At 45.6% G+C, this 144,179-nt stretch overlaps 1 protein-coding gene across 2 annotated transcripts; it reads left to right on the top strand.

The window, feature by feature from the left end:
- The first annotated feature begins 6,086 nt into the window (after window positions 1-6,086).
- LOC141258196 (G-protein coupled receptor family C group 6 member A-like) lies at window positions 6,087-109,115 on the top strand. 2 transcript variants are annotated; one of them, XM_073673193.1, is made up of 6 exons: window positions 6,087-6,315; window positions 21,481-21,778; window positions 24,803-25,666; window positions 64,349-64,561; window positions 73,175-73,292; window positions 106,570-109,115. In XM_073673193.1, exons 2-6 carry the CDS (start codon window positions 21,653-21,655, stop codon window positions 107,616-107,618), a joined length of 2,370 nt encoding a protein of 789 aa, XP_073529294.1. In that variant the 5' UTR covers window positions 6,087-6,315; window positions 21,481-21,652; the 3' UTR covers window positions 107,619-109,115. The 2 variants fall into 2 exon arrangements, with proteins under 2 accessions (XP_073529294.1, XP_073529293.1); XM_073673192.1 differs by lacking the exon at window positions 6,087-6,315 and adding an exon at window positions 21,094-21,316.
- Window positions 109,116-144,179: the final 35,064 nt, after the last annotated feature.

The following is a 144,179-nucleotide window of genomic DNA, read 5'->3' on the forward strand; positions in this document are numbered from 1 at the left end:
TATAATGGACTCCATATAATGCTCCATATATAATTGGCCCCAAATATTGCTCCATATATAATCGGCCCCATATAATGCTCCATATATAATGGGCCCCATGTAATGCTCCATATATAATGGGCCCCATGTAATGCTCCATATATAATTGGCCCCATATAACGCTCCATATATATTGGGCCCCATATAATTGTCCATATATAATAGGCCCCATATATTGCTCCATACAGAAAAAAAATCAAATACTCACCTCTTCTCGTTGGCCCTGCTCTGGACTCCTTAGTGTCGCCACCTTCCAGCTCTCTGCACTGTGACTGCTTAGGGCAGAGGGCGTGCTGTAGTGAAGTCATCGCGCCCTCAGCCCTGAGACGTCACAGTCAGGAGATGCAGAAGAGACAGCACCTGAAGAGGAACATGAAGAGGTAAGTATTGCATGTGCCATGACCCTGAGCAAGAGGGGGGCGCTGGCACCGAGCATCTTTGAGTCACAGGCCTCATAGCGCGCCGGTGTTCCCTACGGGGAGCCCTGCTTGCTCAAGGCACCGGCACTTGCCTGGGTGCTGACGTTGGGCTTGACGAGTAGTAGAGGGGCCGAAGAGGAGAGGAGTGAGGTAAGTATAACATTTTTTTTGTTTTAACATATTGTTTATTATGCTCAGGGGTCTGGATAGATCCCTGAGAATAATAAGGGACATTAAATCATGGAGAATAACTTCCCCGTGAATCAGATTTCCCAGGAAAAACCTCACAAATTGGCAAATTAGAAATTTGCCTGATCTGATTATTTTTACTGTACATTTAACATGTTCTTTTTTATTTACCAGCAGATCATTCTATGTCTATCTCTGGCTGTATTACTGGGTCATGTCGGCCTAATGAAATATAGACAGCTGATCATATCGAGACAAAGATGGCCCTTTTTGGCATTTATTTTATATTTCATTAAGTCACTGTTTTAGGTCACATTCTTGTGCTACATTACATATTTTATACACTTTTTAATTTTTCATTATATTTTTACACACACAACACATTAATCCACATTTCCATGGCAACTGGACGCATGTCCACCTGTCACACTGGACACATGTGCACTCTGCCCTTGGCTGGGTGGCCCTGCTGATGTCACTCAGACCAGCGTTTCTGTTGTGAGGTGGTCTTGGTGTCATCCCACTGTGCCATGCAGCTGTGAGCACTCCGATTGCAAATGCCATGTAATTAAAATGTGTGGGATTGATCTATTAGTCCTAATAATTACTTCATGTGCCTTGCCTTTGTATACACATCTTTTTGCCCATCCTACCATTCCCTGTAGAAGTATTTGCGAAACAGGCTTTGTGGAGTGAGGTGGTGGATACACAGCACTTTTGGGTACTACGGGTCTGTAATGATTATTATGATTACTTAGAATGTTATCCTTTATTGTTAGTGTCCACATGAAGTTACCTACTTTTGAGCTTTATAAGGCTTATTCACTTTTTCAATATATTATGCAATTCATTTCTGCTATTATTTTTGTGTGCACTGGGCACTTTATGATGAATGGTCTATACCCTCTTATTATTTACAGTATATACAGTATACACTAGGAACTTTATGAATATTCACTCATATTTTCATATTATCTTTTTTTTATTATTTATGTGTGTACCTGGCAATTTATAAATATTTATTAGTACTTCTATTCAATCAATTAATTCAGGCATATTAATTTTCAAGTGCATGTTGCAGTTTATTGTTTATTTATATTTCAATATTTAGTTTACCCGATCTCACTACCAATTGTTCAATCTATGATATTCATTCATTATCATCAATGATACTTTTTGCACTCCTCCACCTCATGTTTTTTTTATTGACGTGTCCTTACATGTTTTTTAATCTATGTTCAGTTCATTGTTTCAACTAATAAACAATATATGTTTTATCTATTTTTGATGATTGTTTGGTCCTTATTGATTTTTTGTAGGTATTTTATGTTTTAGTTTAGTCAATGAGACTATTGTGAATATTTTATTACATTCTCCAATAAAACTCTCTTGTTATTGGTGGTAATAAATCCATATATAGACCTATTACAAGTGCAGTAAGTGTCTTGTTCTGAGTTTGGATCTTTGTGGGATATTCAAAACCTTTGTAATTTTACATTTTTTAGAATTTTTTTAAATTGTTCCACAGTTATTAGATGCAGTTGTTCACAGATTTATGAACCTCTGACCATCTTTGCTTCTGAGAGACTCTGCCTCTCTAACTTGCTATTTTTATATACAGATAAATGACTTAGTTGAAAATTGACCCTCCAGTAGTGATGAACGAGTGTGCTTGCCACTGCTCGGTACTAAATCGAGCATCCAGGTGTTCAGGTACACTCGTTACTCGATCGAGTATCGCGGGTACTCGAGCGCCATGCTCTAATCTCTACTCCGCATGTTTTGCGGCTGTTAGACAGCCAATAAACATGTGGGGATTGCCTGCCATACACGGTAATGACGTAGCCATGTTGGCTAATGGCATTACTGTGATTGGCCGGCCGCATCTCATCATCGGGTCTTATATAAGACCCAGTGATGCGATGCTCGGCACACTGTTCTCAGGAAGCAGTTCAGGGAAAGTTAGAGCAGTCATATAAGCAGTGCGTGTATACCGCTGCTGCACCATTAAAACAAAACTCCTTTTTAGGGCTACATACAGCCCTTTCTCTAGTAAAACCGCTGTTGCCTGCATTCAACTGGTGGAGGAGGAATAGTTTTGGATTAGAGGCATATAGACCGGAGTTTAGTGCCCACGATCAGTGTTTGTTCAGGCTTTTTACGCAGATGAATTTCCACATGAATTCCGCACCTCAGCTCACTTGCATTTTTACTTTTGTTTTTATATGCGTTTTTGCCTCGTTTTTTTGCTTGCAATTTTTTTTTCTCTTTGGTATGTTATTAGATGTTCAAGTATGTACAGTTAGGTCCATATATATTTGGACAGAGACAACATTTTTCTAATTTTGATTCTAGACATTACCACAATGAATTTTAAACAAAACAATTCAGATGCAGTTGAAGTTCAGACTTTCAGCTTTCATTTGAGGGTATCCACATTAAAATTGGATGAAGGGTTTAGGAGTTTCAGCTCCTTAACATGTGCCACCCTGTTTTTAAAGGGACCAAAAGTAATTGGACAAATTAAATAATTGTAAATAAAATGTTCATTTCTAGTACTTGGTTGCAAACCCTTTGTTGGCAATGACTGCCTGAAGTCTTGAACTCATGGACATCACCAGATGCTGTGTTTCCTCCTATTTGATGCTCTGCCAGGCCTTCACTGCGGTGGTTTTCAGTTGCTGTTTGTTTGTGGGCCTTTCTGTCTGAAGTTTAGTCTTTAACAAGTGAAATGCATGCTCAATTGGGTTGAGATCAGGTGACTGACTTGGCCATTCAAGAATATTCCACTTCTTTGCTTTAATAAACTCCTGGGTTGCTTTGGCTTTATGTTTTGGGTCATTGTCCATCTGTAGTATGAAACGATGACCAATCAGTTTGGCTGCATTTGGCTGTATCTGAGCACACAGTATGGCTCTGAATTCATCAGAATTCATTCGGCTGCTTCTGTCCTGTGTCACATCATCAATAAACATTAGTGACCCAGTGCCACTGGCAGCCATGCATGCCCAAGCCATCACACTACCTCCGCCGTGTTTTACAGATGATGTGGTATGCTTTGGATCATGAGCCTTCGCCATACTTTTCTCTTTCCATCATTCTGGTAGAGGTTGATCTTGGTTTCATCTGTCCAAAGAATGTTCTTCCAGAACTGTGCTGGCTTTTTTAGATGTTTTTCAGCAAAGTCCAGTCTAGCCTTTTTATTCTTGATGTTTATGAGTGGCTTGCACCATTCAGTGAACCCTCTGTATTTACTTTCATGCAGTCTTCTCTTTATAGTAGATTTGGATATTGATACGCCTATCTCCTGGAGAGTGTTGTTCACTTGGTTGGCTGTTGTGAAGGGGTTTCTCTTAACCATGGAGATTATTCTGCGATCATCCACCACTGTTGTCTACTGTGGGCGCCCAGGTCTTTTTGCATTGATGAGTTCACCAGTGCTTTCTTTCTTTCTCAGGATGTACCAAACTGTAGATTTTGCCACTCTCAATATTGTAGCAATTTCTCGGAATGGTTTTTTCTGTTTTTGCAGCTTAAGGATTGCTTGTTTCACCTGCATGGAGAGCTCCTTTGACTGCATGTTTACTTCACAGCAAAACCTTCCAAATGCAAGCACCACCCCTCAAATCAACTCCAGGCCTTTTATCTGCTGAATTGAGAATGACATAACGAAGGGATTGCCCACACCTGTCCATGAAATAGCCTTGGAGTCAATTGTCCAATTACTTTTGGTCCCTTTAAAAACAGGGTGGCACATGTTAAGGAGCTGAAACTCCTAAACCCTTCATCCAATTTTAATGTGGATACCCTCAAATGAAAGCTGAAAGCCTGAACTTCAACTGCATCTGAATTGTTTTGTTTAAAATTCATTGTGGTAATGTCTAGAACCAAAATTAGAAAAATGTTGTCTCTGTCTAAATATATATGGACCTAACTGTATATAGACAGATATGGGGTAGATAGATAGCTACCTAATAAATTGATGAAAAAAACTACGTGCCCCCCCCCTTCCTATTAATTTTGATAACTAGCCAAGGTAAAGCAGACAGCTGTGGGCTTATATTATCAGGTCGGGAAGGTCCCTGGTTATTGGGCCCATCCCATCCTAAAAATACAAGCCCACAGCCACCTCAGAATTGGCACATCTTATTAGATGCATCAATTCTGGTGCTTTGCCCGGCTCTTCCTGATTGCCCTGGTGCGGTGACAATTGGGGTAATGGTAGTTGGCGTTGATGACAGCTGTGAATTATCGAAAATCACAACTGCCATCAACCCCTGAGGTTAGTAATGGGAGGTGTCTATCACACCCCCCCCCATTACTAACCCGGTAATAGAAAATAAAAACACACACACAGAAAAAAACACTTTATTTGAATAAAGCCACCCCCACGCTATCCCTTGTTCACCAATTTATTGAAAAAAAAAAAAATCCCATGCAGGTCCGAAGTAATCCAACAAATCTGAAGTAGTCAAAAAAAGGATATCTGAAAGACATAAAAAGACAGAAATAAAGACAATAGACAGTCCTCGTTCACCAATTTATTACCCAAAATGTTGCCACGCAAGGCCGATATAGTCCACGTTCCTCGATTCCGTCTCTGGCATCTGTGAATAGCAGTAAAGTGACCGCTCTTCACAGGCACCAGGTAGTGACAACAACGATGATCATCATCGCTGGGTCTCCCCCCCAAAATATCTCATCAATCTGCCATTAGTGGCTGCTAAATCATGGCTTAGCTGTGATGATTTTATCCTAGTACTGCCCACTATAAATAGACACCCTCATGTTAAGACTTATCAATATTTAGTCTGTGAAGTGGTGCTATTTATGTTTACCTTATAGCCGTAATATTTATGTGTATAGTATAATTATGCTATTCACGTGCATGGTATAGTGGTACTTTATATATGTATAGTTTAGTGGAACTTTTTATGCAGTATGAACAGTCCTATGCATGTGGCAAAGTGGCACTATTTATGTGGATGGTTTAGCATTATGTGCACAGAACAGTAATATTAAATGTTTACAGCATTGCAGTACTACTTATATCTCAGATATAGCGGCATTATTCTTGTGTTATTGTCAATCCAAAATGTACTCCTGCTATGTATAAAACAAATTGAAATGGGAACCCATTTTCTTAGTTTATTATAACTTTGCCATTTCTAATAAAATGTATTAAAAAAAAAATTGGAATGCGGGCACCATACTGGATCATTGTTCCAAGTAAAGGGAAACCTTCAAAAGTTACTACAAAACAAACTGCGCCAGACTGGTTCTCACAGCTTAGTGCTTATGTTTAAGAAGTTATATAGCACATCTATTGTCTCTCCGGGAATTCACCTGGAATCAAGACGGTGAACATTCCTAGAAACGTAGTAATTAATTGAACACATATAAAATAAGTCTTGATACACTTCCTGAAAGTTAATAAATAAGCATGAATGTATAAGATGAGACTTGGGATAACCATGTTTGCTTTCAACATGCTGTTTTTTGCAATTTTTTCTGGAAACTTATGGATACTACTTTTTGGGTGTGATAACTATGAACATGCTGTAGCACGACTCCCTGGTGACTATATCATAGGAGGCACCTTTACAATTCATAAAACAGTTCCCAACCCATTAACACGTAAATATGCAGAAGACTTTAGATGCTCCGAGTAAGTTTTTACTTCATTATAATTTTGTGGTTGACTATTTCTGACTGTTCCATCAATGTCACTCCTGCTTGTTTTCTAGTGTATAGCTCTGTAATTTTCTGATAAACTTTGTGTTTCAACTTTCCTTTCAAAATTTTGAAAGATTTATCCTTGTTTTAAAATGAAAATATTTTTTACGTTCATAGGCTGAAAAATTGTTTCATGTTAATGCTGCTTATGTTTAATGCTTTTACAACTGAAGGCTTCTTATAAGGAAACTGTGGTTGTCAGCTTGAAGCCTAGAAAACGACAGTACTGTAGTTAGTGCTGATCCTGAGTTTATCTTTTTTACCTTAACTGATTACACTATGTAACATGATTTCTGTTCCCAGGGAATAAATGTCATTTCTTAATTGGCTATATCCTAAAAAATGGAAAAAATGTATTAGCCTGCAAAAACTTTGATTTTGCTATCTGGACAGCGAAAAGTTGAATTTGGAATACTTTCTTTAAGGAAAATTAATAATGTTTGGGTTTAAGTTCATAATAAAAAAAATACAATATGTTTCAAACCAATAGTGTATTTTAATCAAAATGCTACAAATTAATGAAAAGGAACCTAGAACTGTTTACTTTTGCAAGATTTACGAAAGTATATGAGATCACTTTCATGCATTAAACCCCAAATGTTGTTCGCCATCATGTTTTCATTGTAGTTTCCCTGGTAACAATGTTCAAAATGTAGGATATCTTGATGAAAGCGTTCTCCTTGCTCCTCTGAATAGGCACCCATGTTCTGTTGGAATCAATCAAGATGGGCATCAAGAATAAGTACTTTAGTACTTTTAGCGACATCTAGGTGCCCATTTTGCTATAGCTTTCCACCAGAGTCTCAACCAATACAACATAGTTTTCAGCGTTATGATTTCTAAGGAAGCCCGTGTTTACTTTAAAAAAACTGATCTATGCTTCTTTCTCCTTTTTTGAGGGGTTTGGGAAGCTCTCGACACTATAACTTTCTTGATTTGAGGGCCAACGAAAACGCCAGCTTTAACTTTTGCTTCTGAAAGCTTTAGGAAAAGATCTTGTAGATACTTGAATGATTCCTTGTACAAAGTTGAGACAATTTGTTTCATGAGGCCTAAGTTTGATGCAAAGGTGGTATTCGTACCTTTTGAGAATCTACAGGTGGCTCCTATTTAATGTTATGTTATTCCCCACAAAAAAATCTGTATATTCAGGCCACTATTGTCAATGATAGTGTGCTTTAATGTCCTTGCTATCCCAAAGACAAAGAAAGCATAGAAACTTAGTATACCCTCCTTGAAGACCCATCAAGAGTGCAACCATTTTGAAATCTCCAATTACTTCCCAACCATATTCCTCATATTCCAATGCATTTAGAAATCTCTTCACATTTTAATAGTCTTCTCTAAGCTTTACTGAATGGGCAAAGGGAATAGAAGGATACTTGTTACCAATATGGAGTAATACTGCTTTAAGACTCTTTGATGAACTGTCAATGTAGAAGCACTAGAGTTCATCTTCACGGATAAAAAAGATGGAAAAAGTGTGATGTTGCTTCCTCTGTTCCGACACTTGCACAGTTTCATCTAACAAGTTCTAGTACTTGAGTCTGGATGTTAAGAGCTCAGGATTAGACTTTGTAAGACCAAGGTCACTGATCAAATCATTAAGGCAATTTTGGTTGAGATGGTACTGTTATCTTTCATTGGTTTTGTCTGCATCACTGTAAGTCTGATCTTCAAAATCTGCCACAATCTCTGAGCTACTACTTTCATCTCTCTGTGGAGGAGTAGGAACAGGAAGTGCAAGGCCATGTTGCACAGGAGCCATGGATGATATGTTTGGATAAATGACTGCAGGTGCATTCTTGCCAGCATGTCGTGTAGAAGGGTCCACCATGCAGAAGTAGCAGTTCATGGAATGATCAGTGGATTCTCGCTATATTCTTGGAACACCAAACTTCATAGCCCTCTTTTCCCCTCTGTAACATCCTTCCAGAGTTTTCTTACACATCTCGCAAGTGAAATGTGGAACCCAGGATTTGTCCTGGTCTCCAACAGGTATCCCAAAGTATTCCTTGTACATCTTAACTGATGATGAAATTGAGAACTTTTTTCCTCTCATTTTAATAAATCCTCCACAGATATAACAAACGGCATCTGCTGGATGCTTCCAACCTCTTTGAGCCATATGTGAGTTGAATCAATAGTGAGACAGTTGTGGGAAAACTAAACTAAACGATGATGAACTTATGTGTTTCTATAGCTTTGAACAATGGAAAGCTCGGAGTCCTGAAGTACTGCACACCTTGCACACTTTGGTTACTATTAAAAGAGAAAACAAATCTTATCAGACTAAAGAAACAGTCAGTAATGTGCAGTTCACATGAACAATGAAACGTGAATAAATTGGGTTTTCTATTGGACTATGCAAGTATCATAATATCATTGTTACAGCCACAAAAGTGAAGTTTCTGGGGTAGATCAACTTTTCCAAAATACCTAATGCACAATTTAACAGAAAATAACACTTGAACACGTGAATGTTGCTGCCACCAATGATAATAATCAGAATGTAATAGGAGGAATCCAACTCAACAGTATAAAATCTTCAGCTTTATTTGTATTTGATTAAAATATCTTCACATGCATCATTGTTCCATAGATAAGAAAATCAGCACACTTCTGGTGACATCATGAGTAAGGGAGCTGTGTGCACCAGAAACACGTTGATGTTCTTATCTATGGATTAATGATGCATCTGAAGATGTTTTAATCAAATACAAATAAAGCTGAAGATTTTATACTGTCGAACTGGATTGCTTTTACAAAATCGTGTTCGCCTGTTTGCATTTATTTTCCTGGGAAATTTGATTTGCAAAGAAGTTATTCTCTGCAAATTTAATGTCTCTTATTTATGCTTTGGGGTCTTTCCAGACCTTAGAGCATAATAAACATAAGATGTAAGAGAAAAAGAAAAATCCTTATACTCACCCCCTTGCTCACCTCTCCGACCCTTCTGCAGCTCACCGCCACCTGCTGATCGCCGGTACTTGCGCTGAATTCCCCAGGCCTCTAACGCTAGTCCTGGACTTTCGTCTGATGAGGCCCAGGAGGGTGCTGTGCAAGTGAGCAAAAAGTCCCGATGTAACAGTATAGCAAATTATAAAAAAAATCTGCATTTTGGTGAATGTGGATCTTTGTAAAATTCAACTAGGATTCAGTCCCTCTCAAATATAATTGCTCAGCTATAGTAACCTCATATTTGCAACTCTCTCTATTCATTTGTATCAGAGTTCATAAAATTGGCCAAGACACTCCACGTTTCTATTCCTGGACGCTCCCAATAGGGCTCCTTTATGTACATGGATGCCAGTACACGTGCTATGCCAGCCGTTTTAATCCCTTAACGACCGCCAATACGCCTTTTAGTGGTGGCAGATAAGGGTGCTTGTTCCTCAGCGCCACTTTTTAACAGTGATGAGAAATAACGGTATAGGGACCCCCATCAATGGAAAATCTCAGAGGTTCAATGAATAATGGCGATCAAGTAAAAAAAAAAAGTGTGCCACTTTTGCAATCATTTCTCTCTCTTCTTGTGTTAGGGGTGTGTTAGGGTTGTGTTAGAGAAGGGTTGTGTTAGGGTTGGGGTTAGGGTTGGCGTTGGGGTTAGGATTGCTTTAAGAGTTAGGATTGTGTTAGGGTTAGGTTTGTGTTAGGGTTAGGGTTGTGTTAGGGTTATTCTTGGTGTTGGAATTAGGGTTGGGCTTTGAGTTGGGGTTAGGATTGTTTTTTTTCAAAAGTTAAAAAAAATGATGACGATATGGTAACTAGTGTTGAGTGGAAGTGCGTGCTACTCAAGTTGGATCAAGTACTCGGGTATGCATAGAGTATCACAGGTGCTCGAGTGAGATACTTGAGTCTCTTCCCCACATTTTTCGCATTTTGCTGTTAGACACCTGAAAAAAATCATGCAAGGATTGCTTATCATACTCGGGCAATCCCTACATGTTTTTTTGGCTATCTAAGAGCCATGAAACATGGAGGGCAGAAATGCAAGCATGTCACTCAAGCACCCGTGAAAATCAGTGCATACCTGTTCACCTGATGCAACCTTGAGCAGCGAGCACTTGTCCTCAACACTAATAACGACGTATTCAATATGATGACCTAACATATTGAATATTATTGTAGTACCATTGGATTCAAAATCCTCATTATACATCTGGATAAATTCCTTGAGGGGTGTGGTTTCTAAAATGGGTTCAGTTGTGGGGAGTTTCTGCTGTTTAGGCAACTTAGGGGCCCCGCAAATGGGACATGGTGCCCGTTGTCTCTTTCAGCCAAATTTGTGTTGTAAAATTCAAATATTGCTCCATTCGCTCCAAGCCCTGCCGTTTGTCCAAACAGAACTTTTTGACTACATGGGCGGTATTGCTGCACTCATAAGAAAATGGATATCAAACTGTGGGTTCCACAGTGGTGTAGTTTCCAAAATGGTGTCACTTGTGGGGGGTTTCCACTGTTTAGGCACATCAGGGGCTCTCCAAACGCAACATGGCTCTTGATTCCAACCAATTTTGCGTTCAAACAGTCAAACTGTGCTCCTTCACTTTCGAGTCCTGCCATGCACTCAAACAGTGGTTTTCCCCCACATATAGGGTATCAACATACTCAGGAGAAGTTGAACAACACATCTTGGGGTCCATTTTCTCCTGTTACTCAAGACTCATTTTGCAGGAGAGGTGTACTAGGATATGCATGCATAGTGTGACAAAGTCACTGGCAAAGTACTGGAGGAGAGACATGTAGCACTGAGATTAATAGATGCAGTAATTATACATAGGAAAAAGGTTACAGCACACGAGTGGGTTAATCAGCCATGTTTAGTGCTAGGATGATTGAACACCTGTAGTGAGGGAGGAAGTCAGAGGATAAAATTCACAGACTTTCAGAGCATTTGGTGTGAGGAGGGCCTGGAGGTGAAAGCACTGAGCTGTTTTGGCATATGAAGGAAAGGCAAACCTGGGATTGTTTGTTCCTGCAGCAGGCCTTACCCGTAGCAACAAGGACTGTGCCATACGTTATGGTTATGTTTTGTTTTTCCTGTTAGGCCAAGAAGGCCTTGTTTGTTTTTGCTAAACATTGCTGTAGTTTGTGCAGTGCTCTTAATAAACTCAGCAGAAGGTTTAAAGAGACAGTGTTCCTTTGCACCTCTATGTACAACCAAGTTAGCAGATCTACCACAATAGATATACACTCATAATGCTCTGGCCCCTTGCTGTAAAGGCCATTTTTTAATTTTTCTTCCTTCTCAATCAAAAAGGAAAAATTAAGATTTCTTTTTTTACTTCTCTCACTTCTCATGGTTGTAATTTTTGGACATATACTGTTACATAGTATATCTGATAGTCCAGTCTATTCAGTAGGACTATCAGCTGTGTATCCACCTGACTTCTGCACAACACAACTGATGGTCCCAACCCAATTTATAAGGCAAGAAATCCCACTTATTAAACCTGACAGGGCACACCTGTGAAGTGAAAACCATTTCCGGTGACTACATCTTGAAGCTCATCAAGAGAATGCCAAGAGTGTGCAAAGCAGTCATCAAAGCAAAAGGTGGCTACTTTGAAGAACCTAGAATTTAAGACATATTTTCAGTTGTTTCACACTTTTTTGTTAAGTATATAATTCCACATGTGTTAATTCATAGTTTTGATGCCTTCAGTGTGAATGTACAATTTTCATAGTCATGAAAATACAGAAAAATCTTTAAATGAGAAGGTGTGTCCAAACTTTTGGTCTGTACTGTATGTGCCCCAGCCCCTCCAGTGATGTAAATGTCCCTAACATCTCATGTGATGTATTTGCCTGAACCCCTCCTGTGATATATATGTTCCCTGCCCCTACTGTGATGTATGTGCCCCCAGCCCCTTCTGTGATGTATATGCCACCAGCCCCTCTTCTGATCTATATGCCTCCAGAGTCTCCGGTGATATATATATGCCCGCCCCTCCTGTGATGTATATACCTCCACCTCTCCTGTGATGTAGGTGTCCCAGCCCCTCCTGTGGTGTAGGTGCCCCAACCCCTCCTGTGATGTATATACCCTACCCCCTCCTGTGATGCATATGCCCCAGCCCCTCATGTTTTGTATATGCCCCAAGCCCCTCCTATGATGTATATGACCCCAGTCCCTTCTGTGATGTATGTGCACCCAGCCCCTCCTGTGATGTATATGCCCCCAGCCCCTCCTGTGATTAGTATGCCTCCAGAGTCTCCTGTTATGTATTTACCTCCACCCCTCCTGTGATGTATATACTCAGCCACTAGAGTGATATTTATAGCCCAGCACCTCCTGTGATGTATAAGCCCCAGCCCTACTGTGACGTATATGCTCCAGAGTCTCCTGTGATGTATATGTCCCCGCAATCTCATGATGTATGTGTGGCGCCCCTGAGAGTTCAGTCGCCACAGAGGTACTGCACCTCACCCAGAGGTGTGGTGTCTCCTTCTCTCAGGTAAGGAGGGAGTGCTGCCCGGAACCCCAACACCCATATTCAACACTACACTGCTCCAGGCCGGCAGGAAGGGCAAGATGCAATGTGTTTTCCTACTGAGCCCTGTTCCTGGCTGGAGTGGGGGTAACCCAAAGGTAGGGGGAACCAGTAGTGGGTGTGGGTGGAGGAAGCAGTTTAGGGGAGCACCATAGAAAGAGGTATATAAAGGGAAGCCATCTTAGGGTGGCAAGTCAGTCAGTGAGAGGAGAGAGTGAAAACAGTCTGGGAGCAGAGTCTCCTTAGGAGCTCTGCCCCACGAGTGGGGCCTAGTGCTAGAGGCCCAGGAGGGGAGCAGAGGAGTAAGGCTCCGTTCTATTGAAGGGATCCCAGGGGGTACGGCGAGTGCAGGTGTGGTGCCCCTGAGGGTTCGGTCGCCACAAGGGAAGATACTGCAGCCTGTCAGCAGGTGTAGTGTCTCCTCACCCAGGTAAGGAAGGTGCACTGGTCAGGACCCTGAATCTACATTCAACATTACACACTCCTGACCTATGGGAGGCAAGTATGCACCATAGTGCTGCCTCAGCAGGATCACAAGTGAGGGGACCCAAAAGTAGGGGGAACCATGTAGTGGGTGACGGATAGAGCTCAGTTTTAGTTACACACATAATTTGCTATATAATAGCCAGCCATCTTGAGCACAAGATTCTTGGTTCCATTCTTGATTCTTAGTTCCTATTCATGGAGTGTGATCTTCACAGCTGGCAGCGGCCTTGTGTAGGAGCCTGCAGTGTGCTGAAGATGCACGGTCCTCGTAATCTGACCTTGACACGAGGAGCGGGTTTGAGTTAACAGTGTCTCTACCCCGGTCAAGTTCCCTTGCTTAAGAAGGTCGGGAGCTATAGTCACAGCTCCACAAGCAAAAGGATCCCAGGGAGCACGGACGGAGCGGCGTACGCCACCTGTACTCTCCATTCTGGCCTGGCCAGAGGGACTCGTGCTGCAAGAGGGGTACCGGCCCTCGATATCTGACTTTGCCACTTCACGTCTCTGTCAGAGAAGCCCAGGTAGGCTACAGTGGATCCCGTCGGGTGACGGGCGGAACGGAATTGCCGCCTTACCCTATATCTGTGCATAGTCCAAAGGGAGACTCAGCCTTTGCACGTACACGGACAGGAGAGGTCGAAAGGGACAGTTTAGGAACACTCAGAGGGTCCTGATCGTAGTGTCTGAATATCCTGGGTGCGCTGAGCCCTCGTCTCTGGTGGCCGCAGAACGCCGTGAGGAGCAGGGAGAAGCCTTGCCGCTGCTTACCAAAACCGTGAGTAAAGATGTGGAAGACTATCCCTAAGGCCTCCGGACTCTTATTATCACACCGCACAGCACCAGAACTTCCTCACTACTACTACCTCCTCCATCCGTACCTCTGCCTTGAGGCCCAGCTCCGCCTGTGGGGAGTTATAACATCTCAAGTTGTCATAACATCCAGCCTCAGAGGACTGCTAGCAGCGCTGGTGGCGCATCACCAGACACCACAGGTGGCGTAGTCGATAAATACCACTCAACCCGGATAAGCCCATTACTTTTAATGTGACGGCCCTGGGCACGGAACGGGTCCAGGACACGACTGCCTCCCCAACATCTGACCCGGCTCCGAGTACCCCATTTCCCAGGGAGGGCTGTGAGCATCACACACGATGGCACCCGTACGTCCCGAATCTGTCAGAAGACAGAGGGATCAGGCCGCAAGAAGGGGACCGGCCCCTGGACCAGCCGTGTTACTTCAGGTCTCGGCTGGAAAAACCAGAGGCTTCTGGCTTTTATAGTTCAGCTGTCAAAGCTTCATTCTAGTCACCGTGAGGGTCAAGCAGGTCCGGGAACTCCAGTTTGACAGGAGGGACTTCAGAGCACCCGAGCGGGACTGTGAGTGGGGAAGTGCAGGGCAGGAGGAGAAGACCCAGCGTGAAGTCGGTCTAGAGAGGAACATAAGAAAACGGGGTTCAGTCAGGTGCTCCTAAACTACCTGAGGAAGAGCTGAACCTCCGGTCTGGTGAACGCAGAGCGACGTGGGAGTCTGGAACCCGCGCAGTGTATCAGTGGACTGTACATGAGAACTGTGAGTAAAGACTCGGATGACTGCACCGCACTGCCTCCGTCCATCTTTCCCCCTGCACTACAATGCCCAGCACAGCCAACAATATCTACACTGCCCTGGAGCTAGCTCTTCCTGTGGAGAGCCACACCATCCCTGCTGCAGAAACATCAGCTTCAGAGGACCGCTCCGCAGCGGCGGCTCCCTTTAGCCGCATTCCACAGGTGGCATCACGAACTTTATAAATCCCCTATAAATAGAAAAAAACCTTTTTATTGACCGCCCTGGGTCACGGACCGGGCCAGCCACCGTGATAACCCCCACCAGCATCCATAGGCCTGGCTGCCGAGTAATCCCACGGCCCAGAAGGCGCGTCATATGTGCCCCAGCCCCTCCTGTGATGTATATGTTCCCAATGTCTCATGTGATGTATTTGACCGAGCTACTCCTGTGATGTACAGTATATGTTCCCAGTCCCTACTGTGATGCATATGCCCCCAGCCCCTCCTGTGATGTATATGCCACCAGCCCCTCCAGTGATCTATATGCCTCCAAAGTCTCCTGTGATATATATATGCTTGCCCCTCCTGTAATGTATATACATCCACCTCTTCTGTGATATAGGTGCCCCAGCCTCTCCTGTGATGTAGGTGCCCGAATTCCTGTGTCCAACTTCTCATGTGATGTATTTTCCCCAGCACCTCCTGTGATGTATATGTTCCCAGCCCACCCTGTGATCTATATGCCTCCAGAGTCTCCTGTGATGTATATATGCCCGCCTCTCCTGTGATGTATATACATCCACCTCTCCTATGATGTAGGTGCTGCAGCCCTACCTGTGATATATATATGCCCTAGCCCCTCTTGTGATGTACATGCTCCCAGCCCCTGCTGTGATGTATGTGCCCCCAGCCCCTGCTGTGATGTATGTGCCCCCAGCCCCTCCTGTGATGTATATTCCCCCAGCCCCTCCTGTGATCTATATGTGTCACCCCAGGCCTGGATGCCACAAATATTAAAGGCTGTGTCTGAGAGCAGGAGGGAGGTTCCCTGGTCAGGGACCATTAGCATGCAGCACCTCCTGTCCCAGGCCAGAAGGGGGAGCAGGCTGCCCCTATAAAAGCTGGAACTGGGGCAGGGTTAGAGAGACCAGAACCCACTTCTGAAGTGTCCAGAAGGGTTCTCAGAGAAGAGGGACAGGTCAGCAGCAGCTGAGGAGTCCATGAGGCAGAGGAGAGACTGCGAGCCAGGGACAGAGGCGACGAGAGCCGGTCCTGGCTGAGAGAATCACCACCGGACATTGGGGTCCGAGGCTGTCAGGGTTGCAAGCCCAGCAGCAGAGAACCAACCCGCGAGGGATTTCAGGTCCCTTGGCCTAAGAAGCCTGGAGGCTCCGCCACACAGAGGGACCAGTACAGCAAGGAGAAGCAAAAGGTACTCAAGGCCCGAGCCGCAAGCCATACAGGCAAAGTACACGGCCAGCTCAGGGATGTGGGCTATTACACCACGAAAATGGGGATAGTCAGCAAGAGCATAGAGAGAACGGTAGGCCTACACACTCACCCTGACCAGTGGGGCTCGCCCGAATGCTCTCAGATACCCAGGCCCATTCCTAACCGGTACTCCTGTTGGGTCAGTAATAACATCTGCAATAAAGACACTGGACTGTTTGAAGCAGACTCTGAACTCTTACTATTGCGGCCTGCACTATCACCCCCAGCATTCACCTACACTGCCCTGAGGCTACACTCTTCCCGTGTGGAGTTGTCCTACCCCTGTGCTGCACACCAACACCAGCCTCAGCGGTCTGCCTCGCAGCGGCCGTTACCTCTGACCGCAATCCACAGGTGGCGTAGTCGGACATTCAAAACACTGATAAATAGACTGCCACAATTTGGTCTGACCACCCTGAGCCACGGGATCGGGTTGCCACTACTATCCCCAGCATCGCACAACAGCCCGGTTCCGGGTGCACCACGGCCCAGGGGGCGAGTCATATATGCCTGCAGAGTCTCCTGTGATGTACTGTATATATGCCCGCCCCTCTTGTGATGTATTTACCTCCACCTCTCCTGTGATGTAGGTGCTCCAGCCCCTCCTGTGATGTAGGTGTCCCAGCCCCTTCTGTGATGTATATGTTCCCAACCCCTCCTGTAAATGTATATGCTTCAGTTTCCTGCTATGTATATGACCCCAGCATCTCATGATGATGTATATGTCCCCAGCCCCATTGTATCCAGTTTGTGACCTGCCAGATCACTCCAGTGTTTGCTGAAGCGAGCTGGAGGTCACTTTTTAATGGAAGTCTATAAAAGTCTCAGTCAGGCTCTCATAGACTTGCATTAAGAGCTTGTGACTGTTCCTTTTGACTTCCAGTCAGTGAGAAGCTGTGGTCAGAAGATGGCAGCACGGGACTGGAACGGCACCGATAATAGATGAAGATGGCAGCTGGTAAGTATAAGACTAAGGTCAGAAGAGTTGAAGTGCCACTCCAGTGCTGCTAAAAAAAAGTTTCAAGTCTCAGCCTCATTGGGTCTTAGAGATATATTTAATAACATATGTATTTTATTATGACAGATCCACTCTAATGTATAACTGATAAAAGGGTTAATTAAAAAAAATATATAATAACCCTGGTAGACACATTTTAAATTATATCTCTGTTGAATTTTTAATACTAATATTATTTAGACATAAATTATATTAGTCCTATAATAAGTATACGATCATTAAAAAGCCTTTTTTCTCTCCCATATCTCTGTTCAATGGGGAAAGAAAGAAAAATATTGAACAACCTTTTCTAGCTAAGAAATGACAACCCCATGTTATTAGAGCACCATCTAGTGGATTTAAAGAAAAAGCTATACAATAAAATCATAAAAGTAGGTCCTTACAAGTGGTTAACAAATTTAGTACATAAGTTTGGCTCATAACAGCATTACACAGGCATCAGAAATTAACTATTTATGATATAGATCTCATTTCATGCTCAGCAACTTTCATAGCCCATGTATAAATTAATACATACAATGTACAATAGTGCTCTATTCTTCACTAGTAGGACAATATCTAGTAGACATTTATGTTACACAACGTTGGTAGGCCATGAATATTCCAAATAAGAACACTCCTTTTAAGGGACTGTAAAGGTCGCACCCGTCCACAGATTATGTGTACTATTGCAGCTTAAATCCATTACAGAAAGCTACGTTGATAAAAAATCACAACCTCTGGTCACTAAATGAACACAGTCATGTTTTCTGATTCGGGACTTAGCCTTTAAAGGGTTATGCCAATCAATTAAAATTATCACCTCTCCACAGGAGAGGTGATAGGTTGCAGATTGGTGGCAGTCCCATTCCTGGATCCTCATGATCTTGAGAATAGACTCTTAAATGCCCTAGCAGTTAGACCCCCATTGATTGAAAATTATCACCTACCAGACCTGGGCAGAGTGCAGCCTACTGGCCACATCCGGCCCTCTGGCTGTTTCAGTCCAGCCTGCGGACCGATATAGCCAAGGGGCTGAAAATAGTGGCACATGCACTGTGCCCTCACCCGCCTGCCTGCTGTCACCGCTGTCTGCATCCTCGGGATGCAGATAGTGGTGAATGCATTGGTGGAGGAGCCGACCACTTCTTCCACCAATCAGAATGTGAAACAGCTGACATTGCATCAGCTGTGCACTGCGGAGAGGCAGTGCACTGGAGACAGGAGCAGAGTGCTGAGGAAACTGTAACAAGGTGAGTACGTGGTTTTTTTTATGTGTATTTGATGTTTGGCTGCACATGAGAAGGCTTTGGGACTCTCATGCTGGACATGGGGAGGCTATGGGGGTCTCATGCTGGACATGGGGAGCCTATGTGGGGCTCATGCTGTATATGGGAGGCTATGTGGGGCTCATACAGTATATATAGAGCCTATGTGAGGCTCATGCAGTATATAGAGAGGCTATGTGGGGTTCATGCTGTATATAGGGAGGCTTTGTGGGGCTCATTCTGTATATAGGGAGGCTATGTGGGGCTCATGCTGTATATAGGGAGGCTATGTGGGGATCATGCAGTATATAGAGAGGCTTTGTGAGGCTTATGCAGTATATAGAGAGGCTATGTGGGGTTCATGCTGTATATAGGGAGGCTTTGTGGGGCTCATGCTGTATATAGGGAGGCTATGTGGGGCTCATGCTGTATATAGGGAGGCTTTGTTGGGCACATGCTGTATATAGGGAGGCTATGTGGGGCTCATGCTGTGTGTAGAGAGGCTATGTGTGGCTCATTTTGTATATAGGGAGGCTATGTGGGGCTCATGCTGTATATAAGGGGGCTATGAGGGGCTCATGCTGTATATAAGGGGCTGTGTGGGAGCTCATACGATATACAGAAGGGGTTGTGTGCAGGCTCAAATGGTATATATGGCGATATCAGCATACTTAATTCTGCTCAATATGAAGTGATACAATTAATCTAAAATAATTATAATTAACATGTTAATATTAATATTGAGCAGAATTAATTTCAGCCTATTGGTTCGGCTCTACACAACAGTCACGGTCTCTCATGTGGCCCCTCGGGAAAATTAATTGCCCACCTCTGACCTATACTTTGTACAGGTGATAAGATAAGATGTTTGGAAGAACCCTTAAAGAGGACCTGTCATTTTCTGTGTTGTGCTACGTAGATCCATTGCAGAGATATTCACATTTATTGCTTTTGGAGAGATTTCACATAGTGCCCTTCAGAAAAAAAAACAAATATGAATATCTCTGCAAAGGAGCAGCACAGTGGTGCAAAAATGGAAAATACTGGCAGAATTGAGGCAGATTAGGGATTTTTACAAGGTATTTAAAGTGAACCTGTCATGTCCCCAAATGGTATTAACTTGCAGATATGAGATTAATCTGCAAATTAATAGCGTTTTAAAGCTGTGCAGCCCTGCACAAAAAGCCTGGCTGCCAGTAGGAACTTTATTCTACCTGGTAGCCTCCATCTTTCAGTCAAAGTGGCGCGATTTTAGTCACTGCCCAGTACAAAGTGAGAGACGGCTGTAAGCATATCCTGACACTGACTGACAGCTGACTCAGCAGAGCATTAGTGCCCTGAGCAGTGATTGAAGCTGCACCTCAATGATTGAAAGCCAGTGGCTGCGGGGAGCAATAAAGTTAATTTCCTTTCTGTAGCCGGGCTTATACTGTTTTAGCCACACAGCTTTAGAATGCTATTAACCTGCATATTAAACCCATATCTGCAAATTAATAGTGTTTTTTGACATGACAGGTTTCCTTTAACTCAATTATTTGGAGCAAGTGACAGGCCAACTTTAATGATGCTGTAGTTTTGAATTGCACCATTTATTTTACCACACATTGTTTTTGAAAATAGGGGAAAAATCCCAAATGCAGTGAAACTGCAAAAAAATGTGGTCAGTGATTTTTTGGGTTTTATTTTTTACAGTATTCATTGTATAATAAAACTGCCTAAAAAAGACCAGGCTATCTTGCCCAAAATAAAGGTGTTACCTCACAAATTCTTGTATGGATGAATGGGCAAAAATCCCACAGACACACTCCAAAATATGTATTTGTCACATTTTTGTAAAAGTATTCAGCTGGATAATGAACTTACTGTCACTCTGCTGCACCAAAAAAAATATTGAAGGCTTTATTGAAAGTAGCTTAACTTTGCAATTAGGATGCAAATGAACAATTAGAAAAAACATTTGTGCAAAGTGTACGCAACCTTCAAGCTTTGTAATAATAGTCATTAAAGATTATCCCTATAACTACCAGATCTCCCTGAGCTTAACTTTATCAAACCACAAGATTTTAAGGTGCATAAATGCACAAATACAGATGTTAAAATGTTGGTACTGGTTTCCATTAGTATTAGTGGAAACATAAGATGCATTCGCCCACCCTGCTACAACATGTTTAAAGCGCACCTGTCAGCAGGATTGTGCTCAGTTAACTACATACACTGTCAGGTAGGTGACATTACACTGATTAATATGATACCTTGGTTGATGAAATCCATCCTGTGGTTCTTGTGTAATCTTTACTTTCACTTTGGAGATAATGATATGCTCGTGCTTCGGGGTGGCCTGTGGGGGGGCTCTCTATCTGATGCTCTGCTTACATATTCATCTGTATGCTCTTATGACAGCTCACTGTGCCTTCACTGACCTGCCTCATATTTTACATAATGCATCTAGTAGTGCAGGGCTAGTTAATATAGGAGGCAGGTCAGTGAAGGCACAGTGAGCTGTTATAAGACCATACAGATGAATATGTAAGCAGAGCACCAGATAGAGCACCCTCCACAGGCCGCCCCGAAGCACGAGCATATCATTATATCCAAACTGAAAGTAAAGATTACACAAGAACCACAGGACGGATTTCATCAACCAAGGTATCATTTTAATACGTGTAATGTCGCCCACCTGACACTGCCTGTAGTTTACTGAGCACAATCCTGCTGACAGGTGCGCTTTAATGATAGATTAATAAATTAGGCTATATATATTGGGAAAAATAATGTTTCTATTTTGTTTTTATTTGTATTTTATTATGTAGGTTACAGCTACCAAGTGTTATACATGCCCTTTCTATGATCTATGCAATTTAAACTATTAATAACTCCACCCTTCTGCCAGGAATTACATTGGGATATGAAATTTACGATACGTGTTCAGATGGACTAAAAGCCACTCAAGCAGCACTAAAAATTATTTCTAACGCTATTGCTATGAATACCTCTGCAGACTGTAACCGCACGGAATTAATACCCTATATCAAGGCTGTGGTTGGAGACAATTATTCTGAACTTTCCATAATAATTTCTAGAATCCTGAGCCTGCACCTTATACCCCAGGTAAATGTTTAATTTTTGTTTTATCTGATTAGTGATTTTATGATTCAATGAACAGTGGTCTTGTAGTATTATGATGGTGTAAAAATGAACTATCTGGTCTAGGGGCAGAGTTTGATGAATAAATTAGTAACAATTATTTATATACTTTAATTATCATAGTGATGATTTAGCTCTTTGTAAGTTATCATTCTAACTTGGCTGATTTGCTTAAGGGCTGGCCTCACTTTATCTCTATAAATTAATTGATGTCATACAGTTTTCTTTCTAGAGTCTGCAGTTTCCGGTGACTTTTATAATTCAAATAGACTTTGCTTTCATTTTTCCGAGTTGTAAATTGTGATACTTAAGGCTATAGAAATGCTTTAATGTCATTTTCACAAACCTACGATCCGCTCTAAAAAAACTGCTAAAATCCTATTTAAAGCAATCTGGACTGCCAGTTTACTGAGGGATCAAATACAGTTGCCTAGTTGCCTATTTGTAAGATGTGGGTGGATAGGCGACAATGAAACTGAGGCTGAATTATATTTCAACAATGCTTTACTCAGCTGAGATCAGGAAAATTGCAGTTAACAGGCAATAAGGAAAATAACAAATGTAAGGTTGAAGTCTCTTAAGCTGGATGGGATCTGAATAGGGGCAACAGGCTACAATAGCAATAAGCAAAAATATCTCCAACAGTTGCTGTAATTCCTCTTGATCCTCTCTTTCTCCCTCTCTGTTCTCCAGGACACACGCTTTTGACCTGTGCACATTACAAAAGCTTTCCATTTACTTCCAGTTATTTGGGTATTTTGCTTGTCTTTGGTTTTTCTCTGTCTAGTGGCCTTATGTGAACATGCATTTACATTTTGCATGCACATCAATTTACGTTTCAGTTCAGACTCCCAGTTTTTTTCTTTGTAGTTTAGTGTGCTTCATTGCATATAAGGGTGTGGCCACCCTTTGTCTGAGCTGAAAGGTTCATTCTGCCTCTCAGGTCCATGCTTCTACTAGGGGTTCAGTCTCTCTGCCCTTATCCATATGTATGTCACTTGACAAATGGTAAGGTTTTAATATTAGAGTTAGGACTGTCCCATAAGGGTTGCCGTGACGTGGCGGGATGATTTTTACATTATTTTGATCAAAATTATGTTAGGTAAATACCCTTTACTATTTATCATTATTTTTATGCACTTGCGATTTATCCATTTACTTCCAGTTATTTGGGTATTTTGATTGTCTTTTGTTTTTCTCTGTCTAGTGGCCTTTTGTGAACATGCATTTACATTTTGCATGCACATCAATTTACGTTTCAGTTCAGACTCCCAGGTTTTTACCTTACAAAAGCTTCCCTGACTCAAACCAAAAGGAAAGTTCCTGCCTTCTTTACTGGTTACTACAGGAAGGTTTTAGCTCTATCTACTGGTCACTGCAGATACATCTTTCTTGCATGTTCCCCATTTATCTCTAGATCAGGGGTCCTCAACCTGTAGCTCTATAGCCACATGTGGCTCACGGGCACATGATGTGTGGCTCCCGGCTGTCTGCCAGCTTGGTGCAGTAGCACCATGTGTAGCAATCAGCTATTAAAAGTAGAGATGAGCGAACATGTTTGGAAACCGTTTGCCAAACTCAAATTCAGCACAAACATTGCACATTCGGATTCGTGCTCGGATTCCTGAGCATTTTTACTCAAAATCGGTAAAAGTCGTCTGAGCACGAACCCGAACATCAGTAGTTTCCCACGCTGTCATCTCTATAAGATGCCCCCATTACTAACCCCATAGTAAAATTTGTGAAATAAAGACACAAATAGTCAATCTATCTATATATCTTTGAGCTGCAGTAAGAGAGGTCACTGGAGTTCAATCAGCTCCACACTGTCTGCTCTTGTGAACTATGACCGTCACACCGCCCCTTATAAACTAAAACACCACAATATCCTTCTTTATAACTTATATCCACCACACGTTCCTCATTTATGAACTATGATCCCCACTTCATGCTGCTCCTCTTCACACTATCCTCCTCACACTACCCCACTCCATACTGAGCCCTCTCATCACACTGTCACCTCCACCTCCTTGCTGCCCTTCTCTATACTGAGCCCTCCAAGTTTTCCATCTCCATACTGAAACTTTTACGCTGTCCCTCTCCAACTATGGTCCCCACCTCATGCTGCTCTTCTTCATACTGTCCTCCACACAATGCCCCACTTCATACTGAGCCCTCTCTTCACGTTGTCACCTTCACCTCCTTGCTGCCATTCTCTATACTGAGCCCTCCATGTTTCCCATCTCCATACTGAAGCTTCCATGTTGTCCCTCTCCATACTGACACCCCTACACACTGAATCTCCCATGCTGGTTCTTCTCCATACTGAGCCCCCATGCTGCCCCTTCTTTCAAACAAAATATCCCTTTTTGGACAATATCAATTTCTTATATATATTGTGGAGGGTATGGTTCCTACATCAATACAGTAACTATATAGAGCACAATGGATAGGCAGGATATGTTTGGATGTTTATTGGCCCCGGTAGTGGCAACATCAGCAATTGGAAATAATAGAATATGATGGACTGGAAATGTCTGGCAGTGTAGAATTGACACTGGGATCCACTGCAGATGGATCAATGACATCTACCGTAGATGAATGAAAATCCTTACTGATTAATGCCTGAATCATTTTCTCCAATGTGAGGTTTTCCACACAATCTAGTTTGCTTGGGTGCAACAAAGCCACCTGCGATGCTGAATACCATCTTTTATAGTACAGTAAAGGCTGGAAAATACAGTATGTTCATGGCAAAATGGCCCAGTTTTTGACACTGTTCAAATACAGTTGAGAACAATGAATTTAATATGATTTTTCCACAGTGCTTGTTTTGTTTTATTACTTTGTGATTTTTAGGCATTAAATGTGGGCTATTAAGTGCTTATTGTAAAATATAAAATGGTTAAAATATTTTGTCAATGTTTAATAAAACACAATTTAGTGAATTGACGGGATCTAATATGTATTTTTTATTCTTATTTATAGATAAGCCCTGCATCATCAGCTGTTACTCTTCTAGATCAACTGAGGTTTCCATCATTTTTGCGCACTGTTCCAAATGATAAGTATCAGACTGAAGCTATGGTTACTCTCATCAAAAAATATGGATGGAACTGGGTAGGAGTTATTGCTACAGATGATGAGTATGGGAATTCTGCATCATTGAGTTTATCCTTTCTTTTTAAACAAAAAGGAATATGCACCGCCTTTTCAAAAAGAATTCCAGACAATATAGATCATACTCATTTTAATCATACATTGAATGAAACAGTGAATGAACTAATCAAGAACACTACAAATGTTGTGATTGTCTTTTTAAGAACTTCTGTTCTGAGCCAATTATTCAAAAAAGTAATTGCACTGAACATATCCAAAACCTGGATAGCAAGTGACATTTGGGTAAATTCAAAAGGCATTTCCAGTATTCCAAATATCCACAAAATTGGAACTATTATCGGTCTGGCCTTTAAAGCTGGCACAGTTCCAGGTTTCTCACAATATCTGAAGAACCTTAAAGCTCCAGAAAACGGTGCAACAAATGAGTTTCTTCAAGAGTATAAAGAATTAAGATTTGGTTGTACAAAAGAAGACAGAGAATACTTGAAGTGTATGAATTCATCTTCTGCAAGCTGTGTTCGCGGTCACTCAATGACGCTGAAGTCTCCGCTGGCTTGCCATGCTAATGTGACGAATGTATACATGGAAAGTGATGACTTATTGGCACAAACTGTAGAGCGGAGTACATCGTACAGTACATCTTTGGCAGTTACTGCCATAGCCCAAGCTATTCGAAATATTGTGTGCAACCATGATACATGCGACAAGCACAACACATTTACTCCTAAAATGGTAAGTCAAGCTCTCCAGTTGTGGGAAGTCAAAATCATGTTATTTGCTTGAATGGTAATACTTATAATGGTACTGTAGCTTATAATAGTTAATACTCGTCTCATCTTTATATAAAGTTGATCCGAAGTCGAAAGTTTGATAGCTATTACCCTCAAAATCTTACATCATTGGGCTAACAACAATTTGTGCATCTGCTGGCTGGGTGACTATGTGCATACTTAGCAATTCACATTATGCAAAGCTCATTGGAATAACTAATTATCAGGATTATATTTACTAGATGTGTCATTAATTTATTTGTAGAACAAACATATGTTAAGCAAAATTTACTCTATATTAAAGGGAATCTTTTAACAAGGTTTTTGCAACCTAACCTGAGAGCAGCTTGATGTAGGAGCAGAGACCCTGATTCCAATAATGTGTCATTTACTGGGCTGCTTGCTGTACTTTTAATAAAATCACTGTTTGATCAACAGGAGCTTATCACTATAGTACTAGTAAACCTGCTGCCATGTAACCCAACCGCATCCTCACCACTGATTGTCAGCTTTATGTGTATACTGTGCATAGGCAGAAAGCTGCCAATCAGTGATGTGGGCAGGGTTATACAGAGCTCAGCATTCAGAGAACTGGTAGATTTGCAGCAGATAAAACAGAGATTTTATCAAAAAATACAACATGCAGTCCAGTAAGGGATTCATTGCTGGGACCAGGGTCTCTGCCCCTATATCATGCTGTTCTCAGAGAGGGTAGAAAAAATCTGGTGACTAATTCTCTTTAAAATGTGCATTTCAGCATGGAATTGATGACATCCTCTGTATATGGCCTAACAAAGGCATTAGTTTGATGATAATCACTTTCCCACCAAATCAAGAGTGAATATTACTTTGCATATCTAGATTCTTCAGTCTCCTTCAGCATTGATGACATTGCCCCATGTTTTCTATCTTTGTTCCACTTTGCATACTTTGCACAATCAGGGGTACCAGCAGCTGAACCAGGGCCCGCACCATACAGCTCCTCTCACAGAGTTATACCTGTAATTACAGTATCTCTCTAATAGTGCTTTCACATTGCGTTCTGTGTCCCCGTCGAAGCATACGTCCAAAATCCCCCACAAAAAGGGGGCTGGACGTATGTGCTGATGGCGCCATAGACAGTAATGATGCTGAAAGAGTGAACGTGGGCTCTGATGTACGCCGATGGGGACACAGAACGTAATGTGAAAGCACCAATCCGTCATGTGTCCTAACAACGTGTTCTGTAAACCAACATTTACCCCAGTGATCTCTGCACTGCAGACCTTTGTTTCTTTTACTTTCTTCACAGCATTCAACTATTTATGAATGCAGTTGTATGTGTTCTGTGTAGATTACTTTGTTTTAATGCTGAGAAGTCACAATAATACAGTACAGACCAAAAGTTTGGACACACCTTCTCATTTAAAGATTTTTCTGTATTCTCATGACTTTGAAAATTGTACATTCACACTGAAGGCATCAAAACTATGAATTAACACATGTGGAATTATATACTTAACAAAAAAGTGTGAAACAACTGAAAAATATGTCATATATTCTAGGTTCTTCAAAGTAGCCACCTTTTGCTTTCATGACTGCTTTGCACACTCTTGGCATTCTCTTGATGAGCTTCAAGAGGTAGTCACCGGAAATGGTTTTCACTTCACAGGTGTGCCCTGTCAGGTTTAATAAGTGGGATTTCTTGCCTTATAAATGGGGTTGGGACCATCAGTTGTGTTGTGCAGAAGTCAGGTGGATACACAGCTGATAGTCCTACTGAATAGACTGTTAGAATTTGTATTATGGCAAGAAAATAGCAGTTAAGTAAAGAAAAACGAGTGGCCATCATTACTTTAAGAAATGAAGGTCAGTCAAATTGGGAAAACTTTGAAAGTGTCCCCAAGTGCAGTTGCAAAAACCATCAAGCGCTACAAAGAAACTGGCTCACATGAGGACCGCCCCAGGAAAGGAAGACCAAGAGTCACCTCTGCTTCTGAGGATAAGTTTATCCGAGTCACCAGCCTCAGAAATCGCTGGTTAACAGCAGCTCAGATTAGAGACCAGGTCAATGCCACACAGAGTTCTAGCAGCAGACACATCTCTACAACAACTTTTAAGAGGAGACTTTGTGCACCAGGCCTTCATGGTAAAATAGCTGCTAGGAAACCACTGCTAAGGACAGGCAACAAGCAGAAGAGACTTGTTTGGGATAAAGAACACAAGGAATGGACATTAGACCAGTGGAAATCTGTGCTTTGGTCTGATGAGTCCAAATTTGAGATCTTGGGTTCCAACCTCCGTGTCTTTGTGCGACGCAGAAAAGGTGAACGGATGGACTCTACATGCCTGGTTCCCACCGTGAAGCATGGAGGAGGTGTGATGGTGTGGGGGTGCTTTGCTGCTGACACTGTTGGGGATTTATTCAAAATTAAAGGTATACTGAACCAGCATGGCTACCACAGCATCTTGCAGTGGCATGCTATACCATCCGGTTTGCATTTAGTTGGACCATCATTTATCTTTCAACAGGACAATGACCCCAATCACACCTCCAGGCTGTGTAAGGGCTATTTGACCAAGAAGGAGAGTGATGGAGTGCTACGTCAGAAGACCTGGCCTCCACAGTCACCAGACCTGAACCCAATCGAGATGGTTTGGGGTGAGCTGGACCGCAAAGTGAAGGCAAAAGGGCCAACAAGTGCTAAGCATCTCTGGGAACTCCTTCAAGATTGTTGGAAGACCATTTCCAGCGATTACCTCTTGAAGCTCATCAAGAGAATGCCAAGAGTGTGCAAAGCAGTCATCAAAGCAAAAGGTGGCTACTTTGAAGAACCTAGAATATAAGACATATTTTCAGTTGTTTCACACTTTTTTGTTAAGTATATAATTCCACATGTGTTAATTCATAGTTTTGATGCCTTCAGTGTGAATGTACAATTTTCAAAGTCAAGAAAATACAGAAAAATCTTTAAATGAGAAGGTGTGTCCAAATGTGTGGCTGCATTATATTATGATGAGGTTTCTGATTGTATTTATATGATTTCCTTTATTGTGAGGATGCTACAATAACCTCTCCATGTATTGTAATGTTTTGCACTATTGTGGTTTTTACAATACCTCATGTGTGTATTAACATAATAGGCTCCACTTTCTTGTATTCATGTCACAGTACTGATAGTGTATCTATATTTATTGGTTGCACTGCAAATTTCACAATTTCTTGGAAGATTTGGATAGGAAGTATGAATCAAGACTTAGACCTAGCGGCCAGTTTGAAAACTTCTGAATAATCCTAAATCGTTTTTTTAATACATTAGATTATAATAATAATAATAATACATTTAACATAAACACCTGATTCAGGTGATATTCTGAGGACACGTTGCCTTTATTAGTATACCATATTCTATTGACTGATTTTTAGCCTTTTGCTCTATTGTGATTATATTTATAAAGTGCATTTTTCTGTCTGTACTCATAGCTCATATAGTTGGCCAAATATTTTGAAATTTAAATTTTTCGTGTCAATGAATTTTGCCATGAAATTCTTTTCTTGGATCAAAGTCTCCAATTGCCCTAAAATACATTATGATGCTATTCTCTTTTCATTGAACACTAATCTTGTTTACTGTTGTGCTATCAAACACACTATCTGTACAATTTCTTGTCTCATGGCTTTATCTCCCTTTCTTTATGGCTAAGCTGTGACGTCATCTCACTATCCAGATTCATCACAAAATTGCAGCTGCATTGCCTGATTTTGCTTTTGTTCAGTCTGTGATAATCTCTCCTGATTGGCTGTGACATAACAAGTGATCCTTATCTGGCTGTTGCATTCTTCTGTAATGTGTTAAATGGCGGCAGAAATTTCAGGTTATTTGTGCAAAGTGAATAGCATATTGGTCAAATTTGTAAATTTGTCGAATTCAGCAAATTTGGTTGGCATCAAATAAATTCTCTCATCTCTAATAATTTAGCTTATATACTATATGTTATGCTATATTGGGATTGTTCTCACAATATTTTTATACCATATCTATAGATTCCTTTTCCTTACAATTACCGTATGTGTTTCTGTGTATGAGTAAAAAGAGATAATAAAGGCAGCACTCACCAGATCTTTATGATGCTAGTCCTTTATTGTGGAAAGTGGTACATCACTGCGGCTGGCGTGCGGTGTGAGCCCCGAAGGGATGTCCCTTTCTCCCCCGCACGTCCCTTTGGGGCTCTCGCTGCACGCCAACTGCAGTCCACAATAAAGGACTAGCATCATAAAGATCTGGTGAGTGCTGCCTTTATTATCTCTTTTTACTCATGTATTTGGACTTGACTTTTCTGCACCACCGTTCAGATCTTTCTGTATATATGGACTGAGACCAATATTTGTGGAGGTAAACAGTGACGGACAGTGTGGTGCCGTGAAGACTTCTCTCACCTTATACTAATTGTTACCGTGTATGTTGGCAGTATTTTTGCAATGACTTTTTCACTTTTATAATGGCACAGTAAAGGGCACGCTAAGCATACAATTAGAGACTTTACAAAGATGATAAGTGAATGGAAGGTTGGCAATGCAAAACATTGGTAGGACAACCTAGCAGAAACAACATATGAGAGCCTGGGTATAGGACACACCTTATAATTTTGTTTGAAGAATGATGAGTCATGTTCTAAATGAGAACAAATTACTGATAGCTATGGAGGGTGGGTAGTAATACAGTGGGTAACCTCCTACATTCCAAGCTTTACAAAAAGATATGTGAAACAGACAAAGGGGTGAAGGGTTACACAATGTACTCACTGATTTCGAAGAAATGTGCTATAAACAGAATATGACACATTAGAGGGATAGAAATGCTGGAGGTCATAAAGACTATATAAGGGGGCACAGCTGGTTCATGAGGAAAACTGTAAAGCTGCCTTCCCATGATGAGCTTTTGGTGAGTTTTTGATGCTGCAGAATTTCTGCAACATTTAATCACCTATAATATAAGTTAGGTTACTTGCGTTTTTTTTTCATTCATTTTTGAGTGCTTTTTTACATATGCTTTTATCATGTTTTTGATGCTGCAATTTTTTTTGGTATGTCATGCTTTAAATGAAGTTGCTTTGTTGTCGATGCTCCCTGGTATTTGGCTTTGGCAAAGCTTTATTAACACCATCATGTGCATTTTACATGCAATTCCACAGTGGAATTATCTGTACTGAAGAATCATTGGCCAGCAATCTCTAAACTAATATACCATTGTTAGCAAGTAACAACTGATAGAATCTGACTTAATACATTAATTCACAAAGTCAATACAAGCCTACAGCTAGAAAAATGTGCTTTTCTGAAGAAGAGGACTCTGTTGAAATTGAAAAGCTTTGGGCACACTGGCTTAATAACCCTGGATCAGCTTTGGAAATTTTCTTGCAGTATAGATTACAATCCCTATCTGGTGGAAAGGCTATATACTAGGAATTTACAGGCCAGTTGATGAGATGTTATGCACAATTATAACCCCCTATGCTGTAAAGCGATTATATATTTTGCCACACCGTTGTTTAGGAATGGTTATGATTAGTGTTGAGCCACCCCCGTAGTGTTCGAGTTCGGTTCGGTTCGTCGAACACCCGTGTGTTCGCCGAACTGTTCGTCGAACTGTTCGTCGAACACCTTCGAACACCGTTAAAACCAATGGCAGGCAAACAAAAACACATAGAAACACATAGAAAACACCTTCAAAGGTGTCCAAAAGCTGACAAACTGCTCAGAAGACATAACTAACACATGGAAAAGTGACAAGTACTTATAGTCATGCGAAAATAAAAGAGGTGGAGGAGTAAAAGGAGGGGGAGACACAGATATAGGCATGTCATGCCCTTCTAAAATCCAAAAAGTGAGAAGCCGACACGGCCAGTCCGCTCCTGCCCGTGCCACCTCCGTGTCGCCGGGTTTGTGCCAGAGCCGCGGTGAACCCTGATGGCCAGCCCCCCTCTCCCAATACTGGTGCCTGTCCGCTGGTGGGTCGAGCGAGCCCCCCTGTGGTGGAGGCAGCTCTAAGCTTTTTAATTTAAATTGTCTCTCTAATTTGAATGAATACACTTTAAATCCATTTACAAGGATCTATTGGAGGGCAAGTCTCATGCCAGCAGCCGCGTAATTCCAGCTCCAGTAGCGTCCACTAAAGCTGCTGCAGTTAAAAAGCTTTTATAAGGATCGAGCTCGGCTGTCCACTGCAAGGCATCCTACTGCCAGTCCCAGCCCCTATGCCTTGGGGTGCCTCCTGATGCTCTTCACTAAGTATCCCATGGTCCCGAAGCATTTCCTTTGAAAAAATTAAGTGTCTAAACTACAGGTGGTGTAGCTTGCTTAACAGCCGGGATAATCCACTGACTAGCAGACACTGCTACTAGGCACAAAGTATTTCCTGGGCTAGATGCAGTTAAAAATTTGTAATTAGATACTCTCGTTGGATGCTGAGAAAGCATTCCATAGAGTCTCCTGGCACGCCATATATGATTCTCTTAAAAAGCTTGGGGTAGGGGTCTAGGGGACCCTTTTATAGCCAAAATCACGGCCCTGTATCACAATACGTCACCTAGGCTGAAGATAAATGGAACTGTAGCAACCTGAGGGCTCGGTTGCTACAGATGTATTGCACCTCACCCAGAGGTGTGATATCTCACTCTCAGGTAAGGATGGAGTGTGGATCAGGACCCGACACCTGCATGCATTACACCACATTGCCGTGGGGCAGGGCGACCAATATGCCCCTGAGATGGGCACGACAGTCCCTGTCCCTGGCTGGAGTGGGGGGAGGGAACACTGAGGAAGGGGAACCCTGTAGTGCAGGAGCAGGGAGGAAGCAGTTCCTGGGTGCATTGAGAAGGGAGTATAAAAGGTGGGCACCATCTTAGTTCAGTGCAGAGAAGTCTGAGCAGAAGTGGCAGGGAGCAGGGGCTCTGCATGAGCTCTGCTCCGGAGGCGGGCCTAGTAACAGAGGCCCAGGCCTGGAAGAGGGAGAAGGAAGGAAGAGGAGCGGAGAAGGCTCCAGGAACGAGGAATGAAGGGATCCCAGGGGTGCGGACGGGCGGGTCGCCACCGCACGCCCGAATCCACCTGCGTGGAGGGGTCAGGCCAAAGGGGGAGACCGGTCCCCGAACTAGTGGAGGCAGGAAACGACCCTCAGCTAGAAACCGGAGGCTCTAACATTTTATGTGGCGCAGCCCCTCGCTACACCCGCTAGGAAGGCACCACATAGGGTCAGGGAAACTGGCGCCAAGTTTACCAAGAGGAGGCCCGAGGCAGCCGGACAGAAGTGTTGGTAAGAAAGGCCAGACAAAGGACACACAAAGGGGGTCCTGTGAAGTGCTCCAAAGTTATCTGGGAGTTGTCTGAGCCCCTCACCTGGTGAGCACAGTACGACGTGGGCAGCCGTTACCTGCAGACGTGGTCTGGATAATAAGAACTGTGAGTAAAGGCCCTGAACTGCATCACTGACTCCGTGTCGTTACTGCTGCTGCCCTGCACCATCACCCCCATCCTCCGCATACACTGCCCTGAGGCTATACTCCTCCCGTGGGGAGTTATGCTACGCTCTGCTGCACCCACAACACCAGCCTCAGCGGTCTGCCCTGTAGCGGCGGTTCACTCTGACCGCAATCCACGGGTGGCGTAGTCGTACATTTAAACATCAAAACCACATAAATAGTTCCGCCACTGGTTTGACCGCCCTGAGCCACGGAACCGGGTCGCCGCCACGAAGACTACAACCACCAGCATCCACCAAAAAGGGTCCGGCTCCGGGTGTCCCAAGGCCCAGGGGGTGCGTCAGAACATTTTCATCACCTTTCACAATCACCAATGGGACAAGGCAGGGATGTCCTCTGTCCCCTCTCTTATACACCCTAGTGACGGAGCACCTGCTCTCATCAATTCGCCATAACCCCAATATTAGGTGGATTGAGGTGGGAGGCACCGAGTACAAGTGCTCTCTATTTGCTGATGATGTCCTAGTATATATCACTCAATCACATATATCCATCCATGCTGTTATGGCTGAAATAGATCACTTTGTTACATGGTCAAATTTTAAAATCAATGCAGCGAAGTCTGAGGCCCTCGATGTCTCCCTCCCCAAATCCATATAGGATTCCATCCAGTCCAACTTTCCCTTTGCCTGGCCCTCACAGGGTATCAAATACTTAGGAATTCCTATTCATAGAGACCTCTCCCATCTATGTTATCTTAATTTTGGGCCCTTTATTGAACAACTCCATACAGACCACGGTTGGCAAGTTAGAACTGTAAGATTCACTACGTGAACCGCTGGTGTTTTGTGGAAAAGCACATGTACACTGCGTTCCAAATTATTATGCAAAAAGTGTTTAGGAGTGATAAGGGAAGAATTTGTTTGTTTGTCAGTTAAACTCATTGATGGTGATGTGTGTCAGGGCTCTTTATATCACTGTAAGCAATTGCAGACACCTGTGCTAATTAGTTTGGCAGGTGTGTCCAATGAAAGGCAAGACTACTTAAGAAGGCTCTCTCACATTATTAAGCAGCCTACATTTTCTGCCAAAATGGGAAAGAAAAAGGATGTGTCGGCTGCTGAGAAGCAACAAATTGTGGAGTGTTTAGGTCAAGGCATGACTACAATCAACATTGTGCGATGATCAGGATGAAGTGTCTTGGCAATCAAGAAGTATGTAGCTGATTCACAGTACACACGTGTGCGTGCTGATAAGGGCAAATTGAGGACTCTTTCCTACAGGCAATTACGTCAGGTTGAAAGAGCAGCGGCAAAAAAGCCTTGTCATAGCAGCAGACAAGTTTTTGAAGCTGCTTGTGCCTCCAACGTCCCCCGAACAACAAGATGCAGGGTCCTTCAGAGGTTTGCAGCTGTGCATACGCCATCCTGTCGACCTCCTCTATCCACTTCACACAAGCAGAAACGGCTCCAGTGGGCCAAACATTACATGAAGACTGGTTTCAAAACTGTTTTGTTCACGGATGAGTGCCGTGCAGCGCTCGATGGTCCAGATGGATGGAGTGGAGGATGGCTGGTTGATGGACACCCCACGCAAACACGGCTACAGCGCCAACAAGGAGGAGGTGGAGTAATGTTTTGGGCTGGAATCATGGGGAGAGAGATTGTCGGCCCCTTTAGGATCCCTGAAGGCGCTAAAGATGAACTCCATAATGTATGTGGATTTTCTCAAACAGCACTTCCTGCCATGGTTCAAGAAGAAGAACCGTGTATTTCACAGCAAGATCATTTTTCTGCATGATAATGCACCATCTCATGCTGCACATAAAACATCTGCATCTCTGGCTGATATGGGCATAAAAGGGGACAAACTTATGGTGTGACCCCCATGCTCCCCTGACCTCTACCCCATTCAGAACCTTTGGAGCATCATTAAAAGGAGTGTCTATGATGGCAGGAGGCAGTTCACATCTAAGCAACAGCTCTGGGAGGGTATTCTGTCCTCATGCAAAACAATTGAAGCAGAAACCATCCAAAACCTGACAAATTCAATGGACGAGAGAGTTCAGAAGCTCCTTTCGAACAAGGGGTCCTATGTGAAAATGTAACATCACCTAGAATAAAGTTTTGAGTTGAAAACTGTTTGATTTCAGTTTCTAACAACCTGCTAATGCTTATAATTTCAAAAATGACCATTTTTTTGGTCTTTATTAAAATGAAAAGGTTGATCGAAAAGTTTGGGGGATCTAAGAGTGTGGCAACCCAGTAGTCATGATTACTTCGAATTCTGACAATATGAGGGTCATGCTGCAGGTAGTGCAGCAAGAAGGCACTTATGTGTCTTGCGCATCTCGGAGCCCCAAAATTATTTTCCGGGCTAGATGCAGCTAAAAATTATTATTAATTTTAAATCTGGTGAAGCTTTAGTATAGATGGCCTAATAGGATCAGTGCTGCACACTGCTACAAAGCCCAAATTATTTTCCAGTCAAGATACAGATAAACATGATTAGTAATTTGAAAGCTTAAAACGGTTGGTAGGGTGATTTTAATCATCAAGCTTTTACTCTCCCCAGGATGACACAGGGGTAGAAAAGTCGTTTCGGATCCATGATTTGTTCATCTTTATGAACGTGAGTCTGTCTACATTATCAGTGGAGAGCCGTGTGCGCTTATCTGTCAGCACACCACCAGCAGCGCTGAACACACGTTCAGACAGAACGCTGGCTGCGGGGCATGACAAGATCTCCAAGGCGTAAGTGGCTAGCTCCGGCCATTTATCCAGATTGGAAGCCCAAAAAGAGCAAGGGTCCAGTGACACAGTCGTGGCTTCAATGTTTACTTGGAGATACTCCTGTACCATCGTCTCTAGGCGTTGACTATGTGTCAGACTTCTTGTCTCCTGTGGCCTTGCAAAGGATGGGCTAAAAAAGTGGTGAAATGATTCCGCAAAATTGATGTTACCAGCAGATACTGTGGTTCTGTTACGGTTTGAGTGCTGAACACTTGACGGTCCCACGGTTGGCAAGTTGGAACTGTGAGATTCACTACGTGCACCACTCGTATTTTGTGGAAAAGCACATGTAAGATTCTGCAACAGTCTCTGCTGATACTCCTGCATGCGTGCATCCCTTTCTATGGCAGGAATAATTTCTGCAAATTTACTTTTGTACCGGGGATCTAACAGTGTGGCAACCCTGTAGTCAGGATTATTTCTAATTCTCACAATTCGAGGGTCATGTTGCAGGTAGTGCAGCAAGAAGGCACTCATGTGTGTTGCGCATCCAGGAGCACCAAGTCCCTGTTGTGTTGGTGGCGAGGTAACAATCATGCTTCCTTCCTCTGTCCTCTCCCCCCAACCTCGCACAACAGAAATGTGATCAAGGTCTCCCTCATCTGATGAGTCTTCCATCAGTTCGTCCTCCACTTCTTCCTGGGCTCCTGCACCTTCCTCACTAGTTTGGCTGCTACCATGCGCCCTGGTAAAACCATCTCCCCCACCCTCACATGCCTGCCGCCTTGGTGCTGCCGACCGTCTGGACCTTGCAGATGTTAGCCCTTCCGCATACAACTCCTCCTCCTCTACTTCCTCCACCTCCTCTTGTGCCACCACCTGACTCCGAATTCTGTTTAACATGTGCTCCAGCATGTAAATCACCGGAATAGTCATGCTGATAATGGCATCGTCAGCACTAAACATCTTCGTCGCCATTTCAAAACTGTGCAGAAGGGTGCATAGGTCCCTGATCTGAGACCACTCCTCCAGCGTGATTTGCCCCACCTCTGAATCTCGTTGGCCCAGGCTATACGTCAGAACGTATTGCACCAGGGCTTGTCGGTGCTGCCACAGTCGCTGCAACATGTGCAGAGTTGAATTCCACCGGGTAGGCACATCGCATTTTAGCCGGTGAAGTGGCAGGCCCAACGACTTCTGTAGAGATGTAAGTCGCTGAGCTGCGGGATGCGAACGGCGGAAGTGAGCACACAGCGACCGTGCCCTCTGCAGAAGGCCATCTAGTCTGGGATAGTGGGCTAAAAATTGCTGGACAACCAGGTTCAACACGTGAGCCATACAAGGCACGTGTGTGACATTGCCCCGGCGAAGGGCCGCACCCAGGTTTGCAGCATTGTCGCACACGGCCTTCCCTGGTTTCAGGTCCAGTGGAGACAACCATTCATGAAATTGGTTCTCCAGAGCTGACCACAACTCCTCAGCTGTGTGACTCACATTTCCCAGACATTTCAATGTAAAAACCGCCTGATGACGTTGAGCCCTACTGCCAGCATAGTAAAGAGGTGTGCAGGATCCCTTCTGCGCAGTTAGAAAGCTTGTGGCATGACCAGACAGGCTTTGGGTGCAGGTGGAAGACCGAGAGGAGGTTGAGGAGGCAGAAGCAGTGGAGGAACTTTGACATAAAGAGGATTGACGCACAACTCGTGGGGACGGCAAGACTTGGACAGCAGCCCCTTGTCCTGCTGTCACCATAGTTACCCAGTGCCCAGTCAGCGACATGTAACGCCCCTGTCCATGCCTACTCGTCCAAGTGTCTGTGGTGAAATGCACCCTGTCACACACAGAGTTTCTCAAAGAAGCGGTGATGTTGTGTGCGACATGCTGGTGGAGCGCAGGCACACCTTTCTTTGAGAAGTAGTGCCGACTGGGCATCTGGTACTGGGGCACTGCGACGGACATAAGGTCTCGAAAATCCTCTGTGTCCACCAGGCGGAAAGGCAGCATTTCTGTAGCCAAGAGCTTGCAGATGGTGAAATTCAACCTCTTAGCTTTCTCATGGCTAGGAGGAAATGGTCTTTTACTTGTCCACATCTGAGGGACCGAGGGCTGGCTATTGTGCTTAGACGGGGTTGATAAGGGTGTCCCCGGCAAACTGCCGGTGTGTGAGGAAGATGCAGGCGGACATGTTAGGTTGCCTTGATCCAAAGGTGGTGCTATCAATGTCGGACAGCGCTCAACACCAGCTGGTGTTCCCACCTCCAAAGAAAATGATGACCTGCCAATCACGCTGGCTGTTACGGGTAAAGAGGTGGCAGGTCTGCGCCCCAAAACAGGTGTGACTGCTGTCCCCCCAGTCACAGAGGATGAAGAGGCCGCGGATGCACAAGATATGGCAGACGGTGGTTGGCCCGGCCGGCTAGGCCGCATTGTAGCACACTGAGCTTCCCACTGCAACTTATGCTTCATGTCCATGTGCCGGTTCATGCATGAAGTACTCAAACTATGTATTTTTTGGCCTCTACTTAGCTTTTGCTGACAAATGTTACAGATAACACGAGTTGGGTCATCTTTATCGATCTGAAAAAATGCCCAGGCTATGCAAGGCTTAGCACCCATGCGACCTGAAGAGCCACCACGACTTGTGGTGAGAGGCAGAGTTGTGTTTGAGGATGCAGTTGTTGACGTGCTTCCAGTACTACGTCTCTGTCCAGGAAGGCGCAACCTGACCTCATCGTCACTAGCATTTTCCTCCACCTCCTCTGCTGACCTCATCTCTTGGCTGACTGTGGGTTGACAGTAAGTGGGATCTCCAACCTCATCATCATCACCCTGTGCGTTATCACACCCGTCGTCCTCAGAGCCAACCTGTTCCTGCCCTGACAAAAAACTAAAGTTGTCGCTCCAATCAGGTATTTGAGTCTTATCATCGTCTTCCTCATTGTCTCCACCAACAGGAGTTACAGTTTGGGAATGAGGGTCTACATTATGGTCAGAACCTTCTGCGTCTGGTCCTGGATCCGACTCATAAAGATTCTGGGCATCAGTGCAGATCATTTCCTCGTCTGGATTCACAGAAGCGCTGGAGTCGACCTCTGATTCCCAGGCTATAGTATGAGTAAACAGCTCTGCAGACTCAACCATCTGTTCTACCTCATACTCAGACGGGCAGCTGGAGATTTGGGAGCTGTGAGGAAGCAAGTGCGATTGGGGTGACACCTTTGAGGACTGGAGTATTTGTGATGTTGAAGTTGATGTGGAGGAGAGCCCACTTAAAGGAGCACTTGATATCCGTTAAAGCACCTGCTGTTTTTGTGCCTCATCTGGAATTTGTAGCGATTGGCGTGGCCGTAAGAAAGGGATCTTATCACATTGTCCGCTAAAAGAAGTAGACATTTTAGTTTGGCTGGAAGATGGTCTTTCTTCTGCAGATGTTACTGTTGCTTTAACACCTACCCCACGGACACAACCTTTTCTCCCAATCCCAACACGCCTATTCCCCTTTCCACCAGCAGCAGGCCTTTTTCCACTCATTTTGGTGGTTAACTAATTCACAACTCTGGAGTTGTTTGCACAAAAAAACAATGGATGGTAACCGAGCAGAGCTGAGTGGCCAAACTGTGGTATTAGGCCAAAACTATTGGCTGGGTTAGATGCAGAAAAAAATTATATTCAATTTGCAACCTGATGGAGGTCAGTATAGATGGACTAATACAACAAGTCCCACACACAGCTAGAAGCCCAATATTTTTTCAGAGGTAGATGCAGAAAAAAATATATTCAGTTTGCAACCTGATGGAGGTCAGTATAGATGGACTAATACAACAAGTCCCACACACAGCTAGAAGCCCAATATTTTTTCAGAGGTAGATGCAGAAAAAAATATATTCAGTTTGCAACCTGATGGAGGTCAGTATAGATGGACTAATACAACAAGTCCCACACACAGTTAGAAGCCCAATATTTTTTCAGAGGTAGATGCAGAAAAAAATATATTCAGTTTGCAACCTGATGGAGGTCAGTATAGATGGACTAATACAACAAGTCCCACACACAGCTAGAAGCCCAATATTTTTTCAGAGGTAGATGCAAAAAAAAATATATTCAGTTTGCAACCTGATGGAGGTCAGTATAGATGGACTAATACAACAAGTCCCACACACAGCTAGAAGCCCAATATTTTTTCAGAGGTAGATGCAGAAAAAAATATATTCAGTTTGCAACCTGATGGAGGTCAGTATAGATGGACTAATACAACAAGTCCCACACACAGCTAGAAGCCCAAATATTTTTTCAGAGGTACTGTAGATGCAGATAAAAATTATTTTTAATTTGCAACCTGATGGAGGTCAGTATAGATGGACTAATAGAGAAAGTCCGACACACTGCTAGAAGGCCAAATATTTTTTCAGAGCTAGATGCAGAAAAAAATTATATTCAGTTTGCAACCTGATGGAGGTCTGTATAGATGGATTAATAGAACAAGACCCACACACAGCTAGAAGCCCAATATTTTTTCAGAGGTAGATGCAGAAAAAAATATATTCAGTTTGCAACCTGATGGAGGTCAGTATAGATGGACTAATACAACAAGTCCCACACACAGCTAGAAGCCCAATATTTTTTCAGAGGTAGATGCAGAAAAAAATATATTCAGTTTGCAACCTGATGGAGGTCAGTATAGATGGACTAATACAACAAGTCCCACACACAGCTAGAAGCCCAAATATTTTTTCAGAGGTACTGTAGATGCAGATAAAAATTATTTTTAATTTGCAACCTGATGGAGGTCAGTATAGATGGTCTAATAGAGAAAGTCCGACACACTGCTAGAAGGCCAAATATTTTTTCAGAGCTAGATGCAGAAAAAAATTATATTCAGTTTGCAACCTGATGGAGGTCAGTATAGATGGACTAACAGAGAAAGTCCCACACACTGCTAGAAGGCCAAATATTTTTTCAGAGCTAGATGCATACAAAAAATTATTTTGAATTTGCAACCTGATCGAGGTCAGTATAGGTGGAATAATAGAACAAGTCCCACACACTGCTAGAAGGCCAAATATTTTTTCAGAGCTAGATGCAGAAAAAAATTATATTCAGTTTGCAACCTGATGGAGGTCTGTATAGATGGATTAATAGAACAAGACCCACACACAGCTAGAAGCCCAATATTTTTTCAGAGGTAGATGCAGAAAAAAATATATTCAGTTTGCAACGTGATGGAGGTCAGTATAGATGGACTAACAGAGAAAGTCCCACACACTGCTAGAAGGCCAAATATTTTTTCAGAGCTAGATGCATACAAAAAATTATTTTGAATTTGCAACCTGATCGAGGTCAGTATAGGTGGACTAATAGAACAAGTCCCACACACTGCTAGAAGGCCAAATATTTTTTCAGAGCTAGATGCAGAAAAAAATTATATTCAGTTTGCAACCTGATGGAGGTCTGTATAGATGGATTAATAGAACAAGACCCACACACAGCTAGAAGCCCAATATTTTTTCAGAGGTAGATGCAGAAAAAAATATATTCAGTTTGCAACCTGATGGAGGTCAGTATAGATGGACTAATACAACAAGTCCCACACACAGCTAGAAGCCCAAATATTTTTTCAGAGGTACTGTAGATGCAGATAAAAATTATTTTTAATTTGCAACCTGATGGAGGTCAGTATAGATGGACTAATAGAGAAAGTCCGACACACTGCTAGAAGGCCAAATATTTTTTCAGAGCTAGATGCAGAAAAAAATTATATTCAGTTTGCAACCTGATGGAGGTCAGTATAGATGGACTAACAGAGAAAGTCCCACACACTGCTAGAAGGCCAAATATTTTTTCAGAGCTAGATGCATACAAAAAATTATTTTGAATTTGCAACCTGATCGAGGTCAGTATAGGTGGACTAATAGAACAAGTCCCACACACTGCTAGAAGGCCAAATATTTTTTCAGAGCTAGATGCAGAAAAAAATTATATTCAGTTTGCAACCTGATGGAGGTCTGTATAGATGGATTAATAGAACAAGACCCACACACAGCTAGAAGCCCAATATTTTTTCAGAGGTAGATGCAGAAAAAAATATATTCAGTTTGCAACCTGATGGAGGTCAGTATAGATGGACTAATACAACAAGTCCCACACACAGCTAGAAGCCCAATATTTTTTCAGAGGTAGATGCAGAAAAAAATATATTCAGTTTGCAACCTGATGGAGGTCAGTATAGATGGACTAATACAACAAGTCCCACACACAGCTAGAAGCCCAATATTTTTTCAGAGGTAGATGCAGAAAAAAATATATTCAGTTTGCAACCTGATGGAGGTCAGTATAGATGGACTAATACAACAAGTCCCACACACAGCTAGAAGCCCAAATATTTTTTCAGAGGTACTGTAGATGCAGATAAAAATTATTTTTAATTTGCAACCTGATGGAGGTCAGTATAGATGGACTAATAGAGAAAGTCCGACACACTGCTAGAAGGCCAAATATTTTTTCAGAGCTAGATGCAGAAAAAAATTATATTCAGTTTGCAACCTGATGGAGGTCAGTATAGATGGACTAATAGAATGATGCTATGCCCAAAAGATTTTACTTCACTAGGTGCAGTAAAAAAATTGGTATTCTATACACAGGTGGTATATCTTGCAACACAGATAGGCTACTCCACTGACTAACACACTCTGCAATAGGCCAAAAAGGATTAGCTTTGCTAGATTCAGCCAAATGCTGTGAAAAAAACTTGCACAGCACTGGCACGGACCTGCCTGGCAAAAACTGATAGGAACTGATGTAACCTAGTCCTGAAAAGGACTCCAATTACAATTAGTCTTTACTCCCACAATCTATCTATTTAAGAGCACAGACCTCCCTGATAAAAGTCGTAGGAAATGCTGTAACCTAGTCCTTAAAAGGACTGCAATCACAACTATTCCCTACTCCCAAGCTATCTGTATATTTGTGCGAAAATTGGCTTGAAATTAACAAGGTATAGCGCACACAGCAACAGCGGTGCTGTCTAACACGCAGCTGCAGCAGTGAGAAAATGGTGGCGACGGGGAAAATGGCTTGGTCTTATAGGGCAAGGACATGTGACATACACTGCCAATGACACATGCCCTTGCTTGTGTGAAAAAAAGCACTTCGCTCCATGTGTGCGCTGCTGATAAGCTGACAGATTGCACCTCCCCACTGCAAATGCGGGAAAGAGAAAAAAAAATGGAGATCTTCATTGTTCCTGCAGAGATCCATCCCCTTCCCCTCCCCCCACCCCGCTGTACACTCAAACTGCGTATTAACATTAATTTTCATCATTACTGAGAAAAAATCCAGTTATGATTTTGGTGCACGAACAGTTATCGAACATAACCTCGAACAGCCGAATTTTTCTCAAATTGTTCGTGTTCGCCGAACGGCTCGAACACCGCCCAAAACAGCTCGAATTTGAGATTGGCGAACAGTTCGAGTAGAACAACGCTCATCTCTAGTTATGATGCTATTTGGTGTCAATTCAGATTTGTCCTATCCTGGAATAGTGGACTACAAAAGTTTCTTGGGAATGGGAATATTTTTCTCCTTAACCCCTTCCCGACCCGTGTCACACCGTTTGTGACATGGAAAACAGTTCGTTCCCGACCCATGTCACAGTGTCTGTGACATGGAGGGAAAGAGCCCCTGCAGCGCCTGCGAGCGGGGTCGCTCAGGTTTCACAGTTGCTACTGCAACTGGACATCCTGAAGTCGACCCCCCGGGGGGTGGATTAACCCCCCCGTGCCTGGGACCCTCCGATTGGCTGTTTCATTTTCACTTTTAATGAAACTGCCAATCGGTATGAATTAAATATTTCACCAATGAAAATTGGTGTAATATTTAAATCTGGGCATGGCCTGATGCTTACAGCATCAGCCATTGGCTGGGGGGAGTGTCACCTCTGCCCCCCCCCTCCCCCCAGATCTGATTTGGGGGCTAGCGTCACATGGATACTAGCCCCAATCAGATGTGGAGGGAGTTTTTAATGATGGCCGCAACTGCCCGTCCATGGATCATGTGCCGGCCGTTGTGGACCCTCTGCTGCTGCCCCCTGTGGACCCTCTGCTGCTGCCCCCCCCGTGGATCCTCTGCAGCTGCCCCCCCGTGGACCCTCTGCTGCTGAGCTCGTGGATCGCTTCTGCCGCCGCTGATCGCCTGCTGCCGCCGCTGATCTGCATCAGGTAGTATTGCCCCCGCTCCCCCCCGACCCCCCCTCCACTCCACCCTGCCCCCCCCTCCACCCCCGACCCCCCCTCCACCCCCCCTCCACTTTCATACCTGCACCCCGACCTCCGCTCCCTCTGCTCCCTCTCCCACGTCTTCATCCACCGGCTGCTGCTCTCCTTCTGACAGCCGGTGGACTGTGATCACAGCAGCAGCAGGCTCAGTGTAAATGCCCTGCTCCTGTGATCAAGCCCACCATCCCCCAGTCCCAGTGATATCACCCCCCACCTCCCAATAATCACCCCTCCCCCCAGTGTTCACCCCCCCAGTGTTCACCCCCCCCTGTCCCCAGTGTTCACCCCCCCTGTCCCCAGTGTTCACCCCCCCTGTCCCCAGTGTCCACCCCCCCTGTCCCCAGTGTTCACCCCCCCTGTCCCCAGTGTTCACCCCCACCTGTCTCCAGTGTTCACTCCCCATCCCCAGTGTGCACCCCCCCATCCCAGTGATCACCCCCCTGCTGCTGGCTCCTGCTCCGCTTTCTTCCCCAGTAATCACCCCCCTGATGCTGCCGGCCTCCTACCCCCCTTGCTGCTGCCGGCTCCTGCCCCAGTGATCACCCCCCTTGCTGCTGCCGGCTCCTGCCCCAGTGATCACCCCCCTTGCTGCTGCCAGCTCCTTCCCCAGTGATCACCCCCCTTGCTGCAGCTGCTGGCTCCTCCATCTCTTCAGCCCCCCCCCTACGCCTGACAGCCCCCTACGCCTGACAGCCCCCTACGCCTGACAGCCCCCTATGCCTGACAGCCCCCACACGTGACTGCAGAAGGTTACACCAAGCACACACACACACACACACGTACACTCACACTATAATAAAGTTTTGATTTTTTTTTTTTTTTTTTACACACGCACACAGCACACAAAATGTCCCGCCCGTCCCACTCATCCCAGTCTAGGGCGTACTCAGCTTAGGAGGCTATGTCAGGTTGGTGTGTGTGTTGTAGTGTGTGTGTGTGTGTGTGGTGTATACACTACAATATACCACACCGCACACCAACCTGACATACACTACACAATGGTGTTCACTAACAAATTGGAACCATGTTGCGTTTGGAGAGTCCCTGTGTGCCCAAACATTGGAGCTCCCCAACAAGTGACCCCATTTTGGAAACTAGACCCCCCAAGGCACCTATCTAGATGCATAGTGAGCACTTGAAACCCCCAGGTGCTTCACAAATTGATTCATAAAAATGAAAAAGTGGAAAAAAAAACACTTTTTTATATTTACGGATTAATTTGTGAAGGACCTGGGGGTTCCAAGTGCTCACTATGCATCTAGATAGGTGCCTTGGAGGGTCTAGTTTCCAAAATGGGGTCACTTGTGGGGGAGCTCCAATATTTGGGCACACAGCGGCTCTCCAAACGCAACATGGTGTCTTCTAACAATTTGAGCCGACAATTTGTTAGCGGACACCATGTTGCTTTTGGAGAGCCGCTGTGTGCCCAAACATTGGAGCTCCCCCACAAGTGACCCCATTTTGAAAACTAGACCCCCCAAGGCACCTATCTAGATGCATAGTGAGCACTTGGAACCCCCAGGTGCTTCACAAATTGATTCATAAAAATGAAAAAGTGGAAAAAAAAACACTTTTTTATTTTTACAGATTAATTTGTGAAGGACCTGGGGGTTCCAAGTGCTCACTATGCATCCAGATAGGTGCCTTGGGGTGTCTAGTTTTCAAAATGGGGTCACTTGTGGGGGAGCTCCAATGTTTGGCCACACAGCGGCTCTCCAAACGCAACATGGTGTCTTCTAACAATTTGAGCCGACAATTTGTTAGCGGACACCATGTTGCGTTTGGAGAGCCGCTGTGTGGCCAAACATTGGAGCTCCCCCACAAGTGACCCCATTTTGGAAACTAGACCCCCCAAGGCACCTATCTAGATGCATAGTGAGCACTTGGAACCCCCAGGTGCTTCACAAATTGATTCATAAAAATGAAAAAGTGGAAAAAAAAAACACTTTTTTATTTTTACGGATTAATTTGTGAAGGACCTGGGGGTTCCAAGTGCTCACTATGCATCTAGATAGGTGCCTTGGGGGGTCTAGTTTCCAAAATGGGGTCACTTGTAGGGGAGCTCCAATGTTTGGCCACACAGCGGCTCTCCAAACGCGACATGGTGTCCGCTAACAAATTGAATGGAAAATCGGCTCAAATTGTTAGCGGACACCATGTTGCGTTTGGAGAGCCCCTAATGTGCCTAAACAGTGGAGCTCCCCCACAAGTGACCCCATTTTGAAAACTAGACCCCCCAAGGCACCTATCTAGATGCATAGTGAGCACTTGGAACCCCAAGGTGCTTCACAAAATGATCTGTGAAAACAAAAAAGTACTTTTTTTTTCACAAAAATTTTCTTTTAGCCTAAATTTTTTAATTTTCACATGGGTAACAGGATAAAATGCATCCTAAAATGTATTGGTCAATTTCTCCTGAGTACACTGATACCTCATATGTGGTCATAAACCACTGTTTGGGCGCATGGCAGGGCTCAGAAGAGAAGGAGCGCAATTTGACTTTTGGAGCTAATTTTCCATTCAAAAAGTAAAATGGCGCTCCTTCCCTTCTGAGCCCTGCCGTGTGCCCAAACAGTGGTTTATGACAACATATGAGGTATCAGTGTACTAAGGAGAAATTGACCAACAAATTTTAGGATGCATTTTATCCTGTTACCCATGTGAAAATTAAAAAATTTAGGCTAAAAGAAAATTTTTGTTAGAAAAATAAAAATGTTCATTTTTTTCTTCCATGTGGCTTTAGATCCTGTGATGCACCTGAAGGGTTAATAATCTTCTTGAATGTAGTTTTGAGTAGCTTGAGGGGTGCAGTTTTTGGAATGGTGTCACTTTTGGGTGTTTTCTGTCATAAAGACCCCTCAAAGGGACTTCAAATGTGATGTGGTCACTAAAAAAATGGTTTTGTAAATTTTGCTGGAAAAAAGATAAATTGCTGATGAACTTTGAACCCTTCAAACTTCCTACCAAAATTTTTTTTTTTTCCAAAATTGTGCTGATGTAAAGTAGACATGTGGGAAATGTTATTTATTAACTATTTTGTGTCACATCACTCTCTGGTTTAGTAGAATAAAAATTCAAAATTTGAAAATTGCAAAATTTTCAAATTTTTTCCCATATTTTTGATTTTTTCACAAATAAACGCAAATATTATCGACCTAAATTTAATACTAACATGAAGCCCAATATGTCACGAAAAAACAATCTTAGAATCGCTAGGATCCGTCCGTTGAAGTGTTCCAGAGTTTTTACTTCGTAAAGGGACACTGGTCAGAATTGACAAAAATGCCAAGGTCTTTAGGGTCAAAATAGGCTGGGTCCTGAAGGGGTTAAACCATATTGACTCAAGCAGTGAAAGGGGAGAAAGGGGGTATGTAGAGAGATACAGGGAAATGTGGATATTTCTACTATTTAATACCTAAAATGTTAAATAAAAACTAGTGATGAGCGAGCATGCTCGCTACTGCTCGGTGCTCGCCCGAGGATCTCACTGCTCGAGATGGTCGGCGCTCGCTGAGTATTTCCGGGTTGCTCAGGCGGGAACTTGGGTCCCCTCCCTGCATGTTTGGCGCTCGTTAGAGAGCCAATGTACATACAGGGATTGCCTGCCATGCACTGTAATGCCATAGCCATGTTGCTGTGGGTATTACAGTGATTGGCTGGCTACACAGCGTCATCAGGTCTATATCAGACCTGGCGCCGCCATGCTCGTCACAGTCACTCCGGATCAGACAGTGTAGGGAGAGCAGCTGCTGTGTCAGGGAGAGATTGTAGGAGAAAAACCGTACATTACACATATCCATCTTAACAAACAGTCCTTCTGAGGACTAATCTATCTGCAGAGATATCATGCAGGCAGGGTGTATAGGCAGGCGGTGTAAAGAGCAGACTGCAGTGCATATAGCACAAGAGGCTCCATTCCAATTCTGCCTTCTGCTGCTGTTAGATATTTCGATACAAAGGCCCAGGTCGCAAGGGCCAGGAATACTTTTCTTTGGATCTTAATCCTCATTATTTGCTTAAAAAGCAATCCAGAGAACACAGTTTTTCTGCGCCATTTGCTTGTTTTTGGAGAGGTGGTGCTGCGTAAGGGACAGATTTGCTTGAGTATTAGGTAGTGTAGGGAGAAAAAACATACATTACACATATCCATCTTAACAAACAGTCTTTCTGAGGACTAATCTATCTGCAGAGATATCAGGCAGGCAGGGTGTATAGGCATGCAGTGTATATAGCAGACTGCAGTGCATATAGCACAAGAGGCTCCATTCCAATTCTGCCTTCTGCTGCTATTAGATATTTCTATACAAAGGCCCAGGTCTCAGGGGCCAGGAATACTTTTTTTTGGATCTTAATCCTCATTATTTGCTTAAAAAGCACTCCAGAGAACACCATTTTTTCTGCGCCATTTGCTTGTTGGCACTGCAGAATACAGCCAGGTCCTTTCCATATTACAGCGCTAGAAATCCAGCTATTTAAAACTGTGTTTTCTCCGTCAAACGGATCACATATACGGTGTCAGAAAATACTCCCATTTCTGGCCTCCATTAAAAATTTCCTTTAGTGTGTCATTGAAGCAATTCACCGCAGTTTGCTGTTCAAACTACTTACCTACAGTCCAGGTATTTAAAACTCTGTTTTCTCTATCACATAGATCACATAAAAGTTCGCTCCAAACTCAGTCATTTTTAGTGACCGTGGAAGATACTGTCCTCCATTTAAAATGGGCAAGGCACGTGGCAAGGGATGGGGGAACTGGACGTGATGGTAATGGTGCATGCAGAGGCCAAGGACAAGGCCGTGGGCAAGCCGTAATTGTGCCACAACAAACACCCACATCTTCTCGCCTGACCTTTCTGTTCCAATTTCTAGGGGACCGCAGCACACCACTATTGAACCCAGAGCAGAGTCAAAAGGTTGTTGGTTGGATAGTGGATAATGCTTCCAGTCACTTAGCCACCACCACCACCACCCTGTCTTCCACACGGTCAAGTCTCAGTAGCAGTGAGTCTGGACCGCATATTCCTCACCCTGATCCTCCTTCCTCCCACCATGCCGAGTACCCAGAGACAACTGATCCCACACTTGCACACTCTGAAGAGATGTTCACTTTTCCATTTATAGATTTGGGCCTCTTGCCCAGTCCACTTGAAGCGGGGCAAGAGGAGATCGCGTGTAGCGATGCCCAAATATTTGAGCAGCCACGGTCACACGAAGGCGACGGTGGTAAAGTGTCACAAGAGGTGGACGATGATGAGACACAATTGCCAGAAAGTCAGGAGAAGGACCAGGGTGAGGAAGTGGAAGACGAGGTGGTGGATGATATAGTAACTGACCCAACCTGGCAGGAGGACATGCAGAGCGAGGACAGCAGCACACAGAGGGAGGCAGAGCACCCCAACAGGCAGGAAGAAGCAGTGTGGTGGCCGCAGACAGAAGGCAGGCAACCATTCCCTGTAACACCAACACGAAGGAAGTTGCCAGTACAACTGTTAGGTCTTCCTTAGTCTGGTTGTGTTTTAAAGACTCTGCCGATAACCCCAAAAAGGCCATTTGCACCACCTGCCAGGCCAGCATCAGCAGGGGTGGCAAAACGACCAGCCTGACCACCACCAGCATGATCAGGTACATGGCAGCAAAGCACCCGACTTTGTGGGCCGAACCCCAGTGTCCAGATACAGTGTCTGCGGGTGGCACCATTGCATTTTCCGCTGTTGTGCATGCAAGCCAATCCCCTTTCCATGGTACATGCGAAGACACCTCCTGCCCTGCACCTGTCGTTGCACACTCTCAAGTAGAAGCATCAGGAAGCACGTCCATGTCCTTGTCCCAGCGCAGCGTTCAGTTGTCCATACCCCAGTCCTTGGAACGCAAGGGCAAATATTCAGCTAACGCCCCACAGGCCACACTACTAAATTCTCACATTTCACGACTGCGCTCGAAATGTTGCCTTTTAGGCTCGTGGAGACTAAAGCATTCCTCAACCTGATGGCAGACGTCCCTCGGTACTCGGTCCCCAGCCACCACTATTTCTCCTGGTGTGCCGTCCCCGCATTACACAAACACGTGTCCCAAAATATTAGCCGTGCTCTCAACAATGCAGTTACCGGTAAAGTCCACCTAACTACGGACACATGGAGAAGTGCTTGTGGGCAGGGATGGTACATCTCGCTGACGGCACACTGGGTTAACATAGTGGAAGCCGGGACCCAGTCGGACCTTGGGACGGAACACATCCTTCTGACGCCAAGGATTGCGGGCCCTAGGTCAATCAGGGTTGCCCCCATGGTCTACAGCTCCTGCACCTCATCCTCCTCAGCCTCCTCCTCCTATTCAGCCTCCATCTCCGAAATAACCACATCAGTCACAAGCTGGAAGCACTGCAGCACTGCCTTGGCCAAGCGGCAACAGGCTGTGCTGAAGCTAATATGCTTAGCTGAAAAACCGCACAATGCTGAAGAGTTGTGGACAGCTCTGAAAGATCAGGCCGATGTGTGGCTCGCACTGCTGAACCTACAGCCAGGCATGGTTGTGTGTGACAATGGCTGGAACCTGGTGGCGGCTCTGAGGAGAGGTGAGCTTACACACGTACTATGCCTGGCTCATGTGCTTAACCTCGGGGTTCAGCGGTTTCTCAAATCCTACCCGGAGCTGCCGGATCTGCTTGTTAAAGTACGCCGCCTGTGTGCCCATTTTAGAAAGTCAGCTACAGCTTCCGCCGCACTTGCAGTGTTTCAGCAGCGTTTGCAGCTTCCGGCTCACAGACTGGTGTGTGATGTCCCCACACATTGGAACTCTACACTGCAGATGTTGGGAAGGATTTGTGAACAGAAGAGGGCAGTTGTTGAGTACCAGCATCAACAAGGCCGTCGGTATTCAGTTCAGACTCCACACATAAGACCTCAGGAGTGGACATGGATGTCAGACATATGTACCATCCTTCAAAACTTTGAGGACTCCACCAAGATGGTGAGCGGCGATGATGCCATAATTAGCGTCACCATCTCGCTTTTCTGTCTTCTGAAACGCTCTCTGCTTACAATCAAAGAGGATGCATTGCAGGCGGAGCACGATGAGATGGAGCAAGGAACCATACAGGGTGATTACACACAGCCAAGCCTCATCTCATCCCAACATGGATTGGGTGACAATGAGGAAGAGGAGGAGGAGGAGGAAGGACAGGAGCTTTTTTCATGCACTATAGACGGTACTACCTGCACAGCTGTCATACCGTCTGTTCAGCATGGATGGCCAGAGGACAGAGAGGAGGAGGAGGAGGAGGAGGAGAGCATGGTCAGTCATCCTCTTGGTGAGGACAAGGAAGTCTTGCCTGTTAGTAGTCTGGCACGCATGGCTGAGTTTATGTTACGCTGGCTTTCCCATGACCCGCCCGTTCTCAAAATTTTGGGTGACAGTCATTACTTGTTGGTGACACTTCTAGACCCATGCTACAAGGAAAACTTTATATCTCTTATTCCTGAGGCGGACAGGTCTACAAAAATGGGGCAGTACCAGAAGGCCCTTGTTGCGGAAATATTAAAATAATTCCCATCTGAAAACGCTGGCGGCAGAGGGCACACTTTGTTGGACAACCAAGGAGTACAGACGAGAGAGACACAACTTCAATCCAACAGAGGCAGGAGAACATTGTCAAAGTTCTGGGAGAGTTTTCTCAGACCCTCCCATCGCACAGGCCCTGAGGCGCGGGGTACTCTCACAAGAAGTGCAAAGTTTGGGAAGATGCTGAGGGAGTACCTTGCCGACCGTGCCAACATCCTCCGTGATTCCTCTGTGCCTTATAATTATTGGGTATCCAAGCTGGATACGTGGAATGAACTAGCTCTCTATGCCTTGGAGGTCCTGGCCTGCCCTGCCGCCAGTGTTTTATCAGAGCGGATTTTTAGTGCCGCTGGTGGAATTATAACTGATAAGCACATCCGCCTGTCAACTGAAAATGCTGACAGGCTGACTTTTATAAAAATGAACAAGGGCTGGATTGGGCCAGACTTCTCAACACCACCGAATGATAGCAACATAACATTAACTCAAATCCAGTGTCTTTTCTTGGGACGTGTATTCCCATGCACCTTTTCACACCCACACATGGGTATACGTTTCCTGATTTTGTCTATTTGCTCTTGTCATCCTCCTTCTCTTCATCCTCCACCACCATATCACCAGGGTGACCGTGGGCTGTGATGCAACACCCACATAATTTTTTTAAAGGGTGTTCATGATGCCCGTGAAAATTTTTTTTTATACAGTATGTTCATGTATACCCCCCAGGGGTAAATGTTTGTCAGCCCATACACTTAGTGCATATGCATTACAAGTATAGGAGGCCCGCTCCTTTCTAATGGGAACATTTTTTTATGAGGCCCTCCTCCACGTCTCTTCCAAGGGGCATTGAAGTGCCTCCAAATTTTTGGCAGCCCTTGCATTCACTGCATAGGCCACCACTATGGGAGACTCTCTCCTTTCTAATGGGAATTTGTCGTTACTGTGGCCGTGCTCTGTGTGTCTTTAAATTCTTATTGGGGTTTTTCCTAAAATTGGTCAGCCGTTGGACTCACTGCTTACCCTATAACTGTATAGCAGACCCTCTCCTTTCTAATGGGAACATGTCGTACCTTGTTACTGTGGCCCTGCTGTTTGTGTCTTTAAATTCTTAGTGGGGTTTTTCCTAAAATTGGTCAGCCATTGGACTCACTGCATACCCTATAATTGTATAGCAGACCCTCTCCTTTCTAAAGGGAACATGTCATACTTGTTACTGTGGCCCTGCTCTCTGTGTCTTTAAATTCTTAGTGGGGTTTTTCCCAAATTTTGGCAGCCCTTGCAGTCACAGCATGGGCATTACCACTATAGGAGACCCACTCCTTTATAATGGGAACATTTTTTTTACTGAGACCCTCCTCTATGTCTCTTCAAAGGGGTATTGGGTTGCGTCCACATTTTTGGCAGCCCTTGCAGTCACTGAATATGCAATAACAGTATAGGAGACCCACTTGTTAATAATGGGAACAATAAAGCATTGCTGGCTGATGGCTCTTTAACAATAGCTACGACTGACTGCTGGCCTTTTAAGAATAGTAAGGGCTGTCTGATGTTCCTATAAAATAGGCTTTATGACTTTCAGAGTCCCTCCATCATAAATAAAAAAGGATGTGTCTGATGATGTGTCACACACCACATTGCCAGATAAGGTTGTAAAATGTTAAAATGACATTTCCCGGTGAATGCATTTGTCTTAAAAAATAACGTAAAAAAACCAAAACAATAGGATCTTTTTTAGTATAATAAACAGCGTCACTAATTTAACCTCAATGTAATCACATTGTTCAGCTCATGCACCTCCTCCTCCATCTCCGAAATGATCACATCAGTCACAAGCTGACAGCACTGCAGCACTGTCTTGGCCAAGCGGCGACAGGCTGTGCTGAAGATAACATGCTTAATGCTTAATTGACAAACCTGACAGCGCTGCAGAGTTGTTGAAAGCTGTAACACAGCAGCCTGATCTGTGGCTCTCACCGCTGAACATACAACTAGGCATGGTCATGTGTGACAATGGGTGGAACCTGGTGACGGAGAAATGACAGCCGGGGTAGATACGGTTTCCCTCTATGCCAGCCCTTTCACCGAGCTAAAGAATATGGCTGTGGTGAAATACGACTCCCACTGAGAAGCTGTTTCAGATTGAAAAACATTGTGCCCACCAGAGGATTTGATTCTGAGGACTAACTTTTCTCACCTGTTCAAGAGCCCCATAGCAGCTGCAAAGTTAGCGCTATCATGAACTCTCCTGAGGTAGAAGCCAAGGCACACCAGAGGATTCTCTGGTGGGACCGTCCAACCCTGCTGAGAAGCAGTCCTGATTAAGAAAAGTGTGTGGGAGGGTTCCCGGACACTCTATGGCTGCTTTTTTACTGAGAAAGAAACACACGCAAACACTGGGAGAACATACAAAGTCCTTGCAAATGTTGTCCTTGCTGGGATTTGAATCCAGGATCCCAGCACTGCAAGGCTTCAGTGCTAACCACTGATCCAATGTGCTGCCGTTCACCTTCTAATATCTAAAAGGCTGGAGAAACTTGCACCTACTGCCACTCTATCTTCAGCTCCTTTGTGAGAAAATGTATTTGGGCTGCCACTCAGTTTACCAAATAAAATTACAGAGAAAGAAATTGGGGATGGCTTCGCTACTGGTACTGGGGGCAGTGGTAATACCATGGCGTCATACCATAATTTGCTGGAAATATTCCAGGCTGGTAGGAGGCAAGCAAATTCCCACATAAAAGTACCAGCAGTAATGTTCAGGCCACATTTCAAGTGCAAGCAACTTTTGAGGACTTCCTGGGAGAAATGACTCGCAGGGTAGATACGGTTTCCCTCTATGCCAGTCCTTTCACCGAGCTAAATACAACTCTCAGCCAAAAAAGTTGTGGACTGGCTCCGTACCGTCCCTGGCCACATTCACCTGTCCACGTGTTTGTGGTTAGGCGGTCCTTCCCAGTAAGTGCACTGGGGAGGGCACAGGTAATGTTGTGGGACTCGTGCTTGTGGAGGGCGGAGGCAATACCGGGAAATATAGTGGCAGCTGGGGACCGAGTATGGACACTCGGCCGCCGCCGGCATGAGGTTGTGAAATGCTTCCGCCTCCACGAGCCTAAAAGGCCATATTTCAAGTACAATGAGCTGCCCAGAAATCTGGCAGTTTAGTGTTGCGGCCTGTGGGTGGGTGGGTGGCTGCATACTTGTGTAGCACCCCGAGGACTCGGCTGCTACAGGGGTATTGCACCTCAAACCTGAGGTGTGGTATTCCACTCCCGGGTAAGGATGGAGTGTGGGACCGAGCTCAGTTAGCTGCATGCACTACACTCATCCCATTTCCGGGGGACAGACTACGCGTCAGCTTTGGCGTAGTCGGCAGGATTACGTGCCCGCAACCACCGGGTACTGCGTGCCAGAAGAAAAGTTCATATTTACCGTAAAAAGGAGTCTCCCGCCAATTCCAGAGGGTTCCCGCCATCGGACGCCATCTCGGGTCGTTTCCCGCCGTTTGCCCGCCATCTGCAGCCTTTTCCCGCCATCCACGGAGTTTCCCGCCATAAGGAGACGATTCCCGCCATCTGAGACGATTTCCCGCCCTGGCAGAGCGGACGCCATTGTGGGAGCGTGCCAGAGGGTGGCAAGAGGCCACCTCCCATCGTGGGCCAGGTCCAGGAATGGCGCCAAAAGCGGAAACCGCCCCCACCAGCAGAGACAATGATAGAAATGTCCATCAGTGTGAGAGGGCTGCCCCTGGAACTGACAATCACTAAGTTGCCCCGGGACCACCCTCAATGGGGGCGGATACAGAACAAAACCAAGAAGATGGGTGCGGCCTGGAGGAGTCTGGACAGATCGCACCCGGAGATGGAGGGAGAGTCGATCAGCACCGACCCTGTGGTCCGGAACATGTTGCAGGCTGCCACCCCGGAAGGCCTGGTGGAGATCCTGGCACAGCTCCCCAGAAATCGGGAGCGTGCACAGACCGCGCTGGAGGCCTTGGCCCGGAAGATGGCCCGGGTACAGCAAGAAGCGCTGGCCGAGTGGAGGAGAGAGATGGTCCAGCAGGCTGGAACCAGCCAGCAGAGGACACCACCCGCAACGTGGAGCAAGTCTGCCCCTGAGGATGGTGCAGGAGGAACGGAGGCAGGAGACGACGCCGCAGAGGGAGCCGCAGAGATGGAAGCAGGTAATGGGGACGTCATCACCCCGTGCCCCGTAGCCGCAAGCCTGCCCCAGCTCCCCGTCGCAGAGCCCGAAGTTCCACTTACCGCGCCCGTTGCCGCACCGCCGCTGCTTCCAACTAGGCCTCAAGCGGCAGGAGCCGCGGTCGTGCCCTCTGTTACGCCACGCCCCTTGACCCTGAGCGCGGCAAAAGAGGAAGTGCCCCCGGCCTGGTCGCAGGGCCGAGTACCCCCGGGCGCCGCAGTCTCCACAGCGCCCTCTACCTCCACAGCGCCACCGTCCTGGTCGCAAGGCCGAGTACCCCAGGGCGCCGCCGTCTCCACAGTACCCTTCACCTTCAGAGTGCCACCGGCCTGGTCGCAAGGCCTGGTGAATCCGGGCGCCGCTGCCCCCACCGCGCCCTCAACCTCCACAGTGCTGCCCCTGGGTGAAGACCTATTCACGCAGCACACTTGCCCGGATGGGCAGTCCTTCGTGTGGCCACCGGAGTACGTCAACCCCCGACTCCGGAAGGAGTGGCCCCAGTGTGAGCCACTGATCCCGGCTCCGGCGCCCGCCAACATTGTCCCGCTCCCATTGGAAGAGGCCCAATTTGCGTGGGACCCCACCGGCGAAGACCTCATGGGGTTCACCCAAGAGACACGGGCGGCCGCAGCCCAACGTGAGGAGTGTTGCCGACAACAACTGGAAGTCTTTCAGAGGGAACGGCGAGAGAGGCGGGTCCGCGAGGAGCGGCTGCAGGTCCAAAGCGCGGAGCAGAAAAGCCGGACCCGACGAAACCGCCGTGCGGCCCACGGTCCCCGCGCCACCGGGACTGTAATAAAGTTTCAAATGGAGCACGGCTGGGGCTTTATCCGGGATCACAGAACCCCCGGCAATGTCTTTGTTACCCGCAGGGATGTTGAGATCCACCTGCCGGAGGGACACCGAGGACGTGACCTCTACCCGGGTGATGAGGTTACCTTCACCCGGCACCAGTGTGCCAAAGGACCATATGCCCTTCACGTGCACCGGTTGACGGAGGAGGAGTTGCAGTATGAGGAAGATCAAGAGGACCCGGACGGGTCTGAAGACTACCCTCAGGAGGAGACAAGGAGAGGACATCGCTACTAAAGGGGAGTAGCGTAAGCAAAGTACTGTAGATAAGTTACCCGTATGGGTATTTGACATGTTGCTAAATGGAGTGTGGTCCCCGTTGGGACTAGTGTGGAACTGTTTAAAAGAACTGTTTCCTGTGTGCCCCTAATCCCTTACCAGGCTGAGGACTGTGAGCAGCCATTCCCCTATTCCCCACTGGCCGAGGACTGAGAGCGGCCATACCCTGTAAATAGTTGCGCTTCCTAAAGCGCCCCCTTCTGGTTTTATAAAGAACTGTTTTTCTCTAGTGACTGTTGCACTTTACCCGGTCACAAGTTGCACCGTGGCCGGAAGAACAAGAACATTTTATATAAAAGAGTTTTATATAATATAAGAAGTTACCCGTAACGTTATATTTTCTGATAATGTTTTTTATAATGTTTTATATGTTAGTGTGTACTTTAAAAATTTTGTAAGTCTAAATGTCTTTACTCTTTTCCAGCCCGAGGACGTGCTGTGGTTTACCAGGGGGGAATGTAGCACCCCGAGGACTCGGCTGCTACAGGGGTATTGCACCTCAAACCTGAGGTGTGGTATTCCACTCCCGGGTAAGGATGGAGTGTGGGACCGAGCTCAGTTAGCTGCATGCACTACACTCATCCCATTTCCGGGGGACAGAACAACGGTACTCCCACTAGGTAGATGTGCAGGTACGACAGCGTCTGTCCCTGGCTGGAGTGGGAGGGGGGGAGGAACATCCCAGTAGTGTAGGAGCAGACAGGGGAGGGACTCTGGGCATAGGAAGGAGCCCATTGGGTGCTAGTCACCTGGGCTCGGGTGTCAGAGGGAGTATAAGAGGTGGGCACCATCTTGAGACAGGGGGTCGAGTCTGAGGAGAAGCTGAGGGAGAGTTCAGCCAGAGAGGGCTGACAGGGATCTGTGGCTCCGGCTGGGCCCAGCTCCAGGGCCAGGCCTGAAGCGCAGAGAAAGAGGAAGAAGAGGAAAAACCCAGTGAAAGGCCCAGAGACACAAGCAGAGGGAACCCTGAGATCCCACAAGTGAACTAAGACGGGTGAAGGGTTGGCAGAAGAGGGTACCGGATCCCAAACTGGTAGAGGCAAAACATCCTTAGCCAGGAACCGGAGGTCGTGGACAAGTTTTGGCGCGACCCCTCACCATATCCACCAGGAAGGCAAACCACGCATAGGGTCAGGGAAGCCGGGAAAGGTTTCGCCACCAAAAGACCCGAGGGAGCCGGACAAAGGTGGGTCCCTGGTGAGGACGGCCCGTAGGAAGGAATAGAGGGGAGCTCGGGACCACGCTCTGGAACTGCCTGGGGGTTGGCCGAGTCCCGCACCTGGTGGACGCAGCACGGCTCGGGTGGTCACTGCTGGCCAAAGTGACCGGAGCAACACCTGTGAGTAAAAGCCTTGAAACTGCACCACACGTCTCTGAGCTTCCTTGCTGCACCATCACTACCACTATCATCCACATCTGCTGCCCTGAGGCCATACCCCTCCCGTTGGGGGTTATACCATCCACGCTGCACATCCGTACCACCGGCCTCAGCGGACTGTCCTGCAGCGGCGGCTTCATAGCCGCATTCAACGGGTGGCGTAGTCGAACATTCTAACATCTACTGCTATACTCAGCCACACAGTTTGACTCCCTGGGCACGGACCGGGTCACCGCCACGAGACTACTACCCCCATCTGATCCGGCTCCGGGTAAGCCCCCGTGCGCGCGATGCCGCACGACACAGCAGGCCCAGGGGCGCGTCACTTGCACTTGCATTCCAAGAAACAGAAAACTAAGCAGATGGTGGCCTCTATCATCATCATGGCCTCACCTCGGCACTATGAACTCTCCTGAAGGAGAATCCAGGGCCCGCCGGAGGAGTCTCCGGTTCTCTGGTGAGCCCGTCCAACCCTGCCGGAAAGCAGCCCTGGCTAAGAAAAGTGTGGGGGAAGGTTCCCGGATACTCTATGGCTGCTTTTCTAATGTGGAACGGCCATGCTTATGCATGTTATTTCTCAAAACGCATTACAGATCAGGCCATTGTCCAACTCTGTATTCGAGAAATTAAATGCGCAAAGAAAGACGTGTGTGTGTGTCAAAGCACAACCAAGTGCGAGTTGATGTTGGACGGGCTGCCATTGCTTCTGCAACAAGCTCAATTACAGGACTTCCTGGGAGAAATGACATGCAGGGTAGATACGGTTTCCCTCTATGCCAGTCCTTTCACCGAGCTAAATACAACTCTTAGCAAAAAAAGTTGTGCACTGGCTCCGTACTGTCCCTGGCCACATTCACCTGTCCACGTGTTTGTGGTTAGGCTGTCCTTCCCAGTAAGTGCACTTGGGAGGGCACTGGTAATGTTGAGGGACCCGTGCTTGTAGAAGGCGGAGGCGATACAGTGAAATATAGTGGCGGCTGGGGACCGAGTATGGACACCCGGCCGCGGCCGGCATGAGGTTGTGAAAAGCTTCTGCCTTCTCGAGCTTAAAAGGTCATATTTCAAGTGCAAAGAGCTGCCCAGAAATCTGGCAGTTTAGTGTTGCGGCCTGTGGGTGGGTGGCTGGCTGCATACTTGCACTTGCATTCCAAGTAACAGAAAACTAAGCAGATAGTGGCCTCTATCATCATCATGGCCTCACGTCGGCATTATGAACTCTCCTGAAGGAGAAGCCAGGGCCCGCCGGAGGAGTCTCCGGTTCTCTGGTGAGCCCGTCCAACCCTGCTGGAAAGCAGCCCTGGCTAAGAAAAGTGTGGGGGAAGGTTCCCGGACACTCTATGGCTGCTTTTTTAATGTGGATCGGCCATGCTTATGCATGTTATTTCTCAAAACGCATTACTGATCAGGCCATTGTCCAACTCTGTATTCAAGAAATTAAATGCGCAAAGAAAGATGTGTGTGTGTGTCAAAGCACCACCAAGTGCAAGTTGATGTTGTACGGGCTGCCATTGATTCTGCAACAAGCTCAATTACAGAACTTCCTGGGAGAAATGACACGCAGGGTAGATACGGTTTCCCTCTATGCCAGTCCTTTCACCGAGCTAAATACAACTCTTAGCAAAATAAGTTGTGGACTGGCTCCGTACTGTCTCTGGCCACATTCACCTGTCTGCGTGTTTGTAGTTAAGCGGTCCTACCCTGTAAGTGCACTGGGGAGGGCACGGTAATGTTGTGGGACCCGTGCTTGTGGAAGGCGGAGGCTGTGAAAAGCTTCTGCCTCCACGAGCCTAAAAGGCCACATTTCAAATGCAATCAGCTGTCAAAAATTTGGCAGTATAGTATTACAGCCTGTATTGGCTGGCTGCATACTTGCGTTTGCATTCCAAGGAATGGGGTAGGGACAACTGAACGCTGCACTGGGACAAGGACGTGGACGGTGATTGTTGCAAGTCTGCAACGACAGGTGCATGGCGGGAGGCATCTTCGCATGCGCCAAGGATCACTTATGATGGGCACACTTTTAGGCAGTGACCTGGGAGTCAGAGGTCTTCCCCATGCTGTCCCCATGTCTTTTCAGCACTGTATGCATGTGTCTGATGATGTGTCACACACCACATGGCCAAGTAAAGTTGTAAAATGTTAAAATGACATTTCCTGGTGAATGCATTTGTCTTGGTTGAAAGCAATTCAAAAGTGCAAAAACGCATCAAAAACGCTACGTGTGAACATAGCCCAAGTTGTGGAGGAGTATTTTTGTTTTGGTTATTTATTTTGCCTTATACACAAGTCATTACCCTGGAAAGGATGTTCCTTAACATATTTCCCAGGAAAATCCATTTTGGTTTCGTTTTTGTATGTTTTATTGTGAGTCCGTAAAAGTGGTGTAATACTCTGACCACGTTGCTGACAGCAGTGATCTGGGAATCTGAGATGCTTCCAGGGGTCTTCCCCATGCTGTTCCCATGTCATTTGAGCACTGTTCCCATCGATTTGGGCAATTTTTAGGCCCTCTGCAGACCACCGGGGGGGAGCCGCCTGAAAAATGCTCGAGTTTCCCATAGACTTACATTGGGCTCGTTGCTCGGGTCAAGCACCAGATTATTCCAATTTGCTCGACCCGAGCAACGAGTACCCGAGCATTTTAGTGCTCGCTCATCACTAATAAAAACCTGATTGAAAAAAATTATAGTGCTGCTCTTCGTAAAGATAATTCAACAAAAGGGACCCTGGCTTTCAAACATCTGATTCCCCAAAATGATGAAGATTGATGAATTTTAAAGAATTGAATAGATTAAGGTCTATAACTTGGTTTGAATTTACAAATGACATTTTAATATGATGAACTCACAGTTGTGTGTGTCTGTATTTGCAGGCTGTGCTGTATCGTTTTGATGTCACAGAAGTGTTGTGTGTGTATTTGTATGCTGTACAATGATGTTTCCATTGTAATGTATGTACTTATTGGCTGGGATCATTCTGATTGTTCTGCAGTGTGCGCATCTACAGGCTTTAGTCCAGGTTAATATGACATTTGAGCTCCGATTCCTAACTTTGTCAGGGGCTATACTCTGAACTTCATAGAAATGGAATTCAGATGTGCCCCCGATGGAGCTATGATGTCCACCTAAAAGGCTAAATACTGTAGAAAGGTTAACTTGGGGCATATCTGAGTCCTTTTTTGAGGCAACAGGGGAAAGCCCAAACAGAATTAGAAATGGGTTCCTGAAACTGGCCTTACTCTATGGTAATGACTTCATAATATAGTGTATGTTTTTATAGGCTGCATTATATTGATGATGATAGTGATTATGTCAAATGTGTGTGCTTATATTTATTGCTTCCCCTCTATTTGATGGTGTTATTGAAATGTGTTCGCATTTGTAAAGCAGGTGTTCTGAATGCAACAGTGGAGACATCAGGCGGAACAACAATCTACTTTTATTTGCTTAACAGGGTTCAATATGCGAAAGATTATTATTACAGATAAATCGCACAAGAACAATATTCACAGTATCATTTACAGACAATTATATGCATAGAGATATATTGGTTAGTACATTACAAGAGATTTGTCCTCGAGATCAGTTTGGGGTCTACAGTCCAACCTTGGTCTAACCGGGAAGAGGACAAATGTCGTATTTAGCGGGAACAATCTCTAGACGGTCTCTAGGGCACCCTTGCAGCTTTCCGGGCACTGACAAAGTCTAATAACTCTTTCTTGGCCACTTTAGCGTCAGCCGGACCCCTTCTCATCTGCAGCCTCTCCCCTGCCCACACCCAGTACTATAAGTCTCTGCTCAAAGTAACAGCTCGTCCTGCACGTTTCCTCCTTGTCATCCAGCCCAAGCTCGGGTCTCTGGCTGGGTATCTTCAGGGCTTCTTCGGTTCTTGACTGCAGATGAGTGTCTCCTTTGTCCATTACGATGGGGGCTGGTCCTCGGCTGTTGACCAGCGTCGTCTGGGTCAGGAGCCTTGACTGGCATCTTTCGGGTCTTCGGTACCTGACCTTTGTTGTCATAGCCTGGACCTTGCTCATACACACGGCTTCGGCCATACTATCACAGCTGCTGGAGTTGCAGCAGGACCAACTGTCACTTCCCTTGGCGCCAACTGCCTCTCCTCAGCCTGGCCAGACCTTTTTATATTTAGTCACTGCAACACAGGTGTCACCGGACCTGATGTGTTCCTTTAACCCTAGAACGCATACCTGGGGCCTCGCAGGCCCGCCCTGTTAATTGTTTTCTATTTTCTGCAAGATTACTTTAGTTAGAATTTTGAAACTCTAGGTATTCTTCATGTATATAGTTGTTTGTCATTTCCAGTTGTTCATTTATTTTTATGTTACAGGCATTTCAGTATAACAACTCTTTTTTGTGAATACCCCATATTCACAGACCTGGGGCCTTTTAGGCCCGTAATAGGTTTACATGTGATCCTAAGTCTTTTTGTCTTCTCTGTTGCTGGGGAAGACTTTGACTCAGTCTTTATGACTCTGCTGTTGCTATGAAGAGTGTGAATTCTGCCTGACTACATGGTCATGTGATCTTGGGAAGGAGGCTCCCTCACAACGTCATGCGTCTCTGACATCATCATAGGTGTTGAACACTGTTCATTGTGTGCTACTTGCTGAAGAGACTTTGGAGGAAGGAGTCAGCTTCCTTGTTTCTTGAAAAAGAAACTTTCTGAGTTCCAAAAATCCAAAGGCTTCTACTGCACCTAAAATAAAGTGGTGACCTGCTGAAGGTGAGAGGAGGGGGGCTGCACTTTACCCTTAGCACACACACTAACAAAGAGTGTACAACCCTGATTGGTCTGATTTACTGTGGCAAAGATTTTGACGCTCCAGTCCAGAAAGACCTTTATGATAGTGTATTTGGTTTCTGCAATCAAGCGGCAATGGTGTCTTATAAAGCTAAGAAAGAAAAATCTGTGATATTACTTGAGTACAATGCACCGTGATGGAAGTATAGACACCAATAACAGGAAACAGAAACCCGAAATCATCTTGCAGTTCAGTTACTTTTTTTTTTGTTTTTTTGCACATAATAATGTTTTGAATTATTCACATCTTAGGCTGCGTTCCCACTGGCGCTGGGGTCTGCCAGGAGGTGATCCGTAATGGATCTGATCTCTTGGTAACTCCAGTTAAGGCTGCTGGAATGCCGGGATTCCGCCAGCCTTAGCTGGGGCCACCAGGAGGTCAGATCCATTACAGATCTCCTCCTGGCAGACACCAGCGCTAGTGGGAATGCATCCTTACTTTGCAATTTTCAAATAAACTTTGAAAATTATTTTTGTTTGAGTTATTCCATGTTATTTGCACACGGGCCTAAAAGGCCCCAGGTATGTGAAAGTGTAGATTTTTATGATCATGCGTTCTAGGGTTAAACTCTCCCCCTGGGGACCATGTACTTCTTTCTTGATTCCTGCTAACACAGTTCTTAATCTTTTACTTTCATTTTCAGTTTTGTCCAGCAGATGGCGGTATTCGCTTACAGTTACTCAATCTCTCTTGTTCATCTCTCTACACATTTATAAGCAGTGCTCCATTTTGATGAGATTTGATCTTGTTGCTTCTATGTGTTTTCATAGGGTGAACTATGTCATAATGTCACAATATTGTGTATATGTATAGGGTCTGTCCTATTGAGACGATGCCACAGTATTGCATGTATGCGTTTCTACAGTAATTATAGACTTTGATCTTATGTGTTGCTGTCACAATAATTGTTGTATTTAATTGCTGTGTATTTTAAAGATATCCAAATAATGTGTTAGTATTTAAAAGTTATGTTAGAGAGTCATAATAGGGTCGGATTCTTTGTATATTGTTTTGAGAATCGGTTTGCAAGCTATTTTGAGAATTTCAGCACAATTTCAGAATTCCATTTTAATGTGTTATGTCTCATCTATTGCAGCTGTTGGAAGAAATAAAGAAAGGAAACTATTCTTTCAATGATATGACATTCCAGTTTCAGTCTACTGGTGATGTTTTGACTGGCTATGACATCTATTATTGGAACACAACTAATAATACAGTGAAATTCCAATTAATTGGTCTATATGACATAAAAGGACAAAACATTAGCATACCAGAAGATGCTATTTTATGGAATACACAAAACAATAAGGTATGCAGATTTCAGAAATTACTTTAATAGTGTAAATGATAGATCATGTTCTGAAAACGATATGATCACCAACCCCATTCAAACATATGACAATAAGGTGGAGATTACGTACAAATAATTATTCTATATATGGATTTATCACAGTATACAAATAACGATTAAACAATCGAACCAAACAAACTATGTTCTAAAAGAAAACATCCAATACAAGATTCTCTACAATTTTGTTTACCACGCATGCATTTTGCTTAGAAAACACACAGGTGACCTTTGATCAATGATCCATTAGGTACTATTGTTCTTGGGAGTATTACCTAATCGCTGAGGGTTCTTCAGCTTCACAGGTCTGTGACTAAAAAGCTGTTTAATTATTTTCATATAAATTTCCATGTATTTTGGTGTTTTGATAACGATTTTGATAATGAAAAAAATATTGAAAAAAAATCCTAACCATCAGGGCTAGCCACAAACCTATAGGTTCTTCTGCAAACTCTGGTGTGAATCATCGGCAGGCAGCTTATTTTCTTTCCCCATTAACATCAATAGGAACTGCGTGATTGGCTCGTGGTTGTCAGGTGGTTAGTGATATAATGAAAGGTCCTTATGCTTTCAAGAAACTTGCATTGGAATTTCATTCATCAACCGTGTTTCCCCAAATTAGTGTTATGGCTTTACGGAAGTGTATTAATTCGCCTGACCGTTTCTGTTTCATTTGTGGTGAATATACAGTGTTGAATCAACAGCTGAATATTACAGACTTTGTGAAAAAGTATACTTCGCATACTTCGGACTAAAACTTGGAGATCAAGATAAAATTTGGGCGCCTCATAAAGTGTGCAAAGGTGTGTTGAGGACCTCCGAAATTGGTTCAAGGGTAAGAAAAAAAGCTTTCTGTTATGGGATTCCTATGGTATGGCGAGAGAAAAAGAACCATAGTGACGACTGTTACTTTTGTTCATGCAATGTGAAAGGGTATAATTAAAAATGGAAGCATTCCATTTCGTACCCCAATATTCACTCAGCAATTCGTCCCATTCCCCACGGCACAGATATACCAGTACCCAAGGCCCCTGCTACCTTGCAAGAGATGCCTAGCTCCGATGAAGGTGGAATTATACCTGAACGAGATGACGAATTAAGTTCTGACTTTGAAGATGCTACAAGACCAAAATTTTTTCCCAGGAGGAGATGAAGGATTTAGTAAGAGACTTGAATCTTCCCAAAGATGCCTCTGAGTTACTCGGATCAAGGCTCAAAAGCAGGAATTTATTGTTAACAGGAGTGTCTTTTTCACGGTTCAGACATCGTGAAAAGGAGTTCGTTCCTTACTTTGCCCAGGAAGACAAGTTTGTTTATTGCATCGATGTCGAAGGTTTGATGGGTCAGTTCAAAATCCAATATGAATCAGTGCGATGGCGTCTTTTTATAGATTATTCAAAAATAAGTCTCAATGCAGTTTTACTCCACAACAGCGTTTTTTACGCTTCCATCCCTGTAGGTCATTCCGTACACTTGAAGGAAACCTACGAGAACTTGGAATTGGTTCTTCGTAAAATTAAAATTTGAAGACCACGGTTGGCAAGTGTGTGGTGATTTGAAGGTCTTGTGCATGCTGCTCGGGCAACAAGCTGAGTATTCCAAATGCCCTTGTTTTCTATGTATGTGGGACAGTCGAGACCGACAAAATCACTGGACCAAGAAGAGTTGTCAGCCTAGGGTTCTCACAGTTAGTGAAAAAAAATGTTGTAGCGTCGGCGTCTCTGCCTCCTGCCGGGCAGAGATGACAATCCCCTCACCACCGCGGTCCTGGTCCGGCGTCCTCCGGTTCCCCTGGTGCATCTGCCCGGGGTGCGGTCACCTTGCGCAGTTCCCCAGGTGCCGTCCTAAAGAGTCCGTGGCCAATGGCCGGAGGACTGCTCATAAGGCACCTCCTCCAAAATAAAAGTGCCTATGCAAGGTTGTTGTTTGTGTGCTAACACTCTCCTCAGCCCTCAGGTTCCTGTGCCCGCCAGCCTGTCTATCAGCCGTGCCCGCCAGCCTGTCTATCAGCCATACCCGCCTGCTTGTCTATCAGCCGTGCCCGCCAGCCTGTCTGTCTGCCGTACCCGCCTGCTTGTCTACCCTCATCACCTGCCTGTCTACCAGCCGTGTTCATCTGCTGTGCCTGTTGGCTTCGGCCATCAGTCCCATGGGAGTCGCCTGCTCTCACACAAGGTCGGTCCCAGAGTGGCACCTGGTTCAGCTTCCCAGTCCCTCCTTCATACACGGAGTCGACTAAGCTGCTGTGTGGCCAGGGTCAGTCCGGGTAGGCACTTAGTTATGCCCCCCTGGTCCCTCCTTGTATCACAGCACAGGGGTTCCACCACCCGGATCCGTAACAGTTTGCACAGGCCATGGAATCCGGTGGCTCCCAAGCTCCTTTGTTCTCAGACCTGTACCAAGAGGTCTCTCGCCAGAGATACCAACAGGATACTATCCTGTCCTATCTGCGGACAGTCAACTCCCGCTTGGATGCGCTGTCCACCCCGACTGTGTCCGCCTCTAACCAAGTTGTACCTGCTCCAGCGGCACCCCAACCCAGTGGCGCTGTGGCATCTGGCTTAGGACCCCAGCTTTCTGCTCCTCCATGTTTCGGTGGTGACCCTGCCCTATGTCGGGGCTTCATTAATCAGTGTACGCTGCACTTTGAGCTCCTGGTACACCAGTTCGCCTCCGAATGGGCCAAGGTGGCATTCATCATGTCTCATCTCACCGGGGAGGCATTGGTGTGGCTTAAGCCTCTGTGGGAGAGTGGGGATCCTCTGGTGTCCGACCTCCAGGCCTTCCTCACGGCTTTCCGGAAGGTGTTCAATGAGCCCGGACAAAAATCTTCGACTGCCTCCTCTCTTCTCCGACTCCGCCAAGGGAGTCTCCTTGTGGGACAGTATGCCGTGCGTTTCCGCACCCTCGCATCTGAACTTGCCTGGAACAATGAGGCTCTGGTGTCCACCTTTTGAGAGGGCCTTTTTGGGCGGATCAAGGATGAGTTAGCGGGTCGTGACATACCTCCCTCTCTGGACGACCTGGTGTCATTAGCTACACGGATTGACATCCGTTTTCAGGAGCGTTCTAATGAGGCGACCCTTGAGAGAAGGCCGCTGCGCCTCACACCAACCCTCCAAAGGCCAGTCTCGCAACCAGCATCCCCTTCGGTGTCTTCTTCAGAGTCTATGCAAATAGACCAAGTTAACATGGTCAAGTCTCGTCAGGAGATCTGGCGCGCCGAGGGGAGTTGCTTCTACTGTGGCAGTATAGAGCATCTAATCCGCTCCTGTCCGGTGAGACCGGGAAACTCCAGTGTCTAGGACCGCTCGGAGAGGTCGTCCTAGGCAAAAGTTCTTCCTCTCCGCCCTTGACTCTGTCTGTTTAAGTTACCAGTGATGAGACCCGTTTCTTCGAGACTGCCTATCTGGATTCCGGAGCCGCTGGGAACCTCATTCAACAGGCCGTTGTGGAGTGATATCAGATTCCTACCGAACATCTGGCTGATCCTTTAGCGGTTTCCTCTGTGGATGGAAAGCTTCTCTCTGAGACCATCTTGTTTGTCACTGAGCCCATAACTCTTCAGGTGGGAATGCTACATTCGGAGAGGATCTCCTTTTACGTGCTGTCTGGTCTCTCTCATCCCCTCTTGCTTTGCCTGCCTTGGTTACAGAGACATGAGCCCGTCCTGAATTGGAGCACAAGTGAGGTGCTCTGTTGGGGTCAGGAATGTCATAAGTCCTGTCTGGTTCCAGTTTGTCCTGCTCGACCTCCATCTACTCCAGCTAACCTACCTGGCTTGCCGGTACCCTACTAGTCATATGCGGACATCTTTTATAAAAATGAGGTAGAGACAGTACCACCGCATAGGCCTTATGATTGCCCCATCAACCTAATACCTGGTGCTTCACCTCCTCGCGGGCGAATCTACCCCTTGTCGCTGGCTTAGACCCGTGCTATGTCAGAGTACATAGAAGAGAATCTTTTTAGGGGATTTATCCAGAAATCCACCTCTTTGGCTGGAGCAGGATTCTTCGTCATCAAAAAGAAAGACGTCTCTCTTCGTCCATGTATCGACTATAGGAGCCTAAACCAGATTACCCTCAAAAATAAGTACCCCCTGCCTCTCATCTCGGAGCTGTTTGACCGCCTAAAAGGCACGAAGATCTTCACTAAGCTCGATCTTCATGGGGCATACAATCTGGTCCGGATTCGCCGAGGAGACAAGTGGAAGACGGCATTTAACACTCGGGATGGTCACTACGACTACCGCGTGATGCCCTTTGGTCTCTGTAATGCTCCAGCCGTCTTCCTGAAGTTAGTGAACGACATCTTCCGAGATCTCCTGTATTCCTGCGTAGTGGTGTACCTGGGCGATATATTGGTGTTCTCCCCTGATCTGCCCTCTCACCAGAGGGATGTTCATCAGGTACTGCTGAGGCTCCGGAAGAATCGCCTGCTTGCAAATTATGAGAAATGCCTCTTTGAGCAGACCTCCCTACCATTTTTGGGGTATATCATTTCTGAGACCGGACTGCGGATGGATCCCGAGAAGGTGTCTGCAGTCTTAAAGTGACCCTGACTTGAGGGGTTGAAGGCTATTCAGCGGTTTCTGGGATTCGCTAACTATTACCGCCTCTTCATTCCTCATTTCTCCTCCCGGACTGCTAACATCTCTGCTCTCACCCATAAAGGAGCAAATCCCATGGAATGGACTTCCGAGGCAGAAAGTGCCTTTGTCTCTCTTAAGCAAGCCTTCTCCTCTGCTCCAGTGCTACATCGTCCAGATTGCAATAAACAGTTCTTCCTGGAGGTTGATGCCTCTTCCTCCGGGGCCGGAGCAGTGCTCACCCAGAAATCCTCGTCCGGGCGAATGGTGACCTGCAGCTTCTTCTCCAAACTCTTTTCTTCGTCCGAGCGCAATTACTCAATAGGAGATCGAGAACTGCTGGCCATCAAATTAGCGCTGGAGGAGTGGCGCTACTTGCTTGAGGGGGCTCTGCACTCGGTGGTCATCTACACTGACCATAAAAACCTTGCTTACTTGCTGACCATCCAAAGTCAGGCCAGATGGTCTTTGTTCTTTGCTCGTTTCAGCTTCACTCTCCATTACCGCCCAGCAGACAAGAATATTAAACCTGATGCTCTATCCCGCTCATTTTTGTCTACTGAGCAAGAGGAGGAGCCTCTACACATCATTGACCCCTCCAGAATAATGACTGTTGCTCCGTTTGACCTGTCTCATCTACCTCCATGTAAGACCTTTGTAGCAGCTCAGGATCGGAAGAGGGTCTTACTCTGGGGTCATTCATCAAAACATGTTCTGCTCATTGCCCAACATTATTGGTGGCCCACTGTGCGCAAGGATGTTGTGGATTTTGTTGCGGCTTGTTCCTCCTGTGCCCGTAACAGGATACCTAGGCACCTCCCAGCTGGTCATCTTCTTCCTCTCCCTGTGCCTTCTGCTCCTTGGCAACACATTGCTATGGACTTCATCACTGATCTTCCGGTATCTGCCGGTTCTACCATCATATGGGTGGTCGCTGACCGCTTCTCCAAGATGGCTCACTTCATTCCTTTGCCTGGTCTTCCGTCCGCACCTGTGCTGGCTAAGGACTTCATCCGTCACATCTTTCGTCTCCACTGCTTACCCCTCCACATTGTCTCGGACAGAGGAGTTCAGTTCACTTCTCGCTTCTGGAGAGCCACGTGCAAGCTGCTGGATGTCTCTTTGGACTTTTCTTCGGCCTATCATCCTCAGTCCAATGGTCACGTGGAACGTATTAATCAAATCCTTACCAGTTTTCTTCGGCACTTTGTCAACGCTCACCATAGCGATTGGGTAGAACTTCTGCCTTGGGCCAAGTTTCTTATAACAACCATGTGAGTGAGTCCTCTGCTAAGTCTCCGTTTTTTGTGGTTTACGGTTGACACCCCCGAATTACGTTTCCCGTCTCTTCTTCAGTGGACAATCCTGCCGTGGAGTCTCTCATCAGTGACTTTTCGTTGATTTGGGAAGACACTAGATCTGCGCTTCTTCAGTCCTCCAAGCGGATGAAGAAGCATGCTGATAAGAGAAGTCTGGATTCCCCTCTATTTCGTCTGGGAGACAAGGTCTGGCTTTCCTCCAAATATGTCCATCTCAAGATACCATCATACAAGTTGGGCCCGCGGTTCATCGGTCCTTTCAAGATTCTGAACCAAATAAATCCAGTGGCATACAAGCTGAAACTCCCTGCCTCCTTACGGATTCCCAATTCCTTTCATGTGTCTCTCCTCAAGCCTGTTGTCCTTAATCCTTTCTCTGACGATCCAGGTACCACTCCAGCCCCAGTCTCCGCTGAGGCCATCTTTGAGGTAGAGAATATTTTGGCCATCAAGAGGGTAAGAGGAAAGACTTTCTTTCTTGTGGATTGGAAGGGGTTTGGTCCTGAGGAGAAGTCTTGGGAGCCCAGGGAGAACATTCATGCTCCTCGTCTTCTAGAAAAATTTCTTGTGGGCCTAAAGAAGAGGGGGCGTAAAGGGGGGGGGATACTGCAGCATCGGCGTCTCTGCCTCCTGCTGGGCACAGACGCCGATCCCCTCACCACCGCGGTCCCGGTCCGGCGACCTCTGGCTCCCCTGCTGCATCTGCCCGAGGTGCGCGCACCACGCGCAGTTCCCCAGGCACTGTACTTAGCGGCCCCTTTAAGAGGAAGAGCGCACACGTGCGTGCCGTCCTAAAGAGTTCCCGGCCAATGGCTGGAGGACTGCTCCTATATAAGGCACCTCCTGCAAAATGGAGGTGCCTGTGCAAGGTTGTTGTTTGTGTGCTAACACTCTCCTCAGCCCTCAGGTTCCTGTGCCCGCCAGCCTGTCTATCAGACGTGCTCGCCTGCCTGTCTATCAGCCGTGCCCGCCAGCCTGTGTACCTGTCGTGCCCGCCTGCCTGTCTATCAGTCGTGCCCGCCTGCCTGTCTGTCTGCCGTGCTCGCCTGCTTGTCTACCCGCATCACCTGCCTGTCTACCAGCCATGATCATCTGCTATGCCTGTCGGCTTCAGCCAACAGTCCCGTGAGAGTCGCCTGCTCTCACACAAGGTCGGTCCCAGAGTGGCACCTGGTTCACCTTCCCGGTCCATCCTTTGTTCACGGAGTCGACTAAGTCGCCATGTGGCCAGAGTCGGTCTGGGTAGGCACTTAGTTACGCCCCTCTGGTCCCTCCTTGTATCACAGCACAGAGGTTCCACCACCGGATCTGTAACAAATGTCCTCCGAGAAACTTTGGTACCTCCCTACAAAGTTCTTCTACCACCTCTCCACATAAAATTGGGCTTTATGAAGCAATTCGTAAAATCGCTTCCAAGAGATGGGGAATGCTTTAAATACATGGTCACCAAGTTTCAAAGCCTCTCGGAGGCAAAATTGAAGGAAGGTGTGTTCATCGGACCTGACATTACAGTAGAAGGCTTATAACTGATACCATGGCGGATCCTCAAAAGAAGGGTGGATTGCATTTAAAGAGGTCATAGAGAAATTTTTAGGCAATAAAAAAGATCCTGACTACAAAGAGATCATCGGACGAATGCTGAAAGCATTTCAAGCTTTAGGTTGCCTAATGAGTTTGAAAGTGCATTTCCTCCATTCCCACCTTGTCTACTTTCCTGAAAATTTGGAAGCTGTAACTGAAGAGCAAGGTGAACGATTCCACCAGGACATTAAAGAGATGGAAAGAAGATACCAGGGAAAATGGAGCATTACAATGATGGCAGACTACTGTTGGATGCTTCAGAGAGACATTCCAGCTGCTACTCACAAGCGTAAATGTACCAAGAGGAGCCTCACAGGGAAAAAAAATGATTTTAGTGAGTGTTAGTGAGCTCATTTCAGTTCAAAAATAATTTTCATGAAAAATTTGTAATAAAAAATAATTTTATAAGTCTATTTTCATTTATTTTGCGGTATTGCCTATTTTAACATAGTTACCTAAATTGTCAGGAAACGTGATGTCCTATGGCAAAACAGAGGTCATTTTCGGATTCAGCGCACCAAAAATTATAAAGATTACGTGGAATAACCAAAACAGCTCTTGAAATTTTATTTTTTGCAGACCTGTGATATTTAAGCTCAGTAATTGTATTGTTTTTTGAAATAAAGAAAAATCATAGATCCATAAAAGTCCAAAATAGCACACTTCTTAAATGCATAGAATAATTTGCCCATACAGAGTCCTGATAACGTCCTTCGTTGTGCACATGCACTCAGCATAAAACTGCAAGAAAAAGACTGCGCCTTAAGCAGCCGCTAACAGTAAATGAAATAAAGTGCTGATTGCCTGTTATCTGTTATCTATCCCCACACGGATTACAACACAGGGTCCATGCATCTGCCTTTTCACCTTTTTTTCACCTTTATATCCTAAGATCCTCACACTCAGGGCACTAGTGTAGATTCCATTATTCAAAATCTGATTTTTAGAGACTCATGCGTTCACAAGTGTAAGTCCTTATTAGGGAAGACAGAAAAGGTTTATGCTGTATGTTGGATTGCACACCTTATGAATGTGTAAGAAGACAGAACAAAGTATAATGTTCATAGTCTACATTTTTTTCAGGTTCCTTTTTCAAATTGTACAAAAACATGTGACCCAGGAACTCACAAAAAACACTCTGAAATTTCCTGCTGTTATGACTGTGTTTTGTGCGCTGAAGGATATTATGCTAATACAAGTGGTAGGTAAAAAGTTTTACAAGTTAATGGTTTGAATAAGATCTGTTAGGTCAAAATGCTGTTGTCTTAATTAAAGCCATTCACATACATCTTATAATATATACAGTATATCCTGGGAATCAGGATTTATTGCATAGTTTCAATGTTTTCACTATGATTGGATTTCCCATTTGCAGAAATTGCAATTGTAATTGTGGTATAACATTATTTGAATTACCAGCATAGAGGAACAAAGAGAAAATATGTAGCCTTGAGTGCATTGAGTCTTTTGCATCGGGCTCCTATCATTGTAGCACCAGGTAAAATAATCAATGTCAAAGTGGAGCACAGTTAATGACTCATTCCCATACTCCAGATATACAAAACAAGGGCACATCAATATTATAGTTTATGATTTTATCATTACATATATACTGTATAGCATGAATTGCATACATACTCTTAATTCTATGTTGCAGGGAACATTTTTTTTTTACAACTTCAGCCTCTAAAGAGAACCTCTCACCATGAAAATGCAATCCAATCTGCAGGCGCCATGTTCTAGAGCAGGGGGAGCTGAATAGATTGCTATATTTTTTTGTGAGAAAAGTTTCATTATAACCCGTGTTTTATTCATTTCTTACTCTGCTCTTTCTGGGATTTTCTGTCCAGTGGGCGGTCCTATCAGTGACTGACAGCTATCTCTGATATGTGCATACAGAAATAGCTGTCAGCCACTGATAGGACCGCTCTATGGCCCAAAAATTCCAGAAAGAGCAGAGCTTTAAATTAGTAAAAACAGGCAATACTAAAACATTTTTCACAAAACTATGTATCAATCCACTCGGCTCCCCCTGCCCGATAACATGGTGCCTGCAGATTGGATTGCGTTTTCATGGTCACTGGTTCCTTGTAAGAGGACCCTCTGTGCGGCCCATGCAAACCTGCAAACTAGTGTTAAGACTTTAGTGCATATTTTTTATTCTAGCCTCTATTACATAATTCTGCCACTGTTTGCCTGCACCCTTTACTTTTCCTTCCTCTCTGATGGATTATTGATGAGCTGCAGTTTGATAACTTCTGCCATTTGAATGCAACGGTCACTTGACACAACAATGTCATGTCAACTGCTGTGAATAGCAGCACAAACATCGCAGTAATGCGCTGATGTGGAATGAGATAGGATGTAAGTATCCAATGTTTTTATTCAAATTGGGGTCCTCCTGACTTGATTAAATAAGGGTTATCCAGTTGTGGACAACCCCTTTAAGAAAGCATTCAAATGGTACTTAAATTGTTTTCTTTTTTCCTCCAACTACTGTTGATATCTATTTGATAGGATCTCTGAACTTGTATATAGTCATGTGCAGTGGTTAGCAACTGGGATGCAGCAGTTGCAACTGGGCTGTAGGGCTTAAGTGTCCCAGAAGACTCTTTTGGCATATAAGTAGACCTCCAGTATTTTAATTGGAAAATGGTATGTAAGGTGTGGGTGTAGTAGGAGCTTTTTATAGAGTTTGTATTACAGTTACGGTACACTTAGGCTATGATGCAGAAATGCTCCGGATTTTTCCTGAGCGTTTCTGCATCTGCCTGGCAGAAAAAACTCATGCGGATAGTACATGGGTTTTTCCTGCCACGGACAAGCGGAAGTGAAGCATTTTTCACATGCATTTCCAAGCAATTTTAGCATCACTTGGAAAGTGCTTGACAACTTGGTGACACTATATAAATCCATGCAAGTGGCCATCATTACTTTAAGAAATGAAGGTCAGTCAGTGCGAAAAATTGGGAAAACTTTGAAAGTGTCCCCAAGTGCAGTTGCAAAAACCATCAAGGGCTACAAAGAAACTGGCTCACATGAGGACCGCCCCAGGAAAGGAAGACCAAGAGTCACCTCTGCTTCTGAGGATAAGTTTATCCGAGTCACCAGCCTCAGAAATCGCAGGTTAACAGCAGCTAAGATTAGAGACCAGGTCAATGCCACACAGAGTTCTAGCAGCAGACACATCTCTTCAACAACTGTTAAGAGGAGACTTTGTGCTGCAGGCCTTCATGGTAAAATAGCTGCTAGGAAACCACTGCTAAGGACAGGCAACAAGCAGAAGAGACTTGTTTGGGCTAAAGAACACAAGGAATGGACATTAGACCAGTGGAAATCTGTGCTTTGGTCTGATGAGTCCAAATTTGAGATCTTTGGTTCCAACCACCATGTCTTTGTGCGACGCAGAAAAAGTGAATAGATGGACTCTACATGCCTGGTTCCTACAATGAAGCATGGAGGAGGAGGTGTGATGGTGTGGGGGTGCTTTGCTGGTGACACTGTTGGGGATTTTTTCAAAATTGAAGGCATACTGAACCAGCATGGCTACCACAGCATCTTGCATCGGCATGCTATTCCATCCGGTTTGCGTTTAGCTGGACCATCATTTATTTTTCCACAGGACAATGACCCAAAACACACCTCCAGGCTGTGTAAGGGCTATTTGACCAAGAAGGAGAGTGATGGGGTGCTACGCCAGATGACCTGGCCTCCACAGTCACCAGACCTGAACCCAATCGAGATGGTTTGGGGTGAGCTGGACCGTAGAATGAAGGCAAAAGGGCCAACAAGTGCTAAGCATCTCTGGGAACTCCTTCAAGATTGTTGGAAGACCATTTCCGGTGACTACCTCTTGAAGCTCATCAAGAGAATGCCAAGAGTGTGCAAAGCAGTCATCAAAGCAAAAGGTGGCTACTTTGAAGAACCTAGAATATAAGACATATTTTCAGTTGTTTCACACTTTTTTGTTAAGTATATAATTCCACATGTGTTAATTCATAGTTTTGATGCCTTCAGTGTGAAAGTACAATTTTCATAGTCATGAAAATACAGAAAAATCTTTAAATGAGAAGGTGTGTCCAAACTTTTGGTCTGTACTGTATATATGTGTATGTGTGTGCATACATGGGTATATGTGTGTGTGCATATGTGTGTGTATATACATATATGTGTGCGTATATATGTGCGTGTGCACATATGTGTGCGTGTGCATATATGTGTATACAGTATATATGTGTGTACATACAGTACAGACCAAAAGTTTGGACACACCTTCTCATTTAAAGATTTTTCTGTATTTTCATAACTATGAAAACTGTACTTTCACACTGAAGTCATCAAAACTATGAATTAACACATGTGGAATTATATACTTAAGAAGAAAGTGTGAAACAACTGAAAATATGTCTTATATTCTAGGTTCTTCAAAGTAGCCACCTTTTGCTTTGATGACTGCTTTGCACACTCTTGGCATTCTCTTGATGAGCTTCAATAGGTAGTCACCGGAAATGGTCTTCCAACAATCTTGAAGGAGTTCCCAGAGATGCTTAGCACTTGTTGACCCTTTTGCCTTCACTCTGCGGTCCAGCTCACCCCAAACCAACTCGATTGGGTTCAGGTCTGGTGACTGTGGAGGCCAGGTCATCTGGTGTAGCACCCCATCACTCTCCTTCTTGGTCAAATAGCCCTTACACAGCCTGGAGGTGTGTTTGGGGTCATTGTCCTGTTGAAAAATAAATGATGGTCCAACTAAACTCAAACAGGATGGAATAGCATGCCGCTGCAAGATGCTGTGGTAGCCATGCTGGTTCAGTATGCCTTCAATTTTGAATAAATCCCCAACAGTGACACCAGCAAAGCACCCCCACACCATCACACCTCCTCCTCCATGCTTCACAGTGGGAACCAGGCATGTAGAGTCCATCCGTTCACCTTTTCTGTGTCGCACAAAGACACGGTGGTTGGAACCAAAGATCTCAAATTTGGACTCATCAGACCAAAGCACAGATTTCCACTGGTCTAATGTCCATTCCTTGTGTTTTTTAGCCCAAACAAGTCTCTTCTGCTTGTTGCCTGTCCTTAACAGTGGATTCTTAGCAGCTATTTTACCATGAAGGCCTGCTGCACAAAGTCTCCTCTTAACAGTTGTTGAAGAGATGTGTCTGCTGCTAGAACTCTGTGTGGCATTGACCTGGTCTCTAATCTGAGCTGCTGTTAACCTGCGATTCCTGAGGCTGGTGACTCGGATAAACTTATCCTCAGAAGCAGAGGTGACTCTTGGTCTTCCTTTCCTGGGGCGGTCCTCATGTGAGCCAGTTTCTTTGAAGCGCTTGATGGTTTTTGCAACTGCACTTGGGGACACTTTCAAAGTTTGCCCAATTTTTCGGACTGACTGACCTTCATTTTCTAAAGTAATGATGGGCACTCATTTTTCTTTACTTAGCTGCTTTTTTCTTGCCATAATACAATTTCTAACAGTCTATTCAGTAGGACTATCAGCTGTGTATACACCTGACTTCTGCAAAACACAACTGATGGTCCCAACCCCATTTATAAGGCAAGAAATCCCACTTATTAAACCTGATAGGGCACACCTGTGAAGTGAAAACCACTTCCGGTGACTACCTCTTGAAGCTCATCAAGAGAATGCCAAGAGTGTGCAAAGCAATCATCAAAGCAAAAGGTGGCTACTTTGAAGAACCTAGAATATAAGACATATTTTCAGTTGTTTCACACTTTTTTGTTAAGTATATAATTCCACATGTGTTAATTCATAGATTTGATGCCTTCAGTGTGAATGTACAATTTTCAAAGTGATGAAAATACAGAAAAATCTTTAAATGAGAAGGTGTGTCCAAACTTTTGGTCTGTACTGTATGTGTGTGTGCATCTGTATGTGTATATGTGTGTGTATATATATATATATATATATGTGTGTGCTTATATGTGTATGTGTGTATGAAATTACTTTTACTATTTCATGAGTTTAATTTTTTTTTAATTCTGTGGAAGCAGGGTTGAAAAGCAATGTCTGACTTTCATTTGTTTATTGTCATAGATTTTAATTTATTATTACTTTTGTCAGATTCAAGTTATTTCTGTGACCATTGTGGGTTTTTCTTTCATTAAACGAGGGGTACCAACAATTTTGACCACGTGTGTATGTGTATGTGCATATATGTGTATATATGCGTGTGTGTTTATATGTATATATACTACTCAAAAAAATAAACAAAAATAAAGGGAACACTTAAACAACAGATTATAACTCCAAGTAAATCAAACTTCTGTGAAATCAAACTGTCCAATTAGGAAGCAACACTGATTGACAAACAATTTCACATGCTGTTGTGCAAATGGAATAGACAATAGATGGAAATTATTGGCAATTATCAAGACACCCAAAATAAAGGAGTGCTTCTGCAGGTGGGGACCACAGACCACATCTTAGTACCAATGCTTTCTGGCTGATGTTTTGGTCACTTTTGAATGTTGGTTGTGCTTTCACACTCGTGGTAGCATGAGACGGACTCTACAACCCACAGAAGTTGCTCAGGTAGTGCAGCTCATCCAGGATAGCACATCAATGCGAACTGTGGCCAGAAGGTTTGCTGTATCTGTCAGCGTAGTGTCCAGAGGCTGGAGGCGCTACCAGGAGACAGGCCAGTACACCAGGAGACGTGGAGGGGGCCGTAGGAGGGCAACAACCCAGCAGCAGGACCGTTACCTCCACCTTTGTGCAAGGAGGAACAGGAGGAGCACTGCCAGAGCCCTTCAAAATGACCTCCAGCAGGCCACAAATGTGCATGCGTCTGCACAAACGGTTAGAAACCGACTCCATGAGGGTGGTATGAGGGCCCGACGTCCACAGATGGGGGATGTGCTCACAGCCCAACACCGTGCAGGATGCTTGGCATTTGCCACAGAACTCCAGGATTGGCAAAGTCGCCACTGGCGCCCTGTGCTCTTCACAGATGACAGCAGGTTCACACTGAGCACATGTGACAGACGTGACAGAGTCTGGAGATGCCGTGGAGAGCAATCTGCTGCCCGCAACATCCTTCAGCATGACCGGTTTGGCAGTGGGTCAGTAATGGTGTGGGGTGGCATTTCTTTGGAGGGCCGCACATCCCTCCATGTGCTCACCAGAGGTAGCCTGACTGCCATTAGGTACCAAGATGAGATCCTCAGACCCTTTGTGAGACCATATGCTGGTGTGGTTGGCCCTGGGTTCCTCCTAATGCAGGACAATGCCAGACATGTGGCTGGAGTGTGTCAGCAGTTCCTGCAAAATGAAGGCATTGAAGCTATGGACTGGCCCGCCCGTTCCCCAGACCTGAATCCGAATGAGCACATCTGGGACATCATGTCTCGCTCCATCCACCAACGTCACGTTGCACCACAGACTGTCCAGTAGTTGGCGGATGCTTTAGTCCAGGTCTGGGAGGAGATCCCACAGGAGACCATCCGCAACCTCATCAGGAGCATGCCCAGGCGTAGTAGGGAGGTCATACAGGCACGTGGAGGCCACACATAATACTGAGCCTCATTTTGACTTGTTTTAAGGACATTACATCAAAGTTGGATCAGCCTGTAGTGTGTTTTTCCACTTTAATTTTGGGTGTGACTCCAAATCCAGGCCTCCATTGGTTAATAAATTTGTTTTCTATTGATGATTTTTGTGCGATTTTGTTGTCTGCACATTCAACTTCGTACAGAACAAAGTATTCAATGAGAATATTTAATTCTTTCAGATCTAGTATGTGTTATTTGAGTGTTCCCTTTATTTTTTTGAGCAGTGTATATATATGTGTGCATATACAGTACAGACCAAAAGTTTGGACACACCTTCTTATTTAAAGATTTTTCATTATTTTCATGACTTTGAAAATTGTACATTCACACTGAAGGCATCAAAACTATGAATTAACACATGTGGAATTATATACTTAACAAAAAAGTGTGAAACAACTGAAAATATGTATTATATTCTAGTTTCTTCAAAGTAGCCACCTTTTGCTTTGATGACTGCTTTGCACACTCTTGGCATTCTCTTGTTGAGCTTCAAGAGGTAGTCACCGGAAATGGTTTTCACTTCACAGGTGTGCCCTGTCAGGTTTAATAAGTGGGATTTCTTGCCTTATAAATGGGGTTGGGACCATCAGTTGTGTTGTTCAGAAGTCAGGTGTATACACAGCTGATAGTCCTACTGAATAGACTGTTAGAATTTGTATTATGGCAAGAAAAAAGCAGCTAAGTAAACAAAAACGAGTGGCCATCATTACTTTAAGAAATGAAGGTCAGTCAGTCCGAAAAATTGGACAAACTTTGAATGTGTCGCCAAGTGCAGTTGCAAAAACCATCAAGCGCTACAAAGAAACTGGCTGACATGAGGACCGCCCTAGGAAAGGAAGACCAAGAGTCACTCTGCTTCTGAGGATAAGTTTATCCGAGGCCTTCATGGTAAAATAGCTGCTAGGAAACCACTGCTAAGGACAGGCAACAAGCAGAAGAGACTTGTTTGGGCTAAAGAACACAAGGAATAGACATTAGACCAGTGGAAATCTGTGCTTTGGTCTGATGAGTCCAAATTTGACATCTTTGGTTCCAACCACCATGTCCTTGTGCGACGCAGAAAAGGTGAACAGATGGACTCTACATGCCTGGTTCCCACCGTGAAGCATGGAAGAGGAGGTGTGATGGTGAGGGGGTGCTTTGCTTTTGACACTGTTGGGGATTTATTCAAAATTGAAGGCATACTGAACCAACATGGCTACCACAGCATCTTGCAGCGGCATGCTATTCCATCCTATTTGTGTTTAGTTGGACCATCATTTCTTTTTCAACAGGACAATGACCCCAAACACACCTCCAGGCTGTGTAAGGGCTATTTGACCAAGAAAGAGAGTGATGGGGTGCTACGCCAGATGACCTGGCCTCCACAGTCACCAGACCTGAACCCAATCGAGATGGTTTGGGGTGAGCTGGACCGCAGAGTGAAGGCAAAAGGGCCAACAAGTGCTAAGCATCTCTGGGAACTCCTTCAAGATTGCTGGAAGACCATTTCCGGTGACTACCTCTTGAAGCTCATCAAGAGAATGCCAAGAGTGTGCAAAGCAGTCATCAAAGCAAAAGGTGGCTACTTTGAAGAACCTAGACTATAAGACATATTTTCAGTTATTTCACACTTTTTTGATAAGTATATAATTCCACATGCCTTCAGTGTGAATGTACAATTTTCATAGTCATGAAAATACAGAAAAATCTTTAAATAAGAAGGTGTGTCCAAACTTTTGGTCTGTACTGTATGTGTTTATATATTTGTGTGTGTGCATGTCTAATATGTTTCTATGTGTGTCATGTCCATGTATCTTTGTACATATGTGTATGTGATCCCCATGTATTTAGAACATACATATATTCACATATGGTCATATGTGGCATTTCAGCTCCATTACAAGTTTGAGAAAGCTCCCATGCAGTGGGGCTGAAGTGCCACATGTGGCCATATAGGTGAATAATTACATTTAAAGTAAACCTGTGGGCCGCATGTACCTAGCACTGACTGCAGTGTCCCACTCAGGAATGTATGACTCTGAAATGCTGCGGCATTTCAGAGAAAAATATATTTCATTGGCAGCCAGGCATGGAGCTGCACTGGTTTCACACATTCTGATATTTCTGGTACTGTGCTGAGCTGGGTGATTGACAGGACACTGCTTATGAGCTCAGCAGAGTACATGAGGCCGCTTGCTGCAGTGAGTCAATCTCTGCTCCTCAGTGCGTGTGGTCAGATGGATTACATCAAGGGACACTTATTTCATCTTCGGACAGGTGAGTATAAGGATTTTTTTATTTTATTCTTATTTTTACAGTTGGACACAGCTGGAGTAGACTACTACTATCAACATTGTCCACTGTTGGTGTTGATCGCAATGCCTGCATGGGAAAATTATGGCAGATTCCTTCAGCACCTAGCGCTTGGAAACAGCATTAAATGTATCGCTGATTCCCAGGCGCCGGTACGTGTGATCCTGATGCAGCACACGGGTGCCGGTACGTGTCACACGGATGTCATCAGTGTGGGATGTTTTGCGGACTGTGCAGCGGGTAAAAAACTGACATGTCAGCGTGTTTCGCACACAGACACATGATCCATGGAAACACATTCATTTGAAAGGGTCTACGTGTGTCAGTGTCTCCAGTACATGTGAAAACGGACACTACACATACTGGAGACACTGACATGTGAAAGAGCCCAAAATGTGCATATAGGCAGAGACCTGCCAGTAACTTTTGGCAGGCGGGAGAAGCCTAAAGTATGTTTTCTATGAAATGCCGCAGCGTTTTAGAGTCCAACATCCCTGGTTAAGATATTGCCGTCAGTCCCTGATACATGCTGCCTGTGAATCATGGTTATCAGCTGTCAGGTTCCCTTTAACTCCTTCATGACATATGATGTATTTTTACATCATATGCCTTGTCCCTCCCTCTGATGCGGGCTCTCACGCTGAGCCTGCATCTTTCCCCGCACATGACAGCTGATGTAATCAGTAGTGTTGAGCGAGCATGCTCGACACTGCTCGTTACTCGCCCGAGCATCACGCTACTCGGGATGTTCGGCGAGCACCGAGCATTTCTGGGTTACTCGGGCGGGAGCTCGGGTCTCCGCCCTGCACGTTTGGTGCTCTTTACAGAGCCAATGAACATGCAGGTATTGCCAGCCAGTCACTGTAATGCCGCAACCATGTTGTTTGTGGGCATTAAAGTGATTGGCTGGCCGCACAGCATCACCTCGAGTATTTAAAACCGGGCGCCGCCATCTTGGACACAGTCGCTCCGGATCAGCCAGTGTAGGGTCAGTGCTGCTGAGTTAGGGAGAGATATATGTTGCGAAATAGGTAGTGTAGAGTCTCTAAAGCCTGCCAAATCAAACAAACAGTCCTTCTCAGGACGAATATCCATCCTAGATATCAGGCAGGCAGGCTGTATAGGAGACGCAGTGGTTATAGCAGCAAATGCTGCATTACAGTCCTGTGTGCTCCTGTTGGTCAAATTGCTAGGCTTATCACCCCGGTCTCAGGGGCCAGGAAAATTTTTTTTTTTTTTCATCTAAATCCTGTATTTTTTTTTTCCTCAGTCAGAGTGTCCAAATACACGTCTTATTAACCATTTGGTATTCCCCCCCCAAAAAAAAATAAATAAATTGAGTGTGTCTGTGACTGTTCAGACACCAATATATCTGTTTAAAAGAGTCTGGAGTAGGCCAGAAAAATAGAACTGTGGTTTTGCAGTTCCACGGGTCAAATCTCTGTATTATCCTTCTTTTGGCATTTTTTGCTGTAAAAAGAACTGTAATAGTGTCTCCCTGACTGTTCAGACACCAATACAGTTATATGAAAATGTTTGGGCACCCCTATTAATCTTAAGCTTAATGTTTTATAAAAATTTGTGTTTTTGCAACAGCTATTTCAGTTTGATATATGTAATAACTGTTGGACACAGTAATGTTTCTGCCTTGAAATGAGGTTTATTGTGCTAACAGAAAATGTGCAATCTGCATTCAAACAAAATTTGACAGGTGCATAAGTATGGGCACCCTTATCATTTTCTTGTTTTAAATACTCCTACCTACTTTTTACTGACTTACTAAAGCACTTTTTTTGGTTTTGTAACCTCATTGAGCTTTGAACTTCATAGCCAGGTGTATGCAATCATGAGAAAAGCTACTTAAAGTGGCCACTTGCAAGTTGTTCTCCTGTTTGAATCTCCTCTGAAGAGTGGCATCATGGGCTCCTCAAACATTCAACATAGTTGTTCAGGGGAAGGATACAAAAAGCTGTCTCAGAGATTTAACCTGTCAGTTTCCACTGTGAGGAACATAGTAAGGAAATGGAAGAACACAGGGACAGTTCTTGTTAAGGCCAGAAGTGGCAGGCCAAGAAAAACATCAGAAAGGCAGAGAAGAAGAATGGTGAGTCAAGGACAATCCTCAGACCACCTCCAGAGAGCTGCAGCATCAACTTGTGCTCCGGGTTGACCTCCGTAACCCACTGTCTGGTGGTGGTCTAACCTGGCTTTCCCCACTATCATTTAGGGTACAGCTACTAGCTGGGTTTACAGGCAGGGCAGGCAGCTGTCTGTGGGGTCTTTGGCTTACCGCAGGCATGGCAGGCTCACTGTCAGCAGAGGGTTGACTCTCCAGGGCTGCTGGCAAGGGTTCTTCTGCCTCTGGGGCTGCTTGCTCTTCTTGTTCTTCCTGCTCTCCTGTAGGCTCCTGCTGGGTAGGTTGAAGGAAGTGTAGGACGGGTACCACTATAGCATCATTTATCCGAGTTCAGGTCCGGGGGAACTCTCCAAGAACTGTGCTGATCATTTCTTCCTTGTCCTCTGCGGGTTCAAGGTCATCTTGATCTTCACTTGGACTCTGTAGTTGCTCGGGGCACCGTTTTAGGTGGTCTCTGGAGGCGGTGCTAGTGGTTTCTCCTCCATTCTTGGTAATCACACATACCTTCGGGTTGTTGTGGTCGGACTGCAGTACTGTGTACGGGTCTCTCTCCCACTGGTCGTCCAGCCTTCTCTTCCGCTTCAGGACCTGTTCACCAGGTTCCAGGGGACCAGCAGGGGCGTGTTGGTTGAAGAGCCTCTCTTGCTTTTCTCTCGCTTGAGCCAGACTCCTCTCCACACTCTCCTGTACCTTCTTGTACTGTAGCCGCCAGTCCGCGTCTGGGGAGGTGTCCTCGGGTGTCAGGACTCCCATCTCCAGGTCTATCGGCAGCTTACCTGGTCTTGCTCGCATCAGGTAAGCCGGGGTGCAATTTGTAGCCTTCACCGGGATATGGTTGTACAAGTCAATCAGGTCTGGCAGCTTCTCCGGCCACAGGCTGCGTTCTTCCAGGGGCAACGTCTTGAGGAGATCAATGACGATATTATTCATTTTCTCACACAGCCCGTTGGTTTGCATTGTCCGAATCTTCCTACAGCCGTAGAGGTTGCAGAACTCCTGGAAGACTTCCGCCTCAAACGCTGGACCTTGATCTGTCAAGACCTGTTCCGGATACCCGTGTGGATGGCAGAAGTGTTGCTGGAAGGCTCTGGCCGCTGTTTGGGCTGTCAGGTCTTTAACAGGAACCACCACCAGGAACCGGGAGTAATGCTCCACAACCGTGAGGGCAAAGATGTAGCCAGACCAGCTTGGAGCCAACTTCACATGGTCCAGAGCTACCAGCTCAAGAGGCTGCCTGGTGACGATGGGCCTCAAGGGTGTCTTCTGGCTGGTATGGTCCTTCCTTCTGAGGTGGCATGGGCCACAGTCCCTGCTCCACTTCTCTATGGCCCCTCTCATACCGATCCAGTAGAACCGCTCTCTCAGTAGGAACTCCAGATTCTTCCACCCGAAGTGTCCCGCTCTGTCATGGTAGGCCTCCAGGACCATTGCTGCATCTCGTCTTGGAACCACTACCTGCCAGGTCAGCTCGTGCGTCCGGTGGTTGACAAGCCTTCTGCACAGCTTACCTTTGTAGAGGAATAGCCTGCTTTTCTCCTTCCATAACTGCTTGGCTTCCTCTGGAGCGTCCGGGCCAGGGCTAGCGTCTGCCTGGGTTAACAGGTCTTTCACCAGGCGAACTGCAGGGTCACTATCTTGCATTTCAGCCCAGCCGTGGTGGGGTAAGGGGTTGAACATGACGGTGGTTAGGTCTTTGTCTCTTACCCGGTGAGAATACTGAGTGGCCCCATACCGGTGGAACGCAGGGAGCTCTACTTCCTCCAGCTCTTCCGAGTCTTCTTCTCCTTCGGGTATGTGAGGCATTCTTGATAGGGCGTCTGCGTTGGTGTTGGTCCTGCCTGCCCGGTATTTGATTGTGAAGTCATAATTGGATAGCCGGGCCATCCACCGCTGTTCTAGGGCACCTAGTCTTGCATTGTCCAAGTGTGTCAGCGGGTTGTTGTCCGTGTACACAGTGAACTTTGCGGAGGCCAGGTAATGCTTAAACCGTTCTGTGACGGCTCACACCACTGCCAAGAATTCTATCTTGAAGGAGCTGTAATTCTCCGGGTTTCTTTCAGTGGGCCTCAGCTTCCTGCTGGCGTACGCGATCACCCTTTCTCGGCCCTGTTGGTTCTGTGACAGTACTGCTCCCAGCCCCACATTACTGGCGTCTGTGTGGAGGATAAAAGGCTGGCCATAATCGGGGTAGGCCAGGATCTCATCCCCCGTGAGGGCCATCTTCAACTGGCGGAAGGACTCCTCTTCCGGCTTGTCCCAGTTGAAGGGTGGCTTTTGGCTTCTGGTCTTGGATTGCCCTATCAGGAGGTCCTGCATAGGGGCTGCCATCTTAGTGAACCCAGGGATGAACCTTCGGTAGTAGCCTACCAACCCGAGGAACTGCCTCACTTCTTTGATGTTTGAGGAGCTTGGCCAGCTCTTGATTACTGTGACCTTGTCGGGGTCGGGGGCTACTCCTTCTGCACTCACCACGTGCCCCAGGTACTGTACCTTCGGCTTTAACAGATGGCACTTGGAGGGTTTCACTTTCATGCCATAGCCTGCCAGGGCTTCGAACACCTCTGCCAGGTGTTTTAGATGGTCCTCGTAGGTCTTCGAATAGACAATCACGTCGTCCAGGTAAAGTAGGACCGTCTCGAAGTTTCGGTGCCCTAGACAGCATTCCATCAGCCTCTGGAAGGTCCCGGGTGCGTTGCAGAGCCCGAATGGCATACAGTTGAATTCGCTCAATCCCATCGGGGTGGTGAAGGCGGTCTTCTCCTTGTCAGCCTCTGCCACAGGAACCTGCCAGTACCTGCTAGTAAGATCCAAAGTAGAGAAGAAGTTAGCTGATTTTAGTGCGGCTAAAGACTCCTCTATCCTAGGTAACGTCTTTATGGGTGATACGATTGATTTGTCTATAGTCCACGCACATTCTCATGGTACCGTCTTTCTTTTTTACCAGAACCAAGGGGGCTGCCCAGGGGCTACAGCTGTCTCTAATGACCCCGGCTTCTTTCATTTCTCTCAGCATGCCCTTTGCGTTCTGATAATGTGCGGGTGGTACAGCTCTGTATCTCTCTTTTATTGGTGGGTGGCTTCCCGTGGGGATGTGGTGTTCTACCCCTTTCACCCTGCCGAAGTCTAGCGGGTGCTTACTAAAGATTCTCTCGTACTCCTGAACCACCCGGTAGACTCCTTGTTTTTGGTGCAAGGGAGTGGAGTCAGCACCCACGTGGAGTTTCCGGCACCAGTCCTCCTTAGGTTTCTGGGAGCCATTACCCTCCACCGGGGGAGATGGAGGCAAGGGTTCCACGACCCTGAGAGCATTGTGTTCGACGGCAAACAATTTGGCTAGTGTAGCGTACCGGGGCAAGTGTACTTCCCTTTCCCCGATGTTTAAGATCCGGACGGGCACCCTTCCATGGCGGATATCAACCACCCCCCGGGCTGTCAAAATGGTGGGCCTGCTGTCTGAGTACACGGGTTCTACCATGGCTTGGTAGTCTCTCCCTCTTAACCCGATTGCAGTCCGACACCAGATCATCATTTCGCTTTTGGGAGGCATGGCAATGGGGAACGGGTCGCTCATCCTCACGCTACCGATCTCACCACCAGACAGTTCTACCTGCTGCCGTCTCATCAGGGCTTTTATCTCTTTCTGGAGGACCCTCTGTTGGCTGGAGCTCGCATTCATCGCCACCTGCTGCAAAATCACAATTACTTCTGAAAGACAGTTTTCAATCACATTAGTACCCAAGGTTATTTTAGGGTGACTTTCACGACGGTCAATGTCCACAATGATCACTCCCTGTGCCGGCAGTTCAACCTTACCAATCTTGATAGTCATCTCTCTGAACCCCACTTGCGGCACGGGTTGGCCATTGCTGGCGATGATGCTTAAGTCATCGTCTGTATAACGTGTTATATCAGTGTCACTCCAGTACTGCTTGAAAAGTACGTAGGGGATGGTAGTCACTTGAGACCCGGTGTCCAGTAGTGCACTCATGGGGATACCGTCCAGCACTACGGGTAAGACCGGGCGTCCCCCCACGTACTTATCGCACCAATTAGACGGACCTGATGACCTTATGCCTGGGGGTTGGCCCTTTGCCCCAGGTCGGACCCATTTAAAGTACAGTACCTGGCCATGTGTCCTGGCTGGCTGCAACGGCGGCAAATCGGCTGTCCATCCTCGGTGTAACGGTCGGCGGGCCTCTCTCTGAACGATGATCCTCCTCTGTCGACGCCACGGGACATCCTCCAGACTGGAAGCCAGCTTGATTGGTCTTGACGGTTCCATCTGCAACTACTGTACGGTCTTGGTCAATGCAACCACACTCTTGGTTAGTTCTTGGACCTGATGGTGCAGATTGGCAGGCTGGGATGGATTTAGGGCCTGCGCATCAGCCCCCACAAGGTCTGCAGGGTAGGGCGCCGCCCCCTGGTGGTAAGTGATGGCAGGGCGCCGAGAAACTGCAGCGCCTCCTGGTGCGGGTTCTCGGAGCACCCGGATGGCCCTATCTTTGAACTGCGCAAAAGTCAAATCGGGGTTCTGTAGGGCCATGAGGCGCAGCTGGGTTCTGTGGGCGCTGGACATCAGACCTTCTATGAACTTGTCAGTTAACAGTTTATCGGTGTCCTGCATGCTGCCAGGGTCAGCTTGTTTAATTGCTCCCAGAGCTTCTTGCAGGTTCAATGCATAGTCTACGATACTATCTTGGGCTCGCTGCTTACAGTCATAGAACCGCATTTTGATTTCTGCTGAGGTACGGGTATCAAAGGTACTCTGCAGCCGGGTCAGAATGTCCTTTACAGTCCTTTTCTCCTCATCTGACCATAATTTCACTTCTCGCTGGGCTGCACCGGTTAGCTGCCCTGTCAGAATGCTCACTTTCTGTTCTTCTGTCAGGGGATAAACTTTAAATAAATTGTGCAGTCTTTCCTTAAAGTCAGTTAATGTATGGGATTCCCCTGAGTATTGGGGCAGCCAGGCTGCTCCGGGGATGTAGGGCATGGAGAACGGCATCACCGCTGCTGCAGCCACCCTGGTGGTAGAAGGTCCCTCCGCGTCCGTCATCCTCCTCCCTCCCTAGTTAACCATGGCCTACCTTCCGCTGATCCTCTTCAGTAGGCCGCGGCTCCGCTGGTGCTGCTCCGGGCGAGGACCTTGAGTCGCTTCCTGGTGGCATCAGCGTCGCACTCTCTCCTTCCAGGACCATGCGCAGCGTCTGTGCGTAGGGCGGGGCTTCAGGTCTCGCGTGGTTTGGACGTCCATGCCCCTTTTCTTCCCGCGCGGTGTCCCGAAGATGGCGCCCGTTGGCGGGAAAACGGCTGAAGATGGCGGGAAAACGGCTGAAGATGGCGGGAAACGGCTCCGGATGGCGGGAAACTTCACTCAGGTAAGTACAAAGTCTTTTTCAGGCACGCAATACCCGTTTGTGGCGGGTTGGTCACAATCCTGCCGACTACGCCAAAGCTGACTCGCCCCCTGGGCCGTGGGGCACCGGAACCGGGCTTCAGTGCGATGATGGGGGTAGTAGTGGCAACCCGATCCCGTGGCTCAGGGTGGTCAGACCAAATGCTGTGACAGTCTATTTGTAGAGTTATGAATGTCCGACTACGCCACCCATGGATTGCGGTCAGGGATGACCGCCGCTGCAAGGCAGACCGCTGAGGCTGATGTTGGTGGGCAGCACAGGGGTGGGATAACTCCCCACGGGAAGAGTGTAGCCTCAGGGCAGCGTATGTGAATGTTGGGGGTGATAGTGCAGGCCGCAATAATAAGAGTTCTGATTCCGCTTCAAACAGTCCAGGGTCTTTATTGTTGGTATTACTATTGACCCAACAGGAGTACTGGGTAGGAATGGGCCTGGGTGTCTGAGAGCATTCGGGCGAGCCCCACTGGTCAGGGTGAGTGTGAAGGCCTACCGTTCTCTCTCTGCCCTTGCTGACTATCCCCCTTTTCATAGTGTGAGCTGGCTGTGTACTTCGCCTGTATGGCTTGCGACTCGGGCCTTAGATACCTGTTACTTCTCCGTGCTGTACTGGTCCCTCTGTGTGGCGAAGCCTCCAGGCTTCTTAGGCCAAGGGACCTGAAATCCCTTGCGGGTTGGTTATCTGCTGCAGGGCTTGCAACCCTGACGGCCTCGGACCCCAATGTCCGGTGGTGCTTCTCTCAGCCCGGACCGGCTCTCGTCGCCTCTGTCCCTGGCTCGCAGCTTCTCCACTGCCTCACGGACTCCTTGGCTACAGCTCAACTGTTACTCCTTCTCTCGGGCTAGTCTCAGTCCTGACCTAGGTCGTCCAGTTCTCTCTAACCCAACCCTCAGTTCCAGCTTTTATAGGGGCAGCCTGCTCCCACTACTGGCCTGGGACAGGAGGTGCTGTATGCTAATTGTCCCTGACCAAGGAACCTCCCTCCTGCTCTCAGACACAGCCTTTAATATTTGTGGCATCCAGGCCTGGGGTTACACAGAAGTACTGCAGTACTGCCTCAGCCAAGCGGCAACAGGCTGTGCTGAAACTCATAAGCTTAGGTGATAAACCTCACACTGCTTGTGAGTTGTGGACAGCTGTGAAAGAGCAGGCAGATCTGTGGCTGAGACCGCTGAACCTACATCCAGGCATGGTCGTGTGTGACAATGGCCGTAACCTTGTGGCGGCTCTGAGGTGAGGCGAGATCACACATGTACCATGCCTGGCTCATGTGCTTAACTTCGTGGTCCAGCGGTTTCTTAAATCCTACCCCAAGTTGCCAGATCTGCTCGTCAAAGTACGCCGCCTGTCAGCTCATTTTCGCAAGTCAGCTACAGCTTCCGCCACCCTTACTGTGTTGCAGTAGAGTTTGCAGCTTCCGGCACACTGACTGGTGTGTGATGTCACCACACATTGGAACTCTACCCTCCACATGTTGCAAAGGATTTGTGAGCAGAGGAGAGCAGTTGTGGAGTACCAGCTGCAACAAGGCCGTCGATATTCAAGTCAGACTCCACACATAAGACCTCAGGAGTGGACCTGGATGTCTGTCATATGTACCATCCTGACAGACTTTGAGGAGTCCACCAAGATGGTGAGTGGCGATGACGCCATCATTAGCGTCAGCATCCCACTTGTCTGTCTTTTGCAACGCTCTCTGCAGAGAATTAAAGAGGAGGCATTGCAGCCAGAGTATGATGAGATGGATCAAGAAGCCGTAGTGGGTGATTACACATAGCCCAGCCTCATCTCATCCCAACATGCATTGGGGGCCAATAAGGGAGAGGAGGAGGAAGAACAGGAGCTGGTATCATGCGCTGTAGACGGCAGTACCTGTACAACTGTCATACCGTCAGTTCAGAGTGGGTGGCCTGAGGACAGGGGGGAGGAGGAGGAGAAGGAGGAGAGCATGGTCAGTCATCATCTTGGTGAGGACACGGAAGTCTTGCCCATTATCAGTCTGGCACGCATGGCTGACTTTAGGTTACGCTGCCTTAACCGTGACCCTCGCGTTGTCAAAATGTTGGGTGACAGTCATTACTGGTTGGTGACACTTTTAGACCCCCGCTACAAGGAGAACTTTCACTCTCTTATTACTGAGGTGGAGAGGTCTACAAAAATGGGGCAGTACCAGAAGGCCCTTGCTGCAGAACTGTTAAAAAAAATTCCCATCTGAACACGCTAGCGGCAGAGTTCACAGTTCGTTGCCCAACCAAGGCGTACAGGCAAGAGAGATGCAAATCCAATCCAGCAGAGGCAGGGGAACACTGTCAACATTCTGGGACAGTTTTCTGAGACCCTCCCAGCTTACAGGCCCTGAGGCGCGGGGTACTCTCACAAGGAGTGGAAAGTTTCAAAAGATGGTGAGGGAGTACCTTGCCGACCGTATCAGCATCCTCCGTGATTCCTCTGTGCCTTTTTAATTTTTGGGTATCCAAGCTGGACACCTGGAATGAACTCGCTCTGTACGCCTTGAAGGTCCTGGCCTGTCCTGCCGCTAGCGTGTTATCGGAGCATGTTTTTAGTGCCGCTGGGGGAATTATAACAGATAAGCGCACTTGCCTGTCAACTGACAATGTTGACAAGCTGACCCTTATCAAAATGAACAAGGGCTGGATTGGGCCAGACTTCTCATCACCACCAAATGACAGCAGAGTAACATAAAGTCAAATCCACTGTGTTATTTCGAGAGGTGTATTCCCATGCACTGCTTCACACCCACACATGGGTATACGCTTCCTCATTTCGGCTGTATTTTGCTCTTCTCCTTATCCTCAGCCTCCACCACCACTATACCACCAGGGTGACCTTGGTCCGTGTTGCCAGCATTGCAAGTTCCTCCGTCCTAATTTTTGGCAGCTTTTGCTTGGAAGGCATAGGCAAAGACTATGGGAGACCCACTCCCCAATAATGAGAATAATGTTTTTAAGATGCTGTACTGCATGGCTCTTGTTTGCCAGCATTGCAAGTTCCTCCAACCTAATTTTTGGCAGCTTTTGCTTGGAAGGCATAGGCAAAGACTATGGGAGACCCACTCCCCAATAATGGGAATAATGTTTTTAAGATGCTGTACTGCATGGCTCTTCCAAGGGGCATTTAAACCGTCTTGTTAAGCTACTGCAACCTCCATGTCTCTTCCAAGGGGCATTGAAACCATCTTGTTAAGCTACTGCGACCTCCACCACTTTTCTCAGGGACATTCTTATTGTCTTTTTATTCCACTGCGACCTCCACCATTCTTCCAAGGGGCAGTAAAACCGTCTTGTTAAGCTACTGCAACCTCCACGTCTCTTCCAAGTGGCATTAAAACCATCTTGTTAAGCTACAAGAACCTCCACGTCTCTTCCAAGGGGCATTAAAACCATCTTGTTAAGCTACTGCAACCTCCACGTCTCTTCCAAGGGGCATTAAAACTGTCTTGTTAAGCTACTGCGACCTCCACCACTTTTCCCAAGGGCATTGATATTGTCTTTTTATTCCACTGCCACCTCCACGTCTCTTCCAAGGGGCATTAAAACCGTCTTGTTAAGCTACTGCAACCTCCACGTTTCTTCCAAGGGGCATTTTAACCGTCTTGTTAGGCCACTGCAACCTCCACCACTTTGCCCAGGGGCATTAAAACCATCTTGTTAAGCTAGTGCGACCTCCACCATTCTTCCAAGGGGCATTAAAACCGTCTTGTTAAGCTACTGCAACCTCCACGTCTCTTCTAAGGTGCATTAAAACCATCTTGTTAAGCTACTGCAACCTCCACGTCTCTTCCAAGGGGCATTAAAACTGTCTTGTTAAGCTACTGCAACCTCCACGTCTCTTCCGAGGGGCATTAAAACCGTCTTGTTAAGCTACTGCAACCTCCACCACCTTCCCCAGGAGCATTTAAACCATCTTGTTAAGCTACTGCGACCTCCACCATTCTCCCAAGGGGCCTTAAAACCATCTTGTTAAGCTACTGCATCCTCCACGTCTCTTCCAAGGGGCATTAAAACCATTTTGTTAAGCTACTGCAACCTCCACGTCTCTTCCAAGGGGCATTAAAACTGTCTTGTTAAGCCACTGTGACCTCCACCACTTTCCCCAGGGGCATTAAAACCGTCTTGTTAAGCTACTGCGACCTCCACCATTCTTCCAAGGGGCATTAAAACCATCTTGTTAAGCTACTGCAACCTCCACGTCTCTTCCAAGGGGCATTAAAACCGTCTTGTTCAGCTACTGCAACCTCCATATCTCTTCCAAGGGGCATTAAAACTGTCTTGTTAAGCTACTGCGACCTCCAGCACTTTTCCCCAGGGCATTGATATTGTCTTTTTATTCCACTGCGACCTCCACGTCTCTTCCAAGGGGCATTAAAACAGTCTTGTTAAGCTACTGCGACCTCCACCATTCTTCCAAGGGGCATTAAAACCATCTTGTTAAGCTACTGCATCCTCCACGTCTCTTCCAAGGTGCATTAAAACCGTCTTGTTAAGCTACTGCGACCTCCACCACTTTTCCCAGGAGCATTTAAACCATCTTGTTAAGCTATTGCGACCTACACCATTCTTCCAAGGGGCATTAAAACCGTCTTGTTATACTACTGCAACCTCCACGTCTCTTCCAAGGGGCATTAAAACCATCTTGTTAAGCTACTGCAACCTCCACGTCTCTTCCAAGGGGGATTAAAACTGTCTTGTTAAGCTACTGCGACCTCCACCACTTTCCCGAGAGGCATTAAAATCATCTTGTTAAGCTACTGCGACCTCCAACATTCTTCCAAGGGGCATTAAAACCGTCTTGTTAAGCTACTGCGACCTCCACGTCTCTTCCAAGGGGCATTAAAACCGTCTTGTTATGCTACTGCAACCTCCACGCCTCTTCAAAGGGGCATTAAAACCATCTTGTTAAGCTACTGCGACCTCCACCACTTTTCCCAAGGGCATTGATATTGTCTATTTATTCCATTGCGACCTCCACCATTCTTCCAAGGGGCATTAAAACCATCTTGCTAAGATACTGCGACCTCCACGTCTCTTCCAAGGGCCATTAAAACCGTCTTTTTAAGCTACTGCAACCTCCACGTCTCCTCCAAGGGGCATTAAAACCATCTTGTTAAGCTACTGCGACCTCCACCACTTTCCCCAGGGGTATTAAAACCGTCTTGTAAGCTACTGCGACCTCCACCATTCTTCCAAGGGGCATTAAAAGCGTCTTGTTAAGCTACTGCAACATCTACGTCTCTTCCAAGGGGCATTAAAACCGTCTTGCTAAGCTACTGCGACCTCCACGTCTCTTCCAAGGGGCATTAAAACCGTCTTGTTAAGCTACTGCAACCTCCACGTCTCTTCCAAGGGGCATTAAAACCGTCTTGTTAAGCTACTGCGACCTCCACCACTTTTCTCAGGGGCATTGATATTGTCTTTTTATTCCACTGTGACCTCCACGTCTCTTCCAAGGGGCATAAAACCGTCTTGTTAAGCTACTGCAACCTCTACGTCTCTTCCAAGTGGCATTAAAACCATCTTGTTAAGCTACTAGAACCTCCACGTCTCTTCCAAGAGGCATTAAAACCATCTTGTTAAGCTACTGCAACCTCCACGTCTCTTCCAAGGGGCATTAAAACCACCTTGTTAAGCTACTGCAACCACCAGGTTTCTGCCAAGGGGCATTTTAACCGTCTTGTTAAGCTACTGCAACCTCCACCACTTTGCCCAGGAGCATTTAAACCGTCTTGTTGAGCTACTGTGACCTCCACCATTCTTCCAAGGGGCATTAAAACCATCTTGTTATACTACTGCAACCTCTATGTCTCTTCCAAGGGGCATTAAAACCATCTTGTTAAGCTACTGCAACCTCCACGTCTCTTCCAAGGGGCATTAAAACTGTCTTGTTAAGCTACTGCAACCTCCACGTCTCTTCCGAGGGGCATTAAAACCGTCTTGTTAAGCTACTGCAACCTCCACCACCTTCCCCAGGAGCATTTAAACCATCTTGTTAAGCTACTGCGACCTCCACCATTCTTCCAAGGGGCCTTAAAACCATCTTGTTAAGCTACTGCATCCTCCACGTCTCTTCCAAGGGGCATTAAAACCATTTTGTTAAGCTACTGCAACCTCCACGTCTCTTCCAAGGGGCATTAAAACTGTCTTGTTAAGCCACTGTGACCTCCACCACTTTCCCCAGGGGCATTAAAACCATCTTAAGCTACTGTGACCTCCACCATTCTTCCAAGGGGCATTAAAACCATCTTGTTAAGCTACTGCAACCTCCACGTCTCTTCCAAGGGGCATTAAAACCGTCTTGTTAAGCTACTGCAACCTCCACATCTCTTCCAAGGGGCATTAAAACTGTCATGTTAAGCTACTGCGACCTCCACCACTTTTCCCCAGGGCATTGATATTGTCTTTTTATTCCACTGCGACCTCCACGTCTCTTCCAAGGGGCATTAAAACCGTCTTGTTAAGCTACTGCGACCTCCACCATTCTTCCAAGGGGCATTAAAACAATCTTGTTAAGCTACTGCATCCTCCACCTCTCTTCCAAGGTGCATTAAAACCGTCTTGTTAAGCTACTGCGACCTCCACCACTTTTCCCAGGAGCATTTAAACCGTCTTGTTAAGCTACTGCGACCTCCACCATTCTTCCAAGGGGCATTAAAACCGTCTTGTTATACTACTGCAACCTCCACATCTCTTCCAAGGGGCATTAAAACCATCTTGTTAAGCTACTGCAACCTCCACGTCTCTTCCAAGGGGGATTAAAACTGTCTTGTTAAGCTACTGCGACCTCCACCACTTTCCCCAAAGGCATTAAAATCATCTTGTTAAGCTACTGCGACCTCCACGTCTCTTCCAAGGGGCATTAAAACCGTCTTGTTATGCTACTGCAACCTCCACGCCTCTTCAAAGGGGCATTAAAACCATCTTGTTAAGCTACTGCGACCTCCACCACTTTTCCCAGGGGCATTGATATTGTCTATTTATTCCATTGCGACCTCCACCATTCTTCCAAGGGGCATTAAAACCATCTTGCTAAGATACTGCGACCTCCACGTCTCTTCCAAGGGGCATTAAAACCGTCTTTTTAAGCTACTGCAACCTCCACGTCTCCTCCAAGGGGCATTAAAACCATCTTGTTAAGCTACTGCGACTTCCACCACTTTCCCCAGGGGTATTAAAACCGTCTTGTAAGCTACTGCGACCTCCACCATACTTCCAAGGGGCATTAAAAGCATCTTGTTAAGCTACTGCAACATCCACGTCTCTTCCAAGGGGCATTAAAACCGTTTTGTTAAGCTACTGCGACCTCCACGTCTCTTCCAAGGGGCATTAAAACCGTCTTGTTAAGCTACTGCAACCTCCACGTCTCTTCCAAGGGGCATTAAAACCGTCTTGTTAAGCTACTGCGACCTCCACCACTTTTCTCAGGGGCATTGATATTGTCTTTTTATTCCACTGTGACCTCCATGTCTCTTCCAAGGGGCATAAAACTGTCTTGTTAAGCTACTGCAACCTCCACGTCTCTTCCAAGTGGCATTAAAACCATCTTGTTAAGCTACTAGAACCTCCACGTCTCTTCCAAGGGGCATTAAAACCATCTTGTTAAGCTACTGCAACCTCCACGTCTCTTCTAAGGGGCATTAAAACTGTCTTGTTAAGCTTCTGCGACCTCCTCCACTTTTCCCAAGGACATTGATATTGTCTTTTTATTCCACTGTGACCTCCACGTCTCTTCCAAGGGGCATAAAACCATCTTGTTAAGCTACTGCAACCTCCATGTCTCTTCCAAGTGGCATTTAAACCGTCTTGTTAAGCTACTAGAACCTCCACGTCTCTTCCAAGGGGCATTAAAACCATCTTGTTAAGCTACTGCAACCTCCACGTCTCTTCCAAGGGGCATTAAAACCATCTTGTTAAGCTACTGCAACCTCCAGGTTTCTTCCAAGGGGCATTTTAACCGTCTTGTTAAGCTACTGCAACCTCCACCACTTTGCCCAGAAGCATTTAAACCATCTTGTTAAGCTACTGTGACCTCCACCATTCTTCCAAGGGGCATTAAAACCATCTTGTTATACTACTGCAACCTCTACGTCTCTTCCAAGGGGCATTAAAACCATCTTGTTAAGCTACTGCAACCTCCACGTCTCTTCGAAGGGGGATTAAAACTGTCTTGTTAAGCTACTGCGACCTCCACCACTTTCCCCAGGGGCATTAAAACCATCTTGTTAAGCTACTGCAACCTCCACGTATCTTCAAAGGGGCATTAAAACCATCTTGTTAAGCTACTGCGACCTCCACCACTTTCCCCAGGGGTATTAAAACCGTCTTGTAAGCTACTGCGACCTCCACCATTCTTCCAAGGGGCATTAAAACTGTCTTGTTAAGCTATTGCTACCTCCACGTCTCTTCCAAGGGGCATTAAAACTGTCTTGTTAAGCTACTGCGACCTCCACCACTTTCCCCAAGGGCATTGATGTTGTCTTTTTATTCCACTGCGACCTCCACGTCTCTTCCAAGGGGCATTAAAACCGTCTTGTTAAGTTACTGCAACCTCCACCACTTTCCCAGGGGCATTAAAACCGTCTTGTTAAGCTACTGCGACCTCCACCATTCTTTCAAGGGGCATTAAAACCGTCTTGTTAAGCTACTGCAACCTCCACATCTCTTCCAAGGTGCATTAAAACCGTCTTGTTAAGCTACTGCGACCTCCACCACTTTTCCCAGGAGCATTTAAACCGTCTTGTTAAGCAACTGCGACTTCCACCATTCTTCCAAGGGGCATTACAACAGTCTTGTTAAACTACTGCAACCTCCACGTCTCTTCAAAGGGGCATTAAAACCGTCTTGTTAAGCTACTGCGACCTCCACCACTTTTCTCAGGGGCATTGATATTGTCTTTTTATTCCACTGTGACCTCCATGTCTCTTCCAAGGGGCATAAAACCGTCTTGTTAAGCTACTGCAACCTCCACGTCTCTTCCAAGTGGCATTAAAACCATCTTGTTAAGCTACTAGAACCTCCACGTCTCTTCCAAGGGGCATTAAAACCATCTTGTTAAGCTGCTGCAACCTCCACGTCTCTTCTAAGGGGCATTAAAACTGTCTTGTTAAGCTTCTGCGACCTCCTCCACTTTTCCCAAGGACATTGATATTGTCTTTTTATTCCACTGTGACCTCCACGTCTCTTCCAAGGGGCATAAAACCATCTTGTTAAGCTACTGCAACCTCCACGTCTCTTCCAAGTGGCATTAAAACCGTCTTGTTAAGCTACTAGAACCTCCACGTCTCTTCCAAGGGGCATTAAAACCATCTTGTTAAGCTACTGCAACCTCCACGTCTCTTCCAAGGGGCATTAAAACCATCTTGTTAAGCTACTGCAACCTCCAGGTTTCTTCCAAGGGGCATTTTAACCGTCTTGTTAAGCTACTGCAACCTCCACCACTTTGCCCAGGAGCATTTAAACCATCTTGTTAAGCTACTGTGACCTCCACCATTCTTCCAAGGGGCATTAAAACCATCTTGTTGTACTACTGCAACCTCTACGTCTCTTCCAAGGGGCATTAAAACCATCTTGTTAAGCTACTGCAACCTCCACGTCTCTTCCAAGGGGGATTAAAACTGTCTTGTTAAGCTACTGCGACCTCCACCACTTTCCCCAGGGGCATTAAAACCATCTTGTTAAGCTACTGCAACCTCCACGTATCTTCAAAGGGGCATTAAAACCATCTTGTTAAGCTACTGCGACCTCCACCACTTTCCCCAGGGGTATTAAAACCGTCTTGTAAGCTACTGCGACCTCCACCATTCTTCTAAGGGGCATTAAAACTGTCTTGTTAAGCTACTGCTACCTCCACGTCTCTTCCAAGGGGCATTAAAACTGTCTTGTTAAGCTACTGCGACCTCCACCACTTTCCCCAAGGGCATTGATGTTGTCTTTTTATTCCACTGCGACCTCCACGTCTCTTCCAAGGGGCATTAAAACCGTCTTGTTAAGTTACTGCAACCTCCACCACTTTCCCAGGGGCATTAAAACCGTCTTGTTAAGCTACTGCGACCTCCACCATTCTTTCAAGGGGCATTAAAACCGTCTTGTTAAGCTACTGCAACCTCCACATCTCTTCCAAGGTGCATTAAAACCGTCTTGTTAAGCTACTGCGACCTCCACCACTTTTCCCAGGAGCATTTAAACCGTCTTGTTAAGCAACTGCGACTTCCACCATTCTTCCAAGGGGCATTACAACCGTCTTGTTAAACTACTGCAACCTCCACGTCTCTTCAAAGGGGCATTAAAACCATCTTGTTAAGCTACTGCGACCTCCACCACTTTTCCCAGGGGCATTGATATTGTCTATTTATTCCACTGCGACCTCCACCATTCTTCCAAGGGGCATTAAAACCATCTTGCTAAGATACTGCGACCTCCACGTCTCTTCCAAGGGGCATTAAAACCGTCTTGTTAAGCTACTGAAACCTCCACCAATTTTCCCAGGAGGATTTAAACAGTCTTGTTAAGCTACTGCGACTTCCACCATTCCTCCAAGGGGCATTAAAACCATCTTGTTAAGCTACTGCGACCTCCACCACTTTCTTCAGGGGCATTAAAACCATCTTGTTAAGCTACTGCGACCTCCACCATTCTTCCGAGGTGCATTAAAACCATCTTGTTAAGCTACTGCAACCTCCACATCTCTTCAAAGGGGCATTAAAACCATCTTGGTAAGCTACTGCGACCTCCACCTCTTTTCCCAGGGGCATTGATATTGTCTATTTATTCCACTGCGACCTCCACCATTCTTCCAATGGGCATTAAAACCGTCTTGCTAAGATACTGCGACCTCCACGTCTCTTCCAAGGGGCATTAAAACCGTCTTGTTAAGCTACTGCAACCTCCACGTCTCTTCCAAGGGGCATTAAAACCATCTTGTTAAGCTACTGCGACCTCCACCACTTTCCCCAGGGGTATTAAAACCATCTTGTAAGCTACTGCGACCTCCACCATTCTTCCAAGGGGCATTAAAAGCGTCTTGTTAAGCTACTGCAACCTCCACGTCTCTTCCAAGGGGCCTTAAAACCATCTTGCTAAGCTACTGCATCCTCCACGTCTCTTCCAAGGGGCATTAAAACCGTTTTGTTAAGCTACTGCAACCTCCACGTCTCTTCCAAGGGGCATTAAAACTGTCTTGTTAAGCCACTGTGACCTCCACCACTTTCCCCAGGGGCATTAAAACCGTCTTGTTAAGCTACTGCGACCTCCACAATTCTTCCAAGGGGCATTAAAACCATCTTCTTAAGCTACTGCAACCTCCACGTCTCTTCCAAGGGGCATTAAAACCGTATTGTTAAGCTACTGCAACCTCCACGTCTCTTCCAAGGGGCATTAAAACTGTCTTGTTAAGCTACTGCGACCTCCACCACTTTTCCCAAGGACATTGATATTGTCTTTTTATTCCACTGCGACCTCCACGTCTCTTCCAAGGGGCATTAAAACCGTCTTGTTAAGCTACTGCAACCTCCACCATTCTTTCAAGGGGCATTAAAACCATCTTGTTAAGCTACTGCAACCTCCACGTCTCTTCCAAGGTTCATTAAAACCGTCTTGTTAAGCTACTGCGACCTCCACCACTTTTCCCAGGAGCATTTAAACCGTCTTGTTAAGCTACTGCGACCTCCACCATTCTTCCAAGGGGCATTAAAACCGTCTTGTTATACTACTGCAACCTCCACGTCTCTTCCAAGGGGCATTAAAACCATCTTGTTTAGCTACTGAAACCTCCACATCTCTTCCAGGGGGGATTAAAACTGTCTTGTTAAGCTACTGCGACCTCCACCACTTTCCCCAGGGGCATTAAAACCATCTTTTTAAGCTACTGCGACCTCCACCATTCTTCCAAGGGTCATTAAAACCGTCTTGTTAAGCTACTGCGACCTCCACGTCTCTTCCAAGGGGCATTAAAACCATCTTGTTAAGCTACTGCAACCTCCACGTCTCTTCAAAGGGGCATTAAAACCATCTTGTTAAGCTACTGCGACCTCCACCACTTTTCCCAGGGGCATTGATATTGTCTATTTATTCCACTTCGACCTCCACCATTCTTCCGAGGGGCATTAAAACCGTCTTGCTAAGATACTGCGACCTCCACTTCTCTTCCAAGGTGCATTAAAACCGTCTTGTTAAGCTACTGCGACCTCCACCACTTTTCCCAGGAGCATTTAAACCGTCTTGTTAAGCTACTGCGACCTCCACCATTCTTCCAAGGGGCATTAAAACCGTCTTGTTATACTACTGCAACCTCCACGTCTCTTCCAAGGGGCATTAAAACCATCTTGTTTAGCTACTGCAACCTCCACATCTCTTCCAGGGGGGATTAAAACTGTCTTGTTAAGCTACTGCGACCTCCACCACTTTCCCCAGGGGCATTAAAACCATCTTTTTAAGCTACTGCGTCCTCCACCATTCTTCCAAGGGGCATTAAAACCGTCTTGCTAAGCTACTGCAACCTCCACGTCTCTTCCAAGGGGCATTAAAACCATCTTGTTAAGCTACTGCAACCTCCACGTCTCTTCAAAGGGGCATTAAAACCATCTTGTTAAGCTACTGCGACCTCCACCACTTTTCCCAGGGGCATTGATATTGTCTATTTATTCCACTGCGACCTCCACCATTCTTCCGAGGGGCATTAAAACCATCTTGCTAAGATACTGCGACCTCCACGTCTCTTCCAAGGGGCATTAAAACCGTTTTGTTAAGCTACTGCAACCTCCACATCTCTTCCATGGGGCATTAAAACCATCTTGTTAAGCTACTGCGACCTCCACCACTTTCCCCGGGGGTATTAAAACCATCTTGTAAGCTACTGTGACCTCCACGTCTCTTCCAAGGGGCATTAAAAGCGTCTTGTTAAGCTACTGCAACCTTGACGTCTCTTCCAAGGGGCATTAAAACCGTCTTGCTAAGCTACTGCAACCTCCACGTCTCTTCCAAGGGGCATTAAAACCGTCTTGTTAAGCTACTGCGACCTCCACCACTTTTCTCAGGGGCATTGATACTGTCTTTTTATTCCACTGCGACCTCCACGTCTCTTCCAAGGGCCATAGAACCGTCTTGTTAAGCTTCTGCAACCTCCACGTCTCTTCCAAGGGCTATTAAAACCATATTGTTAAGCTACTGCAGCCTCCATGTCTCTTCCAAGGGGCATTAAAACCGTCTTATTAAGCTACTGAGACCTCCACCACTTTCCCCAGGGGCATTAAAACCGTCTTGTTAAGCTACTGCGACCTCCACCATTCTTTCAAGGGGCATTAAAACCGTCTTGTTAAGCTACTGCGACCTCCACCGCTCTTCCAAGGGGCATTAAAACCGTCTTTTTAAGCTACTGCAACCTCCACGTCTCTTCCAAGGGGCATTTAAACCCTCTTATTAAGCTACTGCGACCTCCACCACTTTTCTGAGGGGCATTGATATTGTCTTTTTATTCCACTGCGACCTCCACGTCTCTTCCACGGGGCATTAAAACCATCTTGTTAAGCTACTGCGACCTCCACGTCTCTTCCAAGGGGCATTAAAACCATCTTGTTAAGCTACTGCGACCTCCACGTCTCTTCCAAGGGGCATTAAAACCGTTTTGTTAAGCTACTGCGACCTCCACCACTTTTCCAAGGGGCATTGATATTGTCTTTTTATTCCACTGCGACCTCCACCATTCTTCCAACGTGCATTGCATTTCCTCCTAATTTTAGTCAGCTTTTGCTTTTCAATGCATAGTCGAACACTAAGGGACACCCACTCCCCAATAATGGGTAGAAGTTTTTTAGTATGCTCTAATCCACGTCTGTTTCAAGGGGCATTGCAGTTCCTCATAATTTTTGGAAAGCCTTCCATTCATTGCTTAGGCCAACAGTGCACGGGAGACCCAGTTGCTATAAATGGAAAAAATGGTTTAGTTAAGGCCCTCTGACCTCCATGTCGCTTCCAAGGGGCATTGGAGTGCCTCGACATTTTTGTTAGGCATTGCACTCACTGCATGCCCTATAACTGTGTAGCCGAACGGCTCCTTTTGGTACAGAAACATATCCTACAAGACATGTGTGGTTGACTGGCCTGATATTTACGTGAATGGTCCCTGTTCCTGCTGCTCTTTCTCCTTTGCCACCACCTCATCCATCATTCATCACCTGAAGCTTTGTTTTAACGGGAGTCATAGAACTGGGATAGTAGCAGGAAAACATCCAGCAATCCTCGGAGAAGGTAGGATATGTGCCAAAACGCTGATCACCTCAGGCCTAGCCGCTACTGCATACATGCGCTTGCATTCCAAGAAAACAAAGCAGACGCTACCTTCTATCATCATCATCATGCTCCTCACCTTGGCACTCTCAACTCCCCTGATGGAGAAGCCAGGGCCCACCAGAGGAGTCTGGTTCTCTGGTGGGCTCGTCCAATGCTGCCCTAAAGCAAGCCAGGCGAAGAAAAGTGTGGGGGAAGTTTCAAGGAGAAATAGGAGCGGCTGGGGACTGTTTATGGACACCCGGCCGCCCCCAGGCGGCTGGGGACCGTGTGTGGACACCCGGCAGTGGGGCGGCTGGGGACCGAGTATGGACACCCGGCCGCCCCCTGGCGGCTGGGGACCGAGCATGGACACCAGGCCGCCGGGTGGCTGGGGACTGAGTATGGATACCTCGCTGCCAAATCAGCCATGAGGTAGTGGCCAGCTTCGGCCTCCTCCAAACTAAAAGGCCCCATTTCAAGTGCAAGCTAGCAGTATGGTATTGCAGCCTGGGGGTGGGTGGGTGGCAGGTTGCACACTTACGCTTGCATTCCAAGAAAACAAAGCAGATGCTAACTTCTATCATCATCATCATGCTCCTCACCTTGGCACTCTCAACTCCCCTGATGGAGAAGCCAGGGCCCACCGGAGGAGTCTGGTTCTCTGGTGGGCTGATCCAATGCTGCCCTAAAGCAGGCCAGGCTAAGAAAAGTGTGGGGGAAGTTTCAAGGAGAAATAGGGGCGGCTGGGGACCGTTTATGGACACCCGGCTGCCCCCAGGCGGCTGGGGACCGTGTGTGGACACCCGACCATGGGGTGGCTGGGGACCTAGTATGGACACCCGGCCGCCCCCTGGCGGCCGGGGACCGAGCGTGGACACCCGGCCGCCAGGCGGCTGGGGACTGAGTATGGATACCTCACTGCCGAAGCAGCCATGAGGTAGTGGCCAGCTTCGGCCTCCTCCAAACTAAAAGGCCCCATTTCAAGTGCAAGCAAGCTAGCAGTATGTTATTGCAGCCTGGGGGTGGGTGGGTGGCAGGCTGCATACTTGCGCTTGCACTGCAAGGAATGGGGGAGGTACAATTGAACACTGCACTGGGACAAGGACTTGCACGGGGATAGTTGCAAGTCTGCATCTTCTGATGCGGAAAGGATGACTTCTGATGGGCACACTTTTAGGCAGTGACCTGGATGTCAGAGATGCTTCCAGGGGTCTTCCCCATGCTGTTCCCATGTCTTTTCAACACTGTATGCATGTGTCACACAGCACATTGCCGGATAAGATTGTAAAATGTTAAAATGACATTTCCCGGTGAATGCATTTGTCACGGTTGAAAGCAATACAAAAGTGCAAAAATGCATAAAAAATGCTACTTGTGAACATAGCCCAAGGTGTGGAGGAGTACTTTTCTTTTTGGTTATTTATTTTACCTTATACACAAGTTTTTACCCTGGAAAGGAAGTCCCTTAACATATTTCACAGGAAAACCGTTTCAGTTTTGTTTTTGAACGTTTTATTGTGAGCCCGTAAAAGTTGCTTAATACCTCTGACCACGTTGTTGACAGCAGTGATCTGGGGGTCATAAATGCTTCCTGGGGCGATGCCCATGCTGTCCCCATGTCTTTTGAGCACTGTCACTATCGTTTTGGGCACTTTTTAGGCTTTCTACAGACTGCGGGGGGTGCCGCCGCAAAAATGCTTGGGTCTCCCATAGACTAACATTGGGCTCGTTGCTCGGTTCGAGCACCCGAGTATCACGGTGAGCTCAGCCCGAGCTTCGAGCACCCGAGCATTTTAGTTCTCGCTCAATACTAGTAATCAGCCATCATGTGCCTTTAACAGCTACGGGTGTTAACCTGTTAAATCCCACTTGTTAATCTCTGACAGCAGTATTTAACAAGCGCCAGCAGGGAGCGCGTCATTCCACCCTCCCATCAGCGCGCCCATGACATCCGCAAGCTGCAGAGAGCAGAGCAGCTCAAGAGGGTAACGTGTCTAGGAAAGTAAAATTTTCCTTTCTTTTATCAGTCAGTACTTATAAGGGGCCATCATACTCTGTGGTGGCGGGGACCATTGTGGGAGTGTTATACATTGTGTGCGGGAATGGTACTGGTGGGGCCATTATACTGTGCGAGGTAATATGGGGGTCTCATATTGTGTGGGCATATTAAATGGGGGAGATCATACTGTTTTTGGGACACTGGGGTCATATTCTGCGGGTGGGGGAATTCACTGCGCGTGGGGGTGTCATGCAATGTGTTTGATGCATTTTTGGAGGCATCATACTCTGTGGGGCCATAAAAGGGATATTGTAGTGGGATTCTGTGACTCCTCCAATGCACCGTGACCCCGCCTACTCTACTGAGAGGGAAGGGGGGGGCCCAATTAGGACTTTTGCTATGAGGCCCTATGGTTTCTATGAACGCCCCCGCCTGATAAGCATTTTTTACCTATTGCGCCACCCCCCATTTCCTTATAGATTGTGAGCAGGGCCTTCTCTCCTCCTGTAACTGTTGAACTATGTTACTTTGCAATGTCTTTATTGTCTGTACATGTCCCTGCTTAATTGAAAAATGCTGCAGAACTTATTCCGTAAAAAAAATATTATTATTAATATTATTATTAAGTACGACTTCTCAAGGCTCATTCATTTCAATCCTGTTAATGTATTCACATGACAAATTTTCCATTCCCCTTTATCTATTTTGTTGCCTTTCTTTGCATTTTTCAAGACTTCTATTATTTTTCAGATTTATTTTTCACTTTTTGTATTTCTAGATATGGCTGAATGCCTGATGTGTCCCGAACATCAATGGTCAAGAAATGGAAGCTCCCAATGTGAGAACAAGACAGAAGAATATTTCCAATGGAACAACCCGTTTGCTATAACATTGATGACATTTTCTAGTATTGGATTAGTTTTGGTGTCTGTAATAGGAATTTTATTTAGACAGTATATCGACACACCAGCAGTAAAAGCAGCAGGGGGTCGTTATACATACTTATTAAACATATCACTTTTGGTAAGTTTAGCAGACACTGCACTATTTATTGGTCAGCCAGTTGTAGTTATTTGCCAAATTAGGCAACCACTTTTCGGCATCAGTTTCACTGTTACAGTTTCTTGCATTTTAATCAAATCTTTGCGAATTATTTTGGCCTTTGAGTCAGGCAGTAGAGGGCAAAAGGTAATGAGTTTTGCTTTTAAACCACTTGTTATTATTATTTCTTTAACCAGTATCCAGTTGGTAATTTGTTTAATATGGGTTTTCGTAAAGAGTCCTTGTGTTAGTACCATTCGCAGAATACCGCAGCTCCTAATTCTGCAGTGTAATGAAGGGTCCTATATAGCCTTTGTCATCATGCTTAGCTACATTGGGTTCCTTGCATTTATATGTTTCATCCTAGCTTACAAAGGCAGAAAATTACCTGATAAATATAACGAGGCCCGATATATCACATTTAGTATGCTGGTCTATATGTTTGTGTGGATTGTCTTTATTCCAGTCTACATGAATAATACTAGTAGCACATACATCTCTGCTGTACAGATAATAGCCATATTAGCTTCAAGCTATGGAGTCATTGGTTGTCACCTACTGCCTGTATGTTATATTATTTTATTTAAAAGGGAAAAAAACAATAGAGAACACTATCTTCAAAGTATACGTGCATTCTTCAAAGTCCACAAATCAAGGTTCTTTTCATCACCGAGGAGCTTGAGTTTTCCTTCTCAACCCATTCAAGATGAGATTAATCATACTTTACCAACGCATTCAAAGAATAGAATAACCTCCTTTACAAGAAGGAGGCTCAAAAGTTGGTAATGTTTGATCATGAAGTGTACGTATACTTTTACTATACAGTATCTAGCTACCCTACTAGAAGTGGATCATGCAATGATACATCCAATCACAGTAAGATAAAATCAAGATAAGATTACTAAAGGTGGCATGTGCACTCAATATGCTTGAATAGAGTAAAAAGAGGCAAATCTGTAAACAGATTTAGGCCAGAGTCACACGGCCGTCAATTCTCTCATTCGAGACAATCGGGCTCTTTATGCTAATTATACTTGGCTCAAACACTGTCAGAGTTTAAGCCGAGTGCCATCTTAGCGTGATCTGATTTTCTCCCATGAGAGAACACAGGTGTGAAGATGGAGAACTTAATTTCTCCATCTTCTCCATTGTCTCTGTTTGTGTTCATTGGACTGCACTTGGATGACATCCCAGTAGAGTCCAATATTTCACTCGCACCCATAGACTTGCGTGAGTGCACATAATCTGATTATCGGATGCACTAGCAGCGTGCTGTGATTGTTCTCTCATACCAAATTGTCATGAGAAAAAAAATTGCAATGACCCATAGTATAACATCGGGCCAAGTGCTATCCAATAAAACATCACGTGTTATATGCCAGTGTTAGTGAGCCCTTAGACTGATTTTGAAATACAGTAACTAAAATAGTCTGCTAAATAGGACCTCATTCACATGACATTACCACATGTACAGACCCGGAACAGAAGCGCACAAGAGTCCCAATTGGTTAGTTTAATGGACCTGTAAGCAGTCTGTGCCTTTGTATTGCCTCTTCATTATGCATTTTATCCTTTCCTAGAACCATCGCTATGGAATATCTCTATAAGGCCACATTCACACATCCATGTGAAATGTCCTTTTTCTGGTCAATTTTTGTTCTCGGACAGTACATGGACTCATAGAGTGAAATGGATCTATTCACCCAACATCCATGTTTGCAAATGATCGAAACACACAAGCAAACTGAAAGGCTTCTGATTTGGTTATTTTTCTCTTTTTTTTGTCTCATAAATGATGTATATTTCTGCAGAATCTATACTGTAAAAACCATTTTAAGCACACAATGGTACAGTGGTCTTACACAACAGGTTATAGCTCTACTATACAAATCCATTAGTCTATTTTTACTCAGGGTTTTTTTATTTTTTTTACAAGCATACAATCCGTGCCAAAATCTGAATATGCAAATTACCTCTTAAGAGACGACGAGGAGTAGAACCTTAGTGCCACCTTTTGGAAGTAGCAATCCTAAAAAAGCCAAACCAGAATCTCAATTTGCAGTCACTGTGTTTCAGGGTGCTGCCTCTCATCAGTGCAAAGTGTGAGATCTGGTTTGGCTAGATGATAAATATATTCCTAATCTGCTTTTAAAGAGCTTCCCAATTATTTTAAAGGAAAACATGCTTATAGTGTAGATCAGTGTTTCCCAAACCCCATCCTCACGGCCCCCCACAGGTCATGTTTTCAGGATCTCCTTAGTATTGCACAGGTGAGAGAATTCCTGATGCCTTGATGATACTTCAATCACCTGTGTAATACTAAAGAAATCCTGAAAACATGACCTGTGGGGGCCGTGAGGATGGGGTTTGGGAAACACTGGTGTAGATGGTGCATTTTTTATCTTGCATGTTCTTTAACACTTGTCAATTTTTGGTGGATTTTTGAAAAAGTAGCAGCATTTATTTTGAACTGAAATGGGTGGTTAAAAAAACACCATATACCTCAACCCACAGGACTGAAAAAAGTCTGAAAAATCCACGTAATAAACTTGGTGAACAAATCCTAGTACATCCAAATAAATGAGCTCTTAGTTTTCTGAATCATGCCATTCAGATGAAATAAACCAAAGAAAAGAATGTGTGCCATAAAAATGCAATTTTAAACTTCAATAAAAAACAATGGTAATATAAAATGACTGAAATTATTTCACTATTTTTTTTCAGTGATTACTGCTGTAATTAATTTATGAATATAATTAAACGAGAAAAATAAAATGGAAGTTAAATCTAATGACTCAATAAAGTGAACCGCTGATGTTTAAACTTTACATATTATGAAAAGTTGTTGCACGCAACAGTAAGGTGTAGATACACAATGGGGAAGATTCATAAATGGATTTAGTTTCTGATGTTAAAACATTGAAAAGTATGGTGTTCTGGATAAAAAAAACATATTTACTTCTTATAGACGCTGAATGCAACTTTTGCCCATATACTGTACTTTATCCTGAAGCGGTGCAGCTTTTTTTGTTCACTCCAGGAATAATTTGAATTTGACATGTTTATGCCACCTAGTGCATTATTTATCTTGTTTTATTCAATAATTTGTATGTAACATGTCTAGCACTATATTATTCTTTTCTCTCCTATTCTAATGTTTTTCATTCATTATTTTTTATAGTTATACCTGCATTATTCTGTTAATAAATAAGCTGCATTAAAAATACAGCGAGACTCAATGTATCTCATTCAGAATGTTGGCCAATATATTTGTTTATTCTTTTTATTGCATTCTATATAAATTTTAATACAATGTAAATACTATAATTCCTACATAGAAATGGAGTGGTTATCACCAAAATTGGACAACAAATAAGTGACATGCATTGTAAATATGTAATGTTTAAAAATAAAATTTTTTATTGCAAATATCAAAAAGATAGAAAATGACAATGAGTAGACAATATTTAAAGTTAGATCAATGATAAAACTAGAAGGTCTGCAGTGAAGACGCAAAGAAAAAGACAGCACCAAGGACAATAACTTGTATATCCTCAAAAAGTAGTTGGGTAGCTGAAAGTATAAAACTCACTTATGGTAAAAGTAGTTAGCAAAAATACAGTTCCATATTCCAAGATGATGATATGTAATACACAATTAACATACAGTGCTGGCCAAAAGTATTGGCACCCCTGCAATTCTGTCAGATAATACTCAGTTTCTTCCTGAAAATGATTGCAATCACAAATTCTTTGGTATTATTCTCTTCATTTAATTTGTCTTCAATGAAAAAAACACAAAAAGAATTGTTCTAAAGCCAAATTGGATATAATTCCACACCAAACCTAAAAAAGGGGGTGGACAAAAGTATTGGCACCCTTTGACAAATCATGTGATGCTTCTCTAATTCGTGTAATTAACAGCACCTGTAACTTACCTGTGGCACCTAACAGGTGTTGGCAATAACTAAATCACACTTGCAGCCAGTTAACATGGATTAAAGTTGACTCAACCTCTGTCCTGTGTCCTTGTGTGTACCACATTGAGCATGGAGAAAAGAAAGAAGACCAAAGAACTGTCTGGGGACTTGAGAAACCAAATTGTGAGGAAGCATGAGCAATCTCAAGGCTACAAGTCCATCTCCAAAGACCTGAATGTTCCTGTGTCTTCTGTGTGCAGTGTCATCAAGAAGTTTAAAGCCCATGGCACTGTGGCTAACCTCCCTAGATGTGGACGGAAAAGAAAAATTGACGAGAGATTTCAACGCAAGATTGTGCGGATGGTGGATAAAGAACCTCGACTAACATCCAAACAAGTTCAAGCTGCCCTGCAGTCCGAGGGTACAACAGTGTCAACCCGTACTATCCGTCGGTGTCTGAATGAAAAGGGACTGTATGGTAGGATACCCAGGAAGACCCCACTTCTTACCCCGAGACATAAAAAAGCCAGTCTGGAGTTTGCCAAAACTTACCTGAGAAAGCCTAAAACTTTTTGGAAGAATGTTCTCTGGTCAGATGAGACAAAAGTAGAGCTTTTTGGGAAAAAGCATCAACATAGAGTGTACAGGAAAAAAAAAGAGGCATTCAAAGAAAAGAACACGGTCCCTACAGTCAAACATGGCGGAGGTTCCCTGATGTTTTGGGGTTGCTTTGCTGCCTCTGGTACTGGACTGCTTAACCGTGTGCATGGCATTATGAAGTCTGAAGACTACCAACAAATTTTGCAGCATAATGTAGGGCCCAATGTGAGAAAGCTGGGTCTCCCTCAGAGGGCATGGGTCTTCCAGCAGGACAATGACCCGAAACACACTTCCAAAAGCACTATAAAATGGTTTTAGAGAAAGCACTGGAGACTTCTAAGGTGGCCAGCAATGAGTCCAGACCTGAATCCCATAGAACACCTGTGGAGAGATCTCAAAATGGCAGTTTGGAGAAGGCACCCTTCAAATATCAGGGATCTGGAGCAGTTTGCCAAAGAAGAATGGTCTACAATTCCAGCAGAGCATTGTAAGAAACTAACTGATGGTTACCGGAAGCGGTTGTTCGCAGTTATTTTGGCTAAAGGTTGTGCAACCAAGTATTAGGCTGAGGGTGCCAATACTTTTGCCTGGCCCTTTTTTGGAGTTTTGTGTGAAATGATCAATGATTTGATTTTTGCTTCATTCTCTTTTATGTTTTTTCCTTGTAAGCAAATTAAATGAAGAGAATAATACCAAAGAATTTGTGATTGCAATCATTTTCAGGAAGAAACTGAGTATTATCTGACAGAATTGCAGGGGTGCCAATACTTTTGGCCAGCACTGTAGTAAACCTATCACAATATTCAACAGGGTGGAAAAGTCCCAGTGTGCAAACCACTATGGAGAAAAAACACGTGTGTGCCGTGATTCATGTGAATGAGGCATAAGCCAAATCAAGGAGTGGGTAAATAATGCAAAAGTGGTGATGAGTGATGAGCGAGTATGTTCTGTTAACCCTTTCGGCGAGCATGCTCGGGTGCTCGCCGAGTATCTTTAGAGTGCTCGGGTGTTATGTTTTAGTCGGTGCTGTGTGCATGATTTGCGACTGTTTGACAACTTTAATATATGTGAGGAATGCCTAAGAAACAGGCATTCCTCACATGTATTAAAGCTGTCAAACAGACACAAATCATGCACACAGCACCGACTAAAACATAACACCCAAGCACGCTGCAGATAGTAGGGAAACACCCGAGCATGCTCGTAAATCTCGAGTAATGAGCATGCTCGCTCATCACTAGTAGTGACGTGTTTCTACTATACTTTTCCTCTGATTGTTCTACCCCTGGTTTTGGCTTAAAAATTCTGATGTAAAATACTGACCAAATACTGAACGTGTGAATGTGGCCTAAAAGGTATAACTAAACCAAAACCGTCTATAAAGCAATACGGGCTGTATTTAAAAAAAAATTAAAAAAAATTCTAATACCTAATCCTGGTTCCCTGCCCATCAGCCTCTGTCTCCTCTTTCATCTTGTATAACAATGGGCAGCAGCTTGCAGCATAGTAGGTGGCGGATCAGGTTACTGATAGCTTTGTGCTTTGCCGCAGCTTCCTGAGGGCTCCAGGAGCTACAATTTGAGTATGACAGCTTGGCACTTTTTCTAGCGTTATTAACTTTTCCAAAAGGCCTCTTGGTTTGAAGAGTTCTAGCTAATTGCAGCCAGGGATAGATGAGTGACATAGAACTGTTTTCCCCTTAGATCGTAATACAGAAGCCCAGTCTATTCCTATGTAATACATCTTTAGTTTAGTCCCTGTCAGCAGAGTTTCTCTGTCAGGCTTTACAAGCAGGAGGCAGAGGCAGGGGCGTACATAGAAATCATGGGGCCCCATAGCAAAAGTCCAAATTGGGCCCCCCTTCCCCGTAAAAAAAAATCTGCAATGTAACTGGAATCACAGTGTATAGGCACAGTCACAAAAGGACATAGCTATCTACTTTTGAAGACAGGGAAATAGACATGTCTTGTAGCATATACATAGTAAATGTGCCCATACTGAAGCCTTTTAGTGTTTTCAACCCTTTTATCGCCCTATAGATTTAAATACCCCCAAAAATGCATCCAACACACTGTATGATAACCCCTACAGTAAATTCCCCTACTGTAACCCCCACATGCACAGTATGATGACTAGATTAGTCCCCCGAGCAAAGTATGATGTCCACACAACCACCCACACAATATGATAGCTCTAACAGCACCCAAACACAGTATGATGGTCCACACACACAGCAACCCCCCCTCACACAGTATGAAGGTCCCTGCAAAGTATGATGATCCCCATAGACCCACATTGTATGATGATCCTCACACAGTTTGATGGCCCCATAGACCCTCCAAACAATATGATGAAGGTACCCACAGTATGATGGTCAGCACATTTCCCCCACAAACAGTAAGTATCACAGTGGCTCAGTGGTTAGCACTGCAGCCTTGCAGCGCTGAGGTACAGAGTTCAAATCCCACCAAGGACAACATCTGCAAGGAGTTTGTATGTTCTCTCCGTGTTTGTGTGGGTTTCATCCGGGTTCTCTGGTTTCCTTCCACACTCCAAAGACATACTAGAATCATAGAATCATAGAATGGTTGAGTTGGAAGGGACCTCCTGGGTCATCTGGTCCAACCCCCTGCTCAAAGCAGGATTCACTAGATCATCTCAGACAGATGTCTGTCCAGCCTCTGTTTGAAGATGTCCATTGAAGGGGAACTCACCACCTCTCGTGGCAGCCTGTTCCACTCATTAATCACCCTAACTGTCAAAAAGTTTTTTCTAATATCTAATCTGTGTCTCCTCCCATTTAGTTTCATCCCATTGCTTCTAGTCTTTCCTTGTGCAAATGAGAATAAAGATGATCCTTCTACAATGTGACAGCCCTTGACATATTTGTAGACAGCTATTAAGTCTCCTCTCAGTCTTCTTTTTTGCAAGCTAAACATTCCCAAATCCTGCAACCGTTCCTCATAGGACATGGTTTGCAGACCAGTCACCATTCTGGTCGCTCTTCTCTGAACTTGCTCCAGTTTGTCTATGTCTTTTTTAAAATGTGGTGCCCAAAACTGTACACAGTATTCCAGATGAGGTCTGACCAAAGAGGAGTAAAGACCGATAATGACTTCACGTGATCTAGACTGTATGCTTCTGTTAATACATCCCAGAATTGTATTTGCCTTTTTTGCTGCTGCATCACACTGTTGACTCATGTTTAGTCTATGATCTATTAGTATACCTAAGTCTTTTTCACATGTACTGTTGCTTAGCTCTATTCCTCCCATTCTGTATATGCTTTTTTCATTTTTATTGCCCAGATGTAGTACTTTGCATTTTTCCCTGTTAAAAACCATTCTGTTGGTTGCTGCCCACTGCTCCAGTTTATTTAGGTCTTTTTGAATCCTCTCTCTCTCTTCTCTAGTATTAGCTATCCCTCCTAGCTTTGTGTCATCAGCAAATTTAATCAGTTTACCCTCAATTCCTTCATCTAAATCATTGATAAAGATGTTGAACAATACAGGTCCCAGGACGGAGCCCTGTGGTACCCCTCTTGAGACATTCATCCAGCTGGATGTGAAGCCATTTACAACCACCCTTTGAGTCTGATCACTAAGCCAGTTATGAATCCACCTAACAGTTGCCTGGTCCATTGCATACTTGGTCATTTTTTCAATAAGGATGGTGTGAGATACTTTGTCAAATGCTTTGCTGAAGTCAAGATATACTATATCTACAGCATTTCCCTGATCCACCCAGTCAGTGATTCTGTCATAGAAGGAAATTAAGTTAGTCTGACATGACTTGTTAGTTACAAACCCATGCTGACTCTGGTTAATCACTTCATTCTTATCCATGTACTTACATACATGTTGTTTAATAATTTGTTCAAAGATCTTTCCTGGTATAGAAGTCAGACTCACCGGCCTATAGTTCCCTGGGTCCACCTTCTTCCCCTTTTTGAAGATAGGAACAACATTTGCTCTTCTCCAGTCTTCTGGGACTTCTCCTGTTCTCCAAGAATTTTCAAAGATTATGGAGAGTGGTTCTAAAATTTCTTCTACGATCTCCTTCAGTACTCTGGGGTGTAAATCATCTGGACCTGGAGACTTGAACTCATTTATGTTAGCTAAATATTCCCTCACAGTCTTTCTGTTTACAGATAACTTTGATTCCTCTATTCCTTTAAAAGGACAGTGAAGATCAGTTGATGTTACATTTTCTTTCTGAGAGAAAACAGATGCAAAATAGGAATTAAAAAGTTCGGCCTTCTCAACATCCTCTCTTACCATTTCTCCATTTTTATCCTGTAAAAATCCTATAGCATCTTTGACTTTTCTTTTACTTTTGACATGCCCCCAAAATCCTTTTTTATTGCTTTTGACATCTCTTGCAAGCCTTAATTCATTGTCAGCTTTAGCTAACCTGATACATGCCCTGCAGGATCTGCAGACTGCATTATAATCTTCTTTAGATATGCCTCCCTCTTTCCATTTAATAAACATTTCTTTCTTTCTTTTTAGCATGTGTTTAAGTTCTGTGTTCATCCATCCTGGTTTCCTTAAATGCTTCCCATTCTTCCTACTTTTCGGGATTGTTAACGATTGTGCTTTGAGAATCTCATTTTTAAAAATTTCCCATCCTTCCTGGACATTTTTGTCCTTAAGGACATCCAGCCATTGGATCCCTCCTATTCTTTTTCTGAGTCTCTTAAAATCTGCCTTTCTAAAATCTAACCTTGAAGTTTGAGTCTTCACATGTCTTCCTCCTCTAGTTATCCAAAATTCTATAATAGCATGATCGCTGCCTCCTAGGGTCCCAGCCACCTTTACCTCCTCAACCATTTCCTCCCTGTTTATAAGGATTAGATCCAAAGTAGCAGATCCCCTTATTTTCTCCCCTACCTTTTGGAAGATAAAGTTGTCAGCAAGAGAGGATAAGAATTTGCTTGACCTGTTAGTTTTACTTGAGAGAGATTCCCAACAAATGTCTGGATAGTTGAAATCTCCCATGACCACTACGTCATATTTTTTGGAGAACTTGGTCATTTGATACATAAAGAGTTCATCCATATCTTCAGCTTGCCCAGGTGGCCTGTAGTAAATGCCTACAATGGTGTCCTTTCCGTTGTTCTCTCCTTGTATTCTTACCCAAACAGTTTCCACAGAACTCCCAGTCTCTGAAGCTTCAATCTCTGTGCAGATATACGCTTTTCTAACATACAATGCAACACCTCCTCCTCGTTTATCAAGTCTGTTTCTTGCAAATAAGTTGTATCCTTTTAGCCTTTTATTCCAATCATGTGTATCGTCCCACCAAGTTTCAGTGATTCCAATGACATCATATTCCTTTTCCTGCATTAGTAGTTCCAATTCTCCTTGTTTGTTGCCCATGCTTTGTGCACTTGTATAAAAACATTTTAGTTTGTGATTGGTTTCTCTTCCTCCCATATTTTTATTATTTAAATTGTTTTGTCTTTGTTCTTCCTTTCCACTTCCAGTAGCAGAGATCTCAATAGTATTTGTCAGCTGTATGGCTTTTTCTGGCCTTTTGCTTCCCTTCCCACATGGTTCTAGTTTAAAGCTCTTCTGATGAGTGTAGCAAGGCGACTTCCAAATACATGTTTTCCAGTCTTCGTAAGGTGCACCCCATCTCTAGCAAGTAGTCCATCGTATAGGTAATTCATTCCGTGATCCAGAAATCCAAATCCTTGTTCACGGCACCATCGACGTAGCCAGTTGTTCACCTGTAGAATCTTATTCCACCTCATTGTTCCATGGCCATCCACTGGGAGGATGGATGAGAAGACCACCTGCGCTCCCAATTCTTTCACTTTCTTGCCTAAGTCTTCAAAGTCACTGCAGATGGTTTCCAGGTCCTTTCTTGCGGTGTCATTTGTCCCCACATGTATTAGCAGGAATGGGTAGTGATCTGTAGGTCTGAAGAGTCTTGATATCCTGTCAGACACATCTTTAATTTTTGCTCCTGGAAGACAGCACATTTCTCTTGAGGTTATGTCTGGTCTGCAGATAGCGGCCTCTGTTCCTCTTAACAGGGAATCCCCCATGACCACCACTCTCCGTTTTTTCTTCTCAACATTCTTCTTTCTCCATCCAGGAGGATTCTGAGGGCTTACAAGGTTATTCATTGCTGGCAAAGTCTTATTTTGCTGTATTTCTTCATGGTTCTCCTGCGTGAGAGCCTGGTACTGGTTCCTGAGCAGTATGGGTGCTGACTGCCTCTCGATCCTCCTGCTTCTGTGGGTCACATGCTTCCATTCCTCTGTTTCGTCAGGTGCAGTTCGAATTTCTTCTGTTTCTGAATCATGAAGAGATAATTCTGCTCTGTCTAAGAACTCTTCACCTTCCTTAATGATTTTCAAGGTAGTTAACCTCTCTTCTAGATTTCGCAACTTTTCCTCCAACAGGGACACAGGCTTGCATTTCTGGCATGTGAAGTTTGGCTTTTCCACTGGCAAGTCTGTGAACATGTAGCAGGATATGCAGCTCACCAAATGGCTCCTGGACTCTTCCATGTTCTTATTGTTAATGTTCTGAAAACAGTGAAAAAAGCTTAAAAAAAAAAGCTTCAAAATGCGCGCGCCTACCGGCGCGCGGTTTACCGATGTCCTCTTTTCAGCTCCAACAGCCAAAATCCAGTGTTCTTTGAGCTCGCGGAGACTCTTCACTTACCCCAAAATGCAGTGGAAATATGCAAATTATCTCCTCAGGACTCCTCCCCTGGTAGGGAATGTAAATTGTGAGCCCCAATGGGGACAGTGCCGATAATGTCTGTAAAGCGCTGTGGAATTAATGGCACTATATAAGTGAGTAAAATAAATATATACCGTATTTTGTGGATTATAAGACGCACCCCAAATTTTGGGGTGCAAAATAGGAAAAAATATTTGTAGTTTTTTTTTAAATAAAATGGTGCGCCTTATAATCCTTTTTATCTGGGGGCAGTGGTAGTGGAGGGGGGGTCACAGGAGCCAGGCTCACACATACCGGAGACTGGCGGCAGAGGAGGCTGCGGCAGGAGACGGGTGAAGCTGCGGCCCCGCCCTCAGAAGAAATGTCAGTGATTCAAGGCGGTGGTGGTGGCAGCGGGAGCTAGGCGAGTTCAGCGAGGCGATGCTGTGGCCGTGTCCTCAGAAGTTGGCGGTGAGCAGAGGCGAGGTTCCCTATCCTGTACATAGCCCTGCGCTGTGCTTTTGTAAAATGGCCGCCGGAGCATGCGCAGATCGAGATCTCTAGAGCAGGGTTCCCCAACTCCAGTCCTCAAGGCCCACCAACAGGTCATGTTTTCAGGATTTCCTTAGTATTACACAGGTGATAATTGCATCACCTGCACAGGCAATAATTCCATCACCTGTGCAATACTAAGGAAATCCTGAAAACATGACCTGTTGGTGGGCCTTGAGGACTGGAGTTGGGGAACCCTGCTCTAGAGAACTCGACCAGCTCCCGCCGCCACCACCACCGCCTTGAATCACTGACATTTTTTCTGAGGGCGGGGCCAAAGAATCACCCCGCAAACCTCCTGTGTTTGGGACCCCTATCCGACGACGCCCCCCCAAGTAACCATAACTTTTCATTATAAGACGCACACCCTTTTTCCTCCCAAATTTGGGGGGAAAAGATGTGTCTTATAATCCGAAAAATACGGTGAGTAAAGTAAATAAATAATATTGGCCCCCACAGTAGTCCCCACCACAATATGATGGTCGCCACAAGCCCCCCACATCATATAATGACCCCCTTTCAGTAGTCCCCATCACAGTATAAGACCCCACAGACCCTTACAAGTCCTGACTCGGAGAGCATGAGCTGCCATGCAGATAAATGTGTGTAAAGCAGTAATTTATACAATTTATTAATGTTCAGCTGTAATCCTCTCTGGTCCCAGAGGTTCCTCCTCAAGCCTTTTGGTGACCGACACAGGACAGTGTGACAGTAGCTCTAGCTCGGTGTGAAGGAGGATTCCTGACTCTCTTTGTGTAAATTCTATTTACGACCCCTCCCCCTGCCTTAACACCCGCACATCTAACAATCAGCATGCAGGTGGAAGCTCATCTGACTGAGTCATTTCACACAGAGAGCCCAGCGCTGCCCTGCTAACCTGCAGTGTCAGCTGAGTGTCACCCCTGCATCCAGGACGGCTCCCTCTGTCCCTAGCCAGGCTCCAATGATCACCACACTCCGGGTGCTCAGCTCCTCTCTGCTGTGCACGCAGCGCAGTGATCTAGAGGGGGGTGTCTATGGACAGAGCAGCCGGCTCTGGGCCCCCTGAACGCTGGGGCCCCATAGCAGTCGCGTGGTCTGCCTCTATGGGCGGTATGCCACTGGGCAGAGGAAAGCAATGTGAATACTCTGAAGATTCTGTATGCAGTGTAATGCACACGCCCGGGCTGAGCGGCGTGTGCGTGTGATTCCACTGGACCGTGCCGGAGAGTGAATGCCTGGAGGGGCGTAACTAGGTATTCACCCGATCCGACCAGGGTCGCACAACGGCATACGACGCCAGTGCACCAAAGAGGAACCGAGCAGAGGGACCAGGTGCTACTCCAGGACAGACCCCGGACACGGCTGTGGACCCACACAGGGGTATACAGGAACAGACAGGTTAGGCTGGCACACAGACTGGTGGGTATAGGCAGGCACGACTGGTATGCAGGCAGGCGGGTATGCAGGCAGGGGGGTACAGGCAAGCACGGCTAGAGTGCAGACAGGGAGGCACTAGCAGGTTGGAACACAGGCGGGATAGGACCCAGTACACACTGGGACTCAGGAACAGAACCACAGATGTGGCGGAAAAACACAGCAGAGTGAGGCCGCCCAGAGAGGTGAGCGAGAGCAGGGCAAGACGAGACCGCCTAGAGCGGTGAGCGAGAGTAGAGCAGGACGAGGCCACCTGGAGCGGTGAGCAAGAGTAGAGCAGGACGAGGCCGCCTGGAGCGGTGAGCAAGAGTAGAGCAGGACAAGGCCGCCTGGAGCGGTGAGCAAGGGTAGAGCAGGACAAGGCCGCCTGGAGCGGTGAGCAAAGGGTCAGAGCTGAGCGAGACTGCCGGAGCAGTGAGCAAGGAGTCAGAGCAGAGCGAGACTGCCAGGGCAGTGAGCAAAGGAGTCAGAGCAGAGCGAGACTGCCGGAGCAGGGAGCAAAGGAGTCAGAGCAGAGCGAGACTGCCGGAGCAGTGAGCAAAGGGTCAGAGCGGAGCGAGACTGCTGGAGCAGTGAGCAAAGGGTCAGAGCGGGGCGAGACTGCTGGAGCAGTGAGCAAAGGGTCAGAGCGGAGCGAGACTGCCGGAGCAGTGAGCAAAGGGTCAGAGCGGAGCGAGACTGCCGGAGCAGTGAGCAAAGGGTCAGAGCAGGCCAGAACCGCGGGAGCAGTGAGCAAAGGATCAGAGCGGAGCGAGACTGCCGGAGCAGTGAGCAAAGGGTCAGAGCGGAGCGAGACTGCCGGAGCAGTGAGCAAAGGGTCAGAGCGGAGCAAGACTGCCGGAGCAGTGAGCAAAGGGTCAGAGCAGGCCAGAACCGCGGGAGCGGTGAGCAAAGGCAGAGCAGCCTAGAACCGCCGGAGCGGTGAGCAAGGCAGAGCAGGCTAGAACCGCCAGAGCGGTGAGCAAGGCAGAGCAGGCTAGAACCGCCAGAGCGGTGAGCAAGGCAGAGCAGGCTACAACCGCCGGAGCGGTGAGCAAGGCAGAGCAGACTAGAACCGCCAGAGCGGTGAGCAAGGCAGAGCAGGCTAGAACCGCCGGAGCGGTGAGCAAGGCAGAGCAGGCTAGAACCGCCGGAGCGGTGAGCAAGGCAGAGCAGGCTAGAACCGCCAGAGCGGTGAGCAAGGCAGAGCAGGCTAGAACCGCCGGAGCGGTGAGCAAGGCAGAGCAGGCTAGAACCGCCGGAGCGGTGAGCAAGGCAGAGGAGGGAGGACAGGGCTCTGTACACACGGAACAGGCAAGAAGGGAAAGGCAGAACCAGATACCCACAGGGTACTTGCAGTAAAGTAGCGAATGGACCACAAACTCACAAACGGAAGAACAGTGACAACGAGCAGGAGTTAGGTACGAGTTCAGACTCTGCAGAAAAAGGAAAGGTACGGACATAGAGAAACACAGGAAACAGGCTAGAAGAGTATACAGACAAGAACAGACACAGTAGCAAGATACAGGAACGGGTCTAGGTATGCAGCCCCTAGAAGGCGGGACGAACAGGCTAGGAGCGTGTTCAGACAGGACAGACAAGATACAGGAGCGGGTCTAGGTATGCGGCCCCTAGAAGGCGGAACGAACAGGCTAGGAGCGTGTTCAGACAGGCCTAGAAATACAGCCTCCAGGAAAGGCAGGCAAGCAAACACAGAAAGGGACCTGGCACATTCAGAGTGAAAGAGCACACTGAATGAAACACAATGCTCAGGCCGGGATTCATTGGAGCAGCTGGGTTAAATACCAGGCCACAGACAGCAAAAGGCTGAGGATGCACAAGGGGTGTGCTCGCAGCAGGTACAAGAAACAGGAAGTGATCGGGCGCCGCCCTTAAGCAGCAGAAACAGAGGCAAGCAGACAGCATGGAGGGAAGCCAGGCTAGCAGACTGGACTGGAGATCAAGTGCGCGCTCTTGCACAGTGGGAGATGGACCACTATGCAAGGACGCCGCCAGGTATGTTACATGCAGCATGTACAGATAGCATAGACATGTAGTATATCACTCTACAGTAGAGATGATCGAATCTGCCAAGATTTGAATTTGCCAAATCATGAGAATTTAACTGGGAAATTCAATTTGCATTTCTCCAGACCCCAAAACAATAAATGTAGGATGTAAAAAGAAATGAATAATTAAGTCACCAATCATGGGTCATGCTGTTCCCAAAGCCTATTCAGTCCTCAGCACCTTTTCTTTACACCATTCCTTGTCACGTACTTTCTTTTCGGCCTGTTTCCCTCTATACCGGGGCACGACACACAGTAATGTCAGAGGTTGAGTCTATGCTGGAAACTCTGGTATGTAATGAAGCAGACTAAGAAGGATGTGTGCGACAGGGGAAGGAGAAAAAAAGTGGACTGGACTGGGGGATTCGTAAGTGGAAATATCATCCATTAGCTGGTGATAGCATAACATAACACAGCTTCTCATAATTAAGTGGTGGACATGTATAGATACAATTTAGCTGGAATATAACATTATGAAGCTAGAATATTGTTAATGAATTAACAATACAGTAAGAATTTGTACACAAAATGGTACAAATAAAAACTACAGCTTGCTCCACAAAAACAAGACCTCACACAGCTTCATTGACAAAAAAATATATGATTCAGAATAGGGTTGCAGAAATAAATTTTTTTTTTAAGTCTTATATTTTTTACAAGTAATAAAACATACAAAAACTTACATACAAACATAAAAAACATACAAAAACTTCAGAAATTTATTATCAACGGAATTGTACTGACTCACTGGATAAAGTGAACATGTACTCTTTACCGCATAGTCTGAAAAATTTAACCCAAAAAAACAATAGAAGAATTGCTGCTTTTTTTTTCTTTTTTTCATTTCACTTATCAATAACATCAAAGCCTTTTAATTAAAGTTATAAGATGTAGCTGCTTAGGTTCCTTGACACTTTTGTCTGTAGTAAATTGTTCTGTATGGATTAGGGCATCAGGTATACCAACACAGAGGACAATTAGAAATCTACAATGCCCTGGTTGAGATTTGCGTTAGATGCCAATGTTTCCCTATTTTTGAATTGAGTATAGAAACAAAAGAAACATTTTTTCTTTTCTTGTCCCCTGATGTACTATCCCTATTAGTTTGGCTAATACAGTGTCTTGAAAAAGTATCCATACCCGTGAACTTTTCCACATTTTTTCCATTACATCCACAAAATTAAATGTGTTTTATTGGGATTTTATGTGATCTACCAAGACAAAGTATCAAGTATTTGTGAAGTGAAAAGGAAATGATACATGGTTTTCTAAATATTTTAAAAATATTAAAGGGAACCTGTCATGTACTGTCTACTATGTAAACTGCCCTCATTGTGTTGTTAGTGATGCAATGTGTTACCTTTACATGGCCTGACCGCCACTTACTGAGAAATCAGCTTTTGAATTGACATGATAATGGTTAAAGTAAATCTAAAGCCTCTGTCACTCCAGTTCTATTCCTTGCCCAGTGCCACCTCCTCTTGCTTGACCAATGGCTTCTTTGCCTGATTTCACACAGCATGGAGACTTTCAGTCAAGGAAGAACAGGCAGTGTTGGATGGGGAATAGAGCTGGAGTGACAGAGGCTTCAGATATACTGTATCCATTTGCATATCAATTTAAAATCTGATTTCTCAGTAAGAGAGGAATGAACTGGACATGTAAAGGTATTACTGAACCTGTCTTTGAAAGAGATTCCTATTAGTGTTGAGCGAGTATGTATTGTTAACCCTTTCTGACGAGCATGCTCGGGTGCTCGCTGAGTATTTTGGTGTGCTCGACATTTCTTTTACTGTTGCCGCAGCTGTGACACATGCAGAGATTGCAGCTGCGGCGACAGTAAAAGAAATGGCAAGCATGCCAAAATACTCGGCAAGCTGACACATAAATAGTTTGGGAGTGAAATCCTGCTGACAGATTTCCTTTTAGGAGTCATTTATTGTTTTTCAGTGATACACATGCAATGAATATCGTATGATATTTTAGAATGTTTTGTTGTATCCTAGCTTGGATAAGGTCTGATTTGGGTCGGTATTTAGGAATATATCTGAGGTTTAGATAAATTAGTAAATCTAGTTTGGGGTCTGACTTGATGAATGTCACTATTTCTGCCCATTAGACTTAGGTTTCAATCTTGGATCTGCTTCTGATCTAAACATGAATTGCTGCCAATTAGGGATGGTGATCTTTGTTTTGGAATTATACTCAGGCTACTTCAAAAACGATAATTATTATCTAATTACACCACATCTGGCATGCAGTACAGTATTTGTATGTGACTGTTTGACTTTAAGTAGTAAAGGTCTTAGACAAAATATTTCACTACTTACAGTTATGGCTGAAAGTGTTTGCACAAGAGGTGGATTAAAAATAGACAGTTTAAAAACTGATGTGTCATGTGACATGTCACATGATCCCTCTTGATAAATCATGTGATAAGTCATGTGATTAACACACTTGTTCACATGTGCAGGTGTAAGATGACAGAGACAGCGACTAAATAACATAGCTCTATACATAATAGAAGATGCGATGTAATAAAAAACTGTGCTATATGTAACAAGAGGATGCTATATAATACGGAAAGGCGCTATACATAACAAAATTGCAAGAATTAAATCCTATGTAGGGCTAATAGCAACAGTACATGCTTAAATATAAGTGAATATTGATATCAGGCTAATTTTAACACTTATAGCTTCAGGTACAAATCTATATAGATTAAGTAGATGCACTAATAGCCATGCTTTGGAGCAATAGATTCAGCGCAAAACAACATGCAGAACCAATGAAGAAATTGCAACAAAGAATCAAAAGGTAGCAGAAAAGTTTTATTATTTCATTAAAAATACATGAAGGGCTAGTTTGATGACACGTGAATGGCCAATAATTGGTACCACAATAGAGGGGCAAGGTAAAATATTATAGACAGTTAAATCTGCAGGAAGGAAAAAGTCATAAGATAAGATTGGTCAGGGCATAGGCATGTGGCTAAAGCCCCCGTCTCACATAGCGAGATCGCTAGCGAGATCGCTGCTGAGTCACGGTTTTGGTGACGCAACAGCGACCTCACCAGCGATGTCGCTATGTGTGACACTTTGCAGTGATTAGACCTCTGCTGTGAGGTCGCTGATCGCTGCAGAATGTCCTGGACCTTTTTTTGGTTGTTGCTCTCCCGCTGGTCAGCACACATCGCTGTGTGTGACCAGCAGGACCAACGATCAGGCTGGTAACCATGATAAACAGCGGGTTACTAGGGGCACACGCGCACTTAGTAACTCGCTGTTTATCATGGTTACCACTCTGCTACGGTGAGCGGTAACCTCCCGCACACCGTAGCAGAGTGGTAACCATGATAAACAGCGTGTTACTAGGTGCGCGTGTGCCCCTAGTAACCCGCTGTTTATCATGGTTACCAGCCTGCTCCTGCTTCAGCAGGCTTGTAACCAGGAGCAGGACATCATGGAAAGATGTCGCTGCTCCCCTGATCGCTTGTGAGTCTGCCTGTTTGACAGCTCACCAGCGATCACATAGCGACGCAGCAACGATCCCTGACAGGTCGTTAAGGGGTGAATGTTACAATAGGAGGTAAAGGAATTAGTGTCATTGTTAGGGTGAACATTTTAATATGTTCACTAGTTGCCTGCTCCTGGCCTAATGTATAGGATCAAGTGCATGCAAGAAAGAATAACATCAGACACACACAGTCAAATGTAAGCTCTCCTTGATCAGCTATGGCACAGCTCCAAGTGTCTTTATTCAACCCGAACATAGACTTATATAAACTGTAAATAGGGGCTCGGTTAACCCTAGAATGGGAGTAACCAGATGTATTCATTGGTTAGTCCATGGGCAGATCCATGAGGTCATCAGGGGGGGTGATCCATGAGGTCATCAGGGGGCGTGGTCCATGAAGTCATCAGAAGGAGTAGTCCATGAGGTCATCAGGGTGGGCTGGTCCATGAGGTCATCAGGGGGCGTAGTCCATGAGGTCATCAGGGTGGGTTGGTCCATGAGGTCATCAGGGGTCATAGTCCATGTGATGTGTCGCTCTGTGGTTGGTTAGACCTTCTATAGAATGCAGCTTCCTCCCAGAACAGAGCATGGTGTGATGAAACAGGAAATGGCAGCCATCTTTTGATCTAAACAACCTATGTAAGGTGAAATTATACACTTTGTGGGTCTTTTCTCTCAATGTCCTATGTCTTGAGGTTAATTATGTATTTGAGCCTATGGCTCTCCTCAACAGTCTCCCCTAAATACTTTATTAACCTTTTGTCCCTACTGTGGTTCCCTCACCCTTCAGTGCGTGATCACCCCTCTTGCTTGGGTCATTGCGACCTGTTGTGCTCCTACAAATGAGTATAGAATGGCACAACACACAAAGTAGAGGATATGTAACATTATGGAGATGGTTCTGATGGAGGCATAAACTTCTTGCAGTGGGAGGCGTGTATCCACGTTGAAGTAGGAGTGGTCAGGAGCACTTGGTAGGGACCCTCAAATCTCAATTCCAGGGATGTCTTTCTGGTGAACTTCTTTACCAGCACGTAGTCACCAGGTTGGAAAGTGTGAGTACCTTCACTGAAATCTGGATCTGGAATGGATGATAAAACTCGTACATGTGTTATTGACAATTCTTCAGTAGAGATGAGCGTTGTTCTACTCGAACTGTTCGCCAATCTCAAATTCGAGCTGTTTTGGGCGGTGTTCGAGCCGTTCGGCAAACACGAACAATTTGAGAAAAATTCGGCTGTTCGAGGTTATGTTCGATAACTGTTCGTGCACCAAAATCATAACTGGATTTTTTCTCAGTAATGATGAAAATTAATGTTAATACGCAGTTTGAGTGTACAGCGGGGTGGGGGGAGGGGCAGGGGATGGATCTCTGCAGGAATAATGAAGATCTCCATTTTTTTTTCTCTTTCCCGCATTTACAGTGGGGAGGTGCAATCTGTCAGCCTATCAGCAGCGCACACACGGAGCGAAGTGCTTTTTTTCACACAAGCAAGGGCATGTGTCATTGGCAGTGTATGTCACATGTCCTTGCCCTATAAGACCAAGCCATTTTCCCCGTCGCCACCATTTTCTCACTGCTGCAGCTGCGTGTTAGACGGCACCGCTGTTGCTGTGTGCGCTATACCTTGTTAATTTCAAGCCAATTTTCGCACAAATCTACAGATAGCTTGGGAGTAGGGAATAGTTGTGATTGCAGTCCTTTTAAGGACTAGGTTACAGCATTTCCTACGACTTTTATCAGGCAGGTCTGTGCTCTTAAATAGATAGGTTGTGGGAGTAAAGACTAATTGTAATTGGAGTCCTTTTCAGGACTAGGTTACATCAGTTCCTATCAGTTTTTGCCAGGCAGGTCTGAGCCAGTGCTGTGCAAGTTTTTTTCACAGCATTTGGCTGAATCTAGCAAAGCTAATCCTTTTTGGCCTATTGCAGAGTGTGTTAGCCTATCTGTGTTGCAAAATATACCACCTGTGTATAGAATACCAATTTTTTTACTGCACCTAGTGAAGTAAAATCTTTTGGGCATAGCATCATTCTATTAGTCCATCTATACTGACCTCCATCAGGTTGCAAACTGAATCTAATTTTTGTCTGCATCTAGCTCTGAAAAAATATTTGGCCTTCTAGCAGTGTGTGGGACTTGTTCTATTAGTCCACCTATACTGACCTCCATCAGGTTGCAAACTGAATATATTTTTTTCTGCATCTACCTCTGAAAAAATATTGGGCTTCTAGCTGTGTGTGGGACTTGTTGTATTAGTCCATCTATACTGACCTCCATCAGGTTGCAAACTGAATATATTTTTTTCTGCATCTACCTCTGAAAAAATATTGGGCTTCTAGCTGTGTGTGGGTCTTGTTCTATTAATCCATCTATACAGACCTCCATCAGGTTGCAAACTGAATATAATTTTTTTCTGCATCTAGCTCTGAAAAAATATTTGGCCTTCTAGTAGTGTGTGGGACTTTCTCTGTTAGTCCATCTATACTGACCTCCATCAGGTTGCAAACTGAATATATTTTTTTCTGCATCTACCTCTGAAAAAATATTGGGCTTCTAGCTGTGTGTGGGTCTTGTTCTATTAATCCATCTATACAGACCTCCATCAGGTTGCAAACTGAATATAATTTTTTTCTGCATCTAGCTCTGAAAAAATATTTGGCCTTCTAGCAGTGTGTGGGACTTGTTCTATTAGTCCACCTATACTGACCTCCATCAGGTTGCAAATTCAAAATAATTTTTTGTATGCATCTAGCTCTGAAAAAATATTTGGCCTTCTAGCAGTGTGTGGGACTTTCTCTGTTAGTCCATCTATACTGACCTCCATCAGGTTGCAAACTGAATCTAATTTTTTTCTGCATCTAGCTCTGAAAAAATATTTGGCCTTCTAGCAGTGTGTCGGACTTTCTCTATTAGTCCATCTATACTGACCTCCATCAGGTTGCAAATTAAAAATAATTTTTATCTGCATCTACAGTACCTCTGAAAAAATATTTGGGCTTCTAGCTGTGTGTGGGACTTGTTGTATTAGTCCATCTATACTGACCTCCATCAGGTTGCAAACTGAATATAATTTTTTTCTGCATCTACCTCTGAAAAAATATTGGGCTTCTAGCTGTGTGTGGGACTTGTTGTATTAGTCCATCTATACTGACCTCCATCAGGTTGCAAACTGAATATATTTTTTTCTGCATCTACCTCTGAAAAAATATTGGGCTTCTAGCTGTGTTTGGGTCTTGTTCTATTAATCCATCTATACAGACCTCCATCAGGTTGCAAACTGAATATAATTTTTTTCTGCATCTAGCTCTGAAAAAATATTTGGCCTTCTAGCAGTGTGTGGGACTTGTTCTATTAGTCCACCTATACTGACCTCCATCAGGTTGCAAATTCAAAATAATTTTTTGTATGCATCTAGCTCTGAAAAAATATTTGGCCTTCTAGCAGTGTGTCGGACTTTCTCTATTAGTCCATCTATACTGACCTCCATCAGGTTGCAAATTAAAAATAATTTTTATCTGCATCTACAGTACCTCTGAAAAAATATTTGGGCTTCTAGCTGTGTGTGGGACTTGTTGTATTAGTCCATCTATACTGACCTCCATCAGGTTGCAAACTGAATATATTTTTTTCTGCATGTACCTCTGAAAAAATATTGGGCTTCTAGCTGTGTGTGGGACTTGTTGTATTAGTCCATCTATACTGACCTCCATCAGGTTGCAAATTGAATATAATTTTTTTCTGCATCTAACCCAGCCAATAGTTTTGGCCTAATACCACAGTTTGGCCACTCAGCTCTGCTCGGTTACCATCCATTGTTTTTTTGTGCAAACATCTCCAGAGTTGTGAATTAGTTAACCACCAAAATGAGTGGAAAAAGGCCTGCTGCTGGTGGAAAGGGGAATAGGCGTGTTGGGAAGGGGAAAAAAGGTTGTGTCCGTGGGGTAGGTGTTAAAGCAACAGTAACATCTGCAGAAGAAAGACCATCTTCCAGCCAAACTAAAATGTCTACTTCTTTTAGCGGACAATGTGATAAGATCCCTTTCTTACGGCCACGCCAATCGCTACAAATTCCAGATGAGGCACAAAAACAGCAGGTGATTCAACGGATATCAAGTGCTCCTTTAAGTGGGCTCTCCTCCACATCAACTTCAACATCACAAATACTCCAGTCCTCAAAGGTGTCACCCAAATCGCACTTGCTTCCTCACAGCTCCCAAATCTCCAGCTGCCCGTCTGAGTATGAGGTAGAACAGATGGTTGAGTCTGCAGAGCTGTTTACTCATACTATAGCCTGGGAATCAGAGGTCGACTCCAGCGCTTCTGTGAATCCAGACGAGGAAATGATCTGCACTGATGCCCAGAATCTTTATGAGTCGGATCCAGGACCAGACGCAGAAGGTTCTGACCATAATGTAGACCCTCATTCCCAAACTGTAACTCCTGTTGGTGGAGACAATGAGGAAGACGATGATAAGACTCAAATACCTGATTGGAGCGACAACTTTAGTTTTTTGTCAGGGCAGGAACAGGTTGGCTCTGAGGACGACGGGTGTGATAACACACAGGGTGATGATGATGAGGTTGGAGATCCCACTTACTGTCAACCCACAGTCAGCCAAGAGATGAGGTCAGCAGAGGAGGTGGAGGAAGATGCTAGTGACGACGAGGTCAGGTTGCACCTTCCTGGACAGAGACGTAGTACTGGAAGCACGTCAACAACTGCATCCTCAAACACAACTTTGCCTCTCACCACAAGTCGTGGTGGCTCTTCAGGTCGCATGGGTGCTAAGCCTTGCATAGCCTGGGCATTTTTTCAGATCGATAAAGATGACCCAACTCGTGTTATCTGTAACATTTGTCAGCAGAAGCTAAGTAGAGGCCAAAAAATACATAGTTTGAGTACTTCATGCATGAACCGGCACATGGACATGAAGCATAAGTTGCAGTGGGAAGCTCAGTGTGCTACAATGCGGCCTAGCCGGCCGGGCCAACCACCGTCTGCCATATCTTGTGCATCCGCGGCCTCTTCATCCTCTGTGACTGGGGGGACAGCAGTCACACCTGTTTTGGGGCGCAGACCTGCCACCTCTTTACCCGCAACAGCCAGCGTGATTGGCAGGTCATCATTTTCTTTGGAGGTGGTAACACCAGCTGGTGTTGAGCGCTGTCCGACATCGATAGCACCACATTTGGATCAAGGCAACCTAACATGTCCGCCTGCATCTTCCTCACAGACCAGCAGTTTGCCGGGGACACCCTTATCAACCCCGTCTAAGCACAATAGCCAGCCCTCGGTCCCTCAGATGTGGACAAGTAAAAGACCATTTCCTCCTAGCCATGAGAAAGCTAAGAGGTTGAATTTCACCATCTGCAAGCTCTTGGCTACAGAAATGCTGCCTTTCCGCCTGGTGGACACAGAGGATTTTCGAGACCTTATGTCCGTCGCAGTGCCCCAGTACCAGATGCCCAGTCGGCACTACTTCTCAAAGAAAGGTGTGCCTGCGCTCCACCAGCATGTCGCACACAACATCACCGCTTCTTTGAGAAACTCTGTGTGTGACAGGGTGCATTTCACCACAGACACTTGGACGAGTAGGCATGGACAGGGGCGTTACATGTCGCTGACTGGGCACTGGGTAACTATGGTGACAGCAGGACAAGGGGCTGCTGTCCAAGTCTTGCCGTCCCTACGAGTTGTGCGTCAATCCTCTTTATGTCAAAGTTCCTCCACTGCTTCTGCCTCCTCAACCTCCTCTCGGTCTTCCACCTGCACCCAAAGCCTGTCTGGTTATGCCACAAGCTTTCTAACTGCGCAGAAGGGATCCTGCACACCTCCTTACTATGCTGGCAGTAGGGCTTAATGTCATCAGGCGGTTTTTACATTGAAATGTCTGGGAAATGTGAGTCACACAGCTGAGGAGTTGTGGTCAGCTCTGGAGAACCAATTTCATGAATGGTTGTCTCCACTGGACCTGAAACCAGGGAAGGCCGTGTGCGACAATGCTGCAAACCTGGGTGCGGCCCTTCGCCAGGGCAATGTCACACACGTGCCTTGTATGGCTCACGTGTTGAACCTGGTTGTCCAGCAATTTTTAGCCCACTATCCCAGACTAGATGGCCTTCTGCAGAGGGCACGGTCGCTGTGTGCTCACTTCCGCCGTTCGCATCCCGCAGCTCAGCGACTTACATCTCTACAGAAGTCGTTGGGCCTGCCACTTCACCGGCTAAAATGCGATGTGCCTACCCGGTGGAATTCAACTCTGCACATGTTGCAGCGACTGTGGCAGCACCGACAAGCCCTGGTGCAATACGTTCTGACGTATAGCCTGGGCCAACGAGATTCAGAGGTGGGGCAAATCACGCTGGAGGAGTGGTCTCAGATCAGGGACCTATGCACCCTTCTGCACAGTTTTGAAATGGCGACGAAGATGTTTAGTGCTGACGATGCCATTATCAGCATGACTATTCCGGTGATTTACATGCTGGAGCACATGTTAAACAGAATTCGGAGTCAGGTGGTGGCACAAGAGGAGGTGGAGGAAGTAGAGGAGGAGGAGTTGTATGCGGAAGGGCTAACATCTGCAAGGTCCAGACGGTCGGCAGCACCAAGGCGGCAGGCATGTGAGGGTGGGGGAGATGGTTTTACCAGGGCGCATGGTAGCAGCCAAACTAGTGAGGAAGGTGCAGGAGCCCAGGAAGAAGTGGAGGACGAACTGATGGAAGACTCATCAGATGAGGGAGACCTTGATCACATTTCTGTTGTGCGAGGTTGGGGGGAGAGGACAGAGGAAGGAAGCATGATTGTTACCTCGCCACCAACACAACAGGGACTTGGTGCTCCTGGATGCGCAACACACATGAGTGCCTTCTTGCTGCACTACCTGCAACATGACCCTCGAATTGTGAGAATTAGAAATAATCCTGACTACTGGGTTGCCACACTGTTAGATCCCCGGTACAAAAGTAAATTTGCAGAAATTATTCCTGCCATAGAAAGGGATGCACGCATGCAGGAGTATCAGCAGAGACTGTTGCAGAATCTTACATGTGCTTTTCCACAAAATACCAGTGGTGCACGTAGTGAATCTCACAGTTCCAACTTGCCAACCGTGGGACCGTCAAGTGTTCAGCACTCAAACCGTAACAGAACCACAGTATCTGCTGGTAACATCAATTTTGCGGAATCATTTCACCACTTTTTTAGCCCATCCTTTGCAAGGCCACAGGAGACAAGAAGTCTGACACATAGTCAACGCCTAGAGACGATGGTACAGGAGTATCTCCAAGTAAACATTGAAGCCACGACTGTGTCACTGGACCCTTGCTCTTTTTGGGCTTCCAATCTGGATAAATGGCCGGAGCTAGCCACTTACGCCTTGGAGATCTTGTCATGCCCCGCAGCCAGCGTTCTGTCTGAACGTGTGTTCAGCGCTGCTGGTGGTGTGCTGACAGATAAGCGCACGCGGCTCTCCACTGATAATGTAGACAGACTCACGTTCATAAAGATGAACAAATCATGGATCCGAAACGACTTTTCTACCCCTGTGTCATCCTGGGGAGAGTAAAAGCTTGATGATTGGTTAAAATCACCCTACCAACCGTTTTAAGCTTTCAAATTACTAATCATGTTTATCTGTATCTTGGCTGGAAAATAATTTGGGCTTTGTAGCAGTGTGCAGCACTGATCCTATTAGGCCACCTATACTAAAGCTTCACCAGATTTAAAATTAATAATAATTTTTAGCTGCATCTAGCCCGGAAAATAATTTTGGGGCTCCGAGATGCGCAAGACACATAAGTGCCTTCTTGCTGCACTACCTGCAGCATGACCCTCATATTGTCAGAATTCGAAGTAATCATGACTACTGGGTTGCCACACTCTTAGATCCCCCAAACTTTTCGATCAACCTTTTCATTTTAATAAAGACCAAAAAAATGGTCATTTTTGAAATTATAAGCATTAGCAGGTTGTTAGAAACTGAAATCAAACAGTTTTCAACTCAAAACTTTATTCTAGGTGATGTTACATTTTCACATAGGACCCCTTGTTCGAAAGGAGCTTCTGAACTCTCTCGTCCATTGAATTTGTCAGGTTTTGGATGGTTTCTGCTTCAATTGTTTTGCATGAGGACAGAATACCCTCCCAGAGCTGTTGCTTAGATGTGAACTGCCTCCCGCCATCATAGACACTCCTTTTAATGATGCTCCAAAGGTTCTGAATGGGGTAGAGGTCAGGGGAGCATGGGGGTCACACCATAAGTTTGTCCCCTTTTATGCCCATATCAGCCAGAGATGCAGATGTTTTATGTGCAGCATGAGATGGTGCATTATCATGCAGAAAAATGATCTTGCTGTGAAATACACGGTTCTTCTTCTTGAACCATGGCAGGAAGTGCTGTTTGAGAAAATCCACATACATTATGGAGTTCATCTTTAGCGCCTTCAGGGATCCTAAAGGGGCCGACAATCTCTCTCCCCATGATTCCAGCCCAAAACATTACTCCACCTCCTCCTTGTTGGCGCTGTAGCCGTGTTTGCGTGGGGTGTCCATCAACCAGCCATCCTCCACTCCATCCATCTGGACCATCGAGCGCTGCACGGCACTCATCCGTGAACAAAACAGTTTTGAAATCAGTCTTCATGTAATGTTTGGCCCACTGGAGCCGTTTCTGCTTGTGTGAAGTGGATAGAGGAGGTCGACAGGATGGCGTATGCACAGCTGCAAACCTCTGAAGGACCCTGCATCTTGTTGTTCGGGGGACGTTGGAGGCACAAGCAGCTTCAAAAACTTGTCTGCTGCTATGACAAGGCTTTTTTGCCGCTGCTCTTTCAACTTGACGTAATTGCCTGTAGGAAAGAGTCCTCAATTTGCCCTTATCAGCACGCACACGTGTGTACTGTGAATCAGCTACATACTTCTTGATTGCCAAGACACTTCATCCTGATCATCGCACAATGTTGATTGTAGTCATGCCTTGACCTAAACACTCCACAATTTGTTGCTTCTCAGCAGCCGACACATTCTTTTTCTTTCCCATTTTGGCAGAAAATGTAGGCTGCTTAATAATGTGAGACAGCCTTCTTAAGTAGTCTTGCCTTTCATTGGACACACCTGCCAAACTAATTAGCACAGGTGTCTGCAATTGCTTACAGTGATATAAAGAGCCCTGACACACATCACCATCAATGAGTTTAACTGACAAACAAACAAATTCTTCCCTTATCACTCCTAAACACTTTTTGCATAATAATTTGGAACGCAGTGTACATGTGCTTTTCCACAAAACACCAGTGGTTCACGTAGTGAATCTTACAGTTCTAACTTGCCAACCGTGGTCTGTATGGAGTTGTTCAATAAAGGGCCCAAAATTAAGATAACATAGATGGGAGAGGTCTCTATGAATAGGAATTCCTAAGTATTTGATACCCTGTGAGGGCCAGGCAAAGGGAAAGTTGGACTGGATGGAATCCTATATGGATTTGGGGAGGGAGACATCGAGGGCCTCAGACTTCGCTGCATTGATTTTAAAATTTGACCATGTAACAAAGTGATCTATTTCAGCCATAACAGCATGGATGGATATATGTGATTGAGTGATATATACTAGGACATCATCAGCAAATAGAGAGCACTTGTACTCGGTGCCTCCCACCTCAATCCACCTAATATTGGGGTTATGGCGAATTAATGAGAGCAGGTGCTCCGTCACTAGGATGTATAAGAGAGGGGACAGAGGACATCCCTGCCTTGTCCCATTGGTGATTGTGAAAGGTGATGAAAATGTTCTGATGCACCCCCTGGGCCTTGGGACACCCGGAGCCGGACCCTTTTTGGTGGATGCTGGTGGTTGTAGTCTTCGTGGCGGCGACCCGGTTCCGTGGCTCAGGGTGGTCAAACCAGTGGCGGAACTATTTATGTGGTTTTGATGTTTAAATGTCCGACTACGCCACCCGTGGATTGCGGTCAGAGTGAACCGCCGCTGCAGGGCAGACCGCTGAGGCTGGTGTTGTGGGTGCAGCAGAGCATAGCATAACTCCCCACGGGAGGAGTATAGCCTCAGTGCAGTGTATGCGGAGGATGGGGGTGATGGTGCAGGGCAGCAGCAGTAACGACACGGAGTCAGTGATGCAGTCCAGGGTCTTTACTCACAGTTCTTATTATCCAGACCACGTCTGCAGGTAACGGCTGCCCACGTCGTACTGTGCTCACCAGGTGAGGGGCTCAGACAACTCCCAGATAACTTTGGAGCGCTTCACAGGACCCCCTTTGTGTGTCCTTTGTCTGGCCTTTCTTACCAACCCTTCTGTCCGGCTGCCTCGGGCCTCCTCTTGGTAAACTTGGCGCCAGTTTCCCTGACCCTATGTGGTGCCTTCCTAGCGGGTGTAGCGAGGGGCTGCGCCACATAAAATGTCACAGCCTCCGGTTTCTAGCTGAGGGTCGTTTCCTGCCTCCACTAGTTTCGGGGACCGGTCTCCCCCTTTGGCCTGACCCCTCCACGCAGGTGGATTCGGGCGTGCAGTGGCGACTCGCCCGTCCGCACCCCTGGGATCCCTTCATTCCTCGTTCCTGGAGCCTTCTCCGCTCCTCTTCCTTCCTTCTCCCTCTTCCAGGCCTGGGCCTCTGTTACTAGGCCCGCCTCCGGAGCAGAGCTCATGCAGAGCCCCTGCTCCCTGCCACTTCTGCTCAGACTTCTCTGCACTGAACTAAGATGTTGCCCACCTTTTATACTCCCTTTTCAATGCACCCAGGAACTGCTTCCTCCCTGCTCCTGCACTACAGGGTTCCCCTTCCTCAGTGTTCCCTCCCCCCACTCCAGCCAGGGACAGGGACTGTCGTGCCCATCTCAGAGGCATATTGGTCGCCCTGCCCCACGGCAATGTGGTGTAATGCATGCAGGTGTCGGGTCCTGATCCACACTCCATCCTTACCTGAGAGTGAGATATCACACCTCTGGGTGAGGTGCAATACCTCTGTAGCAACCGAGCCCTCAGGGTGCTACAGTTCCATTTATCTTCAGCCTAGGTGACGTATTGTGATACAGGGCCGTGATTTTGGCTATAAAAGGGTCCCCTAGACCCCTACCCCAAGCTTTTTAAGAGAATCATATATGGCGTGCCAGGAGACTCTATGGAATGCTTTCTCAGCATCCAACGAGAGTATCTAATTACAAATTTTTAACTGCATCTAGCCCAGGAAATACTTTGTGCCTAGTAGCAGTGTCTGCTAGTCAGCGGATTATCCCGGCTGTTAAGCAAGCTACACCACCTGTAGTTTAGACACTTAATTTTTTCAAAGTAAATGCTTCGGGACCATGGGATACTCAGTGAAGAGCATCAGGAGGCACCCCAAGGCATAGGGGCTGGGACTGGCAGTAGGATGCCTTGCGGTGGACAGCCGAGCTCGATCCTTATAAAAGCTTTTTAACTGCAGCAGCTTTAGTGGACGCTACTGGAGCTGGAATTACGCGGCTGCTGGCATGAGACTTGCCCTCCAATAGATCCTTGTAAATGGATTTAAAGTGTATTCATTCAAATTAGAGAGACAATTTAAATTAAAAAGCTTAGAGCTGCCTCCACCACAGGGGGGCTCGCTCGACCCACCAGCGGACAGGCACCAGTATTGGGAGAGGGGGGCTGGCCATCAGGGTTCACCGCGGCTCTGGCACAAACCCGGCGACACGGAGGTGGCACGGGCAGGAGCGGACTGGCCGTGTCGGCTTCTCACTTTTTGGATTTTAGAAGGGCATGACATGCCTATATCTGTGTCTCCCCCTCCTTTTACTCCTCCACCTCTTTTATTTTCGCATGACTATATGTACTTGTCACTTTTCCATGTGTTAGTTATGTCTTCTGAGCAGTTTGTCAGCTTTTGGACACCTTTGAAGGTGTTTTCTATGTGTTTCTATGTGTTTTTGTTTGCCTGCCATTGGTTTTAACGGTGTTCGAAGGTGTTCGACGAACAGTTCGACGAACAGTTCGGCGAACACACGGGTGTTCGACGAACCGAACCGAACTCGAACACTACGGGGGTGGCTCAACACTATTCTTCAGTAAGGGTGTAGCTCCCCGAGGGCTCGGTTGCTACAGAGGTATCGCATCTCAGTTAGAGGTGTGGTATCTCACTTCCAGGTAAGGATGGAGTGTGGATCAGGACCCTGACAGCTGCATGCATTACACCACATTTCCGGGGGACAGCTTGACGGCGCTCCCAGCAGCGAGCACGACAGACCATGTCCCTGGCTGGAGTGGGAGGGAGGGAACACCCAGAACAGGGGGAACCCAGTAGTGCAGGAGCAGAGCGGAAGCAGTTCCTGGATGCACAGAGAGAGGAGTATAAAAAGGTGGGGGCCATCTTAGGAGGGAGTTCTGTGAGAGGAGAGGGCAGGGAGCAGAGCTGCTGCATGGGCTCTGCTCCCTGGGCAGGCCTAGCACAGAGGCCGGAGCTTGAGGGAAGAAAGAAGGGGAGCAGGAAGGCTCCAGGAACACAGAGGAAGGAGGGACCCGAGGGGTGCAGAACGGTCAGTAGCCACTGCACGCCCGAATTCACCTGAGTGGAGGGGTCAGGCCGCAGAAGGGGAACCAGATCCCTAAATTGGTGGAGGAGAAACTACACTCAGCCAAGTACCGGAGGTTGCGACCATTCATTGGTGCAGCCCCCTGCTAAACCTGCGAGGAAGGCACCACATAGGGCCCAGGGAAAACGGCCGGCACGTTAACCCGACAAGGTCCGAGGCAGCCGGACAGAAGTGAGGTCACTGGTGGGGTATGAGAGGCCAGAGAAAGGACACATAAAGGGCGCTTCTAAATCACCTGGAGGTTGATCGAGCCCCTCACCTGATGAGCGCAGCACGGCTCGGGCAGTCCTTGCTGACAGAAATGACCTGGATAACAACTGTGAGTAAAAGACCCTGGACTGCATCATTGGACTCTGTGTGATTACTGCTGCGCCTGTACCATCACTCCCATCCTCCCTACATGCTGCCCTGAGGCTACACTCCTCCCGTGGGGAGTTGTACTACACTCTGCTGCACCCACAACACCAGCCTCAGCGGTCTGCCCTGCAGCGGCGGTTATCCCTGACCGCAATCCACGGGTGGCGTAGTCGGACATTCAAAACACTGATAAATAGACTGCCACAATTTGGTCTGATCACCCTGAGCCACGGGATCGGGTTGCCACTACTACCCCCAGCATCGTACAGAAGCCCGGTTCCGGGTACCCCACGGCCCAGGGGGCGAGTCAAGGGCAATGACATAATTTACAAGAGTATCACTTCCTAAGGCTAGCTGTTGTGGAAAATATTGACCCAACCTTGGAGGCCCCCCAAAAAGAATCTCATATGGTGTAAGTTTAGTGGAACCCCTCGGAGTGTTTCTGACTGAATATAAGGCAATGGGCAAAATGTCTGTCCAAGGAAGTCTGATCTCCTGACTGGCTTTCAGTATTTTGTTTTTCAAGGTGCCATTTAGCCTTTCTACTTTACCACTGCTCTGGGGGTGATACAGAGTATGTAAACCCAAATCGGCCCCAACCAATGTCCATAGTTCCTTAGTCAGTGCTGCAATGAATGCTTGTCCTTGGTCACTCTCAATCACCTCTGGGATTCCATATCTGCACACTACCTCAGTCATCAGTCTCTTAACAGTCACTCTGGCAGTCATGTTGGTTACTGGATAGGCTTCAGGCCATCCCGAGAACATGTCAGTCACTACCAGTATATACTCATACGTCCCTAATTTTGGCATTTGAATATGATCTATTTGAATTCTTTGAAAGGGATAGAGTGGTTTAGCCAAATGTTTCTGAGTAACTTTCTGAGGCGGTGCTGGATTGCATGTTGCACACACAAAGCAGGACTTGCAATATTTTTGGATGACCGTAGAAATTCCAGGTGCCATATAAATCTTCCAAATCAAGTCATTTATCTGATTCTTGCCTCTATGTGTGATACCGTGTGCCCATTCTGTCACCGAGGGGTACAGATTACGAGGTAGACAGATCTTTTTGTTCTGCCTAAAGACTCCATCTTCATCCTTTTTAGCTCCTGCTTCTTGCCACGACTTCTTTTCATCATCCGGTGTCTTGTCTTGATGTAAATGGATAAACTTCATAAGAGAGCTTTGAGACCCTTCTTCAGTGTCTTGAGACACATACACCGCTGCTTTCTCGTATGGAATCTTCCTGTTTCATCTGCAAATCTGGAACCATCGGTGAAGAACGTCAGGTCAGCATGCGGGAGTGGGTCTTCAGACACATTTCTCTTGGAGGCAGCTTCTTCCTGCATCTGTTCGAGACAATCATGATCCTCTGAGTGTGTAAAGGCATCTTAACCTAGAGCATCAGTATCATCATCCACATCCCCCCTGGAAAGAGGAAGTAGCGTGGACGGGTTAAGGATGGTGCAGCGGACAAGAGTGACATTATCTCGAATCAAGAGGGAACATTGGAGTCTCATATGATGCTGCAGCGACAGATGTTTAGGTTGAGTTTGGTCAAGAATAGCTTTTATGTCATGCGGAGCCATAAGAGAACTGGATGTCCTAAGATGATATCAGAAGTTTTGTCCAGAAGCACATGTGCAGCATGAACGGCTCTGAGGCAAGTCGGGGAAGCTTGAGACACCGAGTCCAGGCGGGCAGAGTAATAGCCGATGGGTCTTGTTCTTCCCCCATGTTTCTGTGCTAGGACTCCGGAAGCATGTCCTGCTACTTCACTGACAAACAAGTAAAAAGGTAGTTGATAATTTGGGATTCCAAGAACTGGTGCAGACTGTATGGCCTGTTTAAGAGCGCAGAAGGCTTCCACGGATTTGGGACGTAGTGGAAAAGCTGACGTCTTGTACAACGGTTGCATCAGCTTTGAGGCATCTGGAATCCATTGGCGACAATATGTGATAAGTCCTAAGAAAGCTTGTAATTGCTTAGGTCCTTTTGGTAGAGGAACGGTCTCAATGGCAATTTTCCTTTCACTCGTTAGATGTTTTAGGTTTGGAGAGAGACAGTGGCCTAAAAACACAACTTTGGGCTGACACCACTGAATTTTGTTGAGGAACACCTTGCAGTTTTGTTGTGCAAGATGAAGGAGAAGACTGAGACTCGACTCTTCAGCTGTCGCCTGATCCGGACAACATAGTAGGAGATCATCCACATACTGAAGAAGGACAACTTGATGGTTAGTTTCTCTCCACGGCCATAAACAAGAGGCAAGAGCCTGAGAGAAATTACTTGGCGAGTTCTGTGCTCCTTGTGGTAAGACCGTCCAGGTATATTATGATCCTCTGTAAGTAAAGGCAAACAGGTACCAATCTTCTGGATGCAGTGGTACGCTGAAGAAAGCATTAGCCAGATCGATGACAGTGAAACATTTTGCATCTGATGGTATTTCTGACAACAATGTATGTAGATGGGGCACAATGGGACTTTCTAGTATGGTTGCTGCGTTAACAGCTCAGAGCTTAAGTCGTTGGCAGAACTGAACACCAGAGTCCCATGTGGTGTCACTGACAAGTGAGGCATCATTAAATGCAGTGTACATAACAGGCCAATATGCATCACCTGCTTTAAGATTTGCCAGGGAAATGAGATCTTGCCATGTGGTGGAGTAATTCCTTTGTATTTGAAGCATGCTTCTATAGAAAGGCATCGGCTGTTTTTCTGGATCTGGGAGTTGGTTCAGCAGAGTAGCAGCTTGCTGGGGAGTAAACTTGACAAAGGGTGGGCTCCTCAGACGTGGGCATTGGCACGGTTGGTGGTGGCACCTGAGGCGGGAGTAGAGATGGCACCGGAAGTACAGGTGTAATTACTTGTGTATGAGGGGCAGGAGGAGGTAACAGTCCTGGAATGAGGGGCTCTATTTGGGCAGCTCCTATATCATGGGGTGGAGTCCAGGTGATGCAGGCTGTCTTAAAAGCTTTAACAGTCCTGTCCTCATTACTAATTAACCTGATTTTGGAGAGGCAGCAAATGCTTGGGGGGGCTACACTTGTTCATTATAATTCCAACAATCTCCCTTGCACACGCATGAACAGGGAACCCAAAGATGCCAACACCAATGGCAGGAATTGTCAAGGACTCAATCTGCTCACTAATATTCGCATACTCAAAGATACAAGTTATTGCCACGCGTAGTTGTCGAGCACTGACATCTGGATGAATAGGGTGAAAAGTAGGGATCACAGCGTGCATGATCATTCTACAAGGAAGATTGCCAAATTTAGTCACTGCTATGTCCCCAACAGCTATCTGACCACGCAACTCAACAATGATTCGACTGTCAGTTTGAATAGTTGCCCCTCCTGCTTCCACTATAGCGCCAGCCACACCTCCGTTGTGCTCCACCAGAGGGTTGGCAGCATTAACAATAGCATCCGTTTCCATTGTCGTTATGTCACCCTTACCCACCACTAACAAGGGTCCCTCAGGAAGTTCTTTTTCAAAAATGGGTTGCCAACATTCCCTCCCCTTTGTTCTTCCTGTGATGTTGGTGCCCCCCCCAGATTGAGCCCCTCCTTGATTCAGTGGCCACCATTCCATAAAGGTGTGCACTCGGCTGCACGAGGGGCTGTGAGGTACTGGGAATAGAGCTAAGTAGACTGCGTGAGAGTGCTGTTGTAGCGGAAGTGTTGGGAGGAGAAGTCGCTGCTTGAAGCAGCTCATGTGGACGTGCGGCTGAGTTGCCAGTGGAAGTGACAGTAGAAATGGTCGGTGCTGGGGATGATCCAGGTGGGAGAATAGCTGGGCTCACGATGGTAGTGTTAGGTGAAAGGGTCGGTGGCCCACTGGACACCATTGTGACAGGGAACATGGGTAAAGCCTGTTCACTTCCCGAAGTAGTATAGTACTGGCCATTAGTGGTCATTACTGGGTAAAAAGGATCTTGTCCTGTGGTGTGTAGCATTGGCCTAGTATGTTCACCACCGAAAGTCGTGTGTATATTCCTGGATTGTGCCTCACTCGATTTAGCCAGATCTATGTCAGTTACTTGATGATATGGCTCAGTTTGTATGATCTGGGGCAACGTTCCAAGATGGCCACCACTGGAGGCAGCACATGTGCCATCCACAAAATTGCCGCCACCAGAAGGAGCACATTTGCCATCCACAAAATGGCCACCACCAGAAACAGCACATGGCAATGTGCCACCATCACCACCATTATATGGCGGTGGCCACTCACAGGATACATTTTTGTAATACACATAACTCAAAACTCTGTCCTTTTTCCTTTCCTCTTCTACCCAATTTTCTCTATACAAACTTTCAGAGACTCTTTCCCAAGCCCTAGCAGTAGACAACAATCCATTATCTTCTAAAGTACCTCTTCTCTCTTTTAAGACAGTCTCCCACTCCAGGGGCTGTAACCTCCCCCCTTCTAGCATTCCACACAACTCCTGCATTGCTATACCTTATAACTTCTCAGACTGCAGAAAGTGAAAGTCCCATAGTGGGACAAGGTAAAAAAAACTGAAAAAAACTTGAAAAAAGTTGAAATATTTTTTAAAAAATCACAAAATAAGAAAAAAAAATAAAAAAATATATTGTACACATAAATAAATATTTAGGAAAAAAAACAAAACTATAAAAGTACACATATTTGGTATCCCCACAATTGGAATGACCCAACCTGTCCACTAGTTAATCCCTAAAACTGTCCACTAGTTAACCCCTTTAGTGAACATGGTAAAAAAAAAGAAAAAACCCAAAGCAAAACACTATGCTTTCTCATCAAACTGCCAAACAAAAAGTGGAATAAAATGCGATCAAAAAGACAAATGTAAATAAAAATGGTACAGCTGAAAACATTATTTTGTCATGCAAAAACAATTTTCCAAACAGCTCAATCAGCCGAAAAATAAAAAAAAGGTTATAGCTCTCAGAATAAAGTGATGTAAAAATAATTATTTTTTCTATAAAATAGTTTTTATTGTGTAAAAGCACCAAAGCATAAAAAACTATATAAATGTGGTATCGCTGTAATCGTAATGACCCAAAGAATAAAGCTGCCTTATCAATTTTACAATATGCGGAACGGCATAAAAAAAAATACAATTCCTGAATTGCTGTTTTTCGTTTATTCTGCCTCCCAAAAATTGGCATAGAAAGCGATCAAACAAATGTGATGTGCCCAAAAATGGTACCAATAAAAACGTCAACTTTTCCCGCAAAAAACAAGCCCTCACATGTTGGTTGAAATATGGGAAAAAAAAGAGTCTTTTAGTGTGTGACAGCAGCCACACATAAAAACATGATATTAATCTGGTATCACTGTAATCGCACCGACCCAAAGAATAAAGTCGTATTCACGTATACCGCACAAGGAATGGCGTAAAAAAGAAATAAAACCAATTCTTCACCTGCTGTTGATTTGTTCATTTTGCCTCCCAAAGATCGCAGTAAGGCTTGACACACATTTATCCTGTGCTCCACACTGAGTGCTTACCCCGGGGTTTCCATGTAAATCTCTAAAATACGTGATTTAGATGGAACCCCCGGCGGAAGATTCTCTGTAATGATGCAGATGGAGGCACTGTGGATGCTGTCTGGACAGTGATTGGGTGGTGTCTGTCTTTTTATTAGGCATGCATAAAGTGCCGTCGGTCACAGTTTTGTGCATC

The sequence above is a fragment of the Phyllobates terribilis genome, unplaced genomic scaffold (genome assembly GCF_046119375.1).
Source record: "Phyllobates terribilis strain yellow unplaced genomic scaffold, ASM4611937v1 Scaffold_3__8_contigs__length_932513732, whole genome shotgun sequence".
Classification (NCBI taxonomy): Eukaryota; Metazoa; Chordata; class Amphibia; order Anura; family Dendrobatidae; genus Phyllobates; species Phyllobates terribilis.

Bases quoted from the DNA above. Each gene is read 5' to 3' on its own strand.
- LOC141258196 (XM_073673193.1), top strand. From the start codon at position 21,653: ATGAATACCTCTGCAGACTGTAACCGCACGGAATTAATACCCTATATC. The intron at 21,779-24,802 runs GTAAATGTTTAA...TCTTATTTATAG, and splicing joins GCCTGCACCTTATACCCCAG to ATAAGCCCTGCATCATCAGC. The intron at 25,667-64,348 runs GTAAGTCAAGCT...CATCTATTGCAG, and splicing joins ACACATTTACTCCTAAAATG to CTGTTGGAAGAAATAAAGAA.